Source organism: Salminus brasiliensis, chromosome 25 (assembly GCF_030463535.1).
Source record: "Salminus brasiliensis chromosome 25, fSalBra1.hap2, whole genome shotgun sequence".
NCBI lineage: Eukaryota > Metazoa > Chordata > Actinopteri > Characiformes > Bryconidae > Salminus > Salminus brasiliensis.
In genome coordinates, this window is record NC_132902.1 from 4,152,814 (window position 1) to 4,296,992 (window position 144,179).

Here is a 144,179-nt window from a genome sequence, read left to right on the forward strand (position 1 = left end):
TGTTAAATGTTCAGTGTATTGACTGAATCAGTCTTTATCATTCCTACTGTAATAACACCACCTTCCAGTCGTGTTCACCTCATTCTAATGTCTTGCTTTTGACACAGGGAGAGGAAGATGGAAGGGCTGAAAGTGCTGCGCGCTCTGGCGGAACACCATGCCGAGGTTCTTCTGCCTGAGCTACATGATGTCTGCTTGGCCCTCATCAAGGAGGTAAGACCCACACTTCATACACACTCTGGACAACAGCTTCTGTAATGACCTTATTCTAATTAATGCTAAAGCAAGTGTCAGTGGTTGAGTTAGAGACAGAGGCTCACTGTGCTTCTTTTCACTGTCTCAGGTGAAGAACCTGCGCTCCATGGTGTCTCGTGCCGCCATGACCACCCTGTCCCACCTGTACGCCCACCTGCAGCGGAAGATGGACAAGGAGGTGGAGGGCACTACCTGTGTCCTTCTGCACAAGGCTGGGGAATCCAGCCACTTCATCAAAGAGGACGTGGAGGTGGCCCTCAGCACGATGGTGCAGACCTGCTCGCCTGGCCGGGTCCTGCACGCTCTACTGGCTGGTGGATTCAGGTAAACATCACATTCCATATTCATTAATAGATTTGAACTGTAAACTAAATGTAGTGGTCATGTGATCAATATCAGTGGTCATTCTAAAGACACAGTACAAACTGGCAGCACTGATGTACGGCTGAGTCTCTTCTTACATTTTGGAGAAGATCTTGCTAGAAGGTGAGTCTAGAGTTCACCTGTGTGTAAACGCTGGATGTGTATCTTACTGTGTTCACTCTCCTCTCTCCAGCCACAGAAACGCAGCAGTGAGAAGATCCACTGCACTGCATCTGGAGAAGCTCTCTTACAAGTTGGGGGCTTCTCGTGTGCTGACCAGCAGGAAGGAATTCACCAGCAGGTTCCTGACCGCCGTCAGCAAACTGGCCCTGGACTCCGCACAGGAAGTGAGGTAAGCAGTTGCTTGTTTTTACACCTTTTGGGTCAGAACTGAACCCATCAGCATGTTTTCTTCACCAGCCAGCACTGAAAATGACCTTTTATCATTCTTCCTCCACAGACTCCATGCTCGAAACACCCTGAGATTTCTGGGGAGCCACGAGGACTGTGTGAAGATGGTGGATAGATTTGTGTCATCAAGAGACAAAAGATCAATCATGGACATCATCACCAAGAGCAGGTAAGAAGAAGAAGAAGAAAGTGATCTTTAAACAAATGAAAAATACACTTTATGATGATCAAAGACTTTATTATTAATGAGTTTGATTATTATCAATTTTTGTGTCTACTTTTTTAAATATACAGATGAAACCAGCAGAATAATGAAGAACAGATGCTCCAGTGATGATCAACAGAGACGTCCATCATTTCTATAATTTCTGCAGAAGTCAGTGGTTGAGATGTAAGTAAAGTCATTCAGAGTGGTTTGGTGTGAAATGCTCCGTTCTAGAGAAACTTACAGAGTCAGAACTGTTCACAGTGGAGGTGATGGGAACCAGACGTCTGAAGAGTGGAATGTCTCTAAAAGCTCCATCAGTGAGTGTCCTCTCTCCCGTGCCGATGAGAGCTGAGCTTTTATGCTGCGGGTGCTCCTTCCTGAACAAGCAGCAGCTGTCTGTGATCAGAGGTAGAGAACCCAGCATGAACGGTCAGGCGACCCAGCAACCCCACCTTCCTCTCACCACAGTCCCCGTCTTAGAGTCCTCTTAGAGTGCACCCTGGTGTCACTGGGGAGTCCGGTGAAGGGAGGCGGTGTCACTGTGTGACATGGTTGCCACGGAGACCCAGAGTGCTCTGTCCCGGGTCCCACCACGGCTGGTGGAGGCTTTCTACACTCATTGCCCATTATATCGGCTCCACTCACCATATAGGAGCACTGTGTAGTTCTATAATTACAGACTGTAGTCCATCTGTTTCTCTGCACACTTTCTTATCCTCCTTCACCCTGATCTTCAATGTTCAATGTTTAGCTCCACCCTAAACTGATGCTTTCATAATAGGAGCGTTAGCATATTGGCTAAGTGGGTAGTAGCCTATAGAGTTTTATAGCAATGTAAAATCAAATAAAGATGCGTTATGCCTTCTTTATCTTCCATCAGTACTTTGTGAAGATGTGAGGCTAAATTGTGGACCCCTGATTCCAAACTGTGGAATAGGGTGAGATGTTTAAGGTGTCTGTGGCTGATGAAGTTCTGCTCCTAACTGATATACAGTAGAAATGCTTCACTAAATGACCAAAACACATTATTTCTTTTTTAACCAGTGCAGAAAAAATCCAAAAAGTTCTACACACCAGAAGGAAGAAAGCAAAAGAAAGCTAATAGACGTGTGACTGTGGAGGAGAGAACACCTGTAAGAATTTACTGCAGAGATGAAGAAAAATAACTGGGGGCTGAATTATGGATTTGGTAGGAGTGAGGATATGCAAGAGGTCATCCTTAGGCGGATCCGCAGCTCGATCTGTGAGTCGATGGAAGCTGCACTGCAGCATGAGGCCACCAGGAGGCTCCAGATGACCAATGAACGAAAGGTCTCCCGGGTGCCTCAGCCTATCAGGAATGGCATTGGCGGAGTTCGGCTGGAGCCCCTAGTGCAGGGGAAGGCATGCAGCAGCGTGAACCGCTTGTCTTTCAGTGTGGAGACCCGCATGAGGCCTTCCCCACCTTCAGGTGTGCCCCCAAAAGGGCGCAGCGTCCGGGACAGGGCTCCGACTCCATGGGTGGCCATTGATTCGGATGTGCCTTTGAAAAGGCCCAGTGGCCGATACAGGGTTCCAACCCCATGGGCCGCCGTAGAGAGGGAGAGCTCCCCCTCTGAGTTGGAAGGCTACTCCTCTGGCTCTGACACAGAGTTTGAGGCCATGGAGGACAGGGACTCACCCGTGGATATGTGCACACCCGAGGAGCTGCGTGCACTTCCGTTCATATATACACCATCTCCATCACCTCCTGCTGCCAGACCTTCCCACTTTTACCAATAAAGCACTTCTCTCTCTCCATTTTTGCTGTTTGATTGAGTTTTGTTTGATTTCATTAATATTTAGCCACAGACACTACGCTGTTTGAAAGCGACTCTCACTAAAAGCTACTCCTAACAGTATTGCCAAAAAGGTAGCTAGTTATTAGCATAGCTAATCGCATTTATTACTGGGCTAACATAAATTATGTGGATTAACAGCTTTCTGTGTCACAAACACACCAACAGGTTTGGTAAAATTAGGATTTTAAGTGAAGAAAAACTTCACCTGTAGCACAAATTCATAATATTTTATTGTAGCTTGTTAGCTAGCCATGCTAGCCATGCTAAACCGTTAGCCGTTTAAGTCTCCAGAGCATCAGTATGAAAAGCTGCTTCCTCATTAGATCAGTGATCACAGCATGACCCCATCACCTCACAGCCTAATAACACAGCTCAGATGCAAGCTAACAGTCACATCTGTTTACATGCATTTCTGTGAGTGAACAGCTAAACGGCTACTGGTTTAGTACGTGAAGACCGCTAGCTTAGCACTATAGCTAGCAGATAGCTAAACAGTCTAGCAGAGGTCTATTAATTCCACACACACACAAAGTTTTGCTTTTTCTACAAGCTGAATATTACAAACTGACATATGTGCTACAGAATGCTACTTTATAATCGTCATCAGGTATTAATTATGGATATTTATTTTTAGAAGGCTTTTAACAGTGGTGTTTAGCTAGCATAGCATTTAGCTTAGCATCGCTAACTGAAGAATGAATGAAAATAATCAGATTCACTAAAAACACACAGATCTGTTCTCCTTATAAAATACAGCTGTTTGAGAGATCACTGTGCTGAGTGTGTGTCAGTGACTGTGAGTAGTGCTCTGTGTGGATCAGGGAGGATTTCAGCTGTTGGAGTTTGCAGACAGAACTAAAACAACACTGATCATTAAAGAGGTTCATGCTTTTAGCTCACAGGCACACAGGATCCTGACTTTCTGTCCACTTATTAAGAAAGGAGGCTTCCACTGCCAAAATCTTTCTGGTGATGTTTCGACTGAAAATAATAGGATTCCTTAAATGTGACACTAACTTCTGATATTTCACCTCTCAGAAAAACAGTTTGTCATATCAACAGAACTGCAAGAATGGACTGAAGAGATAAGCGAAGCGAAGACACTGAGATGGAGAATACAAATGATAGACATGAAAATATCCAGAAGGTCATCTTTAGCTGGATCTGCAGCACGAGTCAACAGAACGTCACAAAACGCTGGTGCCACAGTGTGAATGGTTTTGACAGTGTTCTGATTGAACACATGACTGCAGGCATGCAGCAGCATGAAGAGCTTGTCTGCATGAAACCGTCCCCAGGACAGGGTTCAGGCTTTATGGGTGTAATGAAAGAACTCCCTCTTTGGGGTGAAAGACCTCTCCGTTGACTGTGACACAGGGGTGGAAGCCATGTAGAGGACACCTGCACACCCAAGAATCTCTGTGTACTTCCATTTATATATACACTGTCTCTTCCACCTGCTGCTGCAAAATCCAGCAGACTGAAGATGAGACCATTACCTGTGTTGCACTACGTCAGTTCCAGAACAGGAAATTCTACACTTTAAATCTAAAGTTTTGCCCTTGTTTTGACATGCATTAAACTTGCATTGTATATTTAATAAGATATATTTGAAAGGAATGGAAAGGTAACAAACATGTTCATGATTTGAGTAAAGAAGAAAGAGAATAGTTTATGTGATCTAACAACAAAAACAGATTATGTTCATGTAATCACAGATAGCAAGACACCCAGAGAGGTTGGCCTAGTGATGCAGAGGTCAGTGGATGCTGACATTCAGCCTGTCCAACATGTGGCTGGGTTTTCGGCAGAGGAGGAGACCAGTCGTCCAGGTGGAGACTGCAGGCAGAAAAACTACTCCAGTGTCTTTTGTTAGACAGAGCAGAAACCACAACTGAGTGTGATCACCAGGGCTTCTCCAATGCCTGCTGAAGTTAGTGAGGGATGAGGAGAAGAATTGGAAGATTTGTCTGCCTGAGCTTCATGATGTCTGTTTGGCCCTCATCAAGGAGGTAAGACCCACACTTCATACACACTCTGGACAACAGCTTCTGTAATGACATTATTCTAATTAATGCTAAAGCTAGAAAGTGAGTCTGGAGTTCACCTGTGTGTGTTCACCTACTGTAATAACACCACCTTCCTGCTTCTGAAACAGGCAGAGAAAGATAGAGGAGCTGAAAGTGGTGTGCGCTCTGTCTGAACATAGTGCTTGGGTTTTGCTGACTAAGCTGCATGATATCTGCTTGGCCCTCATCAAAGATGTAAGACTTCTTACACACTCTACATAACAGCTTTACAGTTTTTTACAATCGCTAACATCCTTTTGTCCAATCTGTAAATACATTTTTAAATTCTGAACACAATTCGTCTGCTGTGGACTGTACCTTTAACACAATTGATGCTGTTTTTACAGAGTTAGTTTCTACTATGCTTAAATGTAGTAGCCATGGAGAAGGCATGGATGAGATGGAGTCCACAGAGGCAGAGAGCAACATGAACGAACCCATGTCTGAGTACCAGCAAGAGAGAATGAGTACCAGCAGTCTAATGGCATAGATTAAGTATATATTGTTGTACGGAGGGCTGACCTCCAACCACACAGATTCTCAGATCCTTTTCAGTACCACTTCACTGTCCATCACTGCTTTGGATAGCCCATGTTGTTGCTTTGCTAGGAAGAGGAACACCCAGACCATACATAGTTGGGGAGGACTGAGGAGGCCAGTTGACCTTTTTCAGTCTTTAGCTGCACAGAGAGCAGTGTTTCTACACTGTGTTTCTACACTGTGTTTCTACAAGATGACTGAAGCTCAGGGACCAAGGCACCACATCGGCAACTGACAGGCCTCTTCACCTGGCAGCAGAAAGCCTCAACTGCTACTTTCAAACTATCAGAGTTATTTCCTTCTACCTCCTTTAGCATAATTCTGTGATCTTATACATTTACATCCAGTTGTTAAACAGTTGATTTTGATACAACTAACATTTACGTCTTGAAAACTGAAGCTTCCTTTAGTTCATTCAAGTTTGTATGCCTTTGGATTTTGAGGGACCAGTTGCATTTCTTGAACTGTTGGAAATCAGAGAACAGAACAAGGAATGGAAAAAGAAAGTGAAAGAATTAATTTCACTCTTTGTTTATCTTAACCATTTAATTCTGCTGGAAACAGCAGAATCTAATAAACTCTAATTAAACCACTAATCAGTCTCTCTTATCAATAGAATTGAGTAGAAAATAGTTCTGTCTGAACAATGAGATCTTTTCAGTTTATCCTCAGAATCCAAACTGTTTCTGTCTGAAAAGAGAAACACACGCCTTACTGAGCCTGATGGAGTTGTACCAGTACCATACACACTAGCAGGGTCACTGCTGGGGTGAGAATAACCCCCCACCTAAATAATGTCCTACAGTCTTACTGATAGTAAATTAGGCATGAAAACAACATATCTAATAAACTAATAATCTCAGTGTAAAATCAGTGTAGGTTTGTGAATGTAATTCTTTAGATTATGAGTTATATTCAATAGTATAAACACCCCCCTGGTTAAATGGTGTGTGTTGCTGATTTGATGATCTAAGGTAAATCCAGGTAGCCGACTGCAGAACAGCAGTACTACAGAGCAGTCACTGTGTGACATTCAGCAAAACACCAATTTCCTTTAATCTCAGTGTTTTATATAGAAAACTGAGCTTGTCTGTGACTAGATTTCCCTTTATATTTAGAAGGCTAGCACTAGCGATGTTACGCTAACATTACCTGAGGTAAAGCTCACTAAAAGCTATGCAGCCAGATTTACTACCTGACAACCATAATTCAGCTTTATGTGTCACACATATGCCAATGGTTTTTTGAATACTTAGATTTTAAGGAAAAAATAACATGTAGAATAAATTTATATTAGTATCTATTTAGTTATCTAACTGGTAGCTCTGTAGCTAGGCTAGGCTACAGCTACAGGTGCTGAACCGTTAGCTAGCCGTTTAATTCTCCACATCAGCTCAGTATGAAAAGCTGCTGCCTCATTAGATCAGTGATTTTACAGCAAGACTCCTTCACATCCACACACTCCTACAAACTGTAAACCCCTTTACTGAAACACAAGCTATCTGCTTTCCATGCATTCCTGTGAGTGAACAGCTAAACTGCTCGCTTGGTTTAGTACATGAAGACCTCCTGCTTAGCATTATAGCTGCCAGACAGAGAGAGAAACAGTCTATCAGAGAAGTTCTGCCTTTTCTAAAACCTGAATATTATTAAAAACTGATATATCTGTAGCAGAATGCTACTTTATGAGCACCAGCTGGTAGTTAATGTTGATATCTGGATTAAAAATTGTTCATATTTATATTTAAGAAGTGAGTGTAGCATTTAGAAACATCTCATTCTCATCTCTTTCATGTATCAGACTGCTCTGGAATTCAGTCTAATAGTCCATCTGGATCAGGGAGAAATTCAGCTGTTAGTTTACTGACAGAACTAAAACCAGATATTTTGACTCAGATATGCAATATTTTGACATTCTGCCTTTTTATTAAATAATTTAGCTATCTGTTAAAGAAGAGAGATGAAGGATCTGTGGCACAAAACGTTGCTTCTGTTGCTATAAGGGAACATTTGGAGTGATATTTCTCCTGAAATCATATATAAATATTTCTCATTTAAAATAAATAAAATTCAAAGTGAATAGAATGAATTAAATGCAAAACTAACCTATGATATACCCTTATTCATGTTTTTATATCATTTATTATTTTTAATGATTTTCCTCAGTGAATCTCTGTGGGTAACAAGAAATATGCATGGAAATTTAAACTTTCACCCATGAAATACAGAGAGACTGCTGATTGGTTGAGAGTTGAGGAAAGACCCGCCTTCAGGAGCTGCAGGTTAACAGGGTGAAGCTGCTGCTCAGTTCAGGGTAAAGCTTCACTAGCGCTGCCTGTTCAGATGTTCAGCTTAAATAAAGCTCCTGTTTAGTTTCCTTTAACTTCATCTAATCATCCTTTACTACCAACACTACATTTCTACAACTTCTCCCAACTTCTCAACTGTTTTCCTCTGTAAGAAGCAGAGTGATCAGCTTCTCCTCATCTTCTGATGTTTCTGCTAGTTTAGAAGCTTTACTGAGGAATAATACATTTAACATACTGCAGTTTTTTTTTTACACTAAACACACACAGCAAAGTTTAGTGAGTGATATATATCTATGTGTGTGTACATTGATATATGAGAGACGAGGCGAGGCGAGTGGTGGCTACGGTAGAAACAGAGACAAGGACTGAGACAACACAGAGAATGGATATTGCTGCTGCTGCACGTGGCCCGAGGACCTGGAGCACGCAGACAATGATCCGTCCCCGGCCCTGCCCGAGCCCCCTACCAGCCGTGGGACCCGGGACAGGGCACGATGGGTCTCAGTGGCAACCATGTCATGACACTGCCTCCATTTACCTGCCTCCCCAGGGGTTGCCCAGACACCGGGAAGCACCTCACGTTCAACCCTGGTGGATGATGGTTGATCTTTTATCCACCCCCACCCCGCCCCCCCCCCCAAAAAAGTGTGGAGTCTGTGGGGGGAGATAATTTTCAGTGCTGGTTGGTGAAGGTGCAGTTCTGACCCAATAGGTGTAAAAGCAAGCAACTGCTTACCTCACTTCCTGTGCGGAGTCCAGGGCCAGTTTTCCAAATTCCTTCTTGTTGGTCAGCACACGAGAAGCCCCCAACTTGTAAGAGAGCCGTGCATCAGTGCTGTCAGTTTGTACTGTGGCTTTAGAATGACCACTGATATTGATCACATGACCACTACATTTAGTTTACAGTTCAAATCTATTAATGAATATAAAATGTGATGTTTACCTGAATCCACCAGCCAGTAGAGCGCGCGGGACCCGGCCAGGTGAGCAGGTCTGAGGGCCACCTCCACATCCTCTTTGATGCAGTGACTGGACTCCCCAGTCTTGTGCAGAAGGACACAGGCAGTGCTCTCAGCCCTCTTCATTGCACCCAGAAGGTTCCAGGTGACTCTTCTGCAATTTCTACCAAAAAATGTCCAAGAAAGGATCAGCAACAGAGTCACTGGCACCTAGAGCTCACTGATGGGTGTCCATTGAGGCCCCATCACAACTTATAGGAGGTAGAAGATCTGCTTTTCCTTTGGTGCCAGATAACACAGAAACCCTTCAGAGGTCTTGTAGAGTTCATGCCTCTAATGCTCAAATCTGTTAATGCAGCACAAGGGGGAACAACCCATATCAGACAAGTGGTATTAATGATATGGCTGATCTGTGTGCACACCTTCTTTAAAGAGAGCATCCAGTTATTATGAGCAAAGCAGACACCTTGTCCCGTTAGGAGCCAACTGCCCTTCATATAATCCACCCTGCACTTCTCAAAATACAGCGAGTTACTGAGCTCTCCCTAACTGTCTAACATCACTCCAGCTTCTGTAAACATGGCAAATTCACTCAGGACTCAACAAAGTTGATGCTGGCTCATGTTTCAGAGTCCTGAGTTAAGCCATGTTAAACAAACCCATCATGCAGTCAGAGAACTAGTTAACACTATGGGCTCCTACCCACTTAGCCACCATGCTAACGCTCCCATTATGAAAGCCTCAGTTTAGGGTGGAGCTGCTAGCAGCATCGTTAGCTAAGGAGCTAACACTGTTTTAACTCTGAAATGATGTCGGGTTGAAAAAAATGCTGTTTGCTGTTTAGAACACAGTAAACTTACTTACCAGACAGTGTCAGCTCTTTAAAGCCGTTTTACAAAATGATCCATCAGCCAGCAGAACTTCCAGGAGCACAGCACAGCATAGAGGCGCGATTAATAATCATTATTATTATGTTATAATTAATAATAAATATTAGTGTTGTTCTTTTAATATGTAGTTATTGTTTTTTAAATTATAAAAATAATAGTAAAAAGTTTCATCAAAAAGCGGCACCGCCCACCCCTTAGCAAAGGCGCAGGAGGGAGGCTCTGGACTGCGCCCCCTACTGGCACAGGTAAGCGACACTAGATTCTCTAAGGCAGGGTTCTTGCGTCCAAACTCGTGAACCTTTGCCTAGTATATACGCTTACCAGTGTCAGGAGGGGGCAGAGCCGGGAGTCGAACCCACGACTCGTGGCTCCATTACTTCCAGGTCCTGCACCTTCACCACTGGGCTGACGGGCGGCGCCGACTGTGACATCATTTTATTCCTTATAAGGTTTATAAGCGCTGTATCCTATAACAAGTAACACCTGATTAACTGTTTGTAGATGATCTAATTATCTATAAATAATCTTATAGCACGAGCACAACGGATAATAATTCATGTTTATATTATTTAAATATCGATATAGATCGATTATATATATTTATTATATTTATAGATTCGTGCTAAAACACTCAGACCTGCTGCACGGACTGCACTGACCATAGGCGACTCCGCGGGGGTTGAGAGGAGGATGCAGATCCTTTAGCGCTGCTTCTCACTCTGTGCACTTCACATATTAGCAGTTGCACTCTTACACTCCTATAGGTCACCATAGCCCAGTCCCAAATCACACCCTACACTCTGCAGTTCTCCTCAAAGTCTACTCTTTTTAGTATCAACAGCGAGCAGCGCAATAAGTCAGGAGCCCTTCAGAGCGCGTGTTTTTAAACATGGTATTTGGGACACAGCCCATTTCTCCTCCTTCATGCCCTCGTCGCGCTGTCAGTCGACAGTAACGTGAACACCATGGACATCACGAGATATTTGAAAAAGAGAGAAACAGCCAGTCCCCAGGATCAGCCGGAGAACACAGTGCTGTTTCAGCTTCATGTAGGTTTAGAAGGACAGCAGTATTTACAGTAATAGAGCTGTAGATGCTCACTGTAACGGTATGAAGGTCACTTTAACGTTAGACTGATGTCAGCTAGCAAGCTAATGTTACTGGTACAGATCATGGTGATCCGCTGATCACTAGCTAGCAAATGTGGAGATCAGTAGGACCCTCTGTCTGTATGAAGCTGATGATCTTCGGATCTTTAACAGCCCTCACAGCATTTTATTTGAGGCAGGAAGTTGTAGATGTTGAAGCCTGTGTCTACTGATAATTTTACAGTGTTGTTTGTGGTAGAATTCCTGTTTCTGTTTAAGGAACAGAAGCTTCTCTGCTTATGAATGTGAAATGATCTGGAAGGTCAAGCAGCACAAGAATATTAGTGCAGCCCCTATCACATGAAGTAAGTAGATCATTTGTGACTCTTAGTAAAGACATTTTAAGGAGATCAGGATGACGTTCACTACTCCAGTGTTCAGTTCAAACCTTCTCTCACACAGGAAGAGTCTCAGCCTCCACCTCCAGACCTTTTCTAGAGCCCACAGAAGAGCAGGATGTTCAGCACACACACTCCTGCCCCCAGTGAGTAAACGCTGCCATTACATCAACGCTCATTCTGGATTGCTTTAGTACGTTATGTTCCTCAGCATCCACATCACAAAGAACCTCACATGGTCCCTCAACACCAGCTCCATAGCCAAGAAAGCAGAGCAACACGTCTACTTCCTGAGGAGACTGAGGAAAGCTCATCTTCCTCCTCCAATCCTCGGCATGTTCTACAGAAGGGCAGTGGAGAGCATCCTGAGCAGCTGCATCATCGCCTGGTTTGGTAATTGTAATGCCTCAGACCGCAAGACCCTACAGCGAATAGTGAGGACAGCTGAGAAGATCATAGGGGTCTCTCTCCCCTCTGTCACAGACATTCACACACTGCACCCGTAAGGCCATCAGCATTGTGAACGACCTCACTCATCCCTCACATGGACTTTTTTCACTGCTACCGTCTGGCAGAAGGTACAGGAGCATCCATGCTGTCACTGCACGGTTCTTTTAAACAACAGAGACTGAACTAAACTCCCCCACCCCCACGACTCACAGCATTTTAATCTGTCTGCATCCTATTTATTCTTTATTTATTTCATACTTTACTACCTCAGTACCTGCTGTGTTTCATGTGTCATGTGCATTTTAAGCTGTCTGCATATAATGTCACAGCATGTTAAATTTCTCTGCACCTTAGTATCAATACCTACCTGTTAAATATCTATGCACCTTACACTCATTACCTCTACTCAGAATTGAGTCGTATTTATTGTATTTATTGTATTGTCTTGCACGTTGCACTTTCTGCAGTCTGTCCTGTACTGTATTGTTTTTGTTCTGGTTTTGTTCCATGTTGCACCTTGTTCTGGAAAAATGCTGAATTTCATTTCACTGTGTACTTGTACAGAGCTGTTACTGCTATTGTAGTGGAGTCTGGAAGTCTGATTTTTATCTGGACTTTTGTCCGTGTTTGGTCATTACTTCACCTACATTAGCCTCGTAGCTCCAGTGCTAAACTTCTATTGATGAGAGAGAGACTAATGTAGTTTTATCAGAGTTTATTAGATGTTGCTGTTTCCTGCAGAATGAAATGGTTAAGATGTAAACAGAGTCATACAGAGTGGTTTGGTGTGAAATGCTCCGTTCTAGAGAAACTTACAGAGTCAGAACTGTTCACAGTGGAGGTGATGGGAACCTGATGTCTGAAGGGTGGTGCGAGTGGTGCCTACGAGAGAAACAGAGCCAAGGACTGCGACAACACAGAGAAGGGATATTGCTGCTGCTGCACATGGTCTGAGGACCTGGAGCACGCAGACAATGATCCACACCCAGCCCTGCCCGAGCCCCCACCAGCCGTGGGACCCGGGACAGAGCACGCTGGGTCTCCGTGGCAACCATGTCACACAGTGACACCACCTCCCTTCACCGGACTCCCCAGTGGTTGCCCAAACACCGGGGTGCACCTTACGTTCAACCCTGGTGGCTGGACTCTAAGAGGGGGACTGTGGTGAGAGGAAGGTGGGGTTGCTGGGTCGCCTGACCGTTCATGCTGGGTTCTCTACCTCTGATCACAGACAGCTGCTGCTTGTTCAGGAAGGAGCACCCGCAGCATAAAAGCTCAGCTCTCGTCGGCACGGGAGAGAGGACACTCGCTGATGGAGCTTTTAGAGGCATTCCACTCTTCAGACGTCTGGTTCCCATCACCTCCACTGTGAACAGTTCTGACTCTGTAAGTTTCTCTAGAACGGAGCATTTCACACCAAACCACTCTGAATGACTTTACTTACATCTCAACCGCTGAATTCTGCAGAAATGTTAGAAATGATGGACGTCTCTGTTGATCATCACTGGAGCATCAGTTCATTATTCTGCTGGTTTCATCTGTATATTTAAAAAAGGAGACACAAAAAAACCCTCATTAATAATCAAACTCATTAATAATAAAGTCTTTGATCATCATAAAGTGTATTTTTCATTTGTTTAAAGATCACTTTCTTCTTCTTACCTGCTCTTGGTGATGATGTCCATGACTGATCTTTTGTCTCTTGATGACACGAATCTGTCCACCATCTTCACACAGTCCTCGTGGCTCCCCAGAAATCTCAGGGTGTTTCGAGCATGGAGTCTGTGGAGGAAGAATTATAAAAGGTCATTTTCAGTGCTGGCTGGTGAAGAAAACATGCTGATGGGATCAGTTCTGACCCAATAGGTGTAAAAACAAGCAACTGCTTACCTCACTTCCTGTGCGGAGTCCAGGGCCAGTTTGCTGACAGCAGTCAGGAACCTGCTGGTGAATTCCTTCTTGCTGGTCAGCACACGAGAAGCCCCCAACTTGTAAGAGAGCTTCTCCAGATGCAGTGCAGTGCATCTTCTCACTGCTGCGTTTCTGTGACTGGAGAGAGGAGAGTGAACACAGTAAGATACACATCCAGCGTTTACACACAGGTGAACTCTAGACTCACCTTCTAGCAAGATCTTCTCCAAAATGTAGGAAGAGATTCAGCCGTACATCAGTGCTGCCAGTTTGTACTGTGTCTTTAGAATGACCACTGATATTGATCACATGACCACTACATTTAGTTTACAGTTCAAATCTATTAATGAATATGATGTTTACCTGAATCCACCAGCCAGTAGAGCGTGCAGGACCCGGCCAGGTGAGCAGTTCTGCACCATCGTGCTGAGGGCCACCTCTACGTCCTCTTTGATGAAGTGGCTGGATTCCCCAGCCTTGTGCAGGAGGACACAGGCAGTGCTTTCCAACTCGTTGTCCATCTTCCGCTGCAGGTGGGCGTACAGCTGGGACAGGGTGGTCATGGCGGCACGAGACACCATGGAGCGCAGGTTCTTCACCTGAGACAGTGGAGACAAAAGAAGCACAGTGAGCCTCTGTCTCTAACTCAACCACTGACACTTGCTTCAGCATTAATTAGAATAATGTCATTACAGAAGCTGTTGTCCAGAGTGTGTATGAAGTGTGGGTCTTACCTCCTTGATGAGGGCCAAGCAGACGTCATGTAGCTCAGGCAGAAGAACATCGGCATGGTGTTCCGCCAGAGCGCGCAGCACTTTCAGCCCCTCCATCTTCCTCTCCCTGTGTCAAAAGCAAGACATTAGAATGAGGTGAACACGTCTGGAAGGTGGTGTTATTACAGTAGGAATGATAAAGACTGATTCAGTCAATACACTGAACATTTAACAACAGAGGAGCAGCAGTAGATGGAGATCATTGGGAATTCTCTTCAGACACTTTATAGACTCTGATGTTTAGAAGATTCCATCACTAATTTTATCTGAATACTCCAAAGCATTTTAGTTGTATATTCTCAGGTAACTTCAGCTATTCTAACTCTAGTCTGAGCACTACTCTAAAACACATCACTGCTCCATTAGAACTGGATCTTAATTCTGAATGATCAGTGGAAGGGTGGTGGGTCTACTCCAGCTCACTAAAGACATACCATTCCTCATCCTGCAGCAGGTTAAATGCCTGGCTGAGTGCCAGCTCAGGCCTGTCAAGGGGCTGCTCACTAGTCAGGGCTGGGATCTCCAACACCTCTCCTCTTCCCTGACTCCCTTCAGCAAGGTGTGGAACAGCCCTGTTGTTGACAGGCTCTTTGCTGGTTTCTGCTTCCCTGCTCTGTCTAACCACTTTGGGAGCAGTTGTTTGGCCTGCAGCCTCGCCCTGACCCTCTGTCCTTGTCTCCTGCCTAAGTCCAGTCTTACTCTCGAGAGCTCTGTTAGGTACAGGCTGCACATCAGCTTCTACTGGATTCTTCCTCTGCCTACCTAGGCCTACCCACCTGGGGATCTTGCTACCTGTGATTAAATGAACATGGTTAGAGCACCTAAACTATTTTCATTCATTTTTATTATAAAATCATAAGAATATGTCACAAGGACCATATTGGACAAATACTGAATATACTGAATTTATATATATATATATATATATATATATATATATATATAAATACTATATATATAGTTCTAATTTAAAGACTTTGTGTTTCTGAGCTATATGGAGTTTGTGGGGATGCTACATAACTCCTGAGAGGTAAGTACTCCAGGTTAAAGACAATAGACAATATTATTTTTAAAGGTACTGTAACTTACCTGGTGCATCGTAGGCCTTGTTCTCTTTTTTAAGTTTCATCGCTTTGGCAGGTGGAGGGACAGGTGTGTAGAGCACAGGGCGTGAAAGAAATTCCTCAAGAGTGAACGAGTTCCCATAGGTCTTGTTGGTCTCCACATTCAGGCCCCTCAGCCTGGAAAATCTGCTGGTTTTGGCAGCAGCAGGTGGAGGGACAGGTGTGCGGACCAAGGGGAGTGAGAGGAACTCCTCGAGTGTGCACGAGTTCCCATAGGCCCCCTTCCCATCACACACCTTATTGTTCAGACCCTTTAATGCTGGAACCCTGCTGGACTTGGCAGCAGCAGGTGGAGGGACAGGGGTGTGGAGAACTGGAAATTTCAGGTGCTCAGTCTGTTCTTTCACCACCTGTGGGGCTTGAACTCTGACCCTCTGCCTTATAGGAGGCAAACTGCAGGTTGGTGAAGGGTCCATGCGGGACTCCTGAACGCCCACATTTGGGTCGTCCATCATGAGTCTCATTTTCTCCATGTACTCCTGCCGCTTCCTCCTAATGCTCTCTCGAAGGGAGGGGGCAAGAATAATGGGTCCATCTTCAGGACTGTTAGGCTTCATCTCTGGAAGTAATTCCTGTAGATCCTGATGAGACGTCTTCTGAGATGTGCTCTCCTCCACAGTCACACATCTACTGATTACAGTACTGAGAGACCAGCCATTAAATATGGAACGTTGCGTGGGCGTGTCTCTATTATGACGTCACAGGTCGGGGCGTGGTTCTCTGCCGCCTCCACACTATTAGGAGTGAAATATTAGGAGTGTATCATCCAGGGTTGGCTGGAAACACAATGCATGTAACAGTTTTCTGTAATCAGGATAGAAAAAAGTCCAGTTCCAGAGGAAAAAGGCAGTAATCAGATTCCAGCTCCATTCTAAAAACAGTGGGATTACTAACAGAACTACAGTAAACACTCATCACTCTGCTGATTCTCTTGTCTTTCTTCATATCTAGGAGCTAAATTTGGGGCTTAAATGCAGATTTTGCTGAGATTTGATTTCTTTAATGAGAGTTTAGCACTTTCCACAGCGCGCTGTCTCCCTTCAAGCCCCGCCTTATTTTCTTAACCCTCCAATCACTGCTTAGCAACCGTTGTTCTGCAGGACTCCTTCAGCGCTGTTCAGCTCGAGCTCCTGTTTCCGCGGATAGAGTTTGAAGGTGAAGCTCCAGTTCTAGTCATAAGATGTGTCTGGGGGACACAGAGAGCCTGACAGACTGAAGGAGGCTGTTTTCTCCCCGTTTCCAAAAACAACAGCTCATTTGAAAAAGTCAGCTCTGGACTCGTCTGTGGTAAACCTCCCCATGAGCTGAACACACACACCTTAACCAGAGACAGCTGTGTTCACTCAGAGGTGAGTCGTTTGATCTGCTGTTTAGTTGCTAATTTGAGCTGCTTTGACTGAATAAGAAGCTGTGTATGAAAGCACTTGTGGAAAAAGTCGTAGAACCCAGGCGTAGTTTTAGCGGACATGCTAAAAGTTCCTCTTGCTGAAGCGTTCAAATCTTTCTTTACTTGAAATGGATGAGCTGCTTTTACCACGTTGGCTTTGCAGTAACTTTCTGAAGTAGATGAAGTAAATGAGCTCCTCCAGCTGAAGCCCAGTAGAGCAGCAGGGACATCTGATGTCTTCACACATTGCTGCCCCCCAGTGATCAGATCAGGTCATTACATCTGTGATTGGAAGATGTGTTGGTTGATTCTCTGCTTTGGTTTTATTATTGTTCAGATTGTAAAGCATTAATCCATTATTGTAGGCTGTGTTCAATCATCTCTTCATGTTTTAAAGCTCCATTCTCTCCCTGCTGTCACTGCAGTGTTGTAGAAGAGCAGATGCTGCACAGTGGAGGAACCAGGAAGAAATAAGCATTAAAAACTAAACCAAAAGCTGCTTCACAACTTTATTTCTGATGGTCTTTTTGTACAAACAGACAAATAATCAGCAAATCTAACTAACAGTTAATGATAAAAACAGTGCAGAAGAATAAAAACATGAAGCTTTTAAAACAGTTTCTCATTGAATGAAATGAATGAAATGTGCTGAACATAAAACATATGAATGTAAACTAAACTAAATTGATGATGAGAATGAAGTGTTTCTAATTGGTTTCTGGGTTTAAGAAGGTCCTGAAGCTTCTTTAAAGAGGAGGATTAAAAGCTCTTGGTACTTTTTTTTACTGTTACTTTAAGACAGGAGACGCTGGAACAGATTCATAAAGCTTAAACTCAGAAAGTGACTGAGATCAACACGCCCATCTCTCCTCACCACTGCAGTGTTTTACATTCACCCTCAGTACAACCAATCACAATCCACATGTTAATGAGGTTAGAAATATCAGAATTATGGGTCATGAGAAAATCATTTCATCAGCAGCGGCACAACGTCCCCTTCCTTCAGGACCCAGTTTAGACCCCCGTCATTCAGGTTTCTCACTGAGTAACTGGAAGCCCACTCTCCTGTATCTGACACTACAGCTGATAGATGGTGGTCTGTTAGCTGGTCTAGTGGTCTGTGCTAGTCTGTTTACTGTTGTCTGTCTCCAGCCTACACCACATTACACACTTTAGAGAATCAGTCCTGCAGTTTCCTGTGAACTATTTCTACACTGTTCTACAGTCTTACAAATAAACCAACAAATCAGCTTCCCTGTTTTCAGAACTTCTGTGACGTGTCTGGAGGCGATTTCTGCCCTCAGTGAGAGCTGCTTTCCAGCAGGGGGAGAAAAGACTTAATTCAAGATCTTGAGTATTAAACTTGTTCATCAGCTGATGAGACACAAAAAGACCAGACTTAAACAATAAAGAATAAATGAAGGTCAAGTTAAAAAGTTTAAAGTAATAAAATCATTAAATCAGAAACACAAGATTATAAAACAATATTTTCATAAAAGGTGAAAAAATCCCCAAACTAATCTGAATCATTCATGCTGAACATCTTCCTGAAGATGAAACCACTTCATAAAGCTGTCTGATGAGGAGGAGAGCTTCTGTACTTCAATGGTTGATCTGCTGGAGGTGTTGGAGTTTGATGGCTGGTGGAGTTTGTTCTCCTCAGGTTCTTCTGACTGTGCTGTAGACTGTAGTCTCATCACTCCTGTAAAGTAAAGCAGCACTGAGAGACGATCTGCTGTTGAGCGTAAAGAGCAACTTCACTCAAATCTACACCTTCCTGACTTGTCTGTTACTGATGTGCTCAGAGAAGAAGCGCTGTTTGCTTTCTAAGATGAAGAAGGTGAAGTTCTCATTTCTGATTTACTGACAGAAACAGTCTGAACTGATCTTTGCTGTTCTCTTAAGATGTTTTCAGGAGAAGGCAATTTAAGTGTGTGTGTGTGTGTGTTTTAGTGATGTGCATAACTAAGCTGGTTTACCTACTGAACAGCTCTTGGTTTGATGAGCTTCACTGTGCTGTACTCGACTTCCTCGTCTTGGTTAAGAGCGCTTGGCTGTTGGACGGTGGAGTAGAGAGATGCTTCCTGTGTGTGAGAGTGTCTGAAATGAACGCTGGAGTACTGAACCTCATCCTGATCATCAGACACTGCTGTCACTTTAGGGTCAGAGGTCACGGTCAGGGCTGAGATGTTCCCATATACAGGAGAAGAGTCACACTGAGAGAGAAAGAGAGAGAGGGAGAGAGAGACTTCACAGAACATTAGACCCATAAAACCCTTCAGTCACTTTGAACTGGACTAAAATCTCACTTCTACGTCGACTTTATCATTAAACTCACATTAGTGCTGTTCTCTTCTCTCCTGCTGCTGGAAGCTGCTGCTCGTCTCCTGTTACAGTTTGCACAGATATGATCTCCACATTAAGAACTCTAGTGTTAAATGATCACACATTCATATTACATTCTGCAAGAGGAAACCCTCTTCACATCACTGGCTAAAACTGATGGAATATGAAGAGGCACATTTCTAACACTAATTTCTAATGAATTCCTGAATTCCTCTCTAGCTCAGATACTGTGAATCTAAAGTCATCTATTTAATATTTGCATTTATTCAATAAATATCCCATCCTTTACAACCCACATCTCATGTGTGGGTGTGTACAAATTGTGATTGAGTGTCTTGGCGAGTCAACAGTGAAATGGCGCTTCCCCACCTGTTTAAATGGTGAATTGGGGGTTCTAGTGGGGCAGTGGTGGCTCAGCGGTTAGAGCGCCGGGATCTCGATAACAGGGTTGTGGGTTCGATTCCCGGGCTCGGCAAGCTGCCACTGTTGGGCCCTTGAGCAAGGCCCTTTACCCTCTCTGCTCCCCGGGCGCTGGAGTTGGCTGCCCACCGCTCTGTGTGTGTGTGTACTCACTGCCCCTAACACGTGTGTGTGTGTGAGTGTTTGTTCACTACCAGATGGGTTAAATGCGGAGGACACATTTCGCTGTACAGTCCACACTGTACAGTGACGAATACGTGCACCTTTATCCTTTACCTTTTTAGTTCTAATTGAAATTAAACTAGCCTGAATCGAAAGAAGCCAAATGATGACTTTATGTAAATAAAGTCCTGGACTTATTCAGGTTGTGCCCCATTTAGTAATAATTAATAAAATAATGAATTATCCATAAATAGAACAACAGAATTAACAATCAACCATTTAGTAATTAATAGATAGCTCTTAATTTGGCATATTGCTCATTTATGCTACAAATTGTTAATTAATACAAACTAATACAGGTGGAAATACAGATTTATAATGCAGATTTTATTTATGAGTAAAGCTGACTGCCCTTTACTGTAACCTCAGCAAATACAGAGTTCAGAGCATGTGGAATGTCTTATATATGGTAGATTCTCACCTCATTCGCAAGAGGGCAGCAGTGAAGGTCAGAAGCAGAAGCACAGTGACTCCAGAAGCTGCATATTTCACTGCTGTGTTTCCTGGATCAGTGCAGAGACGTCAGTATGTTATAAAGATGTGTTTAAAGTCACAGAATCAGAGAAGAAAAAGAGGAGGAAGAGAGTGAGAGTGTTTCTTTACTGAGGAGGAAAGTTAACAAGAGGACCACGAGTTACACCCAGAACTCACCTGATGATGGAAACAACCATTCTGATGAATTGTGTGATCCAAATGGATTCTCTGCTTTACAGTAGAAACCTCCAACTTCTCCGGCTGTTAAAGTTAAATTGCTGCTGTTTCCAACCAGCATGACATCACTTCCTGTCTTCCTGTACCAGCTGAAAGAGCTGTGAGGGTTGGAGTCACTGACACACACCAGAGTGACAGAATCTCCAGATACACTCTCAGATACAGATGGGGGACTGGGAGGGTCTGAGGAAATTATTACTCATTAAAAATAATACTAAAAGTCATTATTAATGTAAACAAATAAAACCACACAAACAATCTGCTCTTACACAACACATCCAGATGAACGGGTGTAGAGCTGTGATGTCCTAGCTGGTTGTGAGCGGTGCAGTAGTAGAGTCCGCTGTGCTGGGAGCTGATGTTGGTGATGCTGTAATTCTGGCCTGTTGTCAGCGGTGTGTCTGCAGCTGCTCTCTGCTTAAACCAGGAGTAGGAGAGAACAGGAGGGTCTGCATCACTGCTGCAGCTCAGAGTCACTGACTCTCTCTCCACTCTCTCTCCAGAGGGAATCAGCACTGCTCTGGTGTTTCTGGGAGAGTCTGGTTGGTAAGTTGTTAAATAATCATGTTACAGTTATTAGTATTAACATGTGATAGAAGATTAGATTATTAGTAAGTGTAAAAATGTCCACTCACACACTGGAGGAGAGAGTAGGCTCTTGTGGCCTTCAACAGCACAGCTGTAGTTGACCGCTCCACTGACCACAGCTACAGAGCAGGAGGCAGATCTGCAGTGAGACTCACTCTGTCCGTTCTTGTACCAGATGTAAGTGTGGTACTTAGGCAGAGTGCAGGTGCTGCTGCAGGTCAGCTTCTTTCCTCTACTCTCTGTGTCTGACACTGTAATCTTCAGATCTGCAGGAGAGTTTAAAAAAGGTCTGGTGTTCTTTTCATTTACAGAATATTAATAATTAATAAACTAAACTTATTTAATAGAGTGCAGCTCTACCTGTGACAGACAGACTGACTCCAGGTCTGCCAGTATATTTGCCTCCAGGATCATCAGTGTAGAATCTGAATCTGTAGGTCTGAGCGTCTCTCTCTCTCAGATCAGTGATTATCATACTACAGTCATTCTGGGAGCTCTGTCTGTTCTGCACTCGGCCCTGATACTCCTCATCCTCTCTCACATCCACAGGTTCAGCACCAGTCTGAGCTTTAATGAACCACACTGATTTAGTCACTGTGTGTCCTCCAGGGTATTTATAAGAGCAGGAGAGATCAACTGATGATCCTTTCAGAGCACACACACGTTTAGCAGTGTAAGTCACACCCCAGCACTGTTTACCAAGCACACCTGGAACACACACACACACACACACACACACACACACACACACAATAAATGATACCAATGATGAGCACTACACTCTGTGTAGGGTCTTTTGTCTGTCTGTCTGTCTGCTGTGAAGTGACTCCATTAGTTTAGATTCATTAGATAGATTATAAAGATTTGTTAATTAATACAGTAAAGGATAAACTACAGTCAGAAATGTTATGGTTTACTTCAAACTTCACTAACTGATCTAAAAATGTAAAAGTCTTGATAAAGAGAGCCTACAGAGGTTGTGTTTACTACTTTTCAATAAAATAAATAAAGACAAAATGTGTTAATTAGCCAAACTTGTGTCCAAACTTTTGCATTAGACTGTGTACTGTTATAAATAATGTCTTCTTCACTTCCCTGTAATTCAAACACTGTTACAGAAGCAGTAGCTCTAGCGGAACATGTGCCTGTAGCTCCAGAAGCTGCTGATCATGATCACATTTATGTTTTCTGTTTTTTCATCTTTTATATGTTTTATTGTTTGGGTAAATAAGTGTGTGGGCAAAATACATTTTTAAAGAAAGTAGGGGGTCCCCTCCAAAAATCTGTTCATACACCTATAGTAGTGAAATGGGTGAAATGGTTTAAATGCTCTTTCTTTACTTTGCAGATCACTGACAGAACATGAAGGAAAATAATAACTAGATTATAGATCATCATAGTTTTTACTGAAACTTACACACTGCAGCAGACCGTTTCCACTGACTGCTGATGTACACCTTACAATAGTAGCTGCCCTCACCAGATGGTCTGGTGGAGTCGAGCACAATGGAGACATCATATCCAGAAGTCCGGCGCTGTCCGTTCCTGTACCAGTAGTAGTACAGGTTTGTACCGAGGCTGCAGGAGGAGCTACAGGTCAGTTTCACCTGCCTCTGTCCTACAGTCTGAGGATCCACCTTTACCTGCAAATCTACACAAACACACACACACACACACACACACACAAACACACAAATTATATAGAAACCCTTTTAAAATCACATCTAATGTGAAAGCACAGAGACTCTGTGTGAGTGTGTGTTGATGTGTGTGTACCTGTAACAGTGAGCTGAACTCCAGATGAGGCTGATATCCAGTCACTGCTTGATGTTCTAAATCTGAAGTTATAAACTCCAGAGTGTCTCACTCTCACATCCCTCACTGTCAGCTCACACTCATTCTGCTCTATACTTACAGACACTCCTCCCTCAGTGGAGTTTAGGACTCATTCTTCTCCATCAGAGCTGTGGATCCACTCTCTCTCTCTGACACTGGAGGAATCAGGTGTTGTATATTTGCAGGAGATTTTTACTGTAGATCCAGTAACAGCACAGAGACTCTGAGAGGAGAGAGTTACACTGTGCTGAGCATCAACTCCTGCAACACACACACACACACACACACACACACACACACACATATTCAGATATGAGGGGGGGGACTCTTGTGCTCTGACTGGGCAGAGTGACCACAGTGGTTAGTACTGCTGCTGTTGCTATGGGTGACAACACCATAATGTGTGAAGCTGGGTGGTGGTATGATCACGTGATAACCACAGAGCAACAGAACAGTGTAAAATAGTGGAGCTCGACATGGGTTAGAATACAAACACCCATAATGTGCATTTCTGGATGATTGTGCATTTCTGTTGAATATTGGGAAAGATCAGATTTTTATAAAAGTAAAAAAGGTAAAGGTGCACGTATTTGTCACTGTACTATGTACAGCGAAATGAGTGTATGGTATGCTCTGTGACTATTGTGTGAGCCCATATGGTGGCAAAAAACAGCCAATTAGAGCAGAGCTTACTAAATTATTTACAAGCCCTCCATAAAGGTTTTTTTTAATCTGAGGCCAAAACACAGGATTGTAAATAGGTTTGTAAAACCACATCTGTCCCCAACCAAAGTCACATACTTACTATTTACACACCAAAGAACCACTTCAAATACTCCTGCTTTCTAATGCATTCTATTGCACCTTTAACCAGACTGGTGTGTTCATCTACACACAGTAACTGTAGTAAAACACAAGCACATAAACACAGTAAAATGTAAAAGTTTACCTGCTAATAAGATGAGGATCACTGCTGCTGTAAAACCTCCTGACATCTGGTAAGACATGACCGCTGATACTCGAGGGTCTGATCAGTAGCCGATAGATTCAGAGAGTAGATTAGAGAAAATTTCACTAATAAAGAAGAAAAGAACAAACTCTGACTAAAATAAATGATCAAGCAGAGTCACTCTTTTAGCTCCCAGCTGTAACTGAGTTCATCTCAGATTAGTGTGCTGTTACTCACCCTGTCCTCGTACCTTCTGATCTTACTAGTGAGCAAAGCAGGCCGAGACCCGGAAGACGTGTTTGTGCATGCGGTCATCACACTTCCTTCTTTAGCCTCTTCCTGTTTTTATATTCTTGAGTGATTATAAATACATTCAAGTACAATCAGCTTTTCTCTTATTGCATTTAAAGTAGGAGTAAGACATGTCCTGATTTCAGGCTTGACCTCGCCTGTGTCCAGCATCAGACAGTACATCTGGACTTCAGTTCTCTGTCTCTGTGTTTAGGAGCTCTGGTCAGTCAGGTGTAAGATCAGTTCAGTATATAATCAGTAACTGTGTATTAAAAAGTGCAGAAGTGTCTCTGTACAGAATCTGAACTTATTTTCAGTTCAAAATCACTAAAATCATGTAATCTGACCAGGGGTGCTCAAAGTTCTGCATGCAGCTGTACACTGACTCACTAATGTTGGTATCTTTGGTAACTGGTCCTGAAACAGGAAGTCAAAAAGTCAAGCAGGTGAGAGAGCAGCTTTTCACACCACCAGTCATTAGAGTGTGAACATTTACCCTTCTTTACTCTCAGTCCCGTGTTCAACACATCAGTCGAACACACAGAGTGTCTGCAGTGACCGTTTAGCTGAAGCTGAAAAGCTGTGTATTCTTCTGGAATCAGTCACGTGACTGACGTTCAGTCTCGGGTCTTCCAGACTTTTAATCAATGTTCATAAACACTCCTCAGTTTTTACCAGGTGACTGACCGTCAATAATCCCTTTATTTTACTGGAGATTTTTAGAAGGCCAAAATCAGTCTGTGCTGATAAACCTGAACAGAGACTCTGAACTGAATTCTGGGAGTTCTGAGTGGTTGGGTTAGCTTTAGCTTTAGAGGTGAAACGGTGGAGAACGTTTAGTTAAAGGTGTGAGCAGAACAAGCCACATCAGCCTTGTGATTGGAGAGGGAACTTCTTACATGAGCTGTATCCAAAATTAAGAGTCATTTATTCAGAATGAAGTTATTTCTAGAGTCAAATCTTTGTTTATGTAGATTGACTCCCCACAAGACGCCCAGTTTAAGGCTTTTCAGGCCTCAGGGCTTCAAGGTCAGCATCTCCACACAGAAACTGTTATTGGTACATTATTGAATATTGAATGCCTGACCTTTCATATTTAAAATGACTAATGAAGGCTTCAGGATAAATGTAGAGGGCAATGAAGATGCCTGGGAGAGCCCTGTCCTTCTGATCATCTGACACTTCTCTCCTTTTGGGTTCAGAGGTCATGGTCAGGGCTGAAATGGTCGGTTTAAGTGATTGTCTACAAATATAGCTGCAGTTTAACCTCATTCTCACACACTGGAGGAGAGCAGAGACTGCTGTCAGACTGACCAAATAACTGTAACAGTGGCTCCCCCTCCTGTCCTCTACGGGTACTGACCAAAAGAGGAATTCAGAGTCCAGTATTAACAGACTTTAGAGGCTCTAAAGCAGATTTACATGTTAGAAACACTTCATTCTCATCTTTAATTCAGTTTATTTTACATTCATATGTTTTATGTTCAGCACATTTAATTCATTTCATTCAATGAGAAACTGTTTTAAAAGATTCATGTTTTTATTCTTCTGCACTGTTTTTATCATTTATTGTTATTGGTTAGATTTACTGATATAAGTGTGATTCTGCTTCATCTTGTGTGATTTATTACTCTGAACAGTATTTTACAAAAAGACCATCAGAAATAAAATTGTGAAGCAGCTTTTGGTTTAGTTTTTAATGCTTATTTCTTCCTGGTTCCTCCACTGTGCAGCATCTGCTCTTCTACAACACTGCAGTGACAGCAGGGAGAGGATGGAGCTTTAAAACATGAAGAGATGATTGAACACAGCCTACAATAATGGATTAATGCTTTACAATCTGAACAATAATAAAACCAAAGCAGAGAATCAACCAACACATCTTCCAATCACAGATGTAATGACCTGATCTGGTCACTGGGGGGCAGCAATGTGTGAAGACATCAGATGTCCCTGCTGCTCTACTGGGCTTCAGCTGGAGGAGCTCATTTACTTCATCTACTTCAGAAAGTTACTGCAAAGCCAACGTGGTAAAAGCAGCTCATCCATTTCAAGTAAAGAAAGATTTGAACGCTTCAGCAAGAGGAACTTTTAGCATGTCCGCTAAAACTACGCCTGGGTTCTACGACTTTTTCCACAAGTGCTTTCATACACAGCTTCTTATTCAGTCAAAGCAGCTCAAATTAGCAACTAAACAGCAGATCAAACGACTCACCTCTGAGTGAACACAGCTGTCTCTGGTTAAGGTGTGTGTGTTCAGCTCATGGGGAGGTTTACCACAGACGAGTCCAGAGCTGACTTTTTCAAATGAGCTGTTGTTTTTGGAAACGGGGAGAAAACAGCCTCCTTCAGTCTGTCAGGCTCTCTGTGTCCCCCAGACACATCTTATGACTAGAACTGGAGCTTCACCTTCAAACTCTATCCGCGGAAACAGGAGCTCGAGCTGAACAGCGCTGAAGGAGTCCTGCAGAACAACGGTTGCTAAGCAGTGATTGGAGGGTTTAGGAAATAAGGCGGGGCTTGAAGGGAGACAGCGCGCTGTGGAAAGTGCTAAACTCTCATTAAAGAAATCAAATCTCAGCAAAATCTGCATTTAAGCCCCAAATTTAGCTCCTAGATATGAAGAAAGACAAGAGAATCAGCAGAGTGATGAGTGTTTACTGTAGTTCTGTTAGTAATCCCACTGTTTTTAGAATGGAGCTGGAATCTGATTACTGCCTTTTTCCTCTGGAACTGGACTTTTTTCTATCCTGATTACAGAAAACTGTTACATGCATTGTGTTTCCAGCCAACCCTGGATGATACACTCCTAATATTTCACTCCTAATAGTGTGGAGGCAGCAGAGAACCACGCCCCGATCTGTGACGTCATAATAGAGACACGCCCACGTAACGTTCCATATTTAATGGCTGGTCTCTCAGTACTGTAATCAGTAGATGTGTGACTGTGGAGGAGAGCACATCTCAGAAGACTTCTCATCAGGATCTACAGGAATTACTTCCAGAGATGAATCCAAACAGTCCTGAAGATGGACCCATTATTCTTGCCCCCTCCCTTCGAGAGAGCATCAGGAGGAAGCGGCAGGAATACATGGAGAAAATGAGACTCATGATGAATGACCCAAATGCAGACGTTCAGGAGTCTCGCATGGACCCTTCACCTCCTTGCAGTTTGCCTCCGATAAGGCAGAGGGTCAGAGTTCAGACCCCAAAGGTGGTGAAAGAACAGGGAAGGTCTCCCTTCAGGGTGGAAGAGGACCTGAAATTTCCTGTTCTCCACACCCCTGTCCCTCCACCTGCTGCTGCCAAGTCCAGGAACAGGGCCTATGGGAACTCTATCTCACTTGAGGAGTTCCTTTCACGCCCCCTGGTCCACACACCTGTCCCTCCACCTGCTGCTGCCAAAACCAGCAGAATTCCCAGACTGAGGGGGCTGAACATGGAGACCAAGGATAACAACAAGACCAATGGGAGCTCCATTACTCTGGAGGAGTTCCTTTCACGGCCCTTGGTCCACACACCTGTTCCTCCACCTGCTGCTGCCCAACCTACGGTGGATAAGAAAGGGTCCAAGGCCTATGATGCACCAGGTGAGTTCCAGTACTGAAAAAATAGTCTTTAACCTAGAGTATTTATATCTCAGGAGTCTCATGTATCATCTCCACAAACTCCATATAGCCCAGAAACACAATTTCTCTAAATTACAAATTAGAAACACATATAAGTCATATTTAATAAGGAATGGAAAGATAATTAACCTTAACAAAATCCTGTTCTTTTGATTTTATGATGAAAATGAATTAAAATACTTTAGGTGCTCTAACCAGGTTTATTTAATCACAGGTAGCAAGATCCCCAGGTGGGTAGGCCTAGGTAGGAATGAGGCTGGACTTAGGCAGGAGAGGAGGACCGAATGCCAGGTGGACACTGCAGGACAAACAGCTGCTCCAGATGTGTCCGTAGTTAGACAGAGTAGGGAAGCAGAAACCAGCAAGGAGCCTGTCAACAACAGGGCTGCTCCACACCTTGCTGAAGGTAGTCAGGGGAGAGGAGAGGTGCTGGAGATCCCAGCCCTGACTAGTGAGCAGCCCCTTGACAGGCCTGAGCTGGCACTCGGCCAGGCATTTAGCCTGCTGCAGGATGAGGAATGGTATGTCTTTAGTGAGCTGGAGTAGACCCACCACCCTTCCACTGATCATTCAGAATTAAGATCCAGTTCTAATGGAGCAGTGATGTGTTTTAGAGTAGTGCTCAGACTAGAGTTAGAATAGCTGAAGTTACCTGAGAATACACAACTAAAATGCTTTGGAGTATCCAGATAAAATTAGTGATGGAATCTTCTAAACATCAGAGTCTATAAAGTGTCTGAAGAGAATTCCCAATGATCTCCATCTACTGCTGCTCCTCTGTTGTTAAATGTTCAGTGTATTGACTGAATCAGTCTTTATCATTCCTACTGTAATAACACCACCTTCCAGTCGTGTTCACCTCATTCTAATGTCTTGTTTTTGAAACAGGGAGAGGAAGATGGAGGGGCTGAAAGTGCTGCGCGCTCTGGCGGAACACCATGCCGAGGTTCTTCTGCCTGAGCTACATGATGTCTGCTTGGCCCTCATCAAGGAGGTAAGACCCACACATCATACACACTCTGGACAACAGCTTCTGTAATGACCTTATTCTAATTAATGCTAAAGCAAGTGTCAGTGGTTGAGTTAGAGACAGAGGCTCACTGTGCTTCTTTGGGTCTCCACTGTCTCAGGTGAAGAACCTGCGCTCCATGGTGTCTCGTGCCGCCATGACCACCCTGTCCCACCTGTACGCCCACCTGCAGCGGAAGATGGACAAGGAGGTGGAGGGCACTACCTGTGTCCTTCTGCACAAGGCTGGGGAATCCAGCCACTTCATCAAAGAGGACGTGGAGGTGGCCCTCAGCACGATGGTGCAGACCTGCTCGCCTGGCCGGGTCCTGCACGCTCTACTGGCTGGTGGATTCAGGTAAACATCACATTCCATATTCATTAATAGATTTGAACTGTAAACTAAATGTAGTGGTCATGTGATCAATATCAGTGGTCATTCTAAAGACACAGTAAACAGCAAACTGGCAGCACTGATGTACGGCTGAGTCTCTTCTTACATTTTGGAGAAGATCTTGCTAGAAGGTGAGTCTAGAGTTCACCTGTGTGTAAACGCTGGATGTGTATCTTACTGTGTTCACTCTCCTCTCTCCAGCCACAGAAACGCAGCAGTGAGAAGATCCACTGCACTGCATCTGGAGAAGCTCTCTTACAAGTTGGGGGCTTCTCGTGTGCTGACCAGCAGGAAGGAATTCACCAGCAGGTTCCTGACCGCCGTCAGCAAACTGGCCCTGGACTCCGCACAGGAAGTGAGGTAAGCAGTTGCTTGTTTTTACACCTATTGGGTCAGAACTGAACCCATCAGCATGCTTTCTTCACCAGCCAGCACTGAAAATGACCTTTTATCATTCTTCCTACACAGACTCCATGCTCGAAACACCCTGAGATTTCTGGGGAGCCACGAGGACTGTGTGAAGATGGTGGATAGATTTGTGTCATCAAGAGACAAAAGATCAATCATGGACATCATCACCAAGAGCAGGTAAGAAGAAGAAGAAAGTGATCTTTAAACAAATGAAAAATACACTTTATGATGATCAAAGACTTTATTATTAATGAGTTTGATTATTATCAATTTTTGTGTCTACTTTTTTAAATATACAGATGAAACCAGCAGAATAATGAAGAACAGATGCTCCAGTGATGATCAACAGAGACGTCCATCATTTCTATAATTTCTGCAGAATTCAGTGGTTAAGATGTAAGTAAAGTCATTCAGAGTGGTTTGGTGTGAAATGCTCCGTTCTAGAGAAACTTACAGAGTCAGAACTGTTCACAGTGGAGGTGATGGGAACCAGACGTCTGAAGAGTGGAATGTCTCTAAAAGCATGTTCAGCTGAGTGTCCTCTCTCCCGTGCCGACGAGAGCTGAGCTTTTATGCTGCGGGTGCTCCTTCCTGAACAAGCAGCAGCTGTCTGTGATCAGAGGTAGAGAACCCAGCATGAACGGTCAGGCGACCCAGCAACCCCACCTTCCTCTCACCACAGTCCCCCTCTTAGAGTGCACCCTGGTGTCACTGGGGAGTCGGTGAAGGGAGGCGGTGTCACTGTGTGACATGGTTGCCACGGAGACCCAGAGTGCTCTGTCCCGGGTCCCACCACGGCTGGTGGAGGCTCAGGCAGGACCGGGTGTGGATCATTGTCTGCGTGCTCCAGGTCCTCGAACCACGTGCAGCAGCAGCAATGTCCCTTCTCTGTGTTGTCGCAGTCCTTGTCTGTGTTTCTCCTATAGGCACCACTCACACCACCCTTCAGACGTCAGGTTCCCATCACCTCCACTGTGAACAGTTCTGACTCTGTAAGTTTCTCTAGAACGGAGCATTTCACACTAAACCACTCTGAATGACTCTGTTTACATCTTAACCATTTAATTCTGCAGGAAACAGCAACATCTAATAAACTCTAATTAAACTACATCAGTCTCTCTCTCATCAATAGAAGTTTAGCACTGGAGCTACGAGGCTAATGTAGGTGAAGTAATGACCAAACACGGACACAAGTCCAGATAAAAATCAGACTTCCAGACTCCACTACAATAGCAGTATCAGCAGAAACCTTCTCTTCTGAGGAAACAGAACTGGCTGCTTCAGATGGCTTTTCTCTGCTTCCTGATAGAACATCTAAACAAGTAAACATTCATCATCAAAAAACCAAACTATTCAGGAATTGAGATTTAGACTTTTAGTCTGAACTGAATTCAGGAATATGTTCATTAAGGAATTGTTTAATATGTTAAATGTAGCTAATAACAAACTGCTACCTGTCACCTGAAATACGTACGAGTTTAAGAGAAGTCATTGCATACATATCTAGAACACACCAACATTAACACCTCCTCCTTGTTTCTACACTCATTGCCCATTATATCAGCTCCACTCACCATATAGGAGCACTGTGTAGTTCTGTAATTACAGACTGTAGTCCATCTGTTTCTCTGCACACTTTCTTATCCTCCTTCACCCTGATCTTCAATGTTCAATGTTTAGCTCCACCCTAAACTGATGCTTTCATAATAGGAGCGTTAGCATATTGGCTAAGTGGGTAGTAGCCTATAGAGTTTTATAGCAATGTAAAATCAAATAAAGATGCGTTATGCCTTCTTTATCTTCCATCAGTACTTTGTGAAGATGTGAGGCTAAATTGTGGACCCCTGATTCCAAACTGTGGAATAGGGTGAGATGTTTAAGGTGTCTGTGGCTGATGAAGTTCTGCTCCTAACTGATATACAGTAGAAATGCTTCACTAAATGACCAAAACACATTATTTCTTTTTTAACCAGTGCAGAAAAAATCCAAAAAGTTCTACACACCAGAAGGAAGAAAGCAAAAGAAAGCTAATAGACGTGTGACTGTGGAGGAGAGAACACCTGTAAGAATTTACTGCAGAGATGAAGAAAAATAACTGGGGGCTGAATTATGGATTTGGTAGGAGTGAAGATATGCAGGTCATCCTTAGGCGGATCCGCAGCTCGATCTGTGAGTCGATGGAAGCTGCACTGCAGCATGAGGCCACCAGGAAGCTCCAGATGACCAATGAACGAAAGGTCTCCCGGGTGCCTCAGCCTATCAGGAATGGCATTGGCGGAGTTCGGCTGGAGCCCCTAGTGCAGGGGAAGGCATGCAGCAGCGTGAACCGCTTGTCTTTCAGTGTGGAGACCCGCATGAGGCCTACCCCACCCTCAGGTGTGCCCCCAAAAGGGCGCAGCGTCTGGGACAGGGCTCCGACTCCATGGGTGGCCATTGATTCGGATGTGCCTTTGAAAAGGCCCAGTGGCCGATACAGGGTTCCAACCCCATGGGCCGCCGTAGAGAGGGAGAACTCCCCCTCTGAGTTGGAAGGCTACTCCTCTGGCTCTGACACAGAGTTTGAGGCCATGGAGGACAGGAACTCACCCGCGGACGTGTGCACACCCGAGGAGCTGCGTGCACTTCCGTTCATATATACACCATCTCCATCACCTCCTGCTGCCAGACCTTCCCACTTTTACCAATAAAGCCCTTCTCTCTCCATTTTTGCTGTTTGATTGAGTTTAGTTTGATTTCATTAATATTTAGCCACAGACACTACGCTGTTTGAAAGCTACTCTCACTAAAAGCTACTCCTAACAGTATTGCCAAATAAGGTAGCTAGTTATTAGCATAGCTAATCGCATTTATTACTGGGCTAACATAAATTATGTGGATTAACAGCTTTCTGTGTCACAAATACACCAACAGGTTTGGTAAAATTAGGATTTTAAGTGAAGAAAAACTTCACCTGTAGCACAAATTCATAATATTTCATTGTAGCTTGTTAGCTAGCCATGCTAGACATGCTAAACCGTTAGCCGTTTAAGTCTCCAGAGCATCAGTATGAAAAGCTGCTTCCTCATTAGATCAGTGATCACAGCATGACCCCATCACCTCACAGCCTAATAACACAGCTCAGATGCAAGCTAACAGTCACATCTGTTTACATGCATTTCTGTGAGTGAACAGCTAAACGGCTACTGGTTTAGTACGTGAAGACCGCTAGCTTAGCACTATAGCTAGCAGATAGCTAAACAATCTAGCAGAGGTCTGTTAATTCCACACACACACACAAAGTTTTGCTTTTTCTACAAGCTGAATATTACAAACTGACATATGTGCTACAGAATGCTACTTTATAATCGTCATCAGGTAGGAAATGATGGATATTTAGTTTTAGAAGGCTTTTAACAGTGGTGTTTAACTAGCATAGCATTTAGCTTAGCATCGCTAACTGAAGAATAAATGAAAATAATCAGATTCACTAAAAACACACAGATCTGTTCTCCTTATAAAATACAGCTGTTTGAGAAATCACTGTGCTGAGTGTGTGTCAGTGACTGTGAGTAGTGCTCTGTGTGGATCAGGGAGGATTTCAGCTGTTGGAGTTTGCAGACAGAACTAAAATAACACTGATCATTAAAGAGGTTCATGCTTTTAGCTCAGACACACAGGATCCTGACTTTCTGTCCACTTATTAAGAAAGGAGGCTTCCACTGCCAAAATCTTTCTGGTGATGTTTCGACTGAAAATAATAGGATTCCTTAAATGTGACACTAACTTCTGATATTTCACCTCTCAGAAAAACAGTTTGTCATATCAACAGAACTGCAAGAATGGACTGAAGAGATAAGCGAAGCGAAGACACTGAGATGGAGAATACAAATGATAGACATGAAAATATCCAGAAGGTCATCTTTAGCTGGATCTGCAGCACGAGTCAACAGAACATCACAAAACGCTGGTGCCACAGTGTGAATGGTTTTGACAGTGTTCTGATTGAACACATGACTGCAGGCATGCAGCAGCATGAAGAGCTTGTCTTTCAGTGTGGAGACCTGCATGAAACCGTCCCCAGGACAGGGTTCAGGCTTTATGGGTGTAATGAAAGAACTCCCTCTTTGGGGTGGAAGACCTTTCCCTTGACTGTGACACAGGGGTGGAAGCCATGTAGAGGACACCTGCACACCCAAGAATCTCTGTGTACTTCCATTTATATACACACGGTCTCTTCCACCTGCTGCTGCAAAATCCAGCAGACTGAAGATGAGACCATTACCTGTGTTGCACTACGTCAGTTCCAGAACAGGAAATTCTACACTTTAAATCTAAAGTTTTGCCCTTGTTTTGACATGCATTAAACTTGCATTGTATATTTAATAAAATATATTTGAAAGGAATGGAAAGGTAACAAACATGTTCATGATTTGAGTAAAGAAGAAAGAGAATAGTTTATGTGATCTAACAACAAAAACAGATTATGTTCATGTAATCACAGATAGCAAGACACCCAGAAAGGTTGGCCTAGTTAGGCAGAGGTCAGTGGAAGCTGACATTCAGCCTGCCCAACATGTGGCTGGGTTTTCGGCAGTGGAGGAGACCAGAGGTCCAGGTGGAGACTGCAGGCAGAAAAACTACTCCAGTGTCTTTTGTTAGACAGAGGAGAAACCACAACTGAATGTGATCAACAGGGCTTCTCCAAAGCCTGCTGAAGTTAGTGAGGGATGAGGAGAAGAATTGGAAGATTCTTCTGTCTGAGCTACATGATGTCTGCTTGGCCCTCATCAAGGAGGTAAGACCCACACTTCATACACACTCTGGACAACAGCTTCTGTAATGACATTATTCTAATTAATGCTAAAGCAAGTGTCAGTGGTTGAGTTAGAGACAGAGGCTCACTGTGCTTCTTTTGTCTCCACTGTCTCAAGTGAAGAACCTGCGCTCCATGGCGTCTCGTCCTACCTGTACGCCCACCTGCAGCAGAAGATGGACAAGGGGGTGGAGGGCACTGCCTGTGTCCTTCTGCACAAGGCTGGGGAATCCAGCCACTTCATCCAAGAGGACGTAGAGGTGGCCCTCAGCACGATGGTGCAGACCTGCTCGCCTGGCCGGGTCCTGCACGCTCTACTGGCTGGTGGATTCAGGTAAACATCACATTCCATATTCATTAATAGGGTTGAATTGTAAACTAAGTGTGGGAATGTGAATGAATCGGATCAATATCAGTGGTAAACTTTGGCAAATATCTTATTAGAAAGTGAGTCTGGAGTTCACCTGTGTGTGTTAACCTACTGTAATAACACCACCTTCCAGACGTGTTGACCTCATTCTAATTCTGCTTCTGAAACAGGCAGAGAAAGATAGAAGGCCTAAAGTGTTCCACGCTCTGGCTGAACATAGTGTTTGGGTTGGGACTAAGCTGCATGATATCTGCTTGGCTCTCATCAAGGACGTAAGACTTCTTACACACTCTACATAACAGCTTTACAGTTTTTTTTTTTACAATCACTAACATCCTTTTGTCCAATCTGTAAATAAATTTGCTGTTTTTAAATTCTGTTTTTACAGAATTAGTTTCGAAAGTGCTTACTTTATCTGTCCACACAAGCTGAACCAATACTACCATTCTGAATCTTTCTTGTCTCTTTTATAATTGTTGGCACACAGAATTCCACAAGTAAAACCTAATGTTTAAAACGTAAATCCTCGAGTCCACAGAGGCAGAGAGCAACATGAACGAACCCATGTCTGAGTACCAGCAAGAGAGAACGAGTACCAGCAGTCTAATGGCATAGATTAAGTATATATTGTTGTACAGGGGGCCGACCTCCAACCACATGGATTCTCAGATCCTTTTCAGGAATCCTGAGGAGGCCAGTTGACCTTTTTCAGTCTTTAGCTGCACAGAGAGCAGTGTTTCTACACTGTGTTTCTACAAGAAGACTGAAGCTCAGAGACCAAGGCACCACATTGGCAGCGTCTGACAGGCCTCTTCACCTGGCAGCAGAAAGCCTCAACTGCTACTTTCAAGCTATCAGAGTTATTTCCTTCTACCTCCTTTAGCATAATTCAGTGATCTTATACATTTACATCCAGTTGTTAAACAGTTGATTTTGATACAACTAACATTTATGTATTGAAAACTGAAGCGTCCTTTAGTTCATTTAAGTTTGTATGCCTTTAGATTTTGAGGGATCAGTTGTATTTCTTGAACTGTTGGAAATCAGAGAACAGAACAAGGAATGGAAAAAGAAAGTGAAAGAATTAATTTCACTCTTTGTTTACATCTTAACCATTTAATTCTGCAGGAAACAGCAGAATCTAATAAACTCTAATAAAACTACTAATCAGTCTCTCATCAATAGAATTGAGTAGAAAATAGTTCTGTCTGAACAATGAGATCTTTTCAGTTTATCCTCAGAATCCAAACTGTTTCTGTCTGAAAAAGTCTGAAAAGAGAAACACCCGCCTTACTGAGCCTGATGGAGTTGTACCAGTACCATACACACTATCAGGGTCACTGCTGGGGTGAGAATAACCCCCCACCTAAATAATGTCCTGCAGTCTTACTGATGGTAAATTAGGCATGAAAACAACTTATCTAATAAACTAATAATCTCAGTGTAAAATCAGTGTAGGTTTGTGGATGTAATTCTTTAGATTATGAGTTATATTCAATAGTATAAACACCCCCCTGGTTAAATGGTGTGTGTTGCTGATTTGATGATCTGAGGTAAAGCCAGGTAGCCGACTGCAGAACAGCAGTACTACAGAGCAGTCACTGTGTCCCATTCAGCGAAACACCAATTTCCTTTAATCTCAGTGCTTTATATAGAAAACTGAGCTTGTCTGTGACTAGATTTTCCTTTATATTTAGAAGGCTAGCACTAGCGATGTTACGCTAACATTACCTGAGGTAAATCTCACTAAAAGCTATGCAGCCAGATTTACTACCTGGCTGCCATAATTCAGCTTTATGTGTCACACATATGCCAATGGTTTTTTGAATACTTAGATTTTAAGGAAAAATAACATGTAGAATAAATTCATATTAGTCCATATTTAGTTATCTAACTGGTAGCTCTGTAGCTAGGCTAGGCTACAGCTACAGGTGCTGAACCGTTAGCTAGCCGTTTAATTCTCCACATCAGCTCAGTATGAAAAGCTGCTGCCTCATTAGATCAGTGATTTTACAGCAGGACTCCTTCACATCCACACACTCCTACAAACTGTAAACCCCTTTACTGAAACACAAGCTATCTGCTTTCCATGCATTCCTGTGAGTGAACAGCTAAACTGCTCGCTTGGTTTAGTACATGAAGACCTCCTGCTTAGCATTATAGCTGCCAGACAGAGAGAGAAACAGTCTATCAGAGAAGTTCTGCCTTTTCTAAAACCTGAATATTATTAAAAACTGATATATCTGTAGCAGAATGCTACTTTATGATCACCAGCTGGTGGTTAATGTTGATATCTGGATTAAAAACTTCATATTTCTATTTAAGAAGTGAGTGTAGCAGTTAGCAACATCTCATTTAGCTAATGTTAACGTATGAAGAATAATCCTTAAAGTTCTGCTTTCTTCTTAATCTGATCATATTTCAGTAATATTTCAGTAATATTTCTCGGGCTTGTTGTTCATGTATCAGTGACTGCTCTGGAAGTCAGTCTAATAGTCCGTCTGGATCAGGGAGAAATTCAGCTGTTAGTTTACTGACAGAACTAAAACCAGATATTTTGACTCAGATATGCAATATTTTGACATTCTGCCTTTTTATTAAATAATTTAGCTATCTGTTAAAGAAGAGAGATGAAGGATCTGTGGCACAAAACGTTGCTTCTGTTGCTATAAGGGAACATTTGGAGTGATATTTCTCCTGAAATCATATATAAAAATTTCTCATTTAAAATAAATAAAATTCAAAGTGAATAGAATTAATTAAATGCAAAACTAACCTATGATATACCCTTATTCATGTTTTTATATCATTTATTATTTTTAATGATTTTCCTCAGTGAATCTCTGTGGGTAACAAGAAATATGCATGGAAATTTAAACTTTCACCCATGAAATACAGAGAGACTGCTGATTGGTTGAGAGTGGAGGAAAGACCCGCCTTCAGGAGCTGCAGGTTAACAGGGTGAAGCTGCTGCTCAGTTCAGGGTAAAGCTTCACTAGCGCTGCCGGTTCAGATGTTCAGCTTAAATAAAGCTCCTGTTTAGTTTCCTTTAACTTCATCTAATCATCCTTTACTACCAACACTACATTTCTACAACTTCTCCCAACTTCTCAACTGTTTTCCTCTGTAAGAAGCAGAGTGATCAGCTTCTCCTCATCTTCTGATGTTTCTGCTAGTTTAGAAGCTTTACTGAGGAATAATACATTTAACATACTGCAGGTTTTTTTTTTTCACTAAACACACACAGCAAAGTTTAGTGAGTGATATATATCTATGTGTGTGTACATTGATATATGAGAGATGAGGCGAGGCGAGTGGTGACTACGGTAGAAACAGAGACAAGGACTGAGACAACACAGAGAATGGATACTGCTGCTGCTGCACGTGGCCCGAGGACCTGGAGCACGCAGACAATGATCCGTCCCCGGCCCTGCCCGAGCCCCCTACCAGCCGTGGGACCCGGGACAGGGCACGATGGGTCTCAGTGGCAACCATGTCATGACACTGCCTCCATTTACCTGCCTCCCCAGTGGTTGCCCAGACACCGGGGAGCACCTCACGTTCAACCCTGGCGGATGATGGTTGATCTTTTATCCACCCCCCCCCCCAAAAAAAAAGTGTTTTGAGAATGGAGTCTGTGGGGGGAGATAATTTTCAGTGCTGGTTGGTGAAGGTGCAGTTCTGACCCAATAGGTGTAAAAACAGCAACTGCTTACCTCACTTCCTGTGCGGAGTCCAGGGCCAGTTTGCTGACTGCGATCAGGAACCTGCTGGTAAATTCCTTCTTGTTGGTCAGCACACGAGAAGCCCCCAACTTGTAAGAGAGCCGTGCATCAGTGCTGTCAGTTTGTACTGTGGCTTTAGAATGACAACTGATATTGATCACATGACCACTACATTTAGTTTACAGTTCAAATCTATTAATGAATATAAAATGTGATGTTTACCTGAATCCACCAGCCAGTAGAGCGCGCGGGACCCGGCCAGGTGAGCAGGTCTGAGGGCCACCTCCACATCCTCTTTGATGCAGTGACTGGACTCCCCAGTCTTGTGCAGAAAGACACAGGTAGTGCTCTCAGCCCTCTTCATTGCACCCAGAAGGTTCCAGGTGACTCTTCTGCAATTTCTACCAAAAAATGTCCAAGAAAGGATCAGCAACAGAGTCACTGGCACCTAGGGCTCACTGATGGGTGTCCATTGAGGCCCCATCACAACTTATAGGAGGTAAAAGATCTGCTTTTCTTTTGGTGCCAGAGAACACAGAAACCCTTCAGAGGTCTTGTAGAGTTCATGCCTCTAATACTCAAATCTGTTAATGCAGCACAAGGGGGAACAACCCATATTAGACAGGTGGTATTAATGATATGGCTGATCTGTGTACACACCTTCTTTAAAGAGAGCATCCAGTTATTATGAGCAAAGCAGACACCTTGTCCCGTTAGGAGCCAACTGCCCTTCATATAATCCACCCTGCACTTCTCAAAATACAGCGAGTTACTGAGCTCTCCCTAACTGTCTAACATCACTCCAGCTTCTGTAAACATGGCAAATTCACTCAGGACTCAACAAAGTTGATGCTGGCTCATGTTTCAGAGTCCTGAGTTAAGCCATGTTAAACAAACCCATCATGCAGTCAGAGAACTAGTTAACACTATGGGCTCCTACCCACTTAGCCACCATGCTAACGCTCCCATTATGAAAGCCTCAGTTTAGGGTGGAGCTGCTAGCAGCATCGTTAGCTAAGGAGCTAACACTGTTTTAACTCTGAAATGATGTCGGGTTGAAAAAAATGCTGTTTGCTGTTTAGAACACAGTAAACTTACTTACCAGACAGTGTCAGCTCTTTAAAGCCGTTTTACAAAATGATCCATCAGCCAGCAGAACTTCCAGGAGCACAGCACAGCATAGAGGCGCGTATTTCTCCTCTGTAGAGCAGAATATTCACTGCATGTCTGCAGAGCTTTACACTCTCTTTAACTCCACCATTAGAGCAGCTTCACTCTCCACAGGGTTACATCTACTCTCTCTGCCTTTAACAAGATCAGCTCTGAAATATCAACACCCAGTTTCACTATTTTAAATAAGCTCAGACTAAATAACAGTACAGATCTGAAATGTTAGTTTTGTTGATTATATTGAGTTATCATGTTAATCTTACAGTCTTACAATCTTACAACCAATGATAGAGGAGTAATTACTGTAAATTATAATAATTATTATTTTATAATTAATAATAATTATTAGTGTTGCTGTTCTTCTAATATGTAGTTATTGTTTTTTAAATAATAAAAATAATAGTAAAAAGTTTCATCAAAAAGCGGCACCGCCCACCCCTTAGCAAAGGCGCAGGAGGGAAGCTCTGGACTGCGCCCCCTACTGGCACAGGTAAGCGACACTAGATTCTCTAAGGCAGGGTTCTTGCGTCCAAACTCGTGAACCTTTGCCTAGTATATACGCTTACCAGTGTCAGGAGGGGGCAGAGCCGGGAGTCGAGCCCACGACTCGTGGGTCCATTACTTCCAGGTCCTGCACCTTCACCACTGGGCTGACGGGCGGCGCCGACTGTGACATCATTTTATTCCTTATAAGGTTTATAAGCGCTGTATCCTATAACAAGTAACACCTGATTAACTGTTTGTAGATGATCTAATTATATAGAAATAATCTTATAGCACGAGCACAACGGATAATAATTCATTTTTAAATTATTTAAATATCGATATAGATCGATTATATATATTTATTATATTTATAGATTCGTGCCAAAACACTCAGACCTGCTGCACGGACTGCACTGACCATAGGCGACTCCGCGGGGGTTGAGGGGAGGATGCAGATCCTTTAGCGCTGCTTCTCACTCTGTGCACTTCACATATTAGCAGTTGCACTCTTACACTCCTATAGGTCACCATAGCCCAGTCCCAAATCACTCCCTACACTCTGCAGTTCTCCTCAAAGTTACTCTTTTTAGTATCAACAGCGAGCAGCGCAATAAGTCAGGAGCCCTTCAGAGCGCGTGTTTTTAAACATGGTATTTGGGACACAGCCCATTTCTCCTCCTTCATGCCCTCGTCGCGCTGTCAGTCGACAGTAACGTGAACACCATGGACATCACGAGATATTTGAAAAAGAGAGAAACAGCCAGTCCCCAGGATCAGCCGGAGAACACAGTGCTGTTTCAGCTTCATGTAGGTTTAGAAGGACAGCAGTATTTACAGTAATAGAGCTGTAGATGCTCACTGTAACGGTATGAAGGTCACTTTAACGTTAGACTGATGTCAGCTAGCAAGCTAATGTTACTGGTAAAGATCATGGTGATCTGTTGTTCACTAGCTAGCAAATGTGGAGATCAGTAGGACCCTCTGTCTGTATGAAGCTGATGATCTTCGGATCTTTAACAGCCCTCACAGCATTTTACTTGAGGCAGGAAGTTGTAGATGTTGAAGCCTGTGTCTACTGATTACTGAATTCCTGTTTCTGTTTAAGGAACAGAAGCTTCTCTGCTTATGAATGTGAAATTATCTGGAAGGTCAAGCAGCACAAGAATATTAGTGCAGCCCCTATCACATGAAGTAAGTAGGTCATTTGTGACTCTTAGTAAAGACATTTTAAGGAGATCAGGATGACGTTCACTACTCCAGTGTTCAGTTCAAACCTTCTCTCACACAGGAAGAGTCTCAGCCTCCACCTCCAGACCTTTTCTAGAGCCCACAGAAGAGCAGGATGTTCAGCACACACACTCCTGCCCCCAGTGAGTAAACGCTGCCATTACATCAACGCTCATTCTGGATTGCTTTAGTACGTTATGTTCCTCAGCATCCACATCACAAAGAACCTCACATGGTCCCTCAACACCAGCTCCATAGCCAAGAAAGCAGAGCAACACGTCTACTTCCTGAGGAGACTGAGGAAAGCTCATCTTCCTCCTCCAATCCTCGGCATGTTCTACAGAAGGGCAGTGGAGAGCATCCTGAGCAGCTGCATCATCGCCTGGTTTGGTAATTGTAATGCCTCAGACCGCAAGACCCTACAGCGAATAGTGAGGACAGCTGAGAAGATCATAGGGGTCTCTCTCCCCTCTGTCACAGACATTCACACACTGCACCCGTAAGGCCATCAGCATTGTGAACGACCTCACTCATCCCTCACATGGACTTTTTTCACTGCTACCGTCTGGCAGAAGGTACAGGAGCATCCATGCTGTCACTGCACGGTTCTTTTAAACAACAGAGACTGAACTAAACTCCCCCACCCCCACGACTCACAGCATTTTAATCTGTCTGCATCCTATTTATTCTTTATTTATTTCATACTTTACTACCTCAGTACCTGCTGTGTTTCATGTGTCATGTGCATTTTAAGCTGTCTGCATATAATGTCACAGCATGTTAAATTTCTCTGCACCTTAGTATCAATACCTACCTGTTAAATATCTATGCACCTTACACTCATTACCTCTACTCAGAATTGAGTCGTATTTATTGTATTTATTGTATTGTCTTGCACGTTGCACTTTCTGCAGTCTGTCCTGTACTGTATTGTTTTTGTTCTGGTTTTGTTCCATGTTGCACCTTGTTCTGGAAAAATGCTGAATTTCATTTCACTGTGTACTTGTACAGAGCTGTTACTGCTATTGTAGTGGAGTCTGGAAGTCTGATTTTTATCTGGACTTTTGTCCGTGTTTGGTCATTACTTCACCTACATTAGCCTCGTAGCTCCAGTGCTAAACTTCTATTGATGAGAGAGAGACTGATGTAGTTTTATCAGAGTTTATTAGATGTTGCTGCTTCCTGCAGAATTAAATGGTTAAGATGTAAACAGAGTCATTCAGAGTGGTTTGGTGTGAAATGCTCCGTTCTAGAGAAACTTACAGAGTCAGAACTGTTTACAGTGGAGGTGATCGGAACCAGACGTTTGAAGGGTGGTGCAAGTGGTGCCTAGGAGAGAAACAGAGCCAAGGACTGCGACAACACAGAGAAGGGATATTGCTGCTGCTGCACGTGGTCTGAGGACCTGGAGCACGCAGACAATGATCCACACCCGGCCCTGCCCGAGCCCCCACCAGCCGTGGGACCCGGGACAGAGCACGCTGGGTCTCCGTGGCAACCATGTCACACAGTGACACCACCTCCCTTCACCGGACTCCCCAGAGGTTGCCCAAACACCGGGGTGCACCTCACGTTCAACCCTGGTGGCTGGACTCTAAGAGGGGGACTGTGGTGAGAGGAAGGTGGGGTTGCTGGGTCGCCTGACCGTTCATGCTGGGTTCTCTACCTCTGATCACAGACAGCTGCTGCTGTTGGGAGAGAGGACACTCACTGATGGAGCTTTTAGAGGCATTCCACTCTTCAGACGTCCGGTTCCCATCACCTCCACTGTGAACAGTTCTGACTCTGTAAGTTTCTCTAGAACGGAGCATTTCACACCAAACCACTCTGAATGACTTTACTCACATGTCAACCACTGAATTCTGCAGAAATGTTAGAAATGATGGACGTCTCTGTTGATCATCACTGGAGCATCTGTTCTTCATTATTTTGCTGGTTTCATCTGTATTTTTAAAAAAGGAGACACAAAAACCCTCATTAATAATCAAACTCATTAATAATAAAGTCTTTGATCATCATAAAGTGTATTTTTCATTTGTTTAAAGATCACTTTCTTCTTCTTACCTGCTCTTGGTGGTGATGTCCATGACTGATCTTTTGTCCCTTGATGACACAAATCTGTCCACCATCTTCACACAGTCCTCGTGGCTCCCCAGAAATCTCAGGGTGTTTCGAGCATGGAGTCTGTGGAGGAAGAATGATAAAAGGTCATTTTCAGTGCTGGCTGGTGAAGAAAACATGCTGATGGGTTCAGTTCTGACCCAATAGGTGTAAAAACAAGCAACAGCTTACCTCACTTCCTGTGCGGAGTCCAGGGCCAGTTTGCTGACGGCAGTCAGGAACCTGCTGGTGAATTCCTTCTTGCTGGTCAGCACACGAGAAGCCCCCAACTTGTAAGAGAGCTTCTCCAGATGCAGTGCTGTGCATCTTCTCACTGCTGCATTTCTGTGGCTGGAGAGAGGAGAGTGAACACAGTAAGATACACATCCAGCGTTTACACGCAGGTGAACTCTAGACTCAGCTTCTAGCAAGATCTTCTCCAAAATGTAGGAAGAGACTCAGCCGTACATCAGTGCTGCCAGTTTGTACTGTGTCTTTAGAATGACCACTGATATTGATCACATGACCACAACATTTAGATTACAGTTCAAATCTATTAATGAATATGGAATGTGATGTTTACCTGAATCCACTAGCCAGTAGAGCGTGCAGGACCCGGCCAGGCGAGCAGTTCTGCACCATTGTGCTGAGGGCCTCCTCTACGTCCTCTTTGATGAAGTGGCTGGATTCCCCAGCCTTATGCAGGAGGACACAGGCAGTGCCGTCCAACTTGTTGTCCATCTTCCGCTGCAGGTGGGCGTACAGCTGGGACAGGGTGGTCATGGCGGCACGAGACACCATGGAGCGCAGGTTCTTCACCTGAGACAGTGGAGACAAAAGAAGCACAGTGAGCCTCTGTCTCTAACTCAACCACTGACACTTGCTTTAGCATTAATTAGAATAATGTCATTACAGAAGCTGTTGTCCAGAGTGTGTATGAAGTGTGGGTCTTACCTCCTTGATGAGGGCCAAGCAGACATCATGTAGCTCAGGCAGAAGAACCTCGGCATGGTGTTCCGCCAGAGCGCGCAGCACTTTCAGCCCCTCCATCTTCCTCTCCCTGTTTCAAAAGCAAGACATTAGAATGAGGTGAACACGTCTGGAAGGTGGTGTTATTACAGTAGGAATGATAAAGACTGATTCAGTCAATACACTGAACATTTAACAACAGAGGAGCAGCAGGAGATGGAGATCATTGGAAATTCTCTTCAGACACTTTATAGACTCTGATGTTTAGAAGATTCCATCACTAATTTTATCTGGATACTCCAAAGCATTTTAGTTGTATATTCTTAGGTAACTTCAGCTATTCTAACTCTAGTCTGAGCACTAATCTAAAACACATCACTGCTCCATTAGAACTGGATCTTAATTCTGAATGATCAGTGGAAGGTTGGTGGGTCTACTCCAGCTCACTAAAGACATACCATTCCTCATCCTGCAGCAGGTTAAATGCCTGGCTGAGTGCCAGCTCAGGCCTGTCAAGGGGCTGCTCACTAGTCAGGGCTGGGATCTCCAACACCTCTCCTCTTCCCTGACTCCCTTCAGCAAGGTGTGGAGCAGCACTGTTGTTAACAGGCTCCTTGCTGGTTTCTGCTCCCCTGCTCTGTCTAACCACTTTGGGAGCAGTTGTTTGGCCTGCAGCCTCGTCCTGACCCTCTGTCCTTGTCTCCTGCCTAAGTCCAGTCTCACTCTGGAGAGCTCTGTTAGGTACAGGCTGCACATCAGCTTCTACTGGATTCTTCCTCTGCCTACCTAGGCCTACCCACCTGGGGATCTTGCTACCTGTGATTAAATGAGCATGGTTAGAGCACCTAAACTATTTTCATTCATTTTTATTATAAAATCATAAGAATAGGGTCACAAGGACCATATTTAATTATCTTATATATAGTTATATATATATTTCTAATTTAAAGACTTTGTGTTTCTGAGCTATATGGAGTTTGTGGGGATGCTACATAACTCCTGAGAGGTAAGTACTCTAGGTTAAAGACAATAGACAATATTATTTTTAAAGGTACTGTAACTTACCTGGTGCATCGTAGGCCTTGTTCTCTTTTTTAAGTTCCATCGCTTTGGCAGGTGGAGGGACAGGTGTGTAGAGCACAGGGCGTGAAAGAAATTCCTCAAGAGTGAACGAGTTCCCATAGGTTTTGTTGGTCTCCACATTCAGGCCCCTCAGCCTGGAAAATCTGCTGGTTTTGGCAGCAGCAGGTGGAGGGACAGGTGTGCGGACCAAGGGGAGTGAGAGGAACTCCTCGAGTGTGCACGAGTTCCCATAGGCCCCCTTCCCATCACACACCTTATTGTTCAGACCCTTTAATGCTGGAACCCTGCTGGACTTGGCAGCAGCAGGTGGAGGGACAGGGGTGTGGAGAACTGGAAATTTCAGGTGCTCAGTCTGTTCTTTCACCACCTTTGGGGTCTGAACTCTGACCCTCTGCCTTATAGGAGGCAAACTGCAGGGTGGTGAAGGGTCCATGCGGGACTCCTGAACGCCCACATTTGGGTCGTCCATCATGAGTCTCATTTTCTCCATGTATTCCTGCCGCTTCCTCCTGATGCTCTCTCGAAGGGAGGGGGCAAGAATAATGGGTTCATCTTCAGGACTGTTTGGATTCATCTTTGAAAGTAATTCCTGTAGATCCTGATGAGAAGTCTTCTGAGATGTGCTCTCCTCCACAGTCACACATCTACTGATTACAGTACTGAGAGACCAGCCATTAAATATGGAACGTTACGTGGGCGTGACTCTATTATGACGTCACACACGGGGGCGTGGTTCTCTGCTGCCTCCACACTATTAGGAGTGAAATATTAGGAGTGTATCATCCAGGGTTGGCTGGAAACACAATGCATGTAACAGTTTTCTGTAATCAGGATAGAAAAAAGTCCAGTTCCAGAGGAAAAAGGCAGTAATCAGATTCCAGCTCCATTCTAAAAACAGTGGGATTACTAACAGAACTACAGTAAACACTCATCACTCTGCTGATTCTCTTGTCTTTCTTCATATCTAGGAGATAAATTTGGGGCTTAAATGCAGATTTTGCTGAGATTTGATTTCTTTAATGAGAGTTTAGCACTTTCCACAGCGCGCTGTCTCCCTTCAAGCCCCGCCTTATTTTCTTAACCCTCCAATCACTGCTTAGCAACCGTTGTTCTGCAGGACTCCTTCAGCGCTGTTCAGCTCGAGCTCCTGTTTCCGCGGATAGAGTTTGAAGGTGAAGCTCCAGTTCTAGTCATAAGATGCTGCTTTTACAACATTATTTATAAAGATACAAAACCGATCCCTTTCAACTCTGACCTCATATTTACTCTGATTCAGTGATTTACTGTCCAGATATCCTCCCTGTACTTCTGCTGGGAGCTTTCTATGATCGTATGCTTTAGTCTTAATGATCTCAGCTGCTGGTTCATTTAGGCATCTTTACCCATAAATGCTTCGACAGGGAAGCACAAACCGACAGGACACCAGACGCATTTCTTACATCCCAAAAAGAATATCTGGGGAAGAAAGAGGAGGTATGGTCACAACTTGATCTTGTTGTGTTTCTCTAAACTTATGAAGCTTATAAGAGGTTAAAAGACCAGTGGTCAGTCCAGTGGTGAAGGTGCTGGATCTGTAAGTAATGGACCGGCTCTGCCCCCTGCTGGCACTGGTACTTACTGAGCTTAGGACCCAGAAACTCTAGCATATCTTAGAGTAGTTAGTACTGCTTACCTGTGCTTTACTGTCATTTTATCAGAGCTTATTTAAAATAGTAAAATCATGAACAGAGAAACTGTTGGAGCTTCAATTTTATTTTAAATGATAGTATATTAGCATTAGGATAATAAAGTATGCAGAGTAACAGATGAACTACAGTCTGTAATTGTAGAATTTATTATCATTAATAATAATACTAATAATAATAATAACAACAACAATAATAATTTACTAACTGTAACAATACTTGAATAGCTGTAACTTTAACATAAGTCTATAAAAAATACTACATATAATAATACATTTTTGCTGTGTTTGTGCTATAAGATTATTAAAATGACTCAAAAACAATAAATATTATTTAAATGATAGTATTAAAAAATCAAATATTGATATTTAAATTATATAAATACAAATTATTATTAGTATTATTAAGATTATAAAATTCTTTAGTAATTATTATTTAATAATAATCACATCACCTACAAACCGGTATTATTCAGGTATTACTTGTTATAGGATTCAGCTCCAGAGGGTCCTACTGATCTCCACATTTGCTAGCTAGTGAACAGCGGATCACCATGATCTGTACCAGTAACATTAGCTTGCTAGCTGACATCAGTCTAACGTTAAAGTGACCTTCATACCGTTACAGTGAGCATCTACAGCTCTATTACTGTAAATACTGCTGTCCTTCTAAACCTACATGAAGCTGAAACAGCACTGTGTTCTCCGGCTGATCCTGGGGACAGGCTTTTACTCTACCATGTCCATGGTGTTTAAGTTTGAACAATAATTATTATTTAAATTATTCCCTTATAAAAATAAAGTAAGAGCTTGGTGATGCCTGACTGCTGAAGTGATCTCTAATGCAGAATTATACCATCTGTATTTGTGAAGATGGTAATTGTTAATATGTTAATTAGGTCAAATCTGACAGAAGTCAGAAGACTTTTTTTTGTATATTTTAGTATATTTTAAATAATCTGTGTACAATAGTAATGTGGTATTGACTTAAACATAAACTGAAAAGGTTTATGTAAATGTAAAACATAGGTTTTAATAAATGTACAGTAGTATGTTTAAAGTCTAGGTTTACTTTAAAGGTTACATTTTAGCTCAGCTAAGTAAACTTCTATTTTTCTACAATTAAAGAAGAAAAAGTAGAAATATAGTTTGTCCATTCTTGTCCTCTTTAAGTGTACTGGTCATAAGTGCTTTTACAAGAACACTTTAGTCCACTGTAGCTTAATAAAGCTTAACATACCGTACTCTACATTTTTCACTAGGGACTAAACTATGCTGGTCAGTTTTTGTCTAATAATACCCGTACCAGCTGAACGGTTGATCATTTGGCTCTAAAAGAAGTTGTATTTTATTTTTTTAGTGCCTCCTTCACAACAAACTATAACTGTTTAATTTGTTTAATCTTCCACTTAATTGTGATGGTCAGTTTCTGTCATAACTTTAATCTAAACAGTGAACAGAGGCTGCATGTACCACCAGCTGCCAGCAGAGGGCGACGCAGCACAGACTGCAAAACTGGTTCTGAATAAAGAAACTTTAATAGCGTCTTCATATTTCATATATATGTATATATTTATTCATATTTATATATTAATAGGTTCATCATATATATGAGTTGCATTTTATAAGGTGCCTCCTTCACAGCAAATTACAACTCTTATATGGATATTTTACAGTCCACTACATTATGGTTATTGGTTTTTTTAAATAATTTCAGTATTTGAACAGGGTAAGGGGTTCAGGCTATGCAGAAAGCTGCCAGCAGAGGGCGACGGCGTTTCTGCAAACAAAAAGGAAAATAAATGGTTTATCGTATCTCTCCAAAGCAAGTAATATTTTATGAAGTGTCTCCTTCACAATAAACTATAACTGTTATATGGCCAAATTGAACTTTATCTGAATTGTGGTGGTCAGTTTTTATCTAATAATTTCAATAGCGTTTGAACAGGGTAAGGGGTTCAGGCTATGCAGACAGCTGCCAGCAGAGGACGACGGCGGCACACAGTTCTACTGGTTCTGTATAAAGAGGTTTTCTCTGCAAACAAAACAGAAGAGAAAATAAAGAACTTCAGCAGCAGCTGGGTTGTATTGTATTAACTGAATTCTTTACGAGAAGCTGTAAATATTATATCCAAATTTAGCTTCCACTTAATTGTGGTGGGCATTTTTTGTCTAATAACTTCCATCGCATCAGAACGGTGAACAGAGGCTGCATTTACCGCCAGCTGCCAGCAGAGGGCGACACAGACTACAAAACTGGTTCAGTATAAAGAGGCTGAATAAAGAAACTTTAATAGCGTCTAAACGGTTCATCATACAGTACAGGTCAAAAGTTTGGACACACCTTCTCATTCAATGCGTTTTCTGTATTTTCATGACTATTTACATTGTCGATTCTCACTAAAGGCATCAGAACTATGAATGAACACATGTGGAGTTATGTGCTTAACAAAAAAGGTGAAATAACTGAAAACATGTTTTATATTCTAGTTTCTTCAAAATAGCCACCCTTTGCTCTGATTACTGCTTTGCACACTCTTGGCATTCTCTCAATGAGCTTCAAGAGGAAGTCAACTGAAATGGTTTTCAGGTGTGCCTTATCAGGGTTAATTAGTGGATTTTTTTGCTTTATCAATGGGGTTGGGACCATCAGTTGTGTTGTGCAGAAGTCAGGTTACTACACAGCTGACAGCCCTATTGGACAACTGTTAAAATTCATATTATGGCAAGAACCAGCTAACCAATCAGCTAACTAAAGAAAAAGGAGTGGCCATCATTACTTTAAGAAATTAAGGTCAGTCAGTCCGGAAAATTGCAAAAACTTTAAATGTGTCCCCAAGTGGAGTCACAAAAACCATCAAGCGCTACAGCGAAACTGGCACACACGAGGACCGACCCAGGAAAGGAAGACCAAGAGTCACCTCTGCTTCTCAGGACAAGTTCATCCGAGTCACCAGCCTCAGAAATCGCAAGTTAACAGCAGCTCAGATCACAGACCAGTTGATGCCACACAGAGTTCTAGCAGCAGACCCATCTCTAGAACAACTGTTTAGAGGAGACTGCGCAAATCAGGCCTTCATGGTGTAACGACTAGAAGTATGGTGTTAGGTGGGCGCTCTCGTGGAGAGGGGAATACTTAGCTCCATTAAGAGACACGCAGGGAACACGTCGTGCAGGGGTTTCAGAGACGGTTTTAATGAGCAATGAGAGCACCTCGACTTCGCTCGTCACAACTTCCCAGACAACACCAGCTGGAGAACCCAGGCTACAACCCAGCACAGTTCACCACACGCACACACTCTCCCGCGCTTTCCTCCAAACTCTCCATGCACATGCGCACTGAACCCCACCTTAAAGTGACCGTTACAATGGTCAAATAGCTGCTAGGAAACCACTGCTAAGGAGAGGCAACAAGCAGAAGAGATTCGTTTGGGCCAAAAAACACAAGGAATGGACATTAGACCAGTGGAAATCTGTGCTTTGGTCTGATGAGTCCAAATTTGAGATCTTTGGTTCCAACCGCCGTGTCTTTGTGAGACGCAGAAAAGGTGACCGGATGGATTCCACATGCCTGGTTCCCACTGTGAAGCATGGAGGAGGAGCTGTGATGGTGTGGGGGTGTTTTGCTGGTGACACTGTTGAGGATTTATTAAAAATTGAAGGCACACTGAACCAGCATGGCTACCACAGCATCCTGCAGCGACATGCCATCCCATCTGGTTTGTGTTTAGTTGGACCATCATTTATTTTCCAACAGGACAATGACCCCAAACACACCTCCAGGCTGTGTAAGGGCTATTTGACCAAGAAGGAGAGTGATGGAGTGCTGCGGCAGATGACTTGGCCTCCACAGTCACCGGACCTGAACCCAATCGAGATGGTTTGGGGTGAGCTGGACTGCAGAGTGAAGGCAAAGGGGCCAACAAGTGCTAAACACCTCTGAGAACTCCTTCAAGACTGTTGGAAAACCATTTCAGGTGACTACCTCTTGAAGCTCATTGAGAGAATGCCAAGAGTGTGCAAAGCAGTAATCAGAGCAAAGGGTGGCTATTTTGAAGACACTAGAATATAAAACATGTTTTCAGTTATTTCACCTTTTTTGTTAAGTACATAACTCCACATGTGTTCATTCATAGTTTTGATGCCTTCAGTGACAATGTAAATGAAAATACAGAAAACGCATTGGATGAGAAGGTGTGTCCAAACTTTTGGCCTGTACTGTATATGTGTATTTAGATTATATTTCATATAGTGTGGTTTAATAATTACTCATAAGATACAGCAGATCATTTTCTAAGTTCTGCAGCAGTGGAAAGATTCTCCAAACTTTGAAAGGGAACATATTAGACCCCCAGCTCAGAGACAGAGCACTCCAGTTCTCCATACACTTTACTGCAGACAGTTTTTATAGGGTATCTTCTGCTTGGACCAGAGATCAGTGGTGTATCTTGTGCTTTAACAGCTTCTGTAGACAGAGATCAATTTTCTGAAATCAAGGGTTTTCAAGAGTTTATCTTGCTTTTGTTGGGGTAACTGTCTCTACTGTCCGAGACTATTTTTTTACTAGATTCTGGAACATTTGATGTTGGATGATCCCCATCTCATCCCCAACCCCCCAACCCATCTTAAAATACTGAATAAGCTGAATAATGTTTAATCATTCCAGAGGAAACAGTTCCACTGCTCCAGAAGCTCAATAATGGAGGGCTTTATACCCCTCTAGCCCACACCTGGACACAGTGCCAATAGGTTCATATTTATCTGCTCAACAGAGTCCTAAACTATTGGCAGTACTTTTCTACAGGGAATAGGCAAGCTGCAGGTGTGCATTTGCACATCTGTGTCAGCAACAGGTGCAACTTAAAGTAGTTTAAGGAGTGTCTAAAACCTTTTGGTCATATAGTGTAACATCAGTCAAGCCTTATTACCTACCACACACACACACACACACACACACACACACAGACACAGACACAGACACCCAGAGTAATATAAACTCTTACTGTAGAGCAATCAGGCCAACAAACCCACAACCTACAGACAGATGAGCTCACACAGACTAGTCCCATGATCTTGATACAGCAAAACATTATGGATGGTGTAGTTACTTTTGAATAAGTTATTACACATGCATTAAGGAACAGAGTCCTGGTTGTCTTTAAAAACAGCAGTAAATGACCAGGGACTGGAGGAAAGCTTTATGGCTAAACAGAAGATCAATATATTAAGAATAATAAACTATAAAACAGACAGACAGCAGTAATAGCAGTAAACCCATTATTCTTGCCCCCTCCCTTCGAGAGAGCATCGGGAGGAAGTGCCAAGAGTATATGGAGAAAATGAGACTCATGATGAACGACCCAAATGTGGGTGTTCAGAAGTCCAACATGGACTCCTTACCGCCCACTACTTTGCCTCCTATTAGGCAGAGGGTTCAGTGCAGGGTTCTTGCCCCACGGGTGGCTGAGGAGCTGGAGAGCTCTCCCATCAGAGTCAAAGAGGACGTCATGTTATCTCCTATCCACACACCTGTCCCTCCACCTGCTGCTGCCAAATCCAGCAGGTTTTCAAGACTGAGGGGCATGAATGTGGAGGCCAAGGATGACAACACCCTTGGGAACTCATGCACTCTTGAGGAGTTCCTTTCACGTCCCATGCTACACTCACCTGTCCCTCCACCTGCTGCTGCCCAACCAATGGTGGATACAAAAGAGAACAAGGCTTGCGACGCAGCAGGTAAGTTACAGTACTGAAATAAATAGTGTTTAGTCTTTATACTTATCTAAGGAGTCAGATGTAGCATTCCCACAAACTCACATAAATACAGCATATTTAATAAGGATTGGAAAGATAATTAACCATGGCAAAATCCTATAAATCCTTATGATTTTATAATACAAATGAATGAAAATTTAAAAATGTTCAGTGGTTCAAATGCTCTAACCATGTTCAAGTAATCAGAGGTAGCAAGATACCCATGTGCGTAGGCCTAGGTAGGCAGAGGGACGAGTCTAGACTTAGCCTGAAGGGGAGGACAGGGTGCCAGGTGGACACTGCAGGAGAAACAGCTGCTCCAGATGTGTCTGTGGTTAGACAGAGCAGGGGAGCAGAAACCAGCAAGGAGCCTGTCAACAACAGGGCTGCTCCACACCTTGCTGAAGGTAGTCAGGGAAGAGGAGAGGTGCTGGAGATCCCAGCCCTGACTAGCGAGCAGCCCATTGACAGTCCTGAGCTGGCACTCGGCCAGGCATTTAGCCTGCTGCAGGATGAGGAATGGTATGTCTTTAGTGAGCTGGAGTAGACCCACCACCCTTCCACTGATCATTCAGAATTAAGATCCAATTCTAATGGAGCAGTGATGTGTTTTAGAGTAGTGCTCAGACTAGAGTTAGAATAGCTGAAGTTACCTGAGAATATATTTAGTTTATATGAGTTGAATTATATGAGAATAATATGAGTTTGATTATTAATGAGTTTTTTTGAGTCTCCTTTTTTAAATATTCAGATTAAACCAGCAGAATAATGAAGAACAGCAGCTCCAGTGATGATCAATAGAAACGTCCATCATTTCTATCATTTCTGCAGAATTCAGTGGTTGAGATGTAAGTAAAGTCATTCAGAGTGGTTTGGTGTGAAATGCTCCGTTCTAGAGAAACTTACAGAGTCAGAACTGTTCACAGTGGAGGTGATGGGAACCAGATGTCTGAAGAGTGGAATGCCTCTAAAAGCTCCATCAGAGAGTGTCCTCTCTCCCGTGTCGACGAGAGCTGAGCTTTTATGATGCGGGTGCTCCTTCCTGAACAAGCAGCAGCTGTCTGTGATCAGAGGTAGAGAACCCAGCATGAAAGGTCAGGCGACCCAGCAACCCCACCTTCCTCTCACCACAGTCCCCCTCTTAGAGTCCAGCCACCAGGGTTGAACGTGAGGTGCACCCCGGTTGCTGTAACTCAGCCCTAAACATGATTATGTCACCTAAGAAATTCATCTCCTCACATCCATATCTATATTAAACTCTTACAGTTCTAGGAGAACCGGTTACTTGAGCCACATCTGAAATGACTATGCTCCCTATGTAGTGCACTATGTAGTCATGCAGTAAAAGCTTCTACACCCAAGTAGTGTGTTATAGGTCTAATAGAAAGCCCTTTATATTCAGCTACAAGTTGTGTGATTCTCTTTTTAATATTTAGACACTAGTAGAATATGATATATATATATATACACATACACACACATATATATATATATATGTATATTTTTTATAAATACATTGAAGTTTACTTTTAGTTTAATTTTGTGCTTCATCTGTCTTGTGCTACATAGGTTTTTAAATCTGGACCAGGTTTCCTTGCTGTGTGTGACACTGTGAGGCCAATCAATTACATTAACTGATCCATTAACTTCCAGTAAAAATAAACTCTGTTTAATACTTATTAAATGTGTTTCAGTATCTCTTCATGTTTGTGAAATATGGATTTTAATACATATGCAGTGAGGTGTTTAAAGTCTAAGTTTACTTAAAATAGTTCAATTTTAGCTCAGTTAAAAACAGTTCATTTAGGCTATGCTTTATTTACAACAATTAAAGTATAAAACGTATCAAAATAGTTTAATTCTAGCTCTCATTAAGTGTACTGATCATTAGTGAATCTACAAGAACACTTTAGTTCACTGTAGCTTAATAAAGCTGAACACACTGGACTCTAATGTTTTGGCGCTAGGACCCAGGGGGAAGAACAGCTCACTGACGGTGAGAGAAGGGAGGCTCCGCCCTATATGCAAATAGGTAGTGTGAGGAACCAATGGGAAAGGTGTGTGTGTTACTCAGAGGTTGGGGTACAGAAACAAGCAGAAAAAACCTCTTTATACAGAACCAGCAGCGCTGTGTGCCGCCATCGCCCTCTGCTGGCAGCTGGAAGTTATTAGACACAAATTACCCACCACAATTGAGCGGAAGTTAAATATGGACATACAGCAGTTATAGTTTCTTGTGAAGGATTCACTTAACAAATACGGCTTGTTAAAGAGCTGTATGAATGTCTGTTCAAATGCTACTGAAATGACTATACAAAAACAACAACCACAATTTAGTGGAATGTAAAACTGCCTAAATAAAGGCAGTATTTTGTTGTGAAGGAGACGCCTGATAAAATACAACTTGTTTTAGAGAAATATGATAAACCGTTCAGCTGCTACTGAAGTTCCTTATTTATATTGTTTACAAAGAAAACCTCTTTATACAGAACCAGTAGAACTGTGTGCCGCCGTCGCCCTCTGCTGGCAGCTGTCTGCATAGCCTGAACCCCTCACTCTGTTTAAATCCTATTGAAATTATTAGACAAAAAATTTAACACCACAATTGAGTGAAAGTTAAGCAAAAGAGGCACTTAATAAAATATTACTTGTTCTGGAGATTTTTAAACAACCGTTTTTTATTTTTGCAGAGACAACCTCTAGTGCTGCAGTCTGTGCGGCCGTCGCCCTCTGGTGGCAGCTGGCGGCACAGACTGACCCTTTACACTGCTGAAAAGCTCCTGAAATTATTAGCCAAAAACTGACAACCACAATTTAGTAGAATATAAAAACTTGTTTTGGAGACATATTATCAACCGTTCAGCTGCTGCTGAAGTTTCTTATTTCTGTTCTGTTTGCAGAGAAAACCTCTCTTTTCTCTCTTTGTTCGAAATTTGTTTGATTTATTTTGTAGAGTGTTTATTTTATAGTGTGTTTATTTTATACACAAACGGTTGCAGCTATAACAACTGTAATTTCCCTCCAGGAACAATAAAGTATCTCTGATTCTGATTCATACAGAACCAGTAAAACTGAGCGCTGCAGTCGCCCTCTGCTGGCAGCTGTCTGCATAGTCTGAATCCCTTACCCTGCTCAAATCCTATGAAATTTTTAGACAAAAAACTGACCACCACAATGTAGTGGACTGTAAAATAGTCATATAAGCGCTGTAGTTTGTTGTGAAGGAGGCACCTCATAAAATGCAACGTGTCTCAGAGTCATATGATGAACCGTTTAGACGCTATTAAAGTTTCTTTATTCAGAACCAGTTTTGCAGTCTGTGCTGCGTCGCCCTCTGCTGGCAGTTGGTGGTACATGCAGCCTCTGTTCACCGTTTAGATTAAAGGCATTAGACAAAAACTGACCACCACAATTAAGTGGAAGATGAATTTGGACATAAAACATTTATAGTTTGTTGGGAAGGAGGCAGTTAATAACATTTAGATAAAATAACATTTGGCTTTCAACTGAAATGATTAGACAAAAACTGACCAGCACAATTTAGTCCCTAGTGAAAAAAGTAAACTCAGGTGTGTTCAGCTTTATTAAGCTACAGTGGACTAAAGTGTTCTTGTAGACTCACTAAAGATCAGTACACTTAAAGAGGGCAAGAATGGATGAACCATCTTTCTACTTTTTCTTTTTTAATTACATAAATATAGAAAACACTAACTTTAAATTAAAATATTACTGTATATGTATTAAACCCATATTTTACATAAACTTAAATCCAAATAAAAATGTATTTGTATATGTATTTGTTTCCAATCCTGGATTTTGTTCTTAATAGACTTTAAAAGATCAGTTAATGTAACTGATTGACCATGTAATGTTACACCTACCAAGAACAAAGTCTCTGTCAAATTTGACCTAATTAACATATTAACAATGACCATCTTCACAAATACAGATGGTACAATTCTGCATTAGTGATCACTTCATTATTCAGGCACCATCAAGCTCTTACAGCCTTCAGCACTAAGACTAGACCCTAAGAACACTATACAGACAACAAGTGACCACATAGGGGAATGTAGCCTGGGGGAAATTACTGCACATTGATGGTGAGTAAAGGGGGAAAGACACGCCCAGTATGGAAACAGGTGGCACCAGGAGCCAATAGGAAAGTGAGAGTTTTACTCAAATAGGTTGTATTCCACCCACAACCCCACTGTATATTACTGACCCAGCACAGCTGACTCAGTTACTGGACTTGTTGGGAAACATCAATATGGGAGAAATGATTCAATCCAACATCAGTGCAGTTTATTTCTGTCTGTGTGTTTTTAAGATCACATGGAACAATCACTGTCCATTTACCAACATCAACAGAATAAACTCAATTATTATAAGCTGATTCAACAAAGATCTGTAAAATGATCACAAACGCTCACCAAACTCAAAACAGTTGAACAGTTTTACTACACCAAACTTCATGTATTTGGGTAGAAACAGCGTTTAGGATTACAGTAGTCTTCATCATTTTATGAGAAATGGAGAGATTAGATTTAATTGTCTGCCTCTGAAATCTGATATGTCCAGTTGAAAAGGCTGGCCAGTGCACAGCACTACTCGGGTGATTTTGGAGTTAAGAAGCTTTGGCAGGGATACAGCAGCTATCCCTACGTGGACCCTCACCATCTTCAGCATCTGGTTGTCGGTTGAGCATCACATCGGCTACGACCTGCCCTGGACCCCAAGCCACCTTGTTTCTTTTGGACTGCTTGAAGGAGCACTAGCTCATGACCTTGACCACCAGGAGCCCAGCAGCAACTCTGCTCCTTTCTTCAGTCACTGGGACAGACTTTTCGGCACATCCAACAATGTGGTGAAATGGACTGAGAAAAGCATGTTGGATGGGAAAGTCGCTTAAACATGTTTATTTATTTATTTATTTATTTAGTGTACAAAAGCCTATTAATTCTAAAAAGACCAATATTAAAATATTATTTATTATTTTTCTGCCATTCTCTGTTATGAATTCTATGCTGTATTTTCTTTATTAAACATGGATAAACATTAATAAATATATTTTCTAAGAAATGTGGTCTTGTGGGACGTTTTGCTTGGTAAGTCTGAGCATAGTTCAGCAGCACCATGATCAAACTGCACTTGTGAGCCCATATGCTGGTGCGGTTGGCCCTGGGTTCCCCCTAACGCAGGACAATGCTAGACCTCATGTGGCTAGAGTGTGTCAGCAGTTCCTGCAAGATGAAGGCATTGAAGCTATGGACTGGCCCGCCCATTCCCCAGACCTGAATCCGATTGAGCACATCTGGGACATCATGTCTCGCTCCATCCACCAACGTCACATTGCACCACATACTGCCCAGGAGTTGGCGAATGCTTTAGTCCAGGTCTGGGAGGAGATCCCTCAGGAGACCATCTGCCACCTCATCAGGAGCATGCCCAGGCGTTGTAGGCATGTGGAGGCCACACACAATACTGAGCCTCATTTTGGCTCAGGACATTACATCAAAGTTGGATCAGCCTGTAGTGTGTTTTTCCACTTTAATTTTGTGTGTGACTCCAAATCCAGGCCTCCACTGGTAAATAAATTTGATTTCCATTGATTATTTTTGTGTGATTTTGTTGTCAGCACATTTAACTTTGCACAGAACAAAGTATTCAATGAGAATATTTCATTCATTCAAATCTAGGATGTTATTTGAGTGTTCCCTTTATTTTTTGAGCAGTGTATGTATATGTGTTTATTAATATAAATATGATATAAATATTCTTTATAAAGATTCTGAAGGTCCTTAAGAAAATGGAATGAAGCTTGTGAGGACAAAGACAAAGCTAATCCTGTGCTACACACTGCAGTAGGTGTCTGGTGCAGAACAGGAACGAGGACTAGGATGTGATGATGAGGAGCCTGGCTGTGGTGCTGCACATCCACCTAGTCTTCATGATAGCAGTGATTCAGGTTGGCAACTGGATGGAGCCCAAATGTCCGACTTTAGTCTCTGTTATTAATCTCACTGATTCAGACTGACCAAAAGCTTCAGACTGATCACCTTCATCTCTGTACCACTCATTCCTTCTGAGCTGGCACTGATCACTAGGTGTGATACAGCAGCCCTATGGTTAACATTACAGTAGGTTTACATTCCTTGTAAATAAAGGACATAATATTATGCAGCTAACTGGATTACAGTGTGTTAGCTAGGGAACTGTGGGATTAGTGAAAGCACAGTGTTCAGACTGAAGAACTCCTTCTACACTCTCCAAGTTCTTGCCAGTTTGTACTGTGTCTTTAGAATGACCACTGATATTGATCACATGACCACTTCATTTAGTTTACAGTTTAAATCTATTAATGAATATGGAATTTGAGGTTTACCTGAATCCACCAGACAGTAGAGCGCGCAGGACCAGGCCAGGAGAGCAGTTCTGCACCATGCCACCTTCACGTCCTCTCTGATGAAGTGGCTGAATTCCTGAGTCTTGTGTAGGAGAACACAGGCAGTGCTCTCAGCCTTCTTCATTACACCCAGTGACCCAGAAGATTCCAGGTGACTCTTCAGCAACAGGGTCATTGGCACCTGAGGTTCATTGATGGGCGTCTATTGAGGCCCCATCTCACAACTTACAGGATGTAAAAGATCTGCTGATTATGTTTTGGTGCCAGAGAACACAGAAACCCTTCAGAGGTCTTGTAGAGTTCATGTCTCTAATGCTCAAATCTGTTAATGCAGCACAAGGGGGACCAACTCATATTAGACAAGTGGTATTAATGATATGGCTGATCTGTGTACACACCTTCTTTAAAGAGAGCATCCAGTTATTATGAGCAAAGCAGACACCTTGTCCCGTTAGGAGCCAACTGCCCTTCATATAATCCACCCTGCACTTCTCAAAATACAGCGAGTTACTGAGCTCTCCCTAACTGTCTAACATCACTCCAGCTTCTGTAAACATGGCAAATTCACTCAGGACTCAACAAAGTTGATGCTGGCTCATGTTTCAGAGTCCTGAGTTAAGCCATGTTAAACAAACCCATCATGCAGTCAGAGAACTAGTTAACACTATGGGCTCCTACCCACTTAGCCACCATGCTAACGCTCCCATTATGAAAGCCTCAGTTTAGGGTGGAGCTGCTAGCAGCATCGTTAGCTAAGGAGCTAACACTGTTTTAACTCTGAAATGATGTCGGGTTGAAAAAAATGCTGTTTGCTGTTTAGAACACAGTAAACTTACTTACCAGACAGTGTCAGCTCTTTAAAGCCGTTTTACAAAATGATCCATCAGCCAGCAGAACTTCCAGGAGCACAGCACAGCATAGAGGCGCGTATTTCTCCTCTGTAGAGCAGAATATTCACTGCATGTCTGCAGAGCTTTACACTCTCTTTAACTCCACCATTAGAGCAGCTTCACTCTCCACAGGGTTACATCTACTCTCTCTGGGTGGCTATATTGTCACTGATTTTTATGTGTCAGAAATGTATATTGTAAAGTTTTGAGTTGAACAGATCTGAATAAATAAGTGAGATGGGAAAATGGGTTTTTATTTAGCTGCATAAAACTTCTGCACAATAATAGTTGCCCAAAACCTCACTTTTACTTTCTTAAACATTCATGTTTGAGGTTTATTAGCATTTTGGATTAACAGAGAGCACTGTAGTTGGTTAGATACCAGCATGTCCTCAGAAACCAGTATCAGAAGCCAGTATCAGAAACCAGTATCAGAAACCAGTATCAGAAGCCAGTTGAGAAACTCAAGCTGGTCTGAGGGGAACGAACAGAGAGGCTTTAGCTACAAACAGCAATTTCTATCTAAACCTCAGTGAACAAAGTTCACCTACTGTCAGAGTTATCAGACTGTAATACTCTGTAAGGCTGTTTGTCAATATTATAACATCAAAACTATCAATATTATAAACAGGAGGCCATATGCTGCTGGCTAAGCTCTGCTGCGTCTTCTTGTTTTAGCCTGTAATGACAGCTTGATACAGCTGGTTTAAGAGTTTATGGAGGGGTACTTCTGGTCCTGTCCTCAATAATAGAAGCTGTGCAAGTTCATCATCCGACAACTCCTTAAAACCGGTCATGTAATTTTAAACAGTGAGAGAAGTGGGTGACCACTAAAGACACTTCTGACCAGGCCAGAGCTTCACAGCAGACAATAAGATGAGCTAAAATACAAAAAGAGAGAGATGGGAGCTGAAAGTAATGGAGTAGAAGAAGATTAAGTAGAGAACTGTGTTCTTTATTTGGGTTCTTGTGGTTTTTCTTGTAGATGTTAATCTGTACACTTGTGTTGATGGAGCAGTTGGATTGCTGCTCTGTAGGACGAGGAGGACAATGCTGCAATCATCGTCATCCTAATTGTATGAGCCTTTCGTTAAAAGTTCATTAGAGGAATGTCAGACGAAGCCTGACATCTGTAGACGAGTTACTTTCAGTTCTGCTGTCTTCAGAAAACCCCTGAGAAAACCCCTCTGATCTAAACTTTAGACCGGTGTTTTAATGTGTGATGTATGTTTGTGGATCTGACTGTAAGTCTGGTCATTGACTGCTTCAGCAACCAGAACCCTGTAGAAGAAGAGATGAAGAGACGTTCTAGATAAACATTAAGTACTAAAGCAGTGCAGAATGAGTGAAGCTGTAATGACAGGGTTTACTCACTGGGGGGCAGCAGTGTGTGTGCTGAAGTTCACAGCAGCATACAGTACATCCTGCTCTTCTGTGGGATCTAGAAAAGGTCTGGAAGTAGAGGCTGGAGATTCCCTGTGTGTGTGAGAAGGTCTGAACTGAACACTGGAGTAGTGAACGTCGTCCTGTTCACCTGAGTCCTCTCTCTGTGTGAGGTCAGAGGTCATGGCTAGGACTGAAATGTTACCATACACAGGAGGAGAGTCACACTGAGAGAGAGAGAGAGAGAGAGAGAGGTTTGGAAATAGGCTACATTTGATGATGTTTAGTCTCTCCTCTCTAACGTATTCACCTGTTCACTCTCCTCAGTGCTCCTGTGCTCTTCAGACTTTCTCCTCCTGAGAGACAGTCAGCAGTGTTGACAGAAGTTAAAGCTTTCATTTAATGAAATTCATGTTCACACATTTATCTAATTAATAGTTCACATACCACAACCACAGAGCTGCTGTGATGAGTATCAGAGCCACAAAGACCACCATCACTCCCACTGTGACCAGCTTTAGCACTGAGCTCATCTCTGGACCTTCAGAAATAAACCATGAACCACATCATAAATTACAGAGAAGAAAAAAAAAATCGAAAAAGAAAATAATTTAATACAAATTTTCCACTCTGACCCTGAAACTGCTAGTTTATGACTTCTAAACCCAAAGACCAACGCTTCAATATAAATGTGTTTACAGCTGTTATGTGCATTTTATCAATGTAATTAAGGCCCTCTATCTATCCACCTAAATATTTCACCCATACTGTTTTTTATGCCTTTATTGTGTATTTAGATTTTATGAAAAGAGCAATAAGTCACACAGTGAGATTCGGGTGGACTTTATTATACAGTCAGTAATGGGTCAGTAGTTTCCTCTCCTTCAGTAATTCTCACATTTAAATATTTGACAGAAGTGCTAACATATACAGTTATGATCCACAGCTGTGTAGTTTACATACACTCAGCATGTTTTATCTAATATTAGGTCAGATGTCCCTTAGCAAGTTGCACCATGACCAGACGCTTTGGGTAGCCATCAACAAGCTTCTAGCAGAATTCTGTGTGGATATTTGACTTCTCTTATCAGAATTGAACCCAAGGTTAAAGTCGGAGTCTGCTTTATCAATTACACTAATGTGTTTGGGCTCAGCGTCAAGTTTCAACCGTCTTGCTGAAGAGTTCTGGGGTAGTCTGCCTTTGTCATTATTCCATTCACTTTTTGCAATATACCAGTGCTATACTTGCAGAAAAAATGTCTGAGAATGATGCTCTGGTGTTTAACGGCTCAGCTTTACTCTTCCAAACAAGCTTCTGGTCACTGTGAACAATCAACTCCAGAAGGCTTTTCTTTTGTCTGTGTGGTTCAGCTGCAAAGAGCTTTAAAGGTGTTGATTTAGGAGCAGGGCCTTCTTTTGTGCACTGCAACCTTTAAGTCCAATGTAAAACTTGCTGTTCCAGCAGCTTCCAGTTAATGGCAGGCCTGTGCCTTGATGGTTCTTATGTTGTTTCTGACCATCTGAACCGTTTTCGTCTTAGCTGATGGTGACAGTTTGGGTCTTCTTACAGACCCTAGTGACGACACCTTCCAATAAGCTGTTCTTACCTATAATTGTTTAAACTGATGATCTCTGAATCTGCACTTGTGTAAGTCTACATAAGATCTTTCTCAGATCTGCACTGAGCTCCTTGGACTTACACACCCATGTACTGTGTGTTGGCCAAATCAATGACTGCTTTCAACCAAACCCTGGAGACAGAAGCTACCAGCTGTAGACAATCATGATCACCAACAGGAAGTTAAGAGGTATTGGTTTAGGCAAATTAAAAGACATTTAACACCAAATAATTCATAAGCCAATGACCCTGTGTTGATAAAAAAAATAAAGCAGGTGGACAAATAAAAAAACATATTTTCTACTAAAGATGTTTGTCATGATATTCATGTCCATGATAAATGTGTGTAAAACATCCTACTACAACTATACAGTATATCAGCCATGTTACAAAATCCCTAAATCAAAGAGAGGGTGTAATCCAAACTGATCATCATTCTACAGCTGCTTACGTTTCACATCCAGATGAACGGGTGTAGAGCTGTGATGTCCTAGCTGGTTGTGAGCGGTGCAGTAGTAGAGTCCGCTGTGCTGGGAGCTGATGTTGGTGATGCTGTAATTCTGGCCTGTTGTCAGCGGTGTGTCTGCAGCTGCTCTCTGCTTAAACCAGGAGTAGGAGAGAACAGGAGGGTCTGCATCACTGCTGCAGCTCAGAGTCACTGACTCTCCCTCCTCTCTCTCTCCAGAGGGAAGCAGCACTGCTCTGGTGTTTCTGGGAGAGTCTGGTTGGAAAGTTGGTAAACAATCATGTTTCACTTATTAGTAGAATGATAGAAGATTAGATTATTAGTGAGTGTAGAAATGTCCACTCACACACTGGAGGAGAGAGGAGGCTCTCATGGCCTTCAACAGCACAGCTGTAGTTGACCGCTCCACTGACCACAGCTACAAAGCAGGAGGCAGATCTGCAGTGAGACTCACTCTGTCTGTTCTTGTACCAGATGTAAGTGGGGTTATTGGGCAGAGTGCAGGTGCTGCTGCAGATCAGTGTTACTGTCTGTTCCTCTGCAGCAGTTTCCACTTTCACCTGCAGGCCTGTGACAGACTCCCATCAGTGTCTTTACAGCTCAGACACAGATTAACACTGAGAGACAAACATAACAAACGGCTCCTACCTGTGACAGAGAGAGAGACACCAGCAGAGCTGTGTGTGTGTTTCCAGTAGGGGGCTTTAAATCGGAGGAGATATTCTGCTGCGTCGCTCTGTGTGAGATGGTTCAGTCTCAGTGTGATCATATTCGCTCTCTCACTGAAAAACTCCACTCGGCCATCTGCAGGACTCAGCTCTCTGTCCTGTGTGTGGAGTCTGATGTACCAGGCAGGCTGGGGGTCAGGCTGCTGACGAGGGAAGGTGTAGTATCCGTGGATGTCCACTGATAAGCCAATCAGAGTGCAGATAGTCTGGGTGGAGTAAGAGACACTCCAGCAGCTGCTCTGGTTTAAAACACCTGAAAGAAACAAAAGGAAATTATAAATCAATCAGATTTACAATCATAAACAAACCCCAAACACCAAACCACCTCCAGTACAAACTGAATTCTAACAGACATGCTAAAACATCAGCGTCTCATATCTACTGGATATCACTGAATATGAGTTTACTGTAATCAGACAGAAGGAGGGAGAAGTTTACAGTGAGGTTCTTACAGACAGCAGGAGAGCGGAGCTTCTCATATCCTCTTACAGCGCAGGAGTAGCTGCCTGCATCCACAGTATTGTCATGCACATATAGCCATCTGTTGTACCTGTTAGATAAAGGCTGTCCGTTCTTGTACCAGATGTAAGTGGGGTGGTCAGGCAGAGTGCAGGTGCTGCTACAGGTCAGCTTTTTTCCTCTACTCTCTGTGTTTGACACTGTAATCTTCAGATCTGCAGGAGAGTTTAAACAAGGTCTGGTGTTCTATTCATTTACAGAATATTCTTATAATAAACTAAACTTATTTAATAGAGTGTAGCTCTACCTGTGACAGACAGACTGACTCCAGGTCTGCCAGTATATTTGCCTCCTGGATCATCAGTGTAGAATCTGAATCTGTAGGTTTGAGCGTCTCCCTCTCTCAGGTCAGTGATTATCATGCTACAGTCATTCTGGGAGCTCTGTCTGTTCTGCACTCGGCCCTGATACTCCTCATCCTCTCTCAGATCCACAGGTTCAGCACCACTCTGCTCTTTAATGAACCACACTGATTTAGTCACTGTGTGTCCTCCAGGGTATTTATAAGAGCAGGAGAGATCAACTGATGATCCTTTCAGAGCGCACACACGTTTAGCAGTGTAAGTCACACCCCAGCACTGTTTACCCAGCACACCTGGAACATACACACACACACAATAAATGATACCAGTGATGAGCACTACACTCTGTGTAGGGTTGTCTGTCTGTCTGCTGTGAAGTGACTCCATTAGTTTAGATTCCATTATAAAGATTTGTTTATTAATACAGTAAAGGATAAACTACAGTCAGAAATGTTATGGTTTACTCCAAACTTCACTAACTGATCTGGGAAATGTAAAAGTCTTGATAAAGTGTTATGTATATATTTTATCATTTAGGGTAGTGGCTGAGGTAGTGTCTGAGGACAGCTTATGCAGCAGGAGCACAGTTCACTGATGTTACTGTTGTTGGGTACAGTAGATGAATACTGTGTGTACAGTACTGAGTGTAATTACACTATTTAAATAAAGAGAACATTTTTAGATCCAGTAGTTCTTTATGTTCATGTATTTGTTAGTGCAGTTATGATACAGGTGCAGTTGTTACAGTGTAGTGTTTTGTATTCACTCTCTTTCTGGGCAGCACTGTTGTCTGTAATAGCTCTGTTTAGGAACTACCCAGTTAGCCAAGCTACAGAGGTTGTGTTTACTACTTTTCAATAAAATAAATAAAGACAAAATGTGTTAATTAGCCAAACGTGTGTCCAAACTTTTGCATAAGACTGTGTACTGTTATAAATAATGTCTTCTTCACTTCCCTGTAATTCAAACACTGTTACAGAAGCAGTAGCTCTAGCAGAACATGTGCCTGTAGCTCCAGAGGCTGCTGATCATGATCACATTTATGTTTTCTGTTTTTTCATCTTTTATATGGTTTTATTGTTTGGGTAAATAAGTGTTTGGGCAAAATACATTTTTAAAGAAAGTGAGGGTCCCCTCCAAAAATCTGTTCATACACCCATAGTAGTGAAATGGGTGAAATGGTTTAAAAGCTCTTTCTTTACTTTGCAGATCACTGACAGAACATGAAGGAAAATAATAACTAGATTATAGATCATCATAGTTTTTACTGAAACTTACACACTGCAGCAGACCGTTTCCACTGACTGCTGATGTACACCTTACAATAGTAGCTGCCCTCACCAGATGGTCTGGTGGAGTCGAGCACAATGGAGGCATCATATCCAGAAGTCCGGTGCTGTCCGTTCCTGAACCAGTAGTAGTACAGGTTTGTACCGAGGCTGCAGGAGGAGCTACAGGTCAGTTTCACCTGCCTCTGTCCTACAGTCTGAGGATCCACCTTCACCTGCAAATCTACACATACGCACACACACATACATACACAAATTATATCTAAACATTTTTTTTAAATCACATGTAATGTGTAAACACAGAGACTCTGTGCGTGTGTGTGTACCTGTAACAGTGAGCTGAACTCCAGATGAGGCTGATATCCAGTCACTGCTTGATGTTCTAAATCTAAAGTTATAAACTCCAGAGTGTCTCACTCTCACATCCCTCACTGTCAGCTCACACTCATTCTGCTCTGTTCTTACAGACACTCCTCTTTCAGTGGAGCTCAGGACTCGTTCTTCTCCATCAGAGCTGTGGATCCACTCTCTCTCTCTGACACTGGAGGAATCAGGTGTTGTATATTTGCAGGAGATTTTTACTGTAGATCCAGTAACAGCACAGAGACTCTGAGAGGGGAGAGTTACACTGTGCTGAGCATCAACTCCTGCAACACACACACACACACACACACACACACACACACACACACACACACACACACACATTCAGATATGAGGGGGGAAACTCTTGTGCTCTGACTGGCAGAGTGACCACACAGTAATGTGTGAAGCTGGGTGGTGGTATGATCATGTGATAACCACAGAGCAACAGAACAGTGTAAAATAGTGGATGTGGAGCTCGACATGGGTTAGAATACAAACACCCATAATGTGCATTCCTGGATGATTGGTGCATTTCTGTTGAATATTTGGAAAGATCACATTTTTTAAAAAGTAAAAAAGGTAAAGGTAAAGGTGCACATATTTGTCACTGTACTATGTACAGCGAAATGTGTCCTCCGCATTTTACCCATCTGTAGTAGTGGTACTGAACACACATACACATATACACTAATGAACTAGGGGCAGTGAGCACACACACATCCAGAGAGGTGAGCAGCCAACTCCAGCCAACATCAACAGCTCAGATTGTGGCAGTCTGACCGAGGTGCATTTCTAACTGTAGTTTGGGCAGATTTGATGACGTACACATTTGGCAACAGTAATTAGGACTCTATCCTCTGTCCCATGCTGTTCTCCAGGACTCACAACTTACTTAGTTAAATATTTATGTTATGTTAGTTAACATATTTAAATAAATCACAATTTAAAATGTATTCCACCAATGAAAACTCAAATATCAGACATCCCCAAAACGCCACAGTGCTACAAACCAGTGCTTCTCAATCTAGAGGCACGAGAGGGTTGTCTGAAATGTACAGACACTAAAATATTTACAATCCTCTTGTCGGAGTGCTAAAAACAAAGCTGTGCTGGTATTAGAGTGTATGGTATGCTCTGTGGCTATTGTGTGAGCCCATATGGTGACAAAAACAGCCAATCAGAGCAGAGCTTAACAAATTATTCACAAGCCCTCCATAAAAGATTTTGTTATTCTGAGGCCAAAACACAGGATTGTGAATAGGTTTGTAAAACCACATCTGTCCCCAACCAAAGTCACATACTTACTATTTACACACCAAAGAACCACTTCAAATACTCCTGCTTTCTAATGCATTCTATTGCACCTTTAACCAGACTGGTGTGTTAATCTACACACAGTTACTGTAGTAAAACACAAGCACATAAACACAGTAAAATGTAAAAGTTTACCTGCTAATAAGATGATGATCACTGCTGCTGAAAAACCTCCTGACATCTGGTAAGACATGACCGCTGATACTCGAGGGTCTGATCAGTAGCCGATAGATTCAGAGAGTAGATTAGAGAAAATTTCACTAATAAAGAAGAAAAGAACAAACTCTGACTAAAATAAATGATCAATCAGACTCACTCTTTTAGCTCCCAGCTGTAACTGAGTTCATCTCAGATTAGTGTGCTGTTACTCACCCTGTCCTCGTACCTTCTGATCTTACTAGTGAGCAAAGCAGGCTGAGACCCTGAAGACCTGTTTGTGCATGTGGTCATCACACCTCCTCTTTTAGCCACTTCCTGTTGTTCACTCAAGAATATAAATACATTCAAGTGCAATCAGCTTTTCTCTTATTGCATTTAAAGTAGGAGTTAGAAATTTCAGGCTTGACCTCGCCTGTGTCCAGCATCAGACGTACATCTGGACTTCAGTTCTCTGTCTCTGTGTTTAGGAGCTCTGGTCAGTCAGGTGTGAGATCAGTTCAGTATATAATCAGTAAGTGTGTATTAAAAAGCGCAGAAGTGTCTCTGTACAGAATCTGAACTTATTTTCAGTTCAAAATCAATAAAATCATGTAATCTGACCAGGGGTGCTCAAAGTTCTGCATGCAGCTGTACACTGACTCACTAATGTTGGTATCTTTGGTAACTGGTCCTGAAACAGGAAGTCAAAGAGTCAAGCAGGTGAGAGAGCAGCTTCTCACACCATCAGTCATTAGAGTGAGAACATTTACCCTTCTTTACTCTCAGTCCCGTGTTCAACACATCAGTCGAACACACAGAGTGTCTGCAGTGACCGTTTAGCTGAAGCTGAAAAGCTGTGTATTCTTCTAGAATCAGTCACGTGACTGACGTTCAGTCTCGGCTCTTCCAGACTTTTAATCAATGTTCATAAACACTCCTCAGTTTTTACCAGGTGACTGACCGTCAATAATCCCTTTATTTTACTGGAGATTTTTAGAAGACCAAAATCAGTCTGTGCTGATAAACCTGAACAGAGACTCTGAACTGAATTCTGGGAGTTCTGAGTGGTTGGGTTAGCTTTAGCTTTAGAGGTGAAACGGTGGAGAACGTTTAGGTTATAGTTAAAGGTGTGAGCAGAACAAGCCACATCAGCCTTGTGATTGGAGAGGGAACTTCTTACATGAGCTGTACCCAAGATTAAGAGTCATTTATTCATAATGAAGTTATTTCTAGAGTCAAATCTTTGTTTATGTAGATTGACTCCCCACAAGACGCCCAGTTTAAGGCTTTTCAGGTCGCAGGGCTTCAAGGTCAGCATCTCCACACAGAAACTGTTATTGGTACATTATTGAATATTGAATGCCTGACCTTTCATATTCAAACTGACTAATGAAGTTCTTAGGCTAAATGTAGAGGGTAATGAAGATGCCTGGGAGAGCCCTGTCCTTCTGATCATCTGACACTTCTCTCCTTTTGGGTTCAGAGGTCATGGTCAGGGCTGAAATGGTCGGTTTAAGTGATTGTCTACAAATATAGCTGCAGTTTAACCTCATTCTCACACACTGGAGGAGAGCAGAGACTGCTGTCAGACTGACCAAATAACTGTAACAGTGGCTCCCCCTCCTGTCCTCTACAGGTACTGCCCAAAAGAGGAATTCAGAGTCCAGTATTAACAGACTTTAGAGGCTCTAAAGCAGATTTACATGTTAGAAACACTTCATTCTCATCTTTAATTCAGTTTATTTTACATTCATATGTTTTATGTTCAGCACATTTAATTCATTTCATTCAATGAGAAACTGTTTTAAAAGCTTCATATTTTTATTCTTCTGCACTGTTTTTATCATTTACTGTTATTGGTTAGATTTACTGATATAAGTGTGATTCTGCTTCATCTTGTGTGATTTATTACTCTGAACAGTATTTTACAAAAAGAACATCAGAAATAAAGTTGTGAAGCAGCTTTTGGTTTAGTTTTTAATGCTTATTTCTTCCTGGTTCCTCCACTGTGCAGCATCTGCTCTTCTACAACACTGCAGTGACAGCAGGGAGAGGATGGAGCTTTAAAACATGAAGAGATGATTGAACACAGCCTACAATAATGGATTAATGCTTTACAATCTGAACAATAATAAAACCAAAGCAGAGAATCAACCAACACATCTTCCAATCACAGATGTAATGACCTGATCTGATCACTGGGGGGCAGCAATGTGTGAAGACATCAGATGTCCCTGCTGCTCTACTGGGCTTCAGCTGGAGGAGCTCATTTACTTCATCTACTGCAGAAAGTTACTGCAAAGCCAACGTGGTAAAAGCAGCTCATCCATTTCAAGTAAAGAAAGATTTGAACGCTTCAGCAAGAGGAACTTTTAGCATGTCCGCTAAAACTACGCCTGGGTTCTACGACTTTTTCCACAAGTGCTTTCATACACAGCTTCTTATTCAGTCAAAGCAGCTCAAATTAGCAACTAAACAGCAGATCAAACGACTCACCTCTGAGTGAACACAGCTGTCTCTGGTTAAGGTGTGTGTGTTCAGCTCATGGGGAGGTTTACCACAGACGAGTCCAGAGCTGACTTTTTCAAATGAGCTGTTGTTTTTGGAAACGGGGAGAAAACAGCCTCCTTCAGTCTGTCAGGCTCTCTGTGTCCCCCAGACACATCTTATGACTAGAACTGGAGCTTCACCTTCAAACTCTATCCGCGGAAACAGGAGCTCGAGCTGAACAGCGCTGAAGGAGTCCTGCAGAACAACGGTTGCTAAGCAGTGATTGGAGGGTTAAGAAAATAAGGCGGGGCTTGAAGGGAGACAGCGCGCTGTGGAAAGTGCTAAACTCTCATTAAAGAAATCAAATCTCAGCAAAATCTGCATTTAAGCCCCAAATTTAGCTCCTAGATATGAAGAAAGACAAGAGAATCAGCAGAGTGATGAGTGTTTACTGTAGTTCTGTTAGTAATCCCACTGTTTTTAGAATGGAGCTGGAATCTGATTACTGCCTTTTTCCTCTGGAACTGGACTTTTTTCTATCCTGATTACAGAAAACTGTTACATGCATTGTGTTTCCAGCCAACCCTGGATGATACACTCCTAATATTTCACTCCTAATAGTGTGGAGGCAGCAGCTTTATCAGATGACCACGCCCCCGTGTGTGACGTCATAATAGAGTCACGCCCACGTAACGTTCCATATTTAATGGCTGGTCTCTCAGTACTGTAATCAGTAGATGTGTGACTGTGGAGGAGAGCACATCTCAGAAGACGTCTCATCAGGATCTACAGAAGATGGAAGAGGAAGATGGACCCATTCTTCTTGCCCCCTCCCTTCGAGAGAGCATCAGGAGGAAGCAGCAGGAGTACATGGAGAAAATGAGACTCATGATGGACGACCCAAATGTGGGCGTTCAGGAGTCCCGCATGGACCCTTCACCTCCCTGCAGTTTGCCTCCGATAAGGCAGAGGGTCCGAGTTCAAGCCCCACAGGTGGTGAAAGAACAGACTGAGGACCTGAAATTTCCTGTTCTCCAAACCCCTGTCCCTCCACCTGCTGCTGCCAAGTCCAGCAGGTTTTCGACACTGAGGGGTTTGAACATTAGGGCTCAGGATGGGAACAGGGCCTATGGGAACTCTTTCTCACTTCAGGAGTTCCTTTCACGCCCCCTGGTCCACACACCTGTCCCTCCACCTGCTGCTGCCAAAACCAGCAGATTTCCCAGGCTGAGGCGGCTGAACATGGAGACCAAGGATAAGAACAAGACCAGTGGGAACTCCATTACTCTGGAGGAGTTCTTTTCACGCCCCTTGGTTCTCACACCAGTCTCTCCACCTGCTGCTACCAAACTGATGGTGGCTCCAAAAAAGAACAAGGCCTATGACGCACCAGGTGAGTTCCAGTCCCTTAAATAGTCTTTAATCTATAACCTAGAGAACAGACATCTTAGGAGTCTTATGTAACTTCCCTACAAACTCTATATAGCTTAGAAACACAATTTCTTCATATTAGATATTAGAAACATGTAACCATGGCAAAACCCTGTTCTTAAATGATAAAAAATAAATACAAATAAATGAAAGTAGATAAGATGTTCTAACCATGTTCACATAATCACAGGTAGCAAGATTCCCAGGTGGGTAGGCCTAGGTAGGAGTGAGACTGGACTTAGGCAGGAGACAAGGACAGAGGGTCAGGACGAGGCTGCAGGACAAACAGCTGCTTCCAAAGTGGTTAGACAGAGCAGGGGAGCAGAAACCAGCAAGGAGCCTGTGAACAACAGTGCTGCTCCACACCTTGCTGAAGGTAGTCAGGGAAGAGGAGAGGTGCTGGAGATCCCAGCCCTGACTAGTGAGCAGCCCCATGACCGGCCTGAGCTGGCACTCGGCCAGGCATTTAGCCTGCTGCAGGATGAGGAATGGTATGTCTTTAGTGAGCTGGAGTAGACCCACCTTCCACTGATCATTAAGAGTTAAGATCCAGTTCTAATGGAGCAGTGATGTGTTTTAGAGTAGTGCTCAGACTAGAGTTAGAATAGCTGAAGTTACCTGAGAATATACAACTAAAATGCTTTGGAGTATCCAGATAAAATTAGTGATGGAATCTTCTAAACATCAGAGTCTATAAAGTGTCTGAAGAGAATTTCCAATGATCTCCATCTACTGCTGCTCCTCTGTTGTTAAATGTTCAGTGTCTTTTTCATTCCTACTGTAATAACACCACCTTCCAGACGTGTTCACCTCATTCTAATGTCTTGCTTTTGAAACAGGGAGAGGAAGATGGAGGGGTTGAAAGTGCTGCGCGCTCTGGCGGAACACCATGCCGAGGTTCTTCTGCCTGAGCTACATGATGTCTGCTTGGCCCTCATCAAGGAGGTAAGACCCACACTTCATACACACTCTGGACAACAGCTTCTGTAATGACATTATTCTAATTAATGCTAAAGCAAGTGTCAGTGGTTGAGTTAGAGACAGAGGCTCACCGTGCTTCTTTTGTCTCCACTGTCTCAGGTGAAGAACCTGCGCTCCATGGTGTCTCGTGCCGCCATGACCACCCTGTCCCACCTGTACGCCCATCTGCAGCGGAAGATGGACAAGGAGGTGGAGGGCACTGCCTGTGTCCTTCTGCACAAGGCTGGGGAGGTCAGCCACTTCATCCGAGAGGACGTAGAGGTGGCCCTCAGCACGATGGTGCAGACCTGCTCGCCTGGCCGGGTCCTGCACGCTCTACTGGCTGGTGGATTCAGGTAAACATCACATTCCATATTCATTAATAGATTTGAACTGTAAACTAAATGAAGTGGTCATGTGATCAATATCAGTGGTCATTCTAAAGACACAGTACAAACTGGCAGCACTGATGTACGGCTGAGTCTCTTCCTACATTTTGGAGAAGATCTTGCTAGAAGGTGAGTCTAGAGTTCACCTGTGTGTAAACGCTGGATGTGTATCTTACTGTGTTCACTCTCCTCTCTCCAGCCACAGAAACGCAGCAGTGAGAAGATGCACTGCACTGCATCTGGAGAAGCTCTCTTACAAGTTGGGGGCTTCTCGTGTGCTGACCAGCAAGAAGGAATTCACCAGCAGGTTCCTGACGGCCGTCAGCAAACTGGCCCTGGACTCCGCACAGGAAGTGAGGTAAGCAGTTGCTTGTTTTTACACCTATTGGGTCAGAACTGAACCCATCAGCATGTTTTCTTCACCAGCCAGCACTGAAAATGACCTTTTATCATTCTTCCTCCACAGACTCCATGCTCGAAACACCCTGAGATTTCTGGGGAGCCACGAGGACTGTGTGAAGATGGTGGACAAATTTGTGTCATCAAGGGACAAAAGATCAATCATGGACATAATCACCAACAGCAGGTAAGAAGAAGAAAGTGATCTTTAAACAAATACAAAATACACTTTATGATGATCAAAGACTTTATTATTAATTAGTTTGATTATTAATGAGGGTTTTTGTGTCTCCTTTTTTAAATATACAGATGAAACCAGCAGAAGAATGAAGAACAGCAGCTCCAGTGATGATCAACAGAGACGTCCATCATTTCTATCATTTCTGCAGAATTCAGTGGTTGAGATGTAAGTAAAGTCATTCAGAGTGGTTTGGTGTGAAATGCTCCGTTCTAGAGAAACTTACAGAGTCAGAACTGTTCACAGTGGAGGTGATGGGAACCAGACGTCTGAAGAGTGGAATGCCTCTAAAAGCTCCATCAGCGAGTGTCCTCTCTCCCGTGCCGACGAGAGCTGAGCTTTTATGCTGCGGGTGCTCCTTCCTGAACAAGCAGCAGCTGTCTGTGATCAGAGGTAGAGAACCCAGCATGAACGGTCAGGCGACCCAGCAACCCCACCTTCCTCTCACCACAGTCCCCCTCTTAGAGTCCTGCACCCACTGGGGAGTCCGGTGAAGGGAGGTGGTGTCACTGAGTGACATGGTTGCCACTGAGACCCAGCGTGCTCTGTCCCGAGTCCCACACTGTTGGAGGCTCAGGCAGGGCCGGGGATGGATCATTGTCTGCGTGCTCCAGGTCCTTGGAACACGTGCAGCAGCAGCAATATCCCTTCTCTGTGTTGTCGCAGTCCTTGGCTCTGTTTCTCCTGTAGGCACCACTCATACCACCCTTCAGACGTCTGGTTCCCATCACCTCCACTGTGAACAGTTCTGACTCTGTAAGTTTCTCTAGAACAGAGCATTTCACACCAAACCACTCTGAATGACTTTACTTACCTCTCAACCATTTAATTCTGGAGGAAACAGCAACATCTAATAAACTCTAATGAAACTACATCAGTCTCTCTCTCATCAATAGAATAGAACAGTCTTGAAAGAACAGTTCAGTCAAAAAACAGTTTTCCCTTGAAGCCCAAAAGTACGTATATAATTCTCTTCAGTTTCCAGCAGCAAAAAAGGAAATTAGATCAGATCATTTTGGAGAAACAGAAATCATTCCTATTTACTATGAGCTTTTATTGCTAATCACATGATCAATAATAAAGAGAACCGGTTACTTGAGCCATATCTCAAATGACTCTCTGCTCCCTATGTAGTGCACTATGTAGTCATGAAGTTACGGCTTCTACACCCAAGTAGTGTGTTATAGGTCTAATAGAAAGGCCTTTATATTCAGCTATAGGTTGTGTGACTCTCTGTTTAACATTTAGACACTACTTGAGTGTAGAAGCCACAGTTTCTTGACTTATGTAGTGACTATATAGGAACAGAGCTGTTAGAGTGAACAGGTAGAGATGTCTGTATCTGAAGACTGGTACACAGTAGAACACACACACACACACACACACACACACACACACACACACACACACACACCAGGGGAGAGTGAGGTCCAACACAGCTTCATCAGATGGACAGACAGTAACACTGACCTGTAGCAGCACCTGCACTCTGCCCAACAACCCCACTTACATCTGGAACAAGAACGGACAGCCTGTAACTAACAAACCCAGCAGAGACAATAAGCTGTACCTGAACTCAGCGAGCAGTGAGGATGCTCTCCAGTATTCCTGTGCTTTAGGAGGTAACAGATTATTATTATGATCTATTTGCTAATGAGCATCTCCCAAATAACATGCCCATGTGGGGCCTGTTTGGGTAGTCCAACTGGGAACCAGAAGGTTTTTGCCATGTGCCCCATCTAGGTGGACACTGGCACATGGGGTCTAGATGGGACGTAATAGGGATTGCAATGATGGGGCTTATTTAAGAAGCCCAACTATTGTCCCAGTGACAACACGTACAAACCCGCTCATAGCTCATCATGCACATTTGGAACCCAACATGCCTTATGCAGCTCGCATGCTAGACCATAGCAATGCTGCTACAGCTCAGCACATCACTCAGAAAAAAGAAAGAAAGAAAAAAAAAATCTTATCCCTATCTTTAATTTCATCAACTAGACCAGGGCCGTGTCTGACCAAATACCTGGTCTTTTTGCCAGCTTTGCCATGAAGTTCTGCTGTCACATAGTGGTCCCTACAGGGAACTACAGTCAGTTTGAGAATTACAAAATGATTCTTTTCTGTCTACTTCTTTGTGAATGATTCTCATACACAAGGCGGGTTCTCGTTAGTAAAGATACTAATAAAGATGGTTCTCCATAGAAGCTACTCATCACGGCAGCTCTGTGGATGTGGTATGTGAAGTGTGAACTGACTTACCTGTAAGTAATGTAATTATGGCATTAAAACATGATATCTAATTTGGCCCCTGTTCTCATTGTTGGTTCCTCAGGAGGAGAAAGTCTAAAGATAAACAGATACTGTAAGACTCATGGTATAAAATCTCAAATAAAATCTCATGGTTTCATTACTGAATCTAGTATATTCCACTTTTTGTAAACCACCCATGTAATTATGCTAACTTTCATAAAGAATATGCTAGGTATATGTTCATGTTTCCTGACCATTTTTTCAGATCTGTTTTTTGTACACTGATTTTTGAGTGTTCATTCAGATTAAAGTTTTAATGAGTTTCTTTAATACAGCAAACAGGTATTAGGGGAATCTTCCTTGTTGGCACTGTTGTAGTTTAATGTTTGTAAGCTAACGTTAAATCGTCTCCGATAGGGAACAATCATTATTTACTAACAACATTTGAGAGATATTAATGGGACAAGTGATTTCCAAGACCTGGTCTCTACAACAGAGTGAGGTCAGCTTGTAAAGATTTAAAGGACCATCCCATCTTACGCTGGATACAGACTGCTCAAAGACAACTTTGAGCACTATAGGCCCACAGCAGGAATGAAAGCATGGGATAGGGGTCTATCAGAATTGGGGCAGGAATTCGTCTGGGACGTGCAATATGGGACAATGTTCTGGGTGCGTCAAAAACCCTGAGTCATCAGTATATACACTTGACATTTTATCACAGAGCACACACAGAGGAATTAGAGATTAAATGGGACTTGCTCCAGATCCATGTTGCAAATTAAGCTCCCATGGAGCCACTGGCACTGGTCTTTAATACACATGGTATGGGAATGTCCAGGTTATCAGTATTCGTGGAAAACTGACTAGGATACAGGGGTTGAGGGAGGGGGCAGGATGGTGGGATTAACATTTACAAGGTAATTGTTGCAGAAAATGTTTATTATTGACACTACAATAAAAAATTTCATAAACTTAATTAAAATAAAGCCAATCACTAGCCGATGCATAAATCAAAACAAAATAATGAAAGTTCTTGTAGTTGCTGATGAAATACAGAATGGAAGATGTTATAAAATATTTTCATTTTCATTTATATACAAACTATATAGTTACAGATAAACATGAACCTATTGGCACCATGCTGCCTAATGCCAGGCTTGGGCTAGAGGGGTGTAAAGCCCAGCATTGAGCTGTGGAGCAGTGGAAATGTGATTTCTGGAATGATGGATGAAGGAGAAATAAGCAGGTGTCCCGATACTGTTGTCTATATAGTGTATATGATCCAAGTAATGAAATCCTCTAAATCAATAACACCAGACTATAGAGCAGTGTTCTTATGAAGGGGACAACCCTAAGATCATCAAAAGCATTTAGATAAAGTTTTAAGACTGATAAAAAGAACACAACACAGGTCCCCCCTCTTCATGGAGCCCCGCTGATGACATATCGCATAAATAAGTTCTGGCCATGACTTAGTAAGGCGTGGGAACAAGATCCTGAATTTTGTGGCTTTGACTTAATAAGGCACAAGAACCGAGTCATTAAGTCGTGGTCAAAAATGAGTAAGGCGTGGGACCAAGTTCCTAAGTTGTGGCCACGATTTGGGAATGAGATCCAAAGTCATTTAAACAAGATAATTAAATCACACAAATAACACAACTTATAAAGGCATGGGAGAAGATCCCAAGTCGACTTAGGATCTCGTTCCCATGTCTTATCAAGCTGTGGCCACAACTTAGGATATTGTTTCCAAGGTTTACTAATTCATGGTCACTTTTTAATTATCTTGGTTCCATACCTTACTAAGTTGTGGCCACAATTTAATTATTTTGTTCCCACAATATTTCAAGTGGTTGCTGTGACTTTGTAAGGCATGGGAATGAGATCCTAAGTCATGGCCACAACGTAGTAAGACGAGCTCCTGTCTGCATGTCTTCATAAGTCATGGCTACGACATAGGGGGCGCAATTAGCACAGAAACTTGTTTTGTGCTCTTTACTGAAAATCACCACACCAGCAGGATCTCATAAACGCATTGTTTCTGCTTACCAACAAGCTCATGTTTTAACCAGCTTCACTGTGCTGTACTCAACTTCCTCTTCTCGTTTAAGAGTGCTTGGCTGTTGGACAGGGGAGTAGAGAGGCCCCTCCTGGGTGTGAGGCCAATTAAAATGAACAATGGAGTACTGAACCTCATCCTGATCATCTGAGGCTGCTGTCATTGTTGGGGCAGAGGTCAAGGCCAGGTCTGAGACGGTCTCATACACAGGAGCAGAAGCTTGCTGAGAAAGACAGAGAGAGAGGGTCTTAATTATGCATACAGCACGCCTAATATTTAGATAGATGTCCCCTTAACCAGATGCTTTTGGTACCCATTAACAAGCTTCTGGGAGAATTCTGGCTAGACGTTTGACCATTCTTCTAGGCAGAATTGGTAGAGTTTGATTACACCCGACGTTTAGTCCAAATCCACACAGTTTTGAGAGTGCTGAGGTCAGGACTTTGGGAAGGCCCTTTCAAAAATGTAATGTTAGGCTGCTTTATCCATTCAACAACCACCTCAGATCTGGTTGATGGTTTGAGATTATGCAATGTATCAGTTTCACTGGCAGAGCATAATGCTACCACCACCATGCTTAACAGGTGGTACCGTGCTCTCTGGATTTAATGTCTCACCTTTATGCCTCCAAACATCTTTGTCTTATCAAAACCTCACAGTCGTATTGTGAGAGACGGTGTAATCATGTTTCAGGGGAAAGCAAAAATAGTGTGAAGAGTCTCAAAACAGCGTTTTCTGCCTGGTTCTGGAACTGAACCCTGATTTCCAGCATGCTGGGAAATGCTTTGATCCACTACACTATTCAGGTGCTAGCAATCAGTGAGTGAAGTTAAGGTGAAATCTTCACAAGGAGGCATCTAAAAGTGATGGTGCTTGTGGAGCTCAAACTGATCCAATAGTCAGTCGTGCCTCACAGACTGACTCACAAAGAGAGCAACAGTGAAGTCTGAGGGCAAAAGGGAAAGGGCCCAGTACTTTCCAAGGTCTATCTGTGGACATGTCTAAAAAGAGAGAACACGCAATTGATCTTTTGACTCACAGTTCCTCTGTTTTCCTCACTCTTACTGCTGGAAGCTGTAGCTCGTCTTCTGTTGGAGTTTACAAAAAAAAAAGATCACCATCTTTGGATTAACATCTCCAGTGTTAATTAAACCCATGTAGTCTTTATATGACACTCTGCAAGAAACATGGTTTCTGATTCTCACCTCAACAGAAAGACCATAAGCAGAACCAGTAGAAGAACCACAGCGACCCCAGATGCTGCGTATATCACTGTTGAGTAATCTGTATCAGTGCAGAGACATGAGCAGATTACATAAATGTAAGAGACCTCTGCTTTGTGACATGGTGCATCATCAAGCTGGAAGTAGTCAATGAGTAGAAGATGGGAAATGGTGGCCATGAATGGAGGCACATAGTCAGCAACAATACTCAAATAAGCTGTGGCCTTCAAGCAATGATTGATTGGTATTAACAAGCCAAAAGAGCGCCAAGAAAACATCTCCCACACGAATACACCACCGCCTCCACCAGCCTGGACTGCTGACACAAAGCAGGTTGGGTCCATGGATTCATGCAGTTTGAGCCAAATTCAGATCCTACCATCTGTGAGCCTCAGCAGAAATCCAGATTCATCAGACCAGGCTACATTTGTGTTGGTAAGTCTGTGCTGAGCCACTGCGCCTCAGCTTTCTGTCCTTGGCTGACAGAAGTGGATCCTGATGTGATGTGGTCTTCTGCTGTTGTAGCTCATCCGCCTCGAGGTAGGATGTGGTGTTGTGCATTCGGAGAAGAAAATGTAGCCTTTCTGCCTGCTCTAACCAATCTGTTCATTCTCTGTAGACGTCTCTCAACTACAAGGTGTTGAAGTCTACAGAACTACTGTTCACTGAGTGCGTTTTCCTTCTTTCACCATACTGAGCAAACCATAGAGACTGTTTAATTATTTGTATTAAATAATTAATACAAAGAGGAAGGAGGAAGCAAGAAGAGATGCTGCTCATCTCATCAAGCAGACTGAAACCTAGCCTGACAGAAAAGAATAGAAAGGAAACAATGAATAGAAAGTGATGAATTAAGTGAATCACCCACCTGATGATGGAAACGACCATTCTGAAGAGTTGTATGATCCAAGTGCATTCTCTGCTTTACAGTAGAAACGTCCAACTTCTCCTGCTGTTAAAGTTAAACTGCTGCTGTTCCCAACCACTGTGACAGCACTGCCTGTCGTCTTGTACCAGATGTAAGTGTGGTACTTAGGCAGAGTGCAGGTGCTGCTGCAGGTCAGGTTCTTTCCTCCACTCTCTGTGTCTGACACTGTAACCTTCAGATCTGCAAGAGTTTAAACAAGGTTTGTTGTTCTTATAATTTACAGAATATTAATAATTAAATAACTACATTTATTTAATAGAGTGCAGCTCTACCTGTGACAGTCAGAGTGACTCCAGGTTGTCCAGTGTGTTTACCTCCATCAGTGTAGAATCTGAATCTATAGGTCTGAGCGTCTCTCTCTCTCAGGTCAGTGATTATCATACTACAGTGATTCTGGGAGCTCTGTCTGCTCTGCACTCTTCCCTGATACTCCTCATCCTCTCTCACATCCACAGGTTCAGCACCACTCTGCTCTTTATTGAACCACACTGATTTAGTGACCTTCTGATTATCAGGGTAGGTGTAGTAACAGTTTATGGATGCTGATGAGCCAATCAGAGCGCAGATAGCTTTGGGGTAGTAAGTGACACTCCAGCAGCTCTTCTGATCTGAATCAGCAGAAATACCTGAAACACACAAACTAACTTATTAGAAAAATAAAAAATACCTGAAACTGAAAACACTGAAAACACCTGCAGTTACAGTCTGTGGTACAGCAGTAGATCCTCACTGTCTTAACACAACCATCATCTCCAAAATGATAACTGTACAGGAGGAGGTAGAATTATTTAATTTACACTGAAAACCATTAATGCAAGAAGATAAAATGAGATTATATGATACATGGTTTTGATTAGAGAGTGATTATTTGGTATTTCCTAACTGTGTGGGAAGGTCATCAGTAACCTGCTGCTCTGTCTCGTTTCAAGTCTGACTGAAATTAAGCAGCTCTTATTCAAGCAGGTTTGAGTATTGAATATAAAATCGTTCCCTCTTTAAAATCTGAGAGAAGAGAGCAGAATTATGACTGTTTTCATGTCATTTTCTAGAAGAGAAACTCTGCTTGAAATGAACTCTCTAACCTGGGATAAAGTTAGGTGTGAGACAGACTTACACACTGGAGAGGAGCGATGCCAGCTTCCTGACACCCTACAGTAGTAGCTCCCCTCATCAGATGGACTGGTCTGGAGCACAATGGAGGAATCTGCTGTGTATGTCTTGAATTCTCCATTCCTGAACCAGAAGTAGGAAAGACTCTTATTGAGCCTGCAGGTGGAGCTACAGGTCAATTTCACCTCTCTCTGTCCCTCAGTCCGAGTATCCACCTTCACCTGCAAATCTACACACACACACCGACACAGACAGACACACCATATACTAAAATTCTGTCAATCGCATTCCACAGAGACTGTGAGTGTATGTACTGGTACCTGTAACAGTGAGCTGAACTCCAGATGAGGCTGATATCCAGTCACTGCTTGATGTTCTAAATCTGAAGTTATAAACTCCAGAGTGTCTCACTCTCACATCCCTCACTGTCAGCTCACACTCATTCTGCTCTGTTCTTACAGACACTCCTCCTTCAGTGGAGCTCAGGACTCGTTCTTCTCCATCAGAGCTGTGGATCCACTCTCTCTCTCTGATACAGGAGGAATCAGGTGTTGTAAATTTGCAGGAGATTTTTACTGTAGATCCAGTAACAGCACAGAGACTCTGAGAGGAGAGAGTTACACTGTGCTGAGCATCAACTCCTGCAACACACACACACACACACACACACACACACACACACACACACACACACACACACACACACACACAACATGAAATGATATCTCTCACGGTCTAACTGACTGATTAACCACAGTGTTAGGTACTGCTGCTGTTACTATGGGCAACACCATGACGTGTAGAGCTGACCGGTTGTGTAAAAACCACAGAGAAAGTGAGGAACCTCAGATTAAACCGTTTAACATAGAGCTTCACACAGTTTTGCTAGAATGAACATATCTGCTCTCTGTGTGAGATCTGCAGTTTGTGTACCTGAGTGAACAAGACCACTGACACCTCTCCAGTTCTATCAACAGCTTCTTTCTACAGTCAGTGACTCTTTGATAGATCATTAAACAGAAGTGCTGCTATTAATCCCTCACTACTGTCCTTGTTGTGTGTGTTTAAAAGCAATGTCTCCTAAACCCAGCAGTTAACTGCTGAGCTGAACTAGGTGTGATTGTGGAGGAAAGCTGAATCCTCTAGAACTGAACTCAGAGCTGGAATTCTATCAGTATCGTAATAAGATGTAAAAGTTTACCTGTCAGTAAGATGAGGATCACTGCTGCTGTAGCAGACATGGCAGCATCACCCCTCAAACACAGCTCTTAAAAGCCCAGAAAAGAACATGTTAAAAGTCAAATTGGAGCTGAAAATGATCAGAAATGAACCCTGACTAAAAGAAAAGAGCCAGCAGTCATGGTTCTACCTATGAGAAGTAACTGAGCTGATCACTGCTCTGCTCATGCTTATTCATCCTACACTGGTGAGCAGATATCTCATATTCTGACATCATAGTTTTTCCGTTTAGCTCACACACACTTCCACTTTCAGTCTGTTTAAAATGCAACAACATTTAAGTGTGATGAATATTATTCATGAATATATATATATATATATATATATATATATATATATATATATATATATGCTGATTAGCGGTTTAGCTCGTTAGGCTGCAGTATTTAAACCAGTCTAACATTTTGAACTACAGGTTTGATTTATTAGATGAGAAGAACCTCATGAATCTCATTGTAACGCACTCACATTCTCACTCCCTCAGTCTGGATTAAAAGGACTTTCTCCACAAGGGGGCGCTGCTAAATGCTTTTGATGCATCACATCAATGACACTGTGTGTCCTCACATGCATACTTTACATGACATTATTTCTATAGTGTTGTCTGTAGTTTAATATAGTAGAGTATAGGTTTGGGGGTCTCTGTTGTAGTGACAGGAAGCTTGTTTTCTTTTTCTGAACCAGTTCATTTGAACTCCTTTACAGTAGAATTACAAACGCCCAGCTCTACAGAACCCCTATAGGGTGTTAGTTCTCTACAGTGTGTTGGGCTTCAGTGTGGTGCTGTTCTGTAGAATTATTCTATAATAACCTGAATAATAAATTTACCTATAGTGCAATTTATTTATTTTCCTATAGTGCTGTTAACCCACTAAATCTGTAACTTGAGCCACATTTGACTAATGCAGAGTAAATCAACTTCATACAGCGTCTCGTACTGTTTTACATACAGCCAATTTGCTAACACAGGATGGCTATAGGCATTTGTGTGGACCATAAGCCTCCAGTAGGTAGATGCTTGATTCAAGACACTGGAAAGGACAAATGCGATTTTGTGATTGACAGCAGGACGAGATCCTGACCTATTTACATAATTACACTACATTAATATATAAAACAGAGATGATTCAGACATAATTAAAAACTACTTACATCCTTGTGTAAGGGTCTCTTACAGCCATCAAAACTAGTGTGCAGTGCAGAGTGTGGCAACAGGACGTGTGTGTGTGTGTGCATGTGTGTGCATGTATGTGTGTGTGGGTTTCCTTCCCTTTTTCTTTGCATTCAGTTAAAATTAACAGTCAGCAAGGAGGCACTTACTCCTTATATACTTACTTATACTGGCTGCCACATGACAGTTCTGTAGGCTTCATGCAGATAGACATATACACTACATACACTTCTTTAACTTCTGTATAGTTCTACATCTCGCACACAAACTACATCACCCATGCTGGTTTGCTGAAAGAGGAACATGAGGGTTACAGTGGTGAGAAATCTACTAGTAGAGTTTAGATGTGCTGCACACATTGAAATTTGTACTCCACTTTCAACCCATCTGTGCAGCGAACACACACACTAGGGAAGAGTGCCCGGAGCGGCGGGCGGCCCTAGCTGCAGCACACGGGGAGCAGTTGAGGGTTGAATGCCTTGCTCAAGGGCACTTCAGTCAGGTCCTGTCGGTTCAGGGGATTGAACTGGCGACCCTCCAGTCATAAGGCCTGTTCCTCTTACCTTCAGGCCTCATTTCAGGCTTATCAGGACTCATTCAGTATGAGGTCATTCTCTAGTATAACATGAGACACTTTTGGTCTTCTTTACCTCACAGTGAATTTCCACTGTTTTCTGTGGATTTGAAGGTCAGTATCTCCACATAGAAACTGTTAAACTGGTACATTATTCAAAACAGGCCTGGCCTTTCATATTCAGACTGACTAATGAAGACGTGCCTCAGGTAAAAGTGGCTTTATATGTGGGATCGAAATCCGATACATATTTGATATGCTGCAATGAGACTCAGTCTGACCAGCTGCTCTCCTCACTGAGGAGAAGGAAAATGAGCAGTGAGGGAGGTAACAGAGCTCATTAATATTTGGGTGTCTCTGTTAATCTAAATTAGGCCAATATTGCAACCGCTCCATTATTCTCCAATATTCTCCAACGCAGCAGTGAGAAGATGCACTGCACTGCATCTGGAGAAGCTCTCTTACAAGTTGGGGGCTTCTCATGTGCTGACCAGCAAGAAGGAATTCACCAGCAGGTTCCTGACCGCCGTCGGCAAACTGGCCCTGGACTCCGCACAGGAAGTGAGGTAAGCAGTTGCTTGTTTTTACACCTATTGGGTCAGAACTGAACCCATCAGCATGTTTTCTTCACCAGTCAGCACTGAAAATGACCTTTTATCATTCTTCCTACACAGACCCCATGCTTGAAACACCCTGAGATTTCTGGGGAGCCACGAGGACTGTGTAAAGACTGTGTGTGAGAAGATTTGAACTGAACACTGGAGTAGTGAACGTCATTCTGATCTCTGTCTGTTTGGGGTCAGAGGTCATGCTTAGGACTGAAACAGAGAGAGAGATGATGTTTACAGTCTCTCCAATCTAATATATTCAAGATCAAAGTTATTTAGCATTCACAAGGTCTGGATTTAGACCAAAAACAGCACTTAAAATGGCATTACTAAGAGTCACAAATTAGATAAGATAATCCTTTATTAGTCCCACAGTAGGGAAATTCTCAGATGATGATCTACTTACTTCACAGGATAGGGGCTGCACTACTCTTCTTGTGCTGCTTGACCTTCCAAGATAATTTCACATTCATAAGCAGAGAAGCTACTGTTCCTTAAACAAAAAACAGGAATTCTACCACAAACAACACTGTAAAACTATCAGTAGACACAGGCTTCAACATCTACAACTTCCTGCCTCAAGTAAAATGCTGTGAGGGCTGTTAAAGATCACCTGTCCAGTTGGACCAGCTGGTGTTTTTGGTAACTATAGATATTCTTCTGTTAACAGCTGAAAGAGAAATTTACCAGTAGCTTCATTGTAGGGAGTGTGTATCTGTTCCAACTGCAGGTCAACTTGCACTGTTAAGATTAGTATATAGTACATGTTAGGAGATAAATATGCTTAATATTGTTGCTAACATACACAAATTTACCACAGCAGTGCTGTTTTAATCTCTGATAAACTCTTTTTGAATACTACTGATGAGTAATATTTCTGTCCACATATCAGTACATCAGCTATTTCTCAATTTCTCAATGATCTGTACATTCAGAAATGTGTATCAGCAGTTTTAGTGTAACCTTTTTACCTGTTGCTGTAGCAGAAGAACTTGTTTTAGGATACATTTAAGTTTTTTAACATTAGGTTTTACTTGTGGGATTCTGTGTGTCAGCATTTGTAAACGAGACAAGAAAGATCCAGAATTTTAGTATTGGGTCAGCTTGTGTGTACAGACAATGTAAGCATAGTAGAAACATGTAAACTGACTGCATATTCTGTAAAAAACAGCATCAGTTGCGTTAAAGGTTCAGTCCACAGCAGACACATGCTGTGCTAAGTGTATTCAGAGTTTTGAAATGGTGACAACAGACTGGACAAAAGGCTGTTATCCAGAGTGTGTATGAAGTGTGGGTCTTACCTCCTTGAAGAGGCAGACGTCATGTAGCTCAGGCAGAAGAACCTCGGCATGGTGTTCCGCCAGAGTGCGCACCACTTTCAGCCCCTCCATCTTCCTCTCCCTGTTTCAAAAGCAAGACATTAGAATGAGGTGAATACGTCTGGAAGGTGGTGTTATTACAGTAGGAATGATAAAGACTGATTCAGTCAATACACTGAACATTTAACAACAGAGGAGCAGCAGCTCCACCTGGCTCTCTGTCCTCCTCTCCTGGCTAAGCCCAGTCTCAGTTTGGGCAGCTCTGTTTTTCAGGCTACACGTCAGCTTTAACTGGACACATCCTCTGCCTACCTAGGCCTACCCACCTGGGGATCTTGGAGGGGCAGGTGTGTGGAGCAAGGGGCGTGAAAGAAGTTCTCATAGGCCCTGTTTCCATCATGAACCTTATTGTTCAGACCTATCAGTGATGAAAAGCTGCTGGATTTGGCAGCAGCAGGTGGGGAGACAGGGGTCTTCTTCAACCTTGAAGGGAGAGCTTTCCTCACTACCCCTATCTTTGGGGCATGAACTTGGCCTTAACCTTATTGGAGGAACTACAGGGTGGTGAAGGGTCACCCACACTGATGCCAGTTTGGTTTTATGGCTGATCATGACCATGGATCAAGCCACAGATCCGTCTGAAAATGGCATCCTGAACTAATGTCTGACATTTGGGCCATTAATCATGAGGCTCATTTTCCCCCCCATGTACTCCTGCCGCTTCCTCCTGATTCTCCCCCGAAGGGAACCCAACCAAACAACATTCAGATTAGACAAATTACAAACAGTTCACTTCTATGTCAGACTGGTCAAACACCATGATGTCAGGCTTTTTCTTCTTTATGGTAGTATGTATTTGAGCAGCACAGGTAAAAAGTAGCAGAAATAATGTTTTGGTCATTTAGTGGAGCATTTCTACTGTATATCAGTTAGGAGCAGGACTTTATCAGCCACAGACACCTGAAACATCTCACAGTTTGGATCAAAGCAGACACCTTGTCCCGTTAGGAGCCAACTGCCCTTCATATAGTCCACCCTGCACTTCTCAAAATACAGCGAGTTACTGAGCTCTCCCTAACTGTCTAACATCACTCCAGTTTCTGTAAACATGGCAAATTCACTCAGGACTCAACAAAGTTGATGCTGGCTCATGTTTCAGAGTCCTGAGTTAAGCCATGTTAAACAAACCCATCATGCAGTCAGAGAACTAGTTAACACTATGGGCTCCTACCCACTTAGCCACCATGCTAACGCTCCCATTATGAAAGCCTCAGTTTAGGGTGGAGCTGCTAGCAGCATCGTTAGCTAAGGAGCTAACATTGTTTTAACTCTGAAATGATGTCGGGTTGAAAAAAATGCTGTTTGCTGTTTAGAACACAGTAAACTTACTTACCAGACAGTGTCAGCTCTTTAAAGCCGTTTTACAAAATGATCCATCAGCCAGCAGAACTTCCAGGAGCACAGCACAGCATAGAGGCGCGTATTTCTCCTCTGTAGAGCAGAATATTCACTGCATGTCTGCAGAGCTTTACACTCTCTTTAACTCCACCATTAGAGCAGCTTCACTCTCCACAGGGTTACATCTACTCCCTCTGGGTGGCTATATTGTCACTGATTTTTATGTGTCAGAAATGTTTATTGGAAGGTTTTGAGTTGAACAGATCTGAATAAATAAGTGAGATGGAAAAATGTGTTTTTCATTTATCTGCGTAAAGATTCTGCACAATAATAGTTGCCCAATAATTGTGCAAATAGAGACATTATCCCAAGAAAGCCAAAACCTCACTTTTACTTACTTAAACATTCATGTTTGAGGTTTATTAACATTTTGGATTAACAGAGAGCACTGTAGTTGGTTAGATACCAGCATGTCCTCAGAAACCAGTATCAGAAACCAGTATCAGAAACCAGTATCAGAAGCCAGTATCAGAAGCCAGTATCAGAAACCAGTATCAGAAGTCAGTATCAGAAGCCAGTATCAGAAACCAGTATCAGAAGCCAGTATCAGAAACCAGTATCAGAAGCCAGTATCAGAAGTCAGTTGAGCAACTCAAGCTGGTCTGAGGGGAACGAACAGAGAGGCTTCAGCTACAAACAGCAATTTCTATCTAAACCTCAGTGAACAAAGTTCACCTACTGTCAGAGTTATCAGACTGTAATACTCTGTAAGACTGTTTGTCAATATTATAACATCAAAACTATCAATATTATAAACAGGAGGCCATATGCTGCTGGCTAAGCTCTGCTGCGTCTTCTTGTTTTAGCCTGTAATGACAGCTTGATACAGCTGGTTTAAGAGTTTATGGAGGGGTACTTCTGGTCCTGTCCTCAATAATAGAAGCTGTGCAAGTTCATCATCCGACAACTCCTTAAAACCGGTCATGTGATTTTAAACAGTGAGAGAAGTGGGTGTTGATGGAGCAGCTGGATTGCTGCTCTGTAGGACGAGGAGGACAATGCTGCAATCATCGTCATCCTAATTGTATGAGCCTTTCGTTAAAAGTTCATTAGAGGAATGTCAGACGAAGCCGATCTGTAGCGAGTTACTTTTAGTTCTGCTGTCTTCAGAAAACCCCTGAGAAAACCCCTCTGATCTAAACTTTAGACCGGTGTTTTATTGTGTGATGTATGTTTGTGGATCTGACTGTAAGTCTGGTCATTGACTGCTTCAGCAACCAGAACCCTGTAGAAGAAGAGATGAAGAGACGTTCTAGATAAACATTAAGTACTAAAGCAGTGCAGAATGAGTGAAGCTGTAATGACAGGGTTTACTCACTGGGGGGCAGCAGTGTGTGTGCTGAAGTTCACAGCAGCATACAGTACATCCTGCTCTTCTGTGGGATCTAGAAAAGGTCTGGAAGTAGAGGCTGGAGATTCCCTGTGTGTGTGAGAAGGTCTGAACTGAACACTGGAGTAGTGAACGTCGTCCTGTTCACCTGAGTCCTCTCTCTGTGTGAGGTCAGAGGTCATGGCTAGGACTGAAATGTTACCATACACAGGAGGAGAGTCACACTGAGAGAGAGAGAGAGAGAGAGAGAGAGAGAGAGAGGTTTGAAAATAGGCTACATTTGATGATGTTTAGTCTCTCCTCTCTAATATATTCACCTGTTCACTCTCCTCAGTGCTCTTGTGCTCTTCAGACTTTCTCCTCCTGAGAGACAGTCAGCAGTGTTGACAGAAGTTAAAGCTTTCATTTAATGAAATTCATGTTCACACGTTTATCTGATTAATAGTTTACATACCACAACCACAGAACTGCTGTGATGAGTATCAGAGCCACCAAGACCACCATCACTCCCACTGTGACCAGCTTTGGCACTGAGCTCACCTCTGGACCTTCAGAAATAAACCATGAACCACATCATAAATTACAGAGAAGAAAAAAATCAAAAAGGAAATTATTTCATAAAAATCTTCACTCTGACCCTGAAACTGCTAGTTTATGACTTCTAAGACCAAAGACCAAGGCTTCACTATAAATGTGTTCACAGCTGTTATGTGCATTTTATCAATGTGAATAAAGCCCTCTATCTATCTACCTAAATCAAGGAGTTAAATATTTCACCCATACTGTTTTTTATGCCTTTATTGTGTATTTAGATTTTATTAAAAGAGCAATAAGTCACACAGTGAGATTCGGGTGGACTTTATTATACAGTCAGTAATGGGTCAGTAGTTTCCTCTCCTTCAGTAATTCTCACATTTAAATATTTGACAGAAGTGCTAACATATACAGTTATGATCCACAGCTGTGTAGTTTACATACACTCAGCATGTTTTATCTAATATTAGGTCAGATGTCCCTTAGCAAGTTGCACCATGACCAGACGCTTTGGGTAGCCATCAACAAGCCTCTAGCAGAATTCTGCGTGGATATTTGACTTCTCTTATCAGAATTGAACCCAAGGTTAAGGTCAGAGTCTGCTTTATCAATTACACTAATGTGTTTGGGCTCAGCGTCAAGTTTCAACCGTCTTGCTGAAGAGTTCTGGGGTAGTCTGCCTTTGTCATTATTCCATTCACTTTTTGCAATATACCAGTGCTATACTTGCAGAAAAAATGTCTGAGAATGATGCTCTGGTGTTTAACGGCTCAGCTTTACTTCTCCAAACAAGCTTCTGGTCACTGTGAACAATCAACTCCAGAAGGCTTTTCTTTTGTCTGTGTGGTTCAGCTGCAAAGAGCTTTAAAGGTGTTGATTTAGGAGCAGGGCCTTCTTTTGTGGACTGCAACCTTTAAGTCCAATGTAAAACCTGCTGTTCCAGCAACTTCCAGTTAATGGCAGGCCTGTGCCTTGATGGTTCTTATGTTGTTTCTGACCATCTGAACCGTTTTCGTCTTAGCTGATGGTGACAGTTTGGGTCTTCTTACAGACCCTAGTGACGACACCTTCCAATAAGCTGTTCTTACCTATAATTGTTTAAACTGATGATCTCTGAATCTGCACTTGTGTAAGTCTACATAAGATCTTTCTCAGATCTGCACTGAGCTCCTTGGACTTACACACCCATGTACTGTGTGTTGGCCAAATCAATGACTGCTTTCAACCAAACCCTGGAGACAGAAGCTACCAGCTGTAGACAATCATGATCACCAACAGGAAGTTAAGAGGTATTGGTTTAGGCAAATTAAAAGACATTTAACACCAAATAATTCATAAGCCAATGACCCTGTGTTGATAAAAAAAATAAAGCAGGTGGACAAATAAAAAAACATATTTTCTACTAAAGATGTTTGTCATGATATTCATGTCCATGATAAATGTGTGTAAAACATCCCACTACAACTATACAGTATATCAGCCATGTTACAAAATCCCTAAATCAAAGAGAGGGTGTAATCCAAACTGATCATCATTCTACAACTGCTTACGTTTCACATCCAGATGAACGGGTGTAGAGCTGTGATGTCCTAGCTGGTTGTGAGCGGTGCAGTAGTAGAGTCCGCTGTGCTGGGAGCTGATGTTGGTGATGCTGTAATTCTGGCCTGTTGTCAGCGGTGTGTCTGCAGCTGCTCTCTGCTTAAACCAGGAGTAGGAGAGAACAGGAGGGTCTGCATCACTGCTGCAGCTCAGAGTCACTGACTCTCCCTCCTCTCTCTCTCCAGAGGGAAGCAGCACTGCTCTGGTGTTTCTGGGAGAGTCTGGTTGGAAAGTTGGTAAACAATCATGTTTCACTTATTAGTAGAATGATAGAAGATTAGATTATTAGTGAGCGTAGAAATGTCCACTCACACACTGGAGGAGAGAGGAGGCTCTCATGGCCTTCAACAGCACAGCTGTAGTTGACCGCTCCACTGACCACAGCTACAGAGCAGGAGGCAGATCTGCAGTGAGACTCACTCTGTCCGTTCTTGTACCAGATGTAAGTGGGGTTATTGGGCAGAGTGCAGGTGCTGCTGCAGATCAGTGTTACTGTCTGTTCCTCTGCAGCAGTTTCCACTTTCACCTGCAGGCCTGTGACAGACTCCCATCAATGTCTTTACAGCTCAGACACAGATTAACACTGAGAGACAAACATAACACACGGCTCCTACCTGTGACAGAGAGAGAGACACCAGCAGAGCTGTGTGTGTGTTTCCAGTAGGGGGCTTTAAATCGGAGGAGATATTCTGCTGCGTTGCTCTGTGTGAGATGGTTCAGTCTCAGTGTGATCATATTCGCTCTCTCACTGAAAAACTCCACTCGGCCATCTACAGGACTCAGCTCTCTGTCCTGTGTGTGGAGTCTGATGTACCAGGCAGGCTGGGGGTCAGGCTGCTGACGAGGGAAGGTGTAGTATCCGTGGATGTCCACTGATAAGCCAATCAGAGTGCAGATAGTCTGGGTGGAGTAAGAGACACTCCAGCAGCTGCTCTGGTTTAAAAAACCTGAAAGAAACAAAAGGAAATTATAAATCAATCAGATTTACAATCATAAACAAACCCCAAACACCAAACCACCTCCAGTACAAACTGAATTCTAACAGACATGCTAAAACATCAGCGTCTCATATCTACTGGATATCACTGAATATGAGTTTACTGTAATCAGACAGAAGGAGGGAGAAGTTTACAGTGAGGTTCTTACAGACAGCAGGAGAGCGGAGCTTCTCATATCCTCTTACAGCGCAGGAGTAGCTGCCTGCATCCACAGTATTGTCATGCACATATAGCCATCTGTTGTACCTGTTAGATAAAGGCTGTCCGTTCTTGTACCAGATGTAAGTGGGGTGGTCAGGCAGAGTGCAGGTGCTGCTACAGGTCAGCTTTTTTCCTCTACTCTCTGTGTTTGACACTGTAATCTTCAGATCTGCAGGAGAGTTTAAACAAGGTCTGGTGTTCTATTCATTTACAGAATATTCTTATAATAAACTAAACTTATTTAATAGAGTGTAGCTCTACCTGTGACAGACAGACTGACTCCAGGTCTGCCAGTATATTTGCCTCCTGGATCATCAGTGTAGAATCTGAATCTGTAGGTCTGAGCGTCTCCCTCTCTCAGGTCAGTGATTATCATGCTACAGTCATTCTGGGAGCTCTGTCTGTTCTGCACTCGGCCCTGATACTCCTCATCCTCTCTCAGATCCACAGGTTCAGCACCACTCTGCTCTTTAATGAACCACACTGATTTAGTCACCGTGTGTCCTCCAGGGTATTTATAAGAGCAGGAGAGATCAACTGATGATCCTTTCAGAGCGCACACACGTTTAGCAGTGTAAGTCACACCCCAGCACTGTTTACCCAGCACACCTGGAACATACACACACACACAATAAATGATACCAGTGACGAGCACTACACTCTGTGTAGGGTTGTCTGTCTGTCTGCTGTGAAGTGACTCCATTAGTTTAGATTCCATTATAAAGATTTGTTTATTAATACAGTAAAGGATAAACTACAGTCAGAAATGTTATGGTTTACTCCAAACTTCACTAACTGATCTGGGAAATGTAAAAGTCTTGATAAAGAGATGAACTGTGTTATTATGTATATATTTTATCATTTAGGGTAGTGGCTGAGGTAGTGTCTGAGGACAGCTTATGCAGCAGGAGCACAGTTCACTGATGTTACTGTTGTTGGGTACAGTAGATGAATACTGTGTGTACAGTACTGAGTGTAATTACACTATTTAAATAAAGAGAACATTTTTAGATCCAGTAGTTCTATTATGTTCATGTATTTGTTAGTGCAGTTATGATACAGGTGCAGTTGTTACAGTGTAGTGTTTTGTATTCACTCTCTTTCTGGGCAGCACTGTTGTCTGTAATAGCTCTGTTTAGGAACTACCCAGTTAGCCAAGCTACAGAGGTTGTGTTTACTACTTTTCAATAAAATAAATAAAGACAAAATGTGTTAATTAGCCAAACGTGTGTCCAAACTTTTGCATAAGACTGTGTACTGTTATAAATAATGTCTTCTTCACTTCCCTGTAATTCAAACACTGTTACAGAAGCAGTAGCTCTAGCGGAACATGTGCCTGTAGCTCCAGAGGCTGCTGATCATGATCACATTTATGTTTTCTGTTTTTTCATCTTTTATACGGTTTTATTGTTTGGGTAAATAAGTGTTTGGGCAAAATACATTTTTAAAGAAAGTGAGGGTCCCCTCCAAAAATCTGTTCATACACCCATAGTAGTGAAATGGGTGAAATGGTTTAAAAGCTCTTTCTTTACTCTGCAGATCACTGACAGAACATGAAGGAAAATAATAACTAGATTATAGATCATCATAGTTTTTACTGAAACTTACACACTGCAGCAGACCGTTTCCACTGACTGCTGATGTACACCTTACAATAGTAGCTGCCCTCACCAGATGGTCTGGTGGAGTCGAGCACAATGGAGGCATCATATCCAGAAGTCCGGTGCTGTCCGTTCCTGAACCAGTAGTAGTACAGGTTTGTACCGAGGCTGCAGGAGGAGCTACAGGTCAGTTTCACCTGCCTCTGTCCTACAGTCTGAGGATCCACCTTCACCTGCAAATCTACACATACGCACACACACATACATACACAAATTATATCTAAACATTTTTTTTAAATCACATGTAATGTGTAAACACAGAGACTCTGTGTGTGTGTGTGTACCTGTAACAGTGAGCTGAACTCCAGATGAGGCTGATATCCAGTCACTGCTTGATGTTCTAAATCTAAAGTTATAAACTCCAGAGTGTCTCACTCTCACATCCCTCACTGTCAGCTCACACTCATTCTGCTCTGTTCTTACAGACACTCCTCTTTCAGTGGAGCTCAGGACTCGTTCTTCTCCATCAGAGCTGTGGATCCACTCTCTCTCTCTGACACTGGAGGAATCAGGTGTTGTATATTTGCAGGAGATTTTTACTGTAGATCCAGTAACAGCACAGAGACTCTGAGAGGGGAGAGTTACACTGTGCTGAGCATCAACTCCTGCAACACACACACACACACACACACACACACACACACACACACACACACACACACACACACACACACACATTCAGATATGAGGGGGGAAACTCTTGTGCTCTGACTGGCAGAGTGACCACACAGTAATGTGTGAAGCTGGGTGGTGGTATGATCATGTGATAACCACAGAGCAACAGAACAGTGTAAAATAGTGGATGTGGAGCTCGACATGGGTTAGAATACAAACACCCATAATGTGCATTCCTGGATGATTGGTGCATTTCTGTTGAATATTTGGAAAGATCACATTTTTTAAAAAGTAAAAAAGGTAAAGGTAAAGGTGCACATATTTGTCACTGTACTATGTACAGCGAAATGTGTCCTCCGCATTTTACCCATCTGTAGTAGTGGTACTGAACACACATACACATATACACTAATGAACTAGGGGCAGTGAGCACACACACATCCAGAGAGGTGAGCAGCCAACTCCAGCCAACATCAACAGCTCAGATTGTGGCAGTCTGACCGAGGTGCATTTCTAACTGTAGTTTGGGCAGATTTGATGATGTACACATTTGGCAACAGTAATTAGGACTCTATCCTCTGTCCCATGCTGTTCTCCAGGACTCACAACTTACTTAGTTAAATATTTATGTTATGTTAGTTAACATATTTAAATAAATCACAATTTAAAATGTATTCCACCAATGAAAACTCAAATATCAGACATCCCCAAAACGCCACAGTGCTACAAACCAGTGCTTCTCAATCTAGAGGCACGAGAGGGTTGTCTAAAATGTACAGACACTAAAATATTTACAATCCTCTTGTCGGAGTGCTAAAAACAAAGCTGTGCTGGTATTAGAGTGTATGGTATGCTCTGTGGCTATTGTGTGAGCCCATATGGTGACAAAAACAGCCAATCAGAGCAGAGCTTAACAAATTATTCACAAGCCCTCCATAAAAGATTTTGTTATTCTGAGGCCAAAACACAGGATTGTGAATAGGTTTGTAAAACCACATCTGTCCCCAACCAAAGTCACATACTTACTATTTACACACCAAAGAACCACTTCAAATACTCCTGCTTTCTAATGCATTCTATTGCACCTTTAACCAGACTGGTGTGTTAATCTAAACACAGTTACTGTAGTAAAACACAAGCACATAAACACAGTAAAATGTAAAAGTTTACCTGCTAATAAGATGAGGATCACTGCTGCTGAAAAACCTCCTGACATCTGGTAAGACATGACCGCTGATACTCGAGGGTCTGATCAGTAGCCGATAGATTCAGAGAGTAGATTAGAGAAAATTTCACTAATAAAGAAGAAAAGAACAAACTCTGACTAAAATAAATGATCAAGCAGACTCACTCTTTTAGCTCCCAGCTGTAACTGAGTTCATCTCAGATTAGTGTGCTGTTACTCACCCTGTCCTCGTACCTTCTGATCTTACTAGTGAGCAAAGCAGGCTGAGACCCTGAAGACCTGTTTGTGCATGTGGTCATCACACCTCCTCTTTTAGCCACTTCCTGTTGTTCACTCAAGAATATAAATACATTCAAGTGCAATCAGCTTTTCTCTTATTGCATTTAAAGTAGGAGTTAGAAATTTCAGGCTTGACCTCGCCTGTGTCCAGCATCAGACGTACATCTGGACTTCAGTTCTCTGTCTCTGTGTTTAGGAGCTCTGGTCAGTCAGGTGTGAGATCAGTTCAGTATATAATCAGTAAGTGTGTATTAAAAAGCGCAGAAGTGTCTCTGTACAGAATCTGAACATTTTCAGTTCAAAATCAATAAAATCATGTAATCTGACCAGGGGTGCTCAAAGTTCTGCATGCAGCTGTACACTGACTCACTAATGTTGGTATCTTTGGTAACTGGTCCTGAAACAGGAAGTCAAAGAGTCAAGCAGGTGAGAGAGCATCTTATCTCTCACCATCAGTCATTAGAGTGAGAACATTTACCCTTCTTTACTCTCAGTCCCGTGTTCAACACATCAGTCGAACACACAGAGTGTCTGCAGTGACCGTTTAGCTGAAGCTGAAAAGCTGTGTATTCTTCTAGAATCAGTCACGTGACTGACGTTCAGTCTCGGCTCTTCCAGACTTTTAATCAATGTTCATAAACACTCCTCAGTTTTTACCAGGTGACTGACCGTCAATAATCCCTTTTACTGGAGATTTTTAGAAGGCCAAAATCAGTCTGTGCTGATAAACCTGAACAGAGACTCTAAACTGAATTCTGGGAGTTCTGAGTGGTTGGGTTAGCTTTAGCTTTAGAGGTGAAACGGTGGAGAACGTTTAGGTTATAGTTAAAGGTGTGAGCAGAACAAGCCACATCAGCCTTGTGATTGGAGAGGGAACTTCTTACATGAGCTGTACCCAAGATTAAGAGTCATTTATTCATAATGAAGTTATTTCTAGAGTCAAACCTTTGTTTATGTAGATTGACTCCCCACAAGAGACCCAGTTTAAGGCTTTTCAGGCCTCAGGGCTTCAAGGTCAGCATCTCCACACAGAAACTGTTATTGGTACATTATTGAATATTGAATGCCTGACCTTTCATATTTAAAATGACTAATGAAGGCTTCAGGATAAATGTAGAGGGCAATGAAGATGCCTGGGAGAGCCCTGTCCTTCTGATCATCTGACACTTCTCTCCTTTTGGGTTCAGAGGTCATGGTCAGGGCTGAAATGGTCGGTTTAAGTGATTGTCTACAAATATAGCTGCAGTTTAACCTCATTCTCACACACTGGAGGAGAGCAGAGACTGCTGTCAGACTGACCAAATAACTGTAACAGTGGCTCCCCCTCCTGTCCTCTACGGGTACTGACCAAAAGAGGAATTCAGAGTCCAGTATTAACAGACTTTAGAGGCTCTAAAGCAGATTTACATGTTAGAAACACTTCATTCTCATCTTTAATTCAGTTTATTTTACATTCATATGTTTTATGTTCAGCACATTTCATTCATTTCATTCAATGAGAAACTGATTTAAAAGATTCATGTTTTTATTCTTCTGCACTGTTTTTATCATTTATTGTTATTGGTTAGATTTACTGATATAAGTGTGATTCTGCTTCACGTTGTGTGATTTATTACTCTGAACAGTGTTTTACAAAAAGACCATCAGAAATAAAATTGTGAAGCAGCTTTTGGTTTAGTTTTTAATGCTTATTTCTTCCTGGTTCCTCCACTGTGCAGCATCTGCTCTTCTACAACACTGCAGTGACAGCAGGGAGAGGATGGAGCTTTAAAACATGAAGAGATGATTGAACACAGCCTACAATAATGGATTAATGCTTTACAATCTGAACAATAATAAAACCAAAGCAGAGAATCAACCAACACATCTTCCAATCACAGATGTAATGACCTGATCTGATCACTGGGGGGCAGCAATGTGTGAAGACATCAGATGTCCCTGCTGCTCTACTGGGCTTCAGCTGGAGGAGCTCATTTACTTCATCTACTTCAGAAAGTTACTGCAAAGCCAACGTGGTAAAAGCAGCTCATCCATTTCAAGTAAAGAAAGATTTGAACGCTTCAGCAAGAGGAACTTTTAGCATGTCCGCTAAAACTACGCCTGGGTTCTACGACTTTTTCCACAAGTGCTTTCATACACAGCTTCTTATTCAGTCAAAGCAGCTCAAATTAGCAACTAAACAGCAGATCAAACGACTCACCTCTGAGTGAACACAGCTGTCTCTGGTTAAGGTGTGTGTGTTCAGCTCATGGGGAGGTTTACCACAGACGAGTCCAGAGCTGACTTTTTCAAATGAGCTGTTGTTTTTGGAAACGGGGAGAAAACAGCCTCCTTCAGTCTGTCAGGCTCTCTGTGTCCCCCAGACACATCTTATGACTAGAACTGGAGCTTCACCTTCAAACTCTATCCGCGGAAACAGGAGCTCGAGCTGAACAGCGCTGAAGGAGTCCTGCAGAACAACGGTTGCTAAGCAGTGATTGGAGGGTTTAGGAAATAAGGCGGGGCTTGAAGGGAGACAGCGCGCTGTGGAAAGTGCTAAACTCTCATTAAAGAAATCAAATCTCAGCAAAATCTGCATTTAAGCCCCAAATTTAGCTCCTAGATATGAAGAAAGACAAGAGAATCAGCAGAGTGATGAGTGTTTACTGTAGTTCTGTTAGTAATCCCACTGTTTTTAGAATGGAGCTGGAATCTGATTACTGCCTTTTTCCTCTGGAACTGGACTTTTTTCTATCCTGATTACAGAAAACTGTTACATGCATTGTGTTTCCAGCCAACCCTGGATGATACACTCCTAATATTTCACTCCTAATAGTGTGGAGGCAGCAGAGAACCACGCCCCGATCTGTGACGTCATAATAGATTCACTCCCACGTAACGTTCCATATTTAATGGCTGGTCTCTCAGTACTGTAATCAGTAGATGTGTGACTGTGGAGGAGAGCACATCTCAGAAGACTTCTCATCAGGATCTACAGAAGATGGAAGAGGAAGATGGACCCATTATTCTTGCCCCCTCCCTTCGAGAGAGCATCAGGAGGAAGCGGCAGGAATACATGGAGAAAATGAGACTCATGATGGACGACCCAAATGTGGGCGTTCAGGAGTCTCGCATGGACCCTTCACCACCCTGCAGTTTGCCTCCGATAAGACAGAGGGTCCAAATTCAAGCCCCACAGGTGGTGAAAGAACAGACTGAGGACCTGAAATTTCCTGTTCTCCACACCCCTGTCCCTCCACCTGCTGCTGCCAAGTCCAGCAGGTTTTCGACACTGAGGGGTTTGGACATTAGGGCTCAGAATGGGAACAGGGCCTATGGGAACTCTTTTTCACTTCAGGAGTTCCTTTCACGCCCCCTAGTCCACACCCCTGTCCCTCCACCTGCTGCTGCCAAGACCAGCAGATTTCCCAGACTGAGGGGGCTGAACATGGAGACCAAGGATAACAACAAGACCACTGGGAACTCCATTACTCTGGAGGAGTTCTTTTCACGCCCCTTGGTTTTCACACCAGTCTCTCCACCTGCTGCTACCAAACTGATGGTGGCTCCAAAAAAGAACAAGGCCTACGACGCACCAGGTGAGTTCCAGTCCCTTAAATAGTCTTTAATCTATAACCTAGAGAACATATATCTTAGGAGTCTTATGTAACTTCCCTACAAACTCTATATAGCTTAGAAACACAATTTCTTTATATTAGAAATTAGAAACATGTAACCATGGCAAAACCCTGTTCTTAAATGATAAAAATTAAATACAAATAAATGAAAGTAGACAAGATGTTCTAACCATGTTCATATAATCACAGGTAGCAAGATTCCCAGGTGGGTAGGCCTAGGTAGGAGTGAGACTGGACTTAGGCAGGAGACAAAGACAGAGGGTCAGGACGAGGCTGCAGGCCAAACAGCTGCTTCCAAAGTGGTTAGACAGAGAAGGGAAGCAGAAACCAGCAAGGAGCCTGTGAACAACAGTGCTGCTCCACACCTTGCTGAAGGTAGTCAGGGAAGAGGAGAGGTGCTGGAGATCCCAGCCCTGACTAGTGAGCAGCCCCTTGACCGGCCTGAGCTGGCACTCGGCCAGGCATTTAGCCTGCTGCAGGATGAGGAATGGTATGTCTTTAGTGAGCTGGAGTAGACCCACCAACCTTCCACTGATCATTCAGAATTAAGATGTAGTTCTAATGGAGCAGTGATGTGTTTTAGAGTAGTGCTCAGACTAGAGTTAGAATAGCTGAAGTTACCTGAGAATATACAACTAAAATGCTTTGGAGTATCCAGATAAAATTAGTGATGGAATCTTCTAAACATCAGAGTCTATAAAGTGTCTGAAGAGAATTCCCAATGATCTCCATCTACTGCTGCTCCTCTGTTGTTAAATGTTCAGTGTATTGACTGAATCAGTCTTTATCATTCCTACTGTAATAACACCACCTTCCAGACGTGTTCACCTCATTCTAATGTCTTGCTTTTGAAACAGGGAGAGGAAGATGGAGGGGCTGAAAGTGCTGCGCGCTCTGGCGGAACACCATGCCGAGGTTCTTCTGCCTGAGCTACATGACGTCTGCTTGGCCCTCATCAAGGAGGTAAGACCCACACTTCATACACACTCTGGACAACAGCTTCTGTAATGACATTATTCTAATTAATGCTAAAGCAAGTGTCAGTGGTTGAGTTAGAGACAGAGGCTCACTGTGCTTCTTTTGTCTCCACTGTCTCAGGTGAAGAACCTGCGCTCCATGGTGTCTCGTGCCGCCATGACCACCCTGTCCCACCTGTATGCCCACCTGCAGCGGAAGATGGACAAGGAGGTGGAGGGCACTGCCTGTGTCCTCCTGCACAAGGCTGGGGAATCCAGCCACTTCATCAAAGAGGACATGGAGGTGGCCCTCAGCACGATGGTGCAGACCTGCTCGCCTGGCCGGGTCCTGCACGCTCTACTGGCTGGTGGATTCAGGTAAACATCACATTCCATATTTATTAATAGATTTGAACTGTAAACTAAATGAAGTGGTCATGTGATCAATATCAGTGGTCATTCTAAAGCCACAGTACAAACTGGCAGCACTGATGTACGGCTGAGTCTCTTCCTACATTTTGGAGAAGATCTTGCTAGAAGGTGAGTCTAGAGTTCACCTGTGTGTAAACGCTGGATGTGTATCTTACTGTGTTCACTCTCCTCTCTCCAGCCACAGAAACGCAGCAGTGAGAAGATGCACTGCACTGCATCTGGAGAAGCTCTCTTACAAGTTGGGGGCTTCTCGTGTGCTGACCAGCAAGAAGGAATTCACCAGCAGGTTCCTGACCGCCGTCAGCAAACTGGCCCTGGACTCCGCACAGGAAGTGAGGTAAGCAGTTGCTTGTTTTTACACCTATTGGGTCAGAACTGCACCCATCAGCATGTTTTCTTTACCAGCCAGCACTGAAAATGACCTTTTATCATTCTTCCTCCACAGACTCCATGCTCGAAACACCCTGAGATTTCTGGGGAGCCACGAGGACTGTGTGAAGATGGTGGACAGATTCGTGTCATCAAGAGACAAAAGATCAGTCATGGACATCATCACCAAGAGCAGGTAAGAAGAAGAAAGTGATCTTTAAACAAATGAAAAATACACTTTATGATGATCAAAGACTTTATTATTAATGAGTTTGATTATTAATGAGGTTTTTGTCTCCTTTTTTAAATATACAGATGAATCCAGCAGAAGAATGAAGAACAGCAGCTCCAGTGATGATCAACAGAGACGTCCATCATTTCTAACATTTCTGCAGAATTCAGTGGTTGAGATGCAAGTAAAGTCATTCAGAGTGGTTTGGTGTGAAATGCTCTGTTCTAGAGAAACTTACAGAGTCAGAACTGTTCACAGTGGAGGTGATGGGAACCAGACGTCTGAAGAGTGGAATGCCTCTAAAAGCTCCATCAGAGAGTGTCCTCTCTCCCGTGCCGACGAGAGCTGAGCTTTTATGCTGCGGGTGCTCCTTCCTGAACAAGCAGCAGCTGTCTGTGATCAGAGGTAGAGAACCCAGCATGAACGGTCAGGCGACCCAGCAACCCCACCTTCCTCTCACCACAGTCCCCCTCTTAGAGTCCTCTTAGAGTGCACCCTGGGGACTCAACCATTGGGGAGTCCGGTGAAGGGAGGCGGTGTCACTGTGTGACATGGTTGCCAGGGAGACCCAGCGTGCTCTGTCCCGGGTCCCACTGCTGGTGGAGGCTCAGGCAGGGCCGGGTGTGGATCATTGTCTGCGTGCTCCAGGTCCTCGGACCACGTGCAGCAGCAGCAATATCCCTTCTCTGTGTTGTCGCAGTCCTTGTCTCAGTGTTTCTCCTATAGGCACCACTCACACCGCCCTTCAGACATCAGGTTCCTATCACCTCCACTGTAAGCAGTTTTGACTCTGTAAGTTTCTCTAGAATGGAGCATTTTACACTAAACCACTCTGAATGACTCTGTTTACATCTTAACCTTTTAATTCTGCAGGAAACAGCAACATCTAATAAACTCTAATTAAACTACATCAGTCTCTCTCTCATCAATAGAAGTTTAGTACTGGAGCTAAAAAGCTAATCTAGGTGAAGTAATGACCAAACACGGATTTCCACACTCCACTACTGTTTCAGCATGTCAGTGTTTATAGATACCAGTATGTCCTCAGAATAATACTAAAACTCAGAACTACAGCACCACAGAGACCATCACTCCACCTCTGTTAACACACCTGATTCAACACAGCAGCTTATTACTAAGCCTTCATTAAATCAATCTGCAGCTCTGAGGAGGACTAAAGAACATTTATCTGAGCAGAACCTCAGTTTTTCAGACCTGCTTAAAAAAGGCAGATTTTAATGCAATGTTCTAAACAATCAATCCACAATAAACTGAATCATAAAGAATCTGAAAACAGAAACTGCTTTGTTATGATCACCAAACTCCTCTCCTGTGTGTCTTTAAGTGCTGCTGGTGCTGCTGATGGTGGAGAATACAGTGATGTAGCACAGCCGTTTATCCTTTATTTTTGGAGCATTTCTCATCTCTCAATGAGGACGAACAGCCTGGAAACACACACACCCTGATATATATTCCAACTACAGAAACACACACACACACACACACACACACACACACACACACACACACACACACACACACACACACTTGCAAGCAAGGAAACTGCAGACCTACTGTCAGAGAGTCATAATCAGACGTTGTGGTTGCAGGGTTTAAGGAAACTAAACACTCATGCAGTGTAAAACACACACACACACACACACACACACACACACATACACATACACACACACACACATATATATAAAAACTGTAGACGTACCTGTAGAGTATCATAGTCTGAGCTGATAGTGGTGGGGTTGAGAGCTGTATATGTGGGGTCTGCAGGATTTGGGGTCTTTTAGAGAGAGATGAGGAAAACACAACTTCAGTCTTTATTCAGCAGCAGCTTTTAGGAGGATGTAGAGAGAAAGAAAGTGAAATCCTCTCTCCGTACCGGTATATGCGTCTCTCTCTCTGCTCCTCTCCTCCTCCTGATCACACAGGTTAAACAAAAAGGCCAGTTAGAGTTTTGAGTTCTGTAGATCAGAAAAGCTTGTATTTGAGGTTAAAGTTGAGGTTAATATGATGTTTAATGCAGATTTAGAGATTCAGAGATAAATAATAAACAATACTGTCACTCACTTAATGCACAGAACAGCAGTGAAAGAGAGAGGCAGAACAGGGACCACTCCAACAGCTCCCCAAACAGCACGCTGCTCCAACAACTCAGCTGAGTGTTTCAACAGAATCAGTTCATTCTGATCAGGAGAACAACAGCTAATTCACCAGTAATTACACATCCTGACTGAACACAGTCACTGCAGACTGCTGCTTACCTTTCACATCCAGATAAACGGGTGTAGAGCTGTGATGTCCGCTGTGCTGGGAGCTGATGTTGGTGATGCTGTAATTCTGGCCTATTGTCAGCGGTGTGTCTGCAGCTGCTCTCTGCTTAAACCAGGAGTAGGAGAGAACAGGAGGGTCTGCATCAAAGCTGCAGCTCAGAGTCACTGACTCTCCCTCCTCTCTCTCTCCAGAGGGAACCAGCACTGCTCTGGTGTTTCTGGGAGAGTCTGATTGGAAATAGATCAGATTCAGGTGTTACCTTTATTAGTTGAGATGGGTCAGACAGCTGGTGTATTCACGTTACTCGCATACTGGTCACTGCTGTTTAGGTGTGGGTCACTGAATTATCATCATACATCATATGAAAACTTACTGTAGATGACTTAATTCAGAGTGTGAAAATGTCCACTCACACACTGGAGATGAGTGGAGGCTCTCGTGGCCTTCAACAGCACAGCTGTAGCTGACCACTCCACTGACCACAGCTACAGAGCAGGAGGCAGATCTGCAGTGAGACTCACTCTGTCCGTTCTTGTACCAGATGTAGGTGTGGTGGTCAGGCAGAGTGCAGGTGCTGCTACAGGTCAGCTGCTTTCCTCCACTCTCTGTGTCGGACACTGTAATCTTCATATCTGCAGGAGAGTTTAAACAAGGCTTGGTGTTGGTAGAGCGCAGCTCTACCTGTGACAGACAGACTGACTCCAGGTCTGCCAGTATATTTGCCTATCTGCTGTGTAAGTCTTGAATTCTCCATTCCAGTAGTAGGAAAGCTTTTCCCCAAGGCTGCAGGTGGAGCTACAGGACAATTTCACCTCTCTCTGTCTCTCAGTCCGAGGATCCACCTTCACCTGCAAATCTACACACACCCACACACACACACACACACACACACACACACACACACACACACACACACACCAGAATTCTGTAAATCCCGATCTGCAGAGACTCTGTTAGAGTGTTTTGATGTGTGTATACCTGTTACAGTGAGCTGAACTCCAGATGAGGCTGATGTCCAGTCACTGCTTCCAGCTCACATCCCTCACTGTCAGCTCACACTCATTCTGCTCTGTTCTTACAGACACTCCTCCTTCAGTGGAGCCCAGGACTCGTTCTTCTCCATCAGAGCTGTGGATCCACTCTCTCTCTCTGACACTGGAGGAATCAGGTGTTGTATATTTGCAGGAGATTTTTACTGTAGATCCAGTAACAGCACAGAGACTCTGAGAGGAGAGAGTTACACTGCGCTGAGCTCAAACTCCTGCAACACACACACACACACACACACACACACACACACACACACACACACACACACACACACACACACACACACACACACACACACACACACACACACGGTTCAGATGTTAGAGGAAACTCTCATGGTCTAACTGGCAGAGTGACCACAGTGTAAAGTAATGATGCTGTTGCTATGGGCGATAGAGTCAGGTACGCAGTTGGGCAGAGGTGTGATAACCACAGAGGAACTGACCTAAGATTAAAACAGTTTAAAATAGCTGATCTGAAGCTTCACACAGTTTAGGCACACAAGCACACGCTGTTAATCCATAGATCACAAAGCTGTTAAAGATCATTCATTGTTGCCAATTATTAATCATTTCTTCCTGAAACTCATTTAGAAATCTTTTTAGAATATTTCACTGAATCTTTTAAAGTTCTGAAAATGTAAAATAAAATATTGTAGTTTATATAGTGTAGATTGTATATAAATACATATATAGTATACAGTAATTATAATGATACGAGTATACACTGTAATGATAAACACTGTAAACCTCTTAAAACAAAAGCAGAGGAATGTGAAAGTTTACCTGTCAGTAAGACGAGGATCACTGCTGCTGTAATATTCACTGATGTTCTGGAAGACATGATGACATCATCAGTTTATTATGAATAAGTCTGATTTTTAATGAGGGTTTTTTGTGTCTCCTTTTTTAAGCATACAGATGAAACCAGCAGAAAAATGAAGAACAGATGCTCCGGTGATGATCAACAGAGATCATTTCTATCGTTATCTCCCTCTCATCATGAGATGTGTAAAAAAATAGTGTAAACACACAAACACACACAAATATAAATAAATATAGTGCTAGCACTCACTGAACTGCACTGTGTGTGTTCACTGTGAAAACAGCAGCAAACAGCAGACTGCTAAACTAGCAGAAACATCAGGAGATAAGGAGAGATAAGGTGAGATTTCTGTAATATTACAACAGATCTTACAGAGAAAAATAGAAAAGAAATTCAAGTTCGGAAAAAAATATATGCGCTTAAATCATTCAAATAATAATTATATTAAAATAATTATATTAAAATAAATATTATACTTAAAGTACAATAAAAATTAATGTCAAAATATTGCATATGTGAGTCAAAATCAGTGGTTTTAGTTCTGCTGAATTTCTCCCTGATCCAGACAGACTATTCCAGACTGACTTCCAGAGCAGTCTCTGATACATGAACAACAAGCCTGAGAAATATTACTGAAATATTACTGAAATATGATCAGATTAAGAAGAAAGCAGAACTTTAAGGATTTTTCTTCATACTTTAACATTAGCTAAATGAGATGTTTGCTAAATGCTACACTCACTTCTTAAATAGAAATATGAACAATTTGTAATCCAGATATCAACATTAACCACCAGCTGGTGATCATAAAGTAGTGTTCTGCTACAGATATATCAGTTTTTAATAATATTCAGGTTTTAGAAAAGGCAGAACTTCTCTGATAGACTGTTTCTCTCTCTGTCTGGCAGCTATAATGCTAAGCAGGAGGTCTTCATGTACTAAACCAAGCGAGCAGTTTAGCTGTTCACTCACAGGAATGCATGGAAAGCAGATAGCTTGTGTTTCAGTAAAGGGGTTTACAGTTTGTAGGAGTGTGTGGATGTGAAGGAGTCCTGCTGTAAAATCACTGATCTAATGAGGCAGCAGCTTTTCATACTGAGCTGATGTGGAGAATTAAACTGCTAGCTAACGGTTCAGCACCTGTAGCTGTAGCCTAGCCTAGCTACAGAGCTACCACACAGTGACTGCTCTGTAGTACTGCCGTTCTGCAGTCGGCTACCTGGCTTTACCTCAGATCATCAAACCAGCAACACACACCATTTAACCAGGGGGGTGTTTATACTATTGAATATAACTCATAATCTAAAGAATTACATTCACAAACCTACACTGATTTTACACTGAGATTATTAGTTTATTAGATAAGTTGTTTTCATGCCTAATTTACCATCAGTAGGACATTATTTAGGTGGTGGTTCATTCTCACCCCAGCAGTGACAACTGCATCTGGCTCAGTGGTGCTGATGGGGTTTTCACCCAAATCTGTGTCACTGCCAGGGTAAAAGTGGGTCCTCCATCCTAAAATATTGAGCCAAGAGTAGGTTTGTGGTCAGAAACTATCCAGTGATAAAAGGTTAAAGGATGGCTACACATGAATAGATGGGAACAATGTGAAGTACTGCTGGTGAAGCTGAACCCCAGCAACACCATTGTTCAATTGGACCATCTCTCAAATAATATTTGATAAAGTGGCTAGTGAGTGTAGAAGGTAGGTGTACTTAATAAACTGTCAACTCAGTATATATACACTCAAGTTCCAGCAGTATTCAGAGCAAAAATCACTCACCCGGCTGCTCTCTGTGCAGAGTTTTTATGGCAGCATCTGAGCAGTGAAAGAGTGAGAAAGGTCAGATGGCTTGGTCAGCCCTCTCCAGCTGTGTGTGGTCTGGGTGTTTCTCCTCAGAGCCAAACAATGTCATAAGAGAACAATGGTGGACAGTGAAGTGGACCTGAAGGATCTGAGAACCTGTGTGGTTGGTGGTCAGTTCCCCTTCACTCACCACAACAGATACTAAACCTACACCACAATCTTTTCTTCCTCATCCTCAACATCTCCCTCCTCCTCTCCTGTGGTATTGCTGGTACTCAGACACAAGGTCATTCATGCTGTCTGCTTCTGTAAACTCCATCTCATCCATGCCTTCTCCCCATGTACTCCTGCCGCTTCCTCCTGATGCTCTCCCGAAGGGAACCCAACCAAACCAAACAACATTCAGATTAGACAAATTACAAACAGTTCACTTCTATGTCAGACTGGTCAAACACCATGATGTCAGGCTTTTTCTTCTTTATGGTAGTATGTATTTGAGCAGCACAGGTAAAAAGTAGCAGAAATAATGTTTTGGTCATTTAGTGGAGCATTTCTACTGTATATCAGTTAGGAGCAGGACTTTATCAGCCACAGACACCTGAAACATCTCACAGTTTGGATCAAAGCAGACACCTTGTCCCGTTAGGAGCCAACTGCCCTTCATATCATCCACCCTGCACTTCTCAAAATACAGCGAGTTACTGAGCTCTCCCTAACTGTCTAACATCACTCCAGCTTCTGTAAACATGGCAAATTCACTCAGGACTCAACAAAGTTGATGCTGGCTCATGTTTCAGAGTCCTGAGTTAAGCCATGTTAAACAAACCCATCATGCAGTCAGAGAACTAGTTAACACTATGGGCTCCTACCCACTTAGCCACCATGCTAACGCTCCCATTATGAAAGCCTCAGTTTAGGGTGGAGCTGCTAGCAGCATCGTTAGCTAAGGAGCTAACATTGTTTTAACTCTGAAATGATGTCGGGTTGAAAAAAATGCTGTTTGCTGTTTAGAACACAGTAAACTTACTTACCAGACAGTGTCAGCTCTTTAAAGCCGTTTTACAAAATGATCCATCAGCCAGCAGAACTTCCAGGAGCACAGCACAGCATAGAGGCGCGTATTTCTCCTCTGTAGAGCAGAATATTCACTGCATGTCTGCAGAGCTTTACACTCTCTTTAACTCCACCATTAGAGCAGCTTCACTCTCCACAGGGTTACATCTACTCCCTCTGCCTTTAACAAGATCAGCTCTGAAATATCAACACCCAGTTTCACTATTTTAAATAAGCTCCGACTAAATAACAGTACAGATCTGAAATGTTAGTTTTGTTGATTATATTGAGTTATCATGTTAATCTTACAGCCTTACAATCTTACAACCAATGATAGAAGAGTAATGACTGTAAATAATAATTATTATTATGTTATAATTAATAATAAATATTAGTGTTGTTCTTCTAATATGTAGTTATTGTTTTTTAAATTATAAAAATAATAGTAAAAAGTTTCATCAAAAAGCGGCACCGCCCACCCCTTAGCAAAGGCGCAGGAGGGAGGCTCTGGACTGCGCCCCCTACTGGCACAGGTAAGCGACACTAGATTCTCTAATGCAGGGTTCTTGCGTCCAAGCTCGTGAACCTTTGCCTAGTATATACGCTTACCAGTGTCAGGAGGGGGCAGAGCCGGGAGTCGAGCCCACGACTCGTGGCTCCATTACTTCCAGGTCCTGCACCTTCACCACTGGGCTGACGGGCGGCGCCGACTGTGACATCATTTTATTCCTTATAAGGTTTATAAGCGCTGTATCCTATAACAAGTAACACCTGATTAACTGTTTGTAGATGATCTAATTATATAGAAATAATCTTATAGCACGAGCACAACGGATAATAATTCATGTTCATATTATTTAAATATCGATATAGATTGATCATATATATTTATTATATTTATAGATTCGTGCTAAAACACTCAGACCTGCTGCACGGACTGCACTGACCATAGGCGACTCCGCGGGGGTTGAGGGGAGGATGCAGATCCTTTAGCGCTGCTTCTCACTCTGTGCACTTCACATATTAGCAGTTGCACTCTTACACTCCTATAGGTCACCATAGCCCAGTCCCAAATCACTCCCTACACTCTGCAGTTCTCCTCAAAGTCTACTCTTTTTAGTATCAACAGCGAGCAGCGCAATAAGTCAGGAGCCCTTCAGAGCGCGTGTTTTTAAACATGGTATTTGGGACACAGCCCATTTCTCCTCCTTCATGCCCTCGTCGCGCTGTCAGTCGACAGTAACGTGAACACCATGGACATCACGAGATATTTGAAAAAGAGAGAAACAGCCAGTCCCCAGGATCAGCCGGAGAACACAGTGCTGTTTCAGCTTCATGTAGGTTTAGAAGGACAGCAGTATTTACAGTAATAGAGCTGTAGATGCTCACTGTAACGGTATGAAGGTCACTTTAACGTTAGACTGATGTCAGCTAGCAAGCTAATGTTACTGGTACAGATCATGGTGATCCGCTGATCACTAGCTAGCAAATGTGGAGATCAGTAGGACCCTCTGTCTGTATGAAGCTGATGATCTTCGGATCTTTAACAGCCCTCACAGCATTTTATTTGAGGCAGGAAGTTGAAGATGTTGAAGCCTGTGTCTACTGATAGTTTTACAGTGTTGTTTGTGGTAGAATTCCTGTTTCTGTTTAAGGAACAGAAGCTTCTCTGCTTATGAATGTGAAATGATCTGGAAGGTCAAGCAGCACAAGAATATTAGTGCTGCCCCTATCACATGAAGTAAGTAGGTCATTTGTGACTCTTAGTAAAGACATTTTAAGGAGATCAGGATGACGTTCACTACTCCAGGGTTCAGTTCAAACCTTCTCTCACACAGGAAGAGTCTCAGCCTCCACCTCCAGACCTTTTCTAGAGCCCACAGAAGAGCAGGATGTTCAGCACACACACTCCTGCCCCCACTGAGTAAACGCTGCCATTACATCAACGCTCATTCTGGACTGCTTTAGTATGTTACGTTCCTCAGCATCCACATCACAGAGAATCTCACATGGTCCCTCAACACCAGCTCCATAGCCAAGAAAGCAGAGCAACACGTCTACTTCCTGAGGAGACTGAGGAAAGCTCATCTTCCTCCTCCAATCCTCGGCATGTTCTACAGAAGGGCAGTGGAGAGCATTCTGAGCAGCTGCATCATCGCCTGGTTTGGTAATTGTAATGCCTCAGACCGCAAGACCCTACAGCGAATAGTGAGGACAGCTGAGAAGATCATAGGGGTCTCTCTCCCCTCTGTCACAGACATTCACACACTGCACCCGTAAGGCCATCAGCATTGTGAATGACCTCACTCATCCCTCACATGGACTTTTTTCACTGCTACCGTCTGGCAGAAGGTACAGGAGCATCCATGCTGTCACTGCACGGTTCTGCAATAGCTTTGTCCCAAAAGCAGTCAGACTTTTAAACAACAGAGACTAAACTAACCTCCCACGACTCACAATATTTTAATCTGTCTGCATCCTATTTATTCTTTATTTATTCCATACTTTACTACCTCAGTACCTGCTGTGTTTCATGTGTCATGTGCATTTTAAGCTGTCTGCATATAATGTCACAGCATGTTAAATTTCTCTGCACCTTAGTATCAATACCTACCTGTTAAATATCTATGCACCTTACACTCATTACCTCTACTCAGAATTGAGTCGTATTTATTGTATTTATTGTATTGTCTTGCACGTTGCACTTTCTGCAGTCTGTCCTGTACTGTATTGTTTTTGTTCTGGTTTTGTTCCATGTTGCACCTTGTTCTGGAAAAATGCTGAATTTCATTTCACTGTGTTCTTGTACAGAGCTGTTACTGCTATTGTAGTGGAGTCTGGAAGTCTGATTTTTATCTGGACTTTTGTCCGTGTTTGGTCATTACTTCACCTACATTAGCCTCATAGCTCCAGTACTAAACTTCTATTGATGAGAGAGAGACTGATGTAGTTTTATCAGAGTTTATTAGATGTTGCTGCTTCCTGCAGAATTAAATGGTTAAGATGTAAACAGAGTCATTCAGAGTGGTTTGGTGTGAAATGCTCCGTTCTAGAGAAACTTACAGAGTCAGAACTGTTCACAGTGGAGGTGATGGGAACCAGACGTTTGAAGGGTGGTGTGAGTGGTGCCTACAGGAGAAACACTGAGATAAGAACTGCGACAACACAGAGAAGGGATATTGCTGCTGCTGCACGTGGTCTGAGGACCTGGAGCACGCAGACAATGATCCACACCCGGCCCTGCCTGAGCCCCCACCAGCCGTGGGACCCGGGACAGAGCACGCTGGGTCTCCGTGGCAACCATGTCACACAGTGACACCGCCTCCCTTCACCGGACTCCCCAGAGGTTGCCCAAACACCGGGGTGCACCTCACGTTCAACCCTGGTGGCTGGACTCTAAGAGGGGTACTGTGGTGAGAGGAAGGTGGGGTTGCTGGGTCGCCTGACCGTTCATGCTGGGTTCTCTACCTCTGATCACAGACAGCTGCTGCTTGTTCAGGAAGGAGCACCCGCAGCATAAAAGCTCAGCTCTCGTCGGCACGGGAGAGAGGACACTCACTGATGGAGCTTTTAGAGGCATTCCACTCTTCAGACGTCTGGTTCCCATCACCTCCACTGTGAACAGTTCTGACTCTGTAAGTTTCTCTAGAACGGAGCATTTCACACCAAACCACTCTGAATGACTTTACTTACATCTCAACCACTGAATTCTGCAGAAATGTTAGAAATGATGGACGTCTCTGTTGATCATCACTGGAGTATCTGTTCTTCATTCTTCTGCTGGTTTCATCTGTATATTTAAAAAAGGAGACAAAAACCCTCATTAATAATCAAACTCATTAATAATAAAGTCTTTGATCATCATAAAGTGTATTTTTCATTTGTTTAAAGATTACTTTCTTCTTCTTACCTGCTCTTGGTGATGATGTCCATGATTGATCTTTTGTCTCTTGAAGACACAAATCTGTCCACCATCTTCACACAGTCCTCGTGGCTCCCCAGAAATCTCAGGGTGTTTCGAGCATGGAGTCTGTGGAGGAAGAATGATAAAAGGTCATTTTCAGTGCTGGCTGGTGAAGAAAACATGCTGATGGGTTCAGTTCTAACCCAATAGGTGTAAAAACAGCAACAGCTTACCTCACTTCCTGTGCGGAGTCCAGGGCCAGTTTGCTGACGGCAGTCAGGAACCTGCTGGTAAATTCCTTCTTGCTGGTCAGCACACGAGAAGCCCCCAACTTGTAAGAGAGCTTCTCCAGATGCAGTGCAGTGCATCTTCTCACTGCTGCGTTTCTGTGGCTGGAGAGAGGAGAGTGAACACAGTAAGATACACATCCAGCGTTTACACACAGGTGAACTCTAGACTCACCTTCTAGCAAGATCTTCTCCAAAATGTAGGAAGAGACTCAGCCGTACATCAGTGCTAGTTGCCAGTTTGTACTGTGTCTTTAGAATGACCACTGATATTGATCACATGACCACTACATTTAGTTTACAGTTCAAATCTATTAATGAACATGGAATGTGATGTTTACCTGAATCCACCAGCCAGTAGAGCGTGCAGGACCCGGCCAGGCGAGCAGTTCTGCACCATCGTGCTGAGGGCCACCTCTACGTCCTCTTTGATGAAGTGGCTGGATTCCCCAGCCTTGTGCAGGAGGACACAGGCAGTGCTGTCCAACTCGTTGTCCATCTTCCGCTGCAGGTGGGCGTACAGCTGGGACAGGGTGGTCATGGCGGCACGAGACACCATGGAGCGCAGGTTCTTCACCTGAGACAGTGGAGACAAAAGAAGCACAGTGAGCCTCTGTCTCTAACTCAACCACTGACACTTGCTTTAGCATTAATTCGAATAATGTCATTACAGAAGCTGTTGTCCAGAGTGTATATGAAGTGTGGGCCTTACCTCCTTGATGAGGGCCAAGCAGACATCACGTAGCTCAGGCAGAAGAACCTCTGCATGGTGTTCCGCCAGAGCGCGCAGCACTTTCAGCCCCTCCATCTTCCTCTCCCTGTTTCAAAAGCAAGACATTAGAATGAGGTGAACACGTCTGGAAGGTGGTGTTATTACAGCAGGAATGATAAAGACTGATTCAGTCAATACACTGAACATTTAACAGCAGAGGAGCAGCAGTAGATGGAGATCATTGGGAATTCTCTTCAGACACTTTATAGACTCTGATGTTTAGAAGATTCCATCACTAATTTTATCTGGATACTCCAAAGCATTTTAGTTGTATATTCTCAGGTAACTTCAGCTATTCTAACTCTAGTCTGAGCACTACTCTAAAACACATCACTGCTCCATTAGAACTGGATCTTAATTCTGAACGATCAGTGCAAGGTTGGTGGGTCTACTCCAGCTCACTAAAGACATACCATTCCTCATCCTGCAGCAGGCTAAATGCCTGGCCGAGTGCCAGCTCAGGCCTGTCAAGGGGCTGCTCACTAGTCAGGGCTGGGATCTCCAACACCTCTCCTCTTCCCTGACTCCCTTCAGCAAGGTGTGGAGCAGCACTGTTGTTAACAGGCTCCTTGCTGGTTTCTGCTCCCCTGCTCTGTCTAACCACTTTGGGAGCAGTTGTTTGGCCTGCAGCCTCGTCCTGACCCTCTGTCCTTGTCTCCTGCCTAAGTCCAGTCTCACTCTGGAGAGCTCTGTTAGGTACAGGCTGCACATCAGCTTCTACTGGATTCTTCCTCTGCCTACCTAGGCCTACCCACCTGGGGATCTTGCTACCTGTGATTAAATGAACATGGTTAGAGCACCTAAACTATTTTCATTCATTTTTATTATAAAATCATAAGAATAGGGTCACAAGGACCATATTTAATTATCATATATAGTTTTATATATTATATATATATATATATATATATATATATATATATATATTTCTAATTTAAAGACTTCTGATCTATATGGAGTTTGTGGGGATGCTACATAACTCCTGAGAGGTAAGTACTCTAGGTTAAAGACAATAGACTATTATTTTTAAAGGTACTGTAACTTACCTGGTGCATCGTAGGCCTTGTTCTCTTTTTTAAGTTCCATCGCTTTGGCAGGTGGAGGGACAGGTGTGTAGAGCACAGGGCGTGAAAGAAATTCCTCAAGAGTGAACGAGTTCCCATAAGTCTTGTTGGTCTCCACATTCAGGCCCCTCAGCCTGGAAAATCTGCTGGTTTTGGCAGCAGCAGGTGGAGGGACAGGTGTGCGGACCAAGGGGAGTGAGAGGAACTCCTCGAGTGTGCACGAGTTCCCATAGGCCCCCTTCCCATCACACACCTTATTGTTCAGATCCTTTAATGCTGGAACCCTGCTGGACTTGGCAGCAGCAGGTGGAGGGACAGGGGTGTGAAGAACTGGAAATTTCAGGTGCTCAGTCTGTTCTTTCACCTGTGGGGCTTGAACTCGGACCCTCTGCCTAATAGGAGGCAAACTGCAGATTGGTGAAGGGTCCATGCGGGACTCCTGAACGCCCACATTTGGGTCGTCCATCATGAGTCTCATTTTCTCCATGTATTCCTGCCGCTTCCTCCTGATGCTCTCTCGAAGGGAGGGGGCAAGAATAATGGGTTCATCTTCAGGACTGTTTGGTTTCATCTCTGGAAGTAATTCCTGTAGATCCTGATGAGAAGTCTTCTGAGATGTGCTCTCCTCCACAGTCACACATCTACTGATTACAGTACTGAGAGACCAGCCATTAAATATGGAACGTTACGTGGGCGTGACTCTATTATGACGTCACAGATCGGGGCGTGGTTCTCTGCTGCCTCCACACTATTAGGAGTGAAATATTAGGAGTGTATCATCCAGGGTTGGCTGGAAACACAATGCATGTAACAGTTTTCTGTAATCAGGATAGAAAAAAGTCCAGTTCCAGAGGAAAAAGGCAGTAATCAGATTCCAGCTCCATTCTAAAAACAGTGGGATTACTAACAGAACTACAGTAAACACTCATCACTCTGCTGATTCTCTTGTCTTTCTTCATATCTAGGAGCTAAATTTGGGGCTTAAATGCAGATTTTGCTGAGATTTGATTTCTTTAATGAGAGTTTAGCACTTTCCACAGCGCGCTGTCTCCCTTCAAGCCCCGCCCTATTTCCTAAACCCTCCAATCACTGCTTAGCAACCGTTGTTCTGCAGGACTCCTTCAGCGCTGTTCAGCTCGAGCTCCTGTTTCCGCGGATAGAGTTTGAAGGTGAAGCTCCAGTTCTAGTCATAAGATGCTGCTTTTACAACATTATTTATAAAGATACAAAACCGATTCCTTTCAACTCTGACCTCATATTTACTCTGATTCAGTGATTTACTGTCCAGATATCCTCCCTGTACTTCTGCTGGGAGCTTTCTATGATCGTATGCTTTAGTCTTCTTAATGATCTCAGCTGCTGGTTCATTTAGGCATCTTTACCCATAAATGCTTCGACAGGGAAGCACAAACCGACAGGACACCAGACGCATTTCTTACATCCCAAAAAGAATATCTGGGGAAGAAAGAGGACGTATGGTCTTGATCTTGTTGTGTTTCCCTAAACTTATGAAGCTTATAAGAGGTTAAAAAGACCAGTGGTCAGTCCAGTGGTGAAGGTGCTGGATCTGTAAGTAATGGACCGGCTCTGCCCCCTGCTGGCACTGGCACTTACTGAGCTTAGGACCCAGAAACTCTAGCATATCTTAGAGTAGTTAGTACTGCTTACCTGTGCTTTACTGTCATTTTATCAGAGCTTATTTAAAATAGTAAAATCATAAACAGAGAAACTGTTGGAGCTTCAATTTTATTTTAAATTATAGTATATTAGCATTAGGATAATAAAGTATGCAGAGTAACAGATGAACTACAGTCTGTAATTGTAGAATTTATTATCATTAATAATAATAATAATAATAATAATAATAATAATAATAATAATAACAACAATAATAATTTACTAACTGTAACAATACTTGAATAGCTGTAACTTTAACATAAGTCTATAAAAAATACTACATATAATAATACATTTTTGCTGTGTTTGTGCTATAAGATTATTAAAATGACTCAAAAACAATAATTATTATTTAAATGATAGTATTAAAAAATCAAATAATGATATTTAAATTATATAAATACAAATTATTATTAGTATTATTAGGTTATAAAATTCTTTAGTAATTATTATTTAATAATAATCACATCACCTACAAACCGGTATTATTCAGGTATTACTTGTTATAGGATTCAGCTCCAGAGGGTCCTACTGATCTCCACATTTGCTAGCTAGTGATCAGCGGATCACCATGATCTGTACCAGTAACATTAGCTTGCTAGCTGACATCAATCTAACGTTAAAGTGACCTTCATACCGTTACAGTGAGCGTCTACAGCTCTATTACTGTAAATACTGCTGTCCTTCTAAAACTACATGAAGCTGAAACAGCACTGTGTTCTCCGGCTGATCCTGGGGACTGGCTTTTACTCTACCATGTCCATGGTGTTTAAGTTTGAACAATAATTATTATTTAAATTATTCCCTTATAAAAATAAAGTAAGAGCTTGGTGATGCCTGACTGCTGAAGTGATCTCTAATGCAGAATTATACCATCTGTATTTGTGAAGATGGTAATTGTTAATATGTTAATTAGGTCAAATCTGACAGAAGTCAGAAGACTTTTTTTTTTATATTTTAGTATATTTTAAATAATCTGTGTACAATAGTAATGTGGTATTGACTTAAACATAAACTGAAAAGGTTTATGTAAATGTAAAACATAGGTTTTAATAAATGTACAGTAGTATGTTTAAAGTCTAGGTTTACTTTAAAGGTTACATTTTAGCTCAGCTAAGTAAACTTCTATTTTTCTACAATTAAAGAAGAAAAAGTAGAAATATAGTTTGTCCATTCTTGTCCTCTTTGAGTGTACTGGTCATAAGTGCTTTTACAAGAACACTTTAGTCCACTGTAGCTTAATAAAGCTTAACATACCGTACTCTACATTTTTCACTAGGGACTAAACTATGCTGGTCAGTTTTTGTCTAATAATACCCGTACCAGCTGAACGGTTGATCATTTGGCTCTAAAAGAAGTTGTATTTTATTAAGTGCCTCCTTCACAACAAACTATAACTGTTTAATTTGTTTAATCTTCCACTTAATTGTGATGGTCAGTTTCTGTCATAACTTTAATCTAAACAGTGAACAGAGGCTGCATGTACCACCAGCTGCCAGCAGAGGGCGACGCAGCACAGACTGCAAAACTGGTTCTGAATAAAGAAACTTTAATAGCGTCTTCATATTTCATATATATGTATATATTTATTCATATTTATATATTAATAGGTTCATCATATATATGAGTTGCATTTTATAAGGTGCCTCCTTCACAGCAAATTACAACTCTTAAATGGGTATTTTACAGTCCACTACATTATGGTTATTGGTTTTATCTAATAATTTCAGTATTTGAACAGGGTAAGGGGTTCAGGCTATGCAGAAAGCTGCCAGCAGAGGGCGACGGCGTTTCTGCAAACAAAAAGGAAAATAAATGGTTTATCGTATCTCTCCAAAGCAAGTAATATTTTATGAAGTGTCTCCTTCACAATAAACTATAACTGTTATATGGCCAAATTGAACTTTATCTGAATTGTGGTGGTCAGTTTTTATCTAATAATTTCAATAGCGTTTGAACAGGTTAAGGGGTTCAGGCTATGCAGACAGCTGCCAGCAGAGGGCGACGGCGGCACACAGTTCTACTGGTTCTGTATAAAGAGGTTTTCTCTGCAAACAAAACAGAAGAGAAAATAAAGAACTTTAGTATCAACTGAGTTGTATTGTATTAACTGAATTCTTTACGAGAAGCTGTAAATATTATATCCAAATTTAGCTTCCACTTAATTGTGGTGGGCATTTTTTGTCTAATAACTTCCATCGCATCAGAACGGTGAACAGAGGCTGCATTTACCGCCAGCTGCCAGCAGAGGGAGACACAGACTACAAAACTGGTTCAGTATAAAGAGGCTGAATAAAGAAACTTTAACAGCGTCTAAACGGTTCATCATACAGTACAGGTCAAAAGTTTGGACACACCTTCTCATTCAATGCGTTTTCTGTATTTTCATGACTATTTACATTGTCGATTCTCACTGAAGGCATCAGAACTATGAATGAACACATGTGGAGTTATGTGCTTAACAAAAAAGGTGAAATAACTGAAAACATGTTTTATATTCTAGTTTCTTCAAAATAGCCACCCTTTGCTCTGATTACTGCTTTGCACACTCTTGGCATTCTCTCAATGAGCTTCAAGAGGAAGTCAACTGAAATGGTTTTCAGGTGTGCCTTATCAGGGTTAATTAGTGGATTTTTTTGCTTTATCAATGGGGTTGGGACCATCAGTTGTGTTGTGCAGAAGTCAGGTTACTACACAGCTGACAGCCCTATTGGACAACTGTTAAAATTCATATTATGGCAAGAACCAGCTAACCAATCAGCTAACTAAAGGAAAACGAGTGGCCATCATTACTTTAAGAAATGAAGGTCAGTCAGTCCGGAAAATTGCAAAAACTTTAAATGTGTCCCCAAGTGGAGTCACAAAAAACATCAAGCGCTACAGCGAAACTGGCACACACGAGGACCGACCCAGGAAAGGAAGACCAAGAGTCACCTCTGCTTCTCAGGACAAGTTCCTGCAGCGACATGCCATCCCATCTGGTTTGTGTTTAGTTGGACCATCATTTATTTTCCAACAGGACAATGACCCCAAACACACCTCCAGGCTGTGTAAGGGCTATTTGACCAAGAAGGAGAGTGATGGAGTGCTGCGGCAGATGACTTGGCCTCCACAGTCACCGGACCTGAACCCAATCGAGATGGTTTGGGGTGAGCTGGACCGCAGAGTGAAGGCAAAGAGGCCAACAAGTGCTAAACACCTCTGAGAACTCCTTCAAGACTGTTGGAAAACCATTTCAGGTGACTACCTCTTGAAGCTCATTGAGAGAATGCCAAGAGTGTGCAAAGCAGTAATCAGAGCAAAGGGTGGCTATTTTGAAGACACTAGAATATAAAACATGTTTTCAGTTATTTCACCTTTTTTGTTAAGTACATAACTCCACATGTGTTCATTCATAGTTTTGATGCCTTCAGTGACAATGTAAATGAAAATACAGAAAACGCATTGGATGAGAAGGTGTGTCCAAACTTTTGGCCTGTACTGTATATGTGTATTTAGATTATATTTCATATAGTGTGGTTTAATAATTACTCATAAGATACAGCAGATCATTTTCTAAGTTCTGCAGCAGTGGAAAGATTCTCCAAACTTTGAAAGGGAACATATTAGACCCCCAGCTCAGAGACCGAGCACACCTACAGTACACACAGTTCTCCATACACTTTACTGCAGACAGTTTTTACAGGGTATCTTCTGCTTGGACCAGAGATCAGTGGTGTATCTTGTGCTTTAACAGCTTCTGTAGACAGAGATCAATTTTCTGAAATCAAGGGTTTTCAAGAGTTTATCTTGCTTTTGTTGGGGTAACTGTCTCTACTGTCCGAGACTACTTTTTTACTAGATTCTGGAACATTTGATGTTGGATGATCCCCATCTCATCCCCAACCCATCTTAAAATACTGAATAAGCTGAATAATGTTTAATCATTCCAGAGGAAACAGTTCCACTGCTCCAGAAGCTCAATAATGGAGGGCTTTATACCCCTCTAGCCCACACCTGGAATTAGACACAGTGCCAATAGGTTCATGTTTATCTGCTCAACAGAGTCCTAAACTATTGGCAGTACTTTTCTACAGGGAATAGGCAAGCTGCAGGTGTGCATTTGCACATCTGTGTCAGCAACAGGTGCAACTTAAAGTAGTTTAAGGAGTGTCTAAAACCTTTTGGTCATATAGTGTAACATCAGTCAAGCCTTATTACCTACCACACACACACACACAGACACAGACACACACACACACCCAGAGTAATATAAACTCTTACTGTAGAGCAATCAGGCCAACAAACCCACAACCTACAGACAGATCACACAGACTAGTCCCACGATCTTGATACAGCAAAGCATTATGGATGGTGTAGTTACTTTTGAATAAATTATTACACATGCATTAAGGAACAGAGTCCTGGTTATCTTTAAAAACAGCAGTAAATGACCAGGGACCGGAGGAAAGCTTTATGGCTAAACAGAAGATCAATATATTAAGAATAATAAACTATAAAACAGACAGACAGGAGTAATAGCAGTAAACCCATTATTCTTGCCCCCTCCCTTCGAGAGAGCATCGGGAGGAAGTGCCAAGAGTATATGGAGAAAATGAGACTCATGATGAACGACCCAAACGTGGGTGTTCAGAAGTCCAACATGGACTCCTTACCGCCACTACTTTGCCTCCTATTAGGCAGAGGGTTCAGTGCAGGGTTCTTGCCCCACGGGTGGCTGTGGAGCTGGAGAGCTCTCCCATCAGAGTCAAAGAGGACGTCATATTATCTCCTATCCACACACCTGTCCCTCCACCTGCTGCTGCCAAATCCAGCAGGTTTTCAAGACTGAGGGGCATGAATGTGGAGGCCAAGGATGACAACACCCTTGGGAACTCATGCACTCTTGAGGAGTTCCTTTCACGTCCCATGCTACACTCACCTGTCCCTCCACCTGCTGCTGCCCAACCAATGGTGGATACAAAAGAGAACAAGGCTTGCGACGCAGCAGGTAAGTTACAGTACTGAAATAAATAGTGTTTAGTCTTTATACTTATCTAAGGAGTCAGATGTAGCATTCCCACAAACTCACATAAATACAGCATATTTAATAAGGATTGGAAAGATAATTAACCATGGCAAAATCCTGTTCTTATGATTTTATAATACAAATTAATGAACATTTAAAAATGTTCAGTGGTTCAAATGCTCTAACCATGTTCAAGTAATCAGAGGTAGCAAGATACCCAGGTGCGTAGGCCTAGGTAGGCAGAGGGACGAGTCTAGACTTAGCCTGAAGGGGAGGACAGGGTGCCAGGTGGACACTGCAGGACAAACAGCTGCTCCAGATGTGTCTGTGGTTAGACAGAGCAGGGGAGCAGAAACCAGCAAGGAGCCGGTCAACAACAGGGCTGCTCCACACCTTGCTGAAGGCAGTCAGGGAAGAGGAGAGGTGCTGGAGATCCCAGCCCTGACTAGCGAGCAGCCCATTGACAGTCCTGAGCTCGCACTCGGCCAGGCATTTAACCTGCTGCAGCATGAGGAATGGTATGTCTTTAGTGAGCTGGAGTAGACCCACCACCCTTCCACTGATCATTCAGAATTAAGATCCAGTTCTAATGGAGCAGTGATGTGTTTTAGAGTAGTGCTCAGACTAGAGTTAGAATAGCTGAAGTTACCTAAGAATATATTTAGTTTATATGAGTTGAATTATATGAGAATAATATGAGTTTGATTATTAATGAGTTTTTTTGAGTCTCCTTTTTTAAATATTCAGATTAAACCAGCAGAATAATGAAGAACAGCTGCTCCAGTGATGATCAACAGAGACGTCCATCATTTCTATCATTTCTGCAGAATTCAGTGGTTGAGATGTAAGTAAAGTCATTCAGAGTGGTTTGGTGTGAAATGCTCCGTTCTAGAGAAACTTACAGAGTCAGAACTGTTCACAGTGGAGGTGATGGGAACCTGACGTCTGAAGAGTGGAATGGCTCTAAAAGCTCCATCAGCGAGTGTCCTCTCTCCCGTGCCGACGAGAGCTGAGCTTTTATGATGCGGGTGCTCCTTCCTGAACAAGCAGCAGCTGTCTGTGATCAGAGGTAGAGAACCCAGCATGAACGGTCAGGCGACCCAGCAACCCCACCTTCCTCTCACCACAGTCCCCCTCTTAGAGTCCAGCCACCAGGGTTGAACGTGAGGTGCACCCCGGTTGCTGTAACTCAGCCCTAAACATGATAATGTCACCTAAGAAATCTCCTCACATCCATATCTATATTAAACTCTCACAGTTTTAGGAGAACCGGTTACTTGAGCCACATCTGAAATGACTATGCTCCCTATGTAGTGCACTATTTAGTCATGCAGTAAAAGCTTCTACACCCAAGTAGTGTGTTATAGGTCTAATAGAAAGCCCTTTATATTCAGCTATAGGTTGTGACTCTCTTTTTAACATTTAGACACTACTAGAATATGATATATATATACACATACACACACACATATATGTATATTTTTTATAAATACATTGAAGTTTACTTTTAGTTTAATTTTGTGCTTCATCTGTCTTGTGCTACATAGGTTTTTAAATCTGGACCAGGTTTCCTTGCTGTGTGTGACACTGTGAGGCCAATCAATTACATTAACTGATCCATTAACTTCCAGTAAAAATAAACTCTGTTTAATACTTATTAAATGTGTTTCAGTATCTCTTCATGTTTGTGAAATATGGATTTTAATACATATGCAGTGAGGTGTTTAAAGTCTAAGTTTACTTAAAATAGTTAAATTTTAGCTCAGTTAAGAACACTTCATTTAGGCTATGCTTTATTTACAACAATTAAAGTATAAAACGTATCAAAATAGTTTAATTCTAGCTCTCTTTAAGTGTACTGATCATTAGTGACTCTACAAGAACACTTTAGTTCACTGTAGCTTAATAAAGCTGAACACACTGGACTCTAATGTTTTGGCGCTAGGACCCAGGGGGAAGAACAGCTCACTGACGGAGCGAGAAGGGAGGCTCCGCCCTATATGCAAATAGGTAGTGTGAGGAACCAATGGGAAAGATGTGAGTGTTACTCAGAGGTTGGGGTACAGAAACAAGCCCCGCAGCCCCGCTGTATTTTACTGAACCCTCCTCTCATGAGAGAGGAAGCTGCTTTATTGTTCAGCTTTTATGAATCTTAAATAAAGATGGGAGTTTTCTCTCCTCTCTTCAGCTCTGCTTCTCTTCTCCTTTAGTTTGGAGCTGTTTTTATTCTCTTCTCTTTTCTTCTCTGTTCTGTTCGCAGTGATAAGCTCTGTACCGCCAGTCTGTGTCTGTCGCCCTCTGCTGGCAGCTGGCGGCACAGGCTGACCCTTTACACCACAATTTAATACAATGTAAAGATGAGCATATAAGAGTTTTTTTTTGTTGTGAAGGAGCCACCTTAGAGACACATGATCAACAGTTAAACTATTTAAGATTTTCTTTTTCCTTTTTGTTTGCAAAGAAAACCTCTTTATACAGAACCAGTAGCGCTGTGTGCCGCCGTCGCCCTCTGCTGGCAGCTGTCTGCATAGCCTGAACCCCTCACTCTGTTTAAATCCTATTGAAATTATTAGACAAAAAATTGACCACCACAATTGAGTGAAAGTTAAGTAAAAGGGGCACTTAATAAAATACTACTTGTTTTGGAGATATTTAAACAACCGTTTTTTTTTTATTATTTTTGTTTGCAGAGACAACCTCTAGTGCTGCAGTCTGTGCGGCCGTCGCCCTCTGGTGGCAGCTGGCGGCACAGACTGACCCTTTACACTGCTGAAAAGCTCCTGAAATTATTAGCCAAAAACTGACAACCACAATTTAGTAGAATATAAAAACTTGTTTTGGAGACATATTATCAACCGTTCAGCTGCTACTGAAGTTTCTTATTTCTCTTCTGTTTTGTTTGCAGAGAAAACCTCTCTTTTCTCTCTTTGTTCGAAATTTGTTTGATTTATTTTGTAGAGTGTTTATTTTATAGTGTGTTTATTTTATACACAAACGGTTGCAGCTATAACAACTTTAATTTCCCTCCAGGAACAATAAAGTATCTCTGATTCTGATTCATTACAGAACCAGTAAAACTGAGCGCTGCAGTCGCCCTCTGCTGGCAGCTGTCTGCATAGCCTGAATCCCTTACCCTGCTCAAATCCTTTCGAAATTATTAGACAAAAAACTGACCACCACAATGTAGTGGACTGTAAAATAGCCATATAAGAGTTGTAGTTTGTTGTGAAGGAGGCACCTCATAAAATGCAACGTGTCTCAGAGTCATATGATGAACCGTTTAGACGCTATTAAAGTTTCTTTATTCAGAACCAGTTTTGCAGTCTGTGCTGCGTCTCCCTCTGCTGGCAGCTGGTGGTAAATGCAGCCTCTGTTCACCGTTTAGATTAAAGGCATTAGACAAAAACTGACCACCACAATTAAGTGGAAGATGAATTTGGACATAAAACAGTTATAGTTTGTTGGGAAGGAGACAGTTAATAACATTTAGATAAAAGAACATTTGGCTTTCAACTGAAATGATTAGACAAAAACTGACCAGCACAATTTAGTCCCTAGTGAAAAAAGTAAACTCAGGTGTGTTCAGCTTTATTAAGCTACAGTGGACTAAAGTGTTCTTGTAGACTCACTAAAGATCAGTACACTTAAAGAGGGCAAGAATGGATGAACCATCTTTCTACTTTTTCTTTTTTAATTACATAAATATAGAAAACACTAACTTTAATTTAAAATATTACTGTATATGTATTAAACCCATATTTTACATAAACTTAAATCCAAATAAAAATGTATTTGTATATGTATTTGTTTCCAATCCTGGATTTTGTTCTTAATAGACTTTAAAAGAACAGTTAATGTAACTGATTGACCATGTAATGTTACACCTACCAAGAACAAAGTCTCTGTCAAATTTGACCTAATTAACATATTAACAATGACCATCTTCACAAATACAGATGGTAAAATTCTGCATTAGTGATCACTTCATCATTCAGGCACCATCAAGCTCTTACAGCCTTCAGCACTAAGACTAGACTCTAAGAACACTATACAGATAACAAGTGACCACATAGGGGAATGTAGCCTGGGGGAAATTACTGCACATTGATGGTGAGTAAAGGGGGAAAGACACGCCCAGTATGGAAACAGGTGGCACCAGGAGCCAATAGGAAAGTGAGAGTTTTACTCAAATAGGTTGTATTCCACCATACTGATCACCTACATCTCTGTACCACTCATTCCTTCTGAGCTGGCACTGATCACTAGGTGTATTACAGCAGCCATATGACTAACATTACAGTAGGTTTACATTCCTTGTAAATAAAGGACATAATATTATGCAGCTAACTGGATTACAGTGTGTGAGCTAGGTAACTGTGGGATTAGTGAAAGCACAGTGTTCAGACTGAAGAACTCCTTCGACACTCTCCAAGTTCTTGCCAGTTTGTACTGTGTCTTTAGAATGACCACTGATATTGATCACATGACCACTTCATTTAGTTTACAGTTTAAATCTATTAATGAATATGGAATTTGATGTTTACCTGAATCCACCAGACAGTAGAGCGCACAGGACCTGGCCAGGCGAGCAGTTCTGCACCATGCCACCTTCACGTCCTCTCTGATGAAGTGGCTGAATTCCTGAGTCTTGTGCAGGAGAACACAGGCAGTGCTCTCAGCCTTCTTCATTTCACCCAGTGACCCAGAAGGTTCCAGGTGACTCTTCAGCAACAGGGTCATTGGCACCTGAGGCTCATTGATGGGCGTCTATTGAGGCCCCATCTCACAACTTACAGGATGTAAAAGATCTGCTGATTATGTTTTGGTGCCAGATAACACAGAAACCCTTCAGAGGTCTTGTAGAGTTCATGCCTCTAATGCTCAAATCTGTTAATGCAGTACAAGGGGGAACAACCCATATTAGACAAGTGGTATTAATGATATGGCTGATCTGTGTACACACCTTCTTTAAAGAGAGCATCCAGTTATTAAGAGCAAAGCAGACACCTTGTCCCGTTAGGAGCCAACTGCCCTTCATATAATCCACCCTGCACTTCTCAAAATACAGCGAGTTACTGAGTCCTCTTTAACTCCACCATTAGAGCAGCTTCACTCTCCACAGGGTTACATCTACTCTCTCTGGGTGGCTATATTGTCACTGATTTTTATGTGTCAGAAATGTTTATTGGAAGGTTTTGAGTTGAACAGATCTGAATAAAAAAGTTGAGATGGAAAAATGTGTTTTTCATTTATTTTACTTTCGTAAAAAGTCTGCACAATAATAGTTGCCCAATAATTGTGCAAATAGAGATATTCTCCCAAGAAAGCCAAAACCTCACTTTTACTTACTTAAACATTCATGTTTGAGGTTTATTAGCATTTTGGATTAACAGAGAGCACTGTAGTTGGTTAGATACCAGCATGTCCTCAGAAACCAGTATCAGAAACCAGTATCAGAAACCAGTATCAGAAGTCAGTTGAGAAACTCAAGCTGGTCTGAGGGGAACGAACAGAGAGGCTTTAGCTACAAACAGCAATTTCTATCTAAACCTCAGTGAACAAAGTTCACCTACTGTCAGAGTTATCAGACTGTAATACTCTGTAAGGCTGTTTGTCAATATTATAACATCAAAACTATCAATATTATAAACAGGAGGCCATATGCTGCTGGCTAAGCTCTGCTGCGTCTTCTTGTTTTAGCCTGTAATGACAGCTTGATACAGTTGGTTTAAGAGTTTTTATGGAGGGGTACTTCTGGTCCTGTCCTCAATAATAGAAGCTGTGCAAGTTCATCATCCGACAACTCCTTAAAACCGGTCATGTGATTTTAAACAGTGAGAGAAGTGGGTGACCACTAAAGACACTTCTGACCAGGCCAGAGCTTTACAGCAGACAATAAGATGAGCTAAACTACAAAAAGAGAGAGATGGGAGCTGAAAGTAATGGAGTAGAAGAAGATTAAGTAGAGAACTGTGTTCTTTATTTGGGTTCTTGTGGTTTTTCTTGTAGATGTTAATCTGTACACTTGTGTTGATGGAGCAGTTGGATTGCTGCTCTGTAGGATGAGGAGGACAATGCTGCAATCATCCTAATTGTATGAGCCTTTCATTAAAAGTTCATTAGAGGAATGTCAGTCGAAGTCAATCTGTAGACGAGTTACTTTCAGTTCTGCTGTCTTCAGAAACCCTCTGAGAAAACCCCTCTGATCTAAACTTTAGACCGGTGTTTTATTGTGTGATGTATGCTTGTGGATCTGACTGTAAGTCTGGTCATTGACTGCTTCAGCAACCAGAACCCTGTAGAAGAAGAGATGAAGTGACGTTCTAGATAAACATTAAGTACTAAAGCAGTGCAGAATGAGAGAAGATGTAATGACAGGGTTTACTCACTGGGGGGCAGCAGTGTGTGTGCTGAAGTTCACAGCAGCATACAGTACATCCTGCTCTTCTGTGGGATCTAGAAAAGGTCTGGAAGTAGAGGCTGGAGATTCCCTGTGTGTGTGAGAAGGTCTGAACTGAACACTGGAGTAGTGAACGTCGTCCTGTTCACCTGAGTCCTCTCTCTGTGTGAGGTCAGAGGTCATGGCTAGGACTGAAACGTTACCATACACAGGAGGAGAGTCACACTGAGAGAGAAAGAGAGAGAGAGGTTTGGAAATAGGCTACATTTGATGATGTTTAGTCTCTTCTCTCTAATATATTCAGCTGTTCACACTCCTCAGTGCTCTTGTGCTCTTCAGACTTTCTCCTCCTGAGAGACAGTCAGCAGTGTTGACAGAAGTTAAAGCTTTCATTTCATTTCATGTTCACACATTTATCTGATTAATAGTTCACATACCACAACCACAGAACTGCTGTGATGAGTATCAGAGCCACCAAGACCACCATCACTCCCACTGTGACCAGCTTTGGCACTGAGCTCACCTCTGGACCTTCAGAAATAAACCATGAACCACATCATAAATTACAGAGAAGGAAAATATTTCATAAAAATCTTCACTCTGACCCTGAAACTGCTAGTTTATGACCTCTAAGACCAAAGACCAATGCTTCACTATACATGTGTTCACAGCTGTTATGTGCATTTTATCAATGTGAATAAAGCCCTATCTACCTAAATCAAGGAGTTAAATATTTCACCCATACTGTTTTTTATGCCTTTATTGCATATTTAGATTTTATTAAAAGAGCAATAAGTCACACAGTGAGATTCGGGTGGACTTTATTACACAGTCAGTAGTGGGTCAGTAGTTTCCTCTCCTTCAGTAATTCTCACATTTAAATATTTGACAGAAGTGCTAACATATACAGTTATAATCCACAGCTGTGTAGTTTACATACACTCAGCATGTTTTATCTAATATTAGGTCAGATGTCCCTTAGCAAGTTGCACCATGACCAGACGCTTTGGGTAGCCATCAACAAGCTTCTAGCAGAATTCTGCGTGGATATTTAACTTCTCTTATCAGAATTGAACCCAAGGTTAAGGTCAGAGTCTGCTTTATCAATTACACTAATGTGTTTGGGCTCAGCGTCAAGTTTCAACCATCTTGCTGAAGAGTTCTGGGGTAGTCTGCCTTTGTCATTATTCCATTCACTTTTTGCAATATACCAGTGCTATACTTGCAGAAAAAATGTCTGAGAATGATGCTCTGGTGTTTAACGGCTCAGCTTTACTCTTCCAAACAAGCTTCTGGTCACTGTGGACAATCAACTCCAGAAGGCTTTTCTTTTGTCTGTGTGGTTCAGCTGCAAAGAGCTTTAAAGGTGTTGATTTAGGAGCAGGGCCTTCTTTTGTGGACTGCAACCTTTAAGTTCCAGCAGCTTCCAGTTAATGGCAGGCCTGTGCCTTGATGGTTCTTATGTTGTTTCTGACCATCTGAACCGTTTTCGTCTTAGCTGTTGGTGACAGTTTGGGTCTTCTTACAGACCCTAGTGACGACACACTTCCAATAAGCTGTTCTTACCTATAATTGTTTAAACTGATGATCTCGGAATCTGCACTTGTGTAAGTCTACATAAGATCTTTCTCAGATCTGCACTGAACTCCTTGGACTTACACTCCCATGCACTGTGTGTTGGCCAAATCAATGACTGCTTTCAACCAAACCCTGGAGACAGAAGCTACCAGCTGTAGACAATCATGATCATCAACAGGAAGTTAAGAGGTATTGGTTTAGGCAAATTAAAAGACATTTAACACCAAATAATTCATAAGCCAATGACCCTGTGTTGATAAAAAAATAAAGCAGGTGGACAAATAAAAAAACATATTTTCTGCTAAAGATGTTTGTCATGATATTCATGTCCATGATAAATGTATGTAAAACATCCCACTACAACTATACAGTATATCAGCCATGTTACAAAATCCCTAAATCAAAGAGAGGGTGTAATCCAAACTGATCATCATTCTACAGCTGCTTACGTTTCACATCCAGATGAACGGGTGTAGAGCTGTGATGTCCTAGCTGGTTGTGAGCGGTGCAGTAGTAGAGTCCGCTGTGCTGGGAGCTGATGTTGGTGATGCTGTAATTCTGGCCTGTTATCAGCGGTGTGTCTGCAGCTGCTCTCTGCTTAAACCAGGAGTAGGAGAGAACAGGAGGGTCTGCATCACTGCTGCAGCTCAGAGTCACTGACTCTCCCTCCACTCTCTCTCCAGAGGGAACCAGCACTGCTCTGGTGTTTCTGGGAGAGTCTGGTTGGAAAGTTGGTAAACAATCATGTTTCACTTATTAGTAGAATGATAGAAGATTAGATTATTAGTGAGTGTAAAAATGTCCACTCACACACTGGAGGAGAGAGTAGGCTCTCATGGCCTTCAACAGCACAGCTGTAGTTGACCGCTCCACTGACCACAGCTACAAAGCAGGAGGCACATCTGCAGTGAGACTCACTCTGTCCGTTCTTGTACCAGATGTAAGTGGGGTTATTGGGCAGAGTGCAGGTGCTGCTGCAGATCAGTGTTACTGTCTGTTCCTCTGCAGCAGTTTCCACTTTCACCTGCAGGCCTGTGACAGACTCCCATCAATGTCTTTACAGCTCAGACACAGATTAACACTGAGAGACAAACATAACACACGGCTCCTACCTGTGACAGAGAGAGAGACACCAGCAGAGCTGTGTGTGTGTTTCCAGTAGGGGGCTTTAAATCGGAGGAGATATTCTGCTGCGTCGCTCTGTGTGAGATGGTTCAGTCTCAGTGTGATCATATTCGCTCTCTCACTGAAAAACTCCACTCGGCCATCTACAGGACTCAGCTCTCTGTCCTGTGTGTGGAGTCTGATGTACCAGGCAGGCTGGGGGTCAGGCTGCTGACGAGGGAAGGTGTAGTATCCGTGGATGTCCACTGATAAGCCAATCAGAGTGCAGATAGTCTGTGTGGAATAAGAAACACTCCAGCAGCTGCTCTGGTTAAAAACACCTGAAAGAAACAAAAAGAAATTAAAAATCAATCAGTTTTACAATCAGAAATGCTGAAACATCAGCGTCTCATATCTACTGCATATCACTGAATATGAGTTTACTGTAATCAGACAGAAGGAGGGAGAAGTTTACAGTGAGGTTCTTACAGACAGCAGGAGAGCGGAGCTTCTCATATCCTCTTACAGCGCAGGAGTAGCTGCCTGCATCCACAGTACTGTCATGCACATAAAGCCATCTGCTGTACCTGTTAGATAAAGGCTGTCCGTTCTTGTACCAGATGTAAGTGAGGTGGTCAGGCAGAGTGCAGGTGCTGCTACAGGTCAGCTGCTTTCCTCTACTCTCTGTGTTTGACACTGTAATCTTCAGATCTACAGGAGAGTTTAAACAAGGTCTGGTGTTCTTTTCATTTACAGAATATTAATAATTAATAAACTAAACTTATTTATTAGAGTGCAGCTCTACCTGTGACAGACAGAGTGACTCCAGGTCTGCCAGTATATTTGCCTCCAGGATCATCAGTGTAGAATCTGAATCTGTAGGTCTGAGCGTCTCTCTCTCTCAGGTCAGTGATTATCATGCTACAGTCATTCTGGGAGCTCTGTCTGTTCTGCACTCGGCCCTGATACTCCTCATCCTCTCTCACATCCACAGGTTCAGCACCACTCTGCTTTTTAATGAACCACACTGATTTAGTCACTGTGAGTCCTCTAGGGAATTTATAAGAGCAGGAGAGATCAACTGATGATCCTTTCAGAGCACACACATGTTCAGCAGTGTAAGTCACACCCCAGCACTGTTCACCCAGCACACCTGGAACACACACACACACAATAAATGATACCAGTGATGAGCACTACACTCTGTGTAGAGTTGTCTTTTGTCTGTCTGTCTGCTGTGAAGTGACTCCATTAGTTTAGATTCCATTATAAAGATTTGTTTATTAATACAGTAAAGGATAAACTACAGTCAGAAATGTTATGGTTTACTTCAAACTTTACTAACTGATCTGGGAAATGTAAAAGTCTTGATAAAGAGATGAACTGTGTTATTATTTATATATTTTATCATTTAGGGTAGTGGCTGAGGTAGTGTCTGAGGACAGCTTATGCAGCAGGAGCACAGTTCACTGATGTTACTGTTGTTGGGTACAGTAGATGAATACTGTGTGTTCATACAGTACTGAGTGTAATTACACTATTTAAATAAAGAGAACATTTTTAGATCCAGTAGTTCTTTATGTTCATGTAGTTGTTAGTGCAGTTATCATACAGGTGCAGTTGTTACAGTGTAGTGTTTTGTATTCACTCTCTTTCTGGGCAGCACTGTTGTCTGTAATAGCTCTGTTTAGGAACTACACAGTTAGCCAAGCTACAGAGGCTGTGTTTACTACTTTTCAACAAAATAAATAAAGACAAAATGTGTTAATTAGCCAAACTTGTGTCCAAACTTTTGCATTAGACTGTGTACTGTTATAAATAATGTATTCTTCACTTCTCTGTGATTCAAACACTGTTACAGAAGCAGTAGCTCTAGCGGAACATGTGCCTGTAGCTCCAGAGGCTGCTGATCATGATCACATTTATGTTTTCTTTTTTTTCATCTTTTATATGGTTTTATTGTTTGGGTAAATAAGTGTGTGGGCAAAATACATTTTTAAAGAAAGTGAGCGTCCCCTTCAAAAATCTGTTCATACACCCATAGTAGTAAAATGGGTGAAATGGTTTAAAAGCTCTTTCTTTACTCTGAAGATCACTGACAGAACATGAAGGAAAATAATAACTAGATTATAGATCATCATAGTTTTTACTGAAACTTACACACTGCAGCAGACCGTTTCCACTGACTGATGATGTACAGCATACAATAGTAGCTGCCCTCATCAGATGGTCTGGTGGAGTTGAGCACAATGGAGGCATCATATCCAGAAGTCCGGTGCTGTCCGTTCCTGAACCAGTAGTAGTACAGGTTTGTACCGAGGCTGCAGGAGGAGCTACAGGTCAATTTCACCTGCCTCTGTCCTATAGTCTGAGGATCCACCTCCACCTGCAAATCTACACACACACATACACACAAATTATATTGAAACATTTTTAAAATCACATCTAATATGAAAGCACAGAGACTCTGAGTGAGCGAGTGTGTGTGTGTGTGAGTACCTGTAACAGTGAGCTGAACTCCAGATGAGGCTGATATCCAGTTACTGCTTGATGTTCTAAATCTGAAGTTATAAACTCCAGAGTCGCTCACTCTCACATCCCTCACTGTCAGCTCACACTCATTCTGCTCTGTTCTTACAGACACTCCTCCTTCAGTGGAGCTCAGGACCCTTTCTTCTCCATCAGAGCTGTGGATCCACTCTCTCTCTCTGACACTGGAGGAATCAGGTGTTGTATATTTGCAGGAGATTTTTACTGTAGATCCAGTAACAGCACAGAGACTCTGAGAGGAGAGAGTTACACTGTGCTGAGCATCAACTCCTGCAACCCACACACACACACACACACACATATTCAGATATGAGGGGGGGGAACTCTTGTGCTCTTACTGGCAGAGTGACCGCAGTGTGGTTAGTACTACTACTGTTGCTATGGGTGACAACACAGTAATGTGTGAAGTTGGGTGGTGGTATGATCACGTGATAACCACAGAGCAACAGAACAGTGTAAAATAGTGGATGTGGAGCTCAACATGGGTTAGAATACAAACACCCATAATGTGCATTTCTGGATGATTGGTGCAGTTCTATTGAATATTTGGAAAGATCACATTTTTGAAAAAGTAAAAAAGGTAAAGGTAAAGGTGCACATATTTGTCACTGTACTATGTACAGCGAAATGTGTCCTCTGCACTTTACCCATCTGTGGTACTGAACACACATTCACATACACACTACTGAACTAGGGGCAGTGAGCATACACACATCCAGAGAGATGGGCAGCCAACTCCAGCCAACATCAACAGCTCAGATTGTGGCAGTCTGACCGAGGTGCATTTCTAACTGTAGTTTGAGCAGATTTGATGACGTACACATTTGGCAACAGTAATTAGGATTCTATCCTCTGACCCATGCTGTTCTCCAGGACTCACAAATTACTTTGTTTGTTAGATATTTAAATAAATCACAATTTTAAATGCATTTCACCAATTAACACTCAAATATCAAACATCCTCAAAACGCCAGTGCTACAGTCTACAATCTAGAGACAAGAGAGGGTTGTCTGAAATGTACAGACGCTAAAATATTTACAATCCTCTTGTCGGAGTGCTAAAAACAAAGCTGTGCTGGTATTAGAGTGTATGGTATGCTCTGTGGCTATTGTGTGAGCCCATATGGTGACAAAAACAACCAATCAAAGCCAAGCTTATCAAATTATTCACAAGTCCTCCATAAAGGTTTTTTTAATCTGAGGCCAAAACACAGGATTGTAAATAGGTTTGTAAAACCACATCTGTCCCCAACCAAAGTCACATACTTTCTATTTACACACCAAAGAACCACTTCAAATACTCCTGCTTTCTAATGCATTCTATTGCACCTTTAACCAGACTGGTGTGTTCATCTAAACACAGTAACTGTAGTAAAACACAAGCACATAAACACAGTAAAATGTAAAAGTTTACCTGCTAATAAGATGAGGGTCACTACTGCTGTAAAACCTCCTGACATCTGGTAAGACATGACCGCTGATACTCGAGGGTCTGATCAGTAGCCGATAGATTCAGAGAGTAGATTAGAGAAAATTTCACTAATAAAGAAGAAAAGAACAAACTCTGACTAAAATAAATGATCAAGCAGACTCACTCTTTTAGCTCCCAGCTGTAACTGAGTTCATCTCAGATTAGTGTGCTGTTACTCACCCTGTCCTCGTACCTTCTGATCTTACTAGTGAGCAAAGCAGGCCGAGACCCGGAAGACGTGTTTGTGCATGCGGTCATCACACTTCCTTCTTTAGCCTCTTCCTGTTTTTATATTCTTGAGTGATTATACATTATACATTATACATTCAAGTACAATCAGCTTTTCTCTTATTGCATTTAAAGTAGGACTTGACCTCGCCTGTGTCCAGCATCTGACAGTACATCTGGACTTCAGTTCTCTGTCTCTGTGTTTAGGAGCTCTGGTCAGTCAGGTGTGAGATCAATTCAGTATATAATCAGTAAGTGTGTATTAAAAAGTGCAGAAGTGTCTCTGTACAGAATCTGAACTTATTTTCAGTTTAAAATCAATAAAATCATGTAATCTGACCAGGGGTGCTCAAAGTTCTGCATGCAGCTGTACACTGACTCACTAATGTTGGTATCTTTGGTAACTGGTCCTGAAACAGGAAGTCAAAGAGTCAAGCAGGTGAGAGAGCATCTTATCTCTCACCATCAGTCATTAGAGTGAGAACATTTACCCTTCTTTACTCTCAGTCCCGTGTTCAACACATCAGTCGAACACACAGAGTGTCTGCAGTGACCGTTTAGCTGAAGCTGAAAAGCTGTGTATTCTTCTAGAATCAGTCACGTGACTGACGTTCAGTCTCGGGTCTTCCAGACTTTTAATCAATGTTCATAAACACTCCTCAGTTTTTACCAGGTGACTGACCGTCAATAATCCCTTTATTTTACTGGAGATTTTTAGAAGGCCAAAATCAGTCTGTGCTGATAAACCTGAAGAGAGACTCTGAACTGAATTCTGGGAGTTCTGAGTGGTTGGGTTAGCTTTAGCTTTAGAGGTGAAACGGTGGAGAACGTTTAGGTTATAGTTAAAGGTGTGAGCAGAACAAGCCACATCAGCCTTGTGATTGGAGAGAGAACTTCTTACATGAGCTGTACCCAAAATTAAGAGTCATTTATTCATAATGAAGTTATTTCTAGAGTCAAACCTTTGTTTATGTAGATTGACTCCCCACAAGACGCCCAGTTTAAGGCTTTTCAGGCCTCAGGGCTTCAAGGTCAGCATTTATTTTCATTTTTACATATATTTTTATATATTTATGTATATTTTATTTATTTAAGTACTGCTGTCTGGGTAAAACTGGGTCCTTGGGTACCACAATTTCGTTCCACCCCATGTACCACATGTGATGCGAATGACAATAAAGTCTCCTTGAATCCTTGAATCCTTGAATCTCCACACAGAAACTGTTATTGGTACATTATTGAATATTGAATGCCTGACCTTTCATATTCAAACTGACTAATGAAGTCTTCAGGCTAAATGTAGAGGGCAATGAAGAGGCCTGGGAGAGCCCTGTCCTTCTGATCATCTGACACTTCTCTCCTTTTGGGTTCAGAGGTCATGGTCAGGGCTGAAATTGTCAGGTTTAAGTGATTGTCTACAAATATAGCTGCAGTTTAACCTCATTCTCACACACTGGAGGAGAGCAGAGACTGCTGTCAGACTGACCAAATAACTGTAACAGTGGCTCCCCCTCCTGTCCTCTACAGGTACTGCCCAAAAGAGGAATTCTGAGTCCAGTATTAACAGACTTTAGAGGCTCTAAAGCAGATTTACATGTTAGAAACACTTCATTCTCATCTTTAATTCAGTTTATTTTACATTCATATGTTTTATGTTCAGCACATTTCATTCATTTTATTCAATGAGAAACTGTTTTAAAAGATTCATATTTTTATTATTCTGCACTGTTTTTATCATTTACTGTTATTGGTTAGATTTACTGATATTTATCCATTTCTGCTTCATCTTGTGTGATTTATTACTCTGAACAGTGTTTTACAAAAACACCATCAGAAATAAAATTGTGAAGCAGCTTTTGGTTTAGTTTTTAATGCTTATTTCTTCCTGGTTCCTCCACTGTGCAGCATCTGCTCTTCTACAACACTGCAGTGACAGCAGGGAGAGGATGGAGCTTTAAGACATGAAGAGATGATTGAACACAGCCTACAATAATGGATTAATGCTTTACAATCTGAACAATAATAAAACCAAAGCAGAGAATCAACCAACACATCTTCCAATCACAGATGTAATGACCTGATCTGATCACTGGGGGGCAGCAATGTGTGAAGACATCAGATGTCCCTGCTGCTCTACTGGGCTTCAGCTGGAGGAGCTCATTTACTTCATCTACTTCAGAAAGTTACTGCAAAGCCAACGTGGTAAAAGCAGCTCATCCATTTCAAGTAAAGAAAGATTTGAACGCTTCAGCAAGAGGAACTTTTAGCATGTCCGCTAAAACTACGCCTGGGTTCTACGACTTTTTCCACAAGTGCTTTCATACACAGCTTCTTATTCAGTCAAAGCAGCTCAAATTAGCAACTAAACAGCAGATCAAACGACTCACCTCTGAGTGAACACAGCTGTCTCTGGTTAAGGTGTGTGTGTTCAGCTCATGGGGAGGTTTACCACAGACGAGTCCAGAGCTGACTTTTTCAAATGAGCTGTTGTTTTTGGAAACGGGGAGAAAACAGCCTCCTTCAGTCTGTCAGGCTCTCTGTGTCCCCCAGACACATCTTATGACTAGAACTGGAGCTTCACCTTCAAACTCTATCCGCGGAAACAGGAGCTCGAGCTGAACAGCGCTGAAGGAGTCCTGCAGAACAACGGTTGCTAAGCAGTGATTGGAGGGTTAAGAAAATAAGGCGGGGCTTGAAGGGAGACAGCACGCTGTGGAAAGTGCTAAACTCTCATTAAAGAAATCAAATCTCAGCAAAATCTGCATTTAAGCCCCAAATTTAGCTCCTAGATATGAAGAAAGACAAGAGAATCAGCAGAGTGATGAGTGTTTACTGTAGTTCTGTTAGTAATCCCACTGTTTTTAGAATGGAGCTGGAATCTGATTACTGCCTTTTTCCTCTGGAACTGGACTTTTTTCTATCCTGATTACAGAAAACTGTTACATGCATTGTGTTTCCAGCCAACCCTGGATGATACACTCCTAATATTTCACTCCTAATAGTGTGGAGGCAGCAGAGAACCCCGCCCTCATGTGTGACGTCATAATAGAGTCACGCCCACGTAACGTTCCATATTTAATGGCTGGTCTCTCAGTACTGTAATCAGTAGATGTGTGACTGTGGAGGAGAGCACATCTCAGAAGACTTCTCATCAGGATCTACAGGAATTACTTCCAGAGATGAAGCCAAACAGTCCTGAAGATGGACCCATTATTCTTGCCCCCTCCCTTCGAGAGAGCATCAGGAGGAAGCGGCAGGAATACATGGAGAAAATGAGCCTCATGATGAACAACCCAAATGTCAGACATGAGGAAGTTCAGGAGACTATCTTCAGGCGAATCCATGGCCATGATCAGCCATCAAATCACACTGGCCTCAATGTGGCGGAATCCAGCATGACACCTTCACCACCCTCTACTTTGCCTCCAATAAGGCAGAGGGTTCGGTGCAGAGCTCATGCCTCACAGGTGGCTGTAGAGCAGAAACGCTCTTCCATCAGGGTTGAAGAGAACCTCAAATTACCGCCTCTTCACACACCTGTCCCTCCACCTGCTGCTGCCAAAACCAGCAGGTGTCCGAGACTGAGGGGTCTGAACATTAGTGTTCAGGATGGGAACAGGGTCTATGGGAACCCTTTCTCATTTGATGACTTTCTTTCACGCCCATTGGTCCACACACCTGTTCCTCCACCTGCTGCTGCCCAACCTAAGGTGGATAAGAAAGAGAACAAGGCCTACGATGCACCAGGTGAGTTCCAGTACTGAAATAGTCTATTGTCTTTAACCTAGAGTATTTACATCTCAGGAGTCATATGCAGCATCCCCACAAACTCCATATAGCTTTTTAACTTAGAAAATTATAAACATAAATGAGGCATATTTACTAAGGGTTCATTTAATCACAGGTAGCAAGATCCCCAGGTGGGTAGGCCTAGGTAGGCAGAGGAAGTGTCCAGTGGAAGCTGGACTTAGGCAGGAGAGGAGGACAGACATCAAAGACGAGGCTACAGGACAAACAGCTGCTCCACATGTGTCTGTAGTTAGACAGCGCAGGGGAGCAGAATCCAGCAAGGAGCCTGTCAACAACAGGGCTGCTCCACACCTTGCTGAAGGTAGTCAGGGAAGAGGAGAGGTGCTGGAGATCCCAACCCTGACTAGTGAGCAGCCCCTTGACAGGCCTGAGCTGGCACTCAGCCAGGCATTTAACCTGCTGCAGGATGAGGAATGGTATGTCTTTAGTGAGCTGGAGTAGACCCACCACCCTTCCACTGATCATTCAGAATTAAGATCCAGTTCTAATGGAGCAGTGATGTGTTTTAGAGTAGTGATCAGACTAGAGTTAGAATAGCTGAAGTTACCTGAGAATATACAACTAAAATGCTTTGGAGTATCCAGATAAAATTAGTGATGGAATCTTCTAAACATCTAGTCTATAACGAGTCTATAAAGTGTCTGAAGAGAATTTCCAATGATCTCCATCTACTGCTGCTCCTCTGTTGTTAAATGTTCAGTGTATTGACTGAATCAGTCTATCATTCCTACTGTAATAACACCACCTTCCAGACGTGTTCACCTCATTCTAATGTCTTGCTTTTGAAACAGGGAGAGGAAGATAGAGGGGCTGAAAGTGCTGCGCGCTCTGGCGGAACACCATGCCGAGGTTCTTCTGCCTGAGCTACATGACGTCTGCTTGGCCCTCATCAAGGAGGTAAGACCCACACTTCATACACACTCTGGACAACAGCTTCTGTAATGACATTATTCTAATTAATGCTAAAGCAAGTGTCAGTGGTTGAGTTAGAGACAGAGGATCACTGTGCTTCTTTTGTCTCCACTGTCTCAGGTGAAGAACCTGCGCTCCATGGTGTCTCGTGCCGCCATGACCACCCTGTCCCACCTGTACGTGCACCTGCAGCGGAAGATGGACAAGGAGGTGGAGGGCACTGCCTGTGTCCTTCTGCACAAGGCTGGGGAGTCCAGCCACTTCATCCGAGAGGACGTAGAGGTGGCCCTCAGCACGATGGTGCAGACCTGCTCGCCTGGCCGGGTCCTGCACGCTCTACTGGCTGGTGGATTCAGGTAAACATCACATTCCATATTCATTAATAGATTTGAACTGTAAACTAAATGTAGTGGTCATGTGATCAATATCAGTGGTCATTCTAAAGACACAGTACAAACTGGCAACTAGCACTGATGTACGGCTGAGTCTCTTCCTACATTTTAGAGAAGATCTTGCTAGAAGGTGAGTCTAGAGTTCACCTGTGTGTAAACGCTGGATGTGTATCTTACTGTGTTCACTCTCCTCTCTCCAGCCACAGAAACGCAGCAGTGAGAAGATGCACTGCACTGCATCTGGAGAAGCTCGCTCACTTGTTGGGGGCTTCTCGTGTGCTGACCAGCAAGAAGGAATTCACCAGCATGTTCCTGACCGCCATTAGCAAACTGGCCCTAGACTCCGCACAGGAAGTGAGGTAAGCAGTTGCTTGTTTTTACACCTATTGGGTCAGAACTGAACCCATCAGCATGTTTTCTTCACCAGCCAGCACTGAAAATGACCTTTTATCATTCTTCCTCCACAGACTCCATGCTCGAAACACCCTGAGATTTCTGGGGAGCCACGAGTACTGTGTTAAGATGGTGGACAGATTTGTGTCATCAAGGGACAAAAGATCCATCATGGACATCATCACCAAGAGCAGGTAAGAAGAAGAAAGTGATCTTTAAACAAATGGAAAATACACTTTATGATGATCAAATACTTTATTATTAATGAGTTTGATTATTAATGAGGTTTTTGTGTCTCCTTTTTTAAATATTCAGGTGAAACCAGCAGAATAATGAACTGATGCTCCAGTGATGATCAACAGAGACGTCCATCATTTCTATCATTTCTGCAGAATTCAGTGGTTGAGATGCAAGTAAAGTCATTCAGAGTGGTTTGGTGTGAAATGCTCCGTTCTAGAGAAACTTACAGAGTCAGAACTGTTCACAGTGGAGGTGATGGGAACCAGACGTCTGAAGAGTAGAATACCTCTAAAAGCTCCATCGGTGAGTGTCCTCTCTCCCGTGCCGACGAGAGCTGAGCTTTTATGCTGCGGGTGCTCCTTCCTGAACAAGCAGCAGCTGTCTGTGATCAGAGGTAGAGAACCCAGCATGAACGGTCAGACGATCCAGCAACCCCACCTTCCTCTCACCACAGTCCCCCTCTTAGAGTGCACCCTGGTGTCAGGGCAACCACTGGGGAGTCCGGTGAAGGAAGGCGGTGTCACTCCGTGACATGGTTGCCACGGAGACCCAGCATGCTCTGTCCCGGGTCCCATGGCTGGTGGAGGCTCAGGCAGGGCCGGGGATGGATCATTGTCTGCGTGCTCCCAGTCCTCGGACCACGTGCAGCAGCAGCAATATCCCTTCTCTGTGTTGTCGCAGTCCTTGGCTCGGTTTCTCTCGTAGGCACCACTCACACCGCCCTTCAAACGTCTGGTTCCGATCACCTCCACTGTGAACAGTTCTGACTCTGTAAGTTTCTCTAGAATGGAGCACACACCAAACCACTCTGAATGACTCTGTTTACATCTTAATCATTTAATTTTGCAGGAAACAGCAACATCTAATAAACTCTGATAAAACTACATCAGTCTCTCTCTCATCAATAGAAGTTTAGCACTGGAGCTAAAAGGCTAATGTAGGTGAAGTAATGACCAAACACGGATTTCCACACTCCACTACTGTTTCAGCATGTCAGTGTTTATAGATACCAGTATGTCCTCAGAATAATACTAAAGCTCAGAACTACAGCACCACAGAGACCATCACTCCCCCTCGGTTAACACACCTGTTACACACACACACACACACACAAACACTGTAGATGTACCTGTAGAGTATCATAGTCTGAGCTGATGGTGGTGGGGTTGAGAGCTGTGTATGTGGGGTCTGCAGGATTTGGGGTCTTTTAGAAAGAGATGAGAAGAACACAGCTTCAGTCTTTATTCGGCAGCAGCTTTATAGGAGGATGTAGAGAGAAAGAAAGTGAAATCCTCTCTCAGTACCTGAATATGTGTGTCTCTCTCTGCTCCTCTCCTCCTCCTGATCACACAGGTTAAACAAAAAGGCCAGTTAGAGTTTTGAGTTCTGTAGATCATAAAAGCTTGTATTTGAGGTTAAAGTTAAGGTTAATATGATGTTTAATGCAGCTTCAGAGATTCAGAGATAAATATAAACAATACTGTCACTCATATAATGCACAGAACAGCAGTGAGAGAGTGAAGCAGAACAGGAACCACTCCAACAGCTCCCCAAACAGTTCCCCAAACAGCTCCCCAAACCGCACACTGCTCCAACAACTCAGCTGAGTGTTTAAACAGAATCAGTTCATTCAATCTGATCAGGAGAACAACAGCTAATTCACCAGTAATTACACATCCTGACTGAACACAGTCACTGCAGACTGCTGCTTACCTTTTACATCCAGATGAACGGGTGTAGAGCTGTGATGTCCTAGCTGGTTGTGAGCGGTGCAGTAGTAGAGTCCGCTGTGCTGGGAGCTGATGTTGGTGATGCTGTAATTCTGGCCTGTTATCAGCGGTGTGTCTGCAGCTGCTCTCTGCTTAAACCAGGAGTAGGAGAGAACAGGAGGGTCTGCATCACTGCTGCAGCTCAGAGTCACTGACTCTCCCTCCTCTCTCTCTCCAGAGGAATCCAGCACTGCTCTGGTGTTTCTGAGAGAGTCTGATTGGAAATAGATCAGATTCAGGTGTTACCTTTATTAGTTTAGATAGGTCAGACAGCTGATGTATTCATGTTAATCGCATACTGGTCACTGCTGTTTAGGTGTTGGTCATTGAATTATCATCATACATCATATGAAAACTTACTGTGGATGACTGAATTAAGATTGTAAAAATGTCCACTCACACACTGGAGAAGAGAGGAGGCTCTCGTGGCCTTCAACAGCACAGCTGTAGCTGACCGCTCCACTGACCACAGCTACATAGCAGGAGGCAGATCTGCAATGAGACTCACTCTGTCCGTTCTTGTACCAGATGTAGGTGGGGTGGTCAGGCAGAGTGCAGGTGCTGCTACAGGTCAGCTGCTTTCCTCCACTCTCTGTGTCAGACACTGTAATCTTCAGATCTGCAGGAGAGTTTAATCAAGGCTTGATGTTCTTTGGTCATTTGTAGTAAAAGTAATCAGGTCTGGTGCTGGAGGGTCACAGCCCTGAGCAGACTGATCAATTCCCTGTTCAAACAACTAAACCTGACAGTTAACAGATGTGTTCAGTTAGCAGTAAGTGAGCAGCAGTAAAATGTGCTGATTTATAAAATTATCTTTCAGATCTTCTATTAAGCAGAGAGCAATCTGACTGTATGTAGTGCAGCTCTACCTGTGACAGACTGACCAGGGTGTCCAGTGTGTTCACCTCCATCAGTGTAGAATCTGAATCTGTAGGTCTTATACTACAGTCATTCTGGGAGCTCTGTCTCGTCCCTGATACTCATCATCCTCTCTCACATCCACAGGTTCAGCACCAGTCTGCTCTTTACTGAACCACCCTGATTTAGTCACTGTGATTCCTCCAGGGTATTTATAAGAGCAGGAGAGATCAACTGATGATCCTTTCAGGGCACACACACGTTCAGCAGTGTAAGCCACACCCCAGCACTATTTACCCTGCACACCTGGAAGACACACACAGTTACAGTCAGGA

At 42.7% G+C, this 144,179-nt stretch overlaps 3 protein-coding genes and 2 long non-coding RNA genes across 5 annotated transcripts; all 5 read right to left on the reverse strand.

The window, feature by feature from the left end:
• Positions 1-17,581: 17,581 nt before the first annotated feature.
• LOC140547750 (sialoadhesin-like) lies at positions 17,582-68,594 on the reverse strand. Its single transcript, XM_072670886.1, has 13 exons — positions 68,537-68,594; positions 66,774-66,944; positions 65,378-65,725; positions 65,270-65,285; positions 64,836-64,848; positions 64,230-64,419; positions 63,869-64,138; positions 20,924-21,193; positions 20,595-20,837; positions 20,365-20,446; positions 19,294-19,342; positions 18,939-19,171; positions 17,582-18,657 (listed from the first exon to the last, which is right to left on the reverse strand). Exons 1-13 carry the CDS (start codon positions 68,592-68,594, stop codon positions 18,615-18,617), a joined length of 1,986 nt encoding a protein of 661 aa, XP_072526987.1. The 3' UTR covers positions 17,582-18,614.
• On the reverse strand, positions 61,351-62,317 carry LOC140547852 (uncharacterized). Its single transcript, XR_011978515.1, has 4 exons — positions 62,247-62,317; positions 62,110-62,155; positions 61,791-62,026; positions 61,351-61,697 (listed from the first exon to the last, which is right to left on the reverse strand). It is a non-coding gene; the product is annotated as an uncharacterized lncRNA (long non-coding RNA).
• A 10,165-nt stretch (positions 68,595-78,759) lies between the features above and the next one.
• LOC140547751 (uncharacterized) lies at positions 78,760-81,293 on the reverse strand. The gene is made up of 5 exons (XM_072670887.1): positions 81,185-81,293; positions 80,853-81,092; positions 79,967-80,045; positions 79,801-79,849; positions 78,760-78,984 (listed from the first exon to the last, which is right to left on the reverse strand). The coding sequence occupies exons 1-5, from the start codon at positions 81,291-81,293 to the stop codon at positions 78,760-78,762; spliced, it is 702 nt and encodes a 233-aa protein (XP_072526988.1).
• An 8,718-nt stretch (positions 81,294-90,011) lies between these two features.
• On the reverse strand, positions 90,012-96,557 carry LOC140547752 (sialoadhesin-like). The gene is made up of 9 exons (XM_072670888.1): positions 96,500-96,557; positions 94,725-94,895; positions 93,315-93,662; positions 93,207-93,222; positions 92,773-92,785; positions 92,167-92,356; positions 91,806-92,075; positions 90,176-90,269; positions 90,012-90,084 (listed from the first exon to the last, which is right to left on the reverse strand). Exons 1-9 carry the CDS (start codon positions 96,555-96,557, stop codon positions 90,012-90,014), a joined length of 1,233 nt encoding a protein of 410 aa, XP_072526989.1.
• Positions 96,558-130,989: 34,432 nt separating this feature from the next.
• On the reverse strand, positions 130,990-131,919 carry LOC140547873 (uncharacterized). Its single transcript, XR_011978520.1, has 3 exons — positions 131,711-131,919; positions 131,230-131,562; positions 130,990-131,149 (listed from the first exon to the last, which is right to left on the reverse strand). It is a non-coding gene; the product is annotated as an uncharacterized lncRNA (long non-coding RNA).
• Between the last annotated feature and the right edge of the window lie 12,260 nt (positions 131,920-144,179).

Excerpts from the sequence above, each read along its gene's own strand:
- LOC140547750 (XM_072670886.1), bottom strand. The coding sequence starts at position 68,594 with ATGTCTTACCAGATGTCAGGAGGTTTTTCAGCAGCAGTGATCATCATC. Across the intron at positions 64,139-64,229 it reads CCTCCTCTCTCCTCCAGTGT|ACTCTCCCAGAAACACCAGA; the intron begins GTGAGTGGACAT and ends CTTTCCAACCAG. Across the intron at positions 21,194-63,868 it reads CGTTCATCTGGATGTGAAAC|ACTCTCCCAGAAACACCAGA; the intron begins GTAAGCAGCTGT and ends CTTACCAACCAG.
- LOC140547752 (XM_072670888.1), bottom strand. The coding sequence starts at position 96,557 with ATGTCTTACCAGATGTCAGGAGGTTTTTCAGCAGCAGTGATCCTCATC. Across the intron at positions 93,663-94,724 it reads CGACTCCACCAGACCATCTG|GTGTGCTGGGTAAACAGTGC; the intron begins GTGAGGGCAGCT and ends TGTATGTTCCAG. Across the intron at positions 92,076-92,166 it reads CCTCCTCTCTCCTCCAGTGT|ACTCTCCCAGAAACACCAGA; the intron begins GTGAGTGGACAT and ends CTTTCCAACCAG.
- LOC140547751 (XM_072670887.1), bottom strand. The coding sequence starts at position 81,293 with ATGATAATCACTGACCTGAGAGAGAGAGACGCTCAGACCTATAGATTC. Across the intron at positions 80,046-80,852 it reads ATGGTCGTTTCCATCATCAG|ATTACTCAACAGTGATATAC; the intron begins GTGGGTGATTCA and ends GCACTGATACAG. Across the intron at positions 79,850-79,966 it reads CTTATGGTCTTTCTGTTGAG|AAGACGAGCTACAGCTTCCA; the intron begins GTGAGAATCAGA and ends AAACTCCAACAG.